The sequence below is a fragment of the Necator americanus genome, chromosome X (assembly GCF_031761385.1).
Source record: "Necator americanus strain Aroian chromosome X, whole genome shotgun sequence".
NCBI lineage: Eukaryota > Metazoa > Nematoda > Chromadorea > Rhabditida > Ancylostomatidae > Necator > Necator americanus.
Window position 1 is genome coordinate 33,648,848 of NC_087376.1, and position 142,734 is coordinate 33,791,581.

Here is a 142,734-nt window from a genome sequence, read left to right on the forward strand (position 1 = left end):
AACACGCTTATTGACTAAGATCACTTTTCTTCACCATCTTGACTCGTTTCCCCTCTCGTAATATTATTGATGTGTGTATCTTATGCATGCGGTTATTGAGGCGCGTATCGACCGCATTTTTCATTGTCGTCAAAGTACATTGCCAGTTGTTCTATTCGGTTTCATATAAAAAGCTTTTTCTCCTGCAGAAATGCTGGAATTCCCTGTAGAAGTCTCTTTTTCCGCGTCAATAGTTGGTATTCGTGCACGTGCTTGCTTCAACGTGGATTAATGTCCGACGAGTGCATTTCGTTTTGCAGGTGAAAGTGCCCTCGCATGGCTCTGCAGGTGCCGGGATCGAAGTTATCCCGGTCGGGGCCAGGCCTTCTAAAGCCGACGGCGAGTACGAAACCGCTGCTAACGTTGTCTGACCATGATTGCCTCAAAACACCTACCATGAGTGACATGTTGAAGGTTGGTGTGTTAAAGTGATAATTGAGTTTTACGGCAACTAAAAACCAGCAAATGACAAAGTATTAGTTTAGAGGAACTTAGATAACTGAAAATTAGTTTCGAATCTAGCGTACAATTACAGACTAGAAGGCGCCAAGCCTTTCTACAGAATCTATGTCTACGGACATTCGTCTGTCAAGCCCCGGTTTCTTAGCAGGGGTAAAAGCTGGAGTCAGAAATTCGCGATTTGTGTACCACGTCCGGTTGTGCTTCCAATGAATCTACAGCAAATCACTGCGCGGTAGGATTGAACCGTTGAATCCTAGCACTGGGTGGACGTAAGGGCTCCATCGATTTGTTCACAGTCAGCTGCAAGCGATTGGAAACCGCGCGTTGCCACGAACGCAACCGCCACGCCATATTGCACCGTAAACAGGCTTGAGTAGAGCAGGGTCTAAAGCCGAAACGTGACTTTTCAAAGCTTCAGGGTTACATTTAGTTCTCTAACTTACTATTATATTCAGGACTATCCCCTAGGTAACAACGTAACGCAACGGGGACAGCTGGTTTTCTTATCACATCGATAAGCCTGCGACCCTGCTGGCAGGTAGTAATGAGCGAGACTCTGGGAAACATTTTGATTATTGCACGATTTTGTAAGGAGTAAGTGCTACTTCCGCATCTAATTTATTCACAAGCTATCCCTGCTTCCATTTCTCATTCCACGCCAGGACAAGGCGCTAAGGTTACTCGTTGTATAATTCCAGAAGGACCATCCCTAGCAAGGTACTGGCAGAAAATCTTCATCAGTGGTCTTTCCAGATCGAAAGAATGTCATTCCCCTGCACTCGTTTCCTTGAGCGAATGAGGAATTATGCATGAAAATTTTTTCTTCTTGTCATTTTCCATTAAATGTGTTTAAAAAACCCGAGGAAAGTGAACTAAAACTAAACTAATTTAAGGGAACTAAACTAACTACTTAAGAGAACTAAAATAACTAAAAAATTGTCGTGTCAAGTGGCACTGCTGAAGTCGTTCTCAAAGCTTTCCAGTTTCCTGCTCGTGGAACAGAACGTAGAGATTTTTGAGAGCTTCGCAATGTATATGGCAGAATTTAGCTGGCCTTCCATTATTGTAATCACGATGAATGAATAAAATGGATGAATTCTGCGGAATATTTCACCATTACCAATTTTAACTTATGCATGAGTTCTCTTTGCGTTAGTCATTTTGCACTTAGGACCAACAACGTCACGGAATTTTAGTCGTGCCTGTGGGTCGACGAATTCAAATACGGTAAATGTTTCGATGATGTTCATCAACCAGCGAACTCCACCAAGAAAAAACGAATTGGATTGAAGTACTTGGAATATAATGTGGAAATGGTAGTTTCAACGCTGGACGCTTACAGACACCCACGATTTTGGGATCGCCGACAAAATCCACTCCGATCGCAGTTGACGGAACGCCTCGGATCCATCATTTCAATGGTTTCGCTCCGCAAAACAACCAAGCCTTTTTTGGTGACCATGAGCCCCTTCTTACAGGTTCGTTGACAAACTTTTTTACTATCCAAGTAATTTTAATAATAATATAATTTTAATAAGTAATTTTCACCTAACTCTCGAAGTTTTTTCTCCCCCTTCCGAGTGTTTAACAAGTGAAAGTGGAAGTCCGCGAAGATAGTTAAATATGAAGCGTTCATTACTGCTTGTAATATGTTGTCTTTTTCAAGGACGTTCTGCTTTTTCCTATACAAAGAAAGATACTGGCTGCAGATAGACCAACTATTCTCACGAGCCATACTTATTATAAAATTGTTAGTGATAAGGAACTTAAATGTGAAAGCTTTATACTTTATACTTTTCTTTTTATACAGAGGCCAGAACACAACATCAAAACAATATCGGAAACTAGAGGTTGCTATGTTCCTTCAGATTCTGAGAAGTGTAACTAAGCAAAAAAGGGTAGTAGGATTAGCAGTTGTCACACATGAAGCTATTATCATCGGTTGAGGGAAGCGTATCTTATTAGTGAATTGTGGTAGAAATTGAAGTAAATCTTCAAGATGTAGGGATTGTTTTTAACTGCTAACAACGAAGTCTGGCTTGATCGTGATGTACAATCAGTGGTGTCTCGATTTTGGATCTCTCGTCTTGGTTTCGGCAACTGGTTGTTGTTTAAAACCCTTAATTTTATCAAGATAGCACTTTTTCTAGAGAAAAGTTCAATGACTTAACTCGTGTTTAACGGCTGGCAATGTGTGGATATTGACGGTAAATCCCGAGTGACCATTTTAAATACAAGAGAGGGGAATGCTTGCTTGTCATTGGAGCGCTAGCTCTAGGAATAGGGATAGATGATGTACGCTAAAGCTACAAACGATATATTTTTGGGCCATTGGTTTCTCATAAATTTCGGGATATGTTCCAACTCTATTAGATCTTGCCTCTTAACAACAGAAGAAGCCACGGCCTGCACAGTCCTCATCGTAAAGAGGAGTCCAGCTTTTAAAAATCGCTTAGTTTGTCCGTTCGGAGACCTAGTGAAAGAATTGGTACACGAGGGAGGATGTGGAGAACGACAGAGGAACAAGAGGGTAGGGTCTGCCGAATAGACGTTAGTACTAACCATTAAGTGAGAACGTGTCATAGAAGGGAGGTTAACTGGAAATAAAAAGAGGGGAGTATTTCCAAACATTTCCAAATGACATTTGTGATAACGCTGTTTTATTGGGATGTTACCGTACAGGGAGCCAGGTGAATCTCCTCGAAAGGAAGCCGTTCATACGCAATAATAGCATCTACTTTATTTTAAAAAAAAAGCCGAAAATCTTCAACATAAACGATGGAGTCCTGGAATTGAAGTGCTGGAATAGGGGCAGGCGACAAAGAAGTGAGCGATGGTGAAGGTTTGCACGCCGGCATATCCCTCAGTGCAGCCCGACAGTACGAGGGAAGGTAAGGTAGCGATAAAAACACAGTACATGGTCCAATCATGCTACGGTATGCAGTGATGATCGCTTATCATAGTACGATCTCGATAAGAATTGACTAGTTCCGTGCGTCTTGTGAATTCTTGTCGATATTGATTGCTACTGTGTGCCTAATTTGAACATACTGTATTGTTTTGTTTCCACATGTTAACACGAATACACGGATAGCACAGAAAGTTGCAATACTTGTCCGTTTTCTTTGCAAGGCAGTAGAGACAATTTGGTTATGAACAGAGAAAAGGTTATTAGCGATAGCTAGCATGCACATATCTGACATGTCCTGTAATCCATCATTTGGGAAGTTGTACGGTTTTTATTTACTATTACAGTTGTGCAAGTATAGCGTTATTTGGAACAACGGTTTTTTTTTTGTTTTCACCTCTCTTGTTGTTTTTTTTATTCATACTTGGACGCTTTTTTCCACAAGTCGAGGTTGCTTCCTCTGCTTTACCTGTCGTGAATTGATCTAGTTTTTGTTTCTCTTCAACTCAACATCTCTGTTCCCTAACATTTCAGAGTCTTTCCAGAGTAGAACAGCATTACATGCATGAAGAGAAACATCGAATTGTTGATCTATATCAATTCTTCGTACATTACTACCATTACATTACTTTGAACATTGATGAAAAATAACTTTAGTTGTCAGGATTATTTCCGGACTAATAAAGTGTTCCGGAGTGGATGGAATACTACGCCAATATTGTTTTTAATCCAGTATTAAGTTACGGACGAAAAATAGTTATCTTGTGTTGCCAATAAATTGCGAAGTAGATTCAGTTCCATTTTGCAGGTAACATTGAGATACAGTCGATTTCGCAAACGTCATCTGCAGCTAATTTAACAAATGGAGCAGGTGGGGGCTTATCGTTTTTTTTTTTCTCCAGAATACTAATTGTTCATGTTGTTCTACTTTAGCATCAACATCTCAAAATGGCGAAGTTTGTCAGAAAAACGAGAAGACGACCATTCAGTTCAAAGGATCCATAACTACAAGTTTACCGGTGAATCTAACTTCGGGTGTGAGTTCACCAGGTGCGGTTGTGCATGAACAGGAGGTGTACCATGTTGATTTAATCTTTATTCCATTCATTTTGAAGGATTATCGGCATCCATGTTCCAATTTTCGCCTATGGTTGAACATTTCCTGCAATCATTATCCAAGGTATTATTTCTTCCTCGTATTATCTTGGATTTCAAGTCTATTGAAGATAAATGGCGTGAAAATTCGCTGGTTTTTGTTAAAGAGTAGACTGTAACTGGAGTTTTTGTAGTTATAAACTGACCATGACGATGGCTTTCTCCGTGAAACATCTAGGATGGCAGTAGTACAAATTGCTCATTGTCTCGTAGGTACTTCATCAAGATGATTTGGCACGGGAGAGTTTAGAGATTTCTGGAGTGAAATAGCCTACTCCTACTGAAATTCTATCGCTATGCTTTTGATTTCCTTCGTCTTCTTTCACTGCTTATTGCAACGTTTGCGGGTTTTCATAAGAATTTGTCGCTTGGAATCGTAAGCAATGGTATTGTTTGCGTTTTCACTTCTCATTTCGTTCTTTCTGCTGAAAATTAATTTGACTGCTTTTTTTCAGGGCGGAAGTGGGCTTCCCGAACTAACTGTAGTAGATGCGAAAACACCCGGTGCCAATAATGAAGCTCCTGATCTTCTCAAGGTTGTACGTATACCAACGGAGCTGAAGAAGGAGGACAAGGAGTTGGCACAAATCGAACCGATTCAACGGAACGGTGTGACCGCTGGATTGAAGCCGCTACAACCGCCTCCGGTTCCTGTAAAGTTTCAGGTGCGATTTCCCTCTAAGAAACAAAACTTCGGGCACTCATAGTGCCGTTTATACTATGTATTGATCGTTTACAAATGCGAAGCACTTCAACTTCGAAATTTCTTTTTCGTATATTCCTGAACTTTTCCCGTTATAAGCTATTAGAAGTGAGGCTTATGCGACTTCCATCCATGATGAATTTTTCCGAGACGTAATAAATTATAAATAAAACATTCATTTTATTGGGCAAAATGGTGCGTAACCTTTGTGTGTATTAATTTCATGATTATAGCAACTCGACGCCACACCTGCTGCTCACAGCGCTACGACACACGTCCCACCGGTTTCTCAGCCGCCACCGTCTTCGTTTGCAGATAGTCAATTTAATGGCGAAACAAATGGTGAAGAGCAATATCCGTGAGTTTGTTCTGAGTTATGTCGTCCCTTATTTATTTCAATGTGGTGATCGTTCTGGGGTTCAGGAGTGACGGGAAAGATTTTGGTTTTGAACCTAAGGTTGAACCAATCGACGACTACTCCTACGGATTTGGCGATCAATTGCGATATGATCCTGCGAGTGAGTACTTATTGCGACTACTTATTTTGTTATCAGGTTTATCATACAATAATGAGGATATGCATTCTGACCATGAATATGGATGTTGAAGCTCAACTGATCATGTAGTTTCAGCTTAGCGTTGATTTTAGGCCCTATCTTTGCATATTCGCTTTATCGTCGGTGTCACTGCTTGAGTACCGATTCCCCACCGACTCTTCCCCTTTATCTCTTGACTTCTTTTTTTTCTGTAAGACGTTGTGGGTCCGAGCAGACAAATTATACTTTTTTGCCAGTACTAAAGAACTTTGAGATGCATTACTGTCCTATATAATTTTATTATAGATGGAGAGTTCAATGTTTTTGAGTACCAATCGACCTCAGGTGACGTCAAAGTGAGTGGATTCCGTAATCGCTTGGTTTTTTTTTTTTGCTTCAGTGGTAACTTTCTGCCTATATCAAGATTTGGTGCCCACATTTCTAGATGGAGGGAGATGCTATGCGGAAGTATTCTCAACGTAATATGAAAATTCCAATCCATGAACGGCCGTACAAATGTCCGCGAGATGATTGTGATCGACGGTTTTCGCGAAGTGATGAGTTGACTCGACACATACGAATTCATACAGGGCAGAAGCCATTCCAGGTGAAATGAGAGTTTCTAATCCAATATTCCAGTAAGATTTCGCTCCGTTCTATAAATCTTGTAACAAGCGCCTCTCACCTGTTTTGTTGCGTATTTTGAAATCAATTAAGGCTAAACAAGTGTCCTAAATGTTTGCCGTATACATAATCATTGCGGAAAACGAACGCGATTGTTCTTTTTGGTATAGATCCAGCATGAACTATCATTTGCTTTGTGTCGCTGCCATTTGCTCGGAATAAGCTTTCATCACGAGAACACGGCACTGTAGTTCATTCTCTAAATGACTGCCTTGCTTTGTGCTGTACTCTGAAGGCAGCTATGCGTCTTTTCAGTGTCGGATTTGCCTTCGAGCGTTCTCAAGATCTGATCATTTGACAACGCATGTTCGAACTCATACAGGAGAGAAGCCCTTCTCATGTGACGTGTGCGGTCGAAAGTTTGCACGAAGTGACGAACGTAAAAGACATACAAAGGTGGGTGGAAGTGTTTTTTTTTTTCTCCTTGGTTCCCTACCTTTTCTCCGTGTATTCCAGTCATTTTGTTCTCTTCATCGCTGTATTGTGTAGACGAGAAACGCTTGACTATTTTATTCTATTAGTTCACTGAACACTGAAATAAGGGTTTGAAAGGCCTCATATGTTATATCCATAGCAAATGAGTCTAGAATATTCACCTTTCTTAAGCTTTTATACACGAATAAAATAGCATTAATGTTTGACATATTTTTGGGTAGCACAATGGTGAATATCTGGTGTTCTGCTTGCTACTTTTTTCGGATTTCGTCGCTGGTTATTTCTCAGCTCTCGAATATAGTTCTATTCTTCTTTTCCTAACATTCGTTTGAGAAGCTTGATGCTTTTGAGATTTTTAGCTAAGCTCAGTTTGTCTCAGTAATTGCGGTTGAAGAAATATATCTGTGTTGCCCGTTCAACCATACATTTGTTCCCCAGACGTTTACAAGAAAGGATGAATTAAAAATTAGTGCGTGAACTAATATGTGCAGTATGTTTGTTGTAAGTGCCGCTACCTTCTTCTTTCTAAAACTTCTGGCCCGAGACTCACTTTTTTCTCAATTTTCAGGTATAGTTTGTGTTATTCGCTTCACTTGACCTTTATTTGAAATTTAAGTTATTTTTCGATTGTTGTAACTGCAGTGTAATTTAGGTGCATGCAAAATCGAAATCGCGGCGACCTAGTTTTTCGTCTGGATTTTGTGGACCGGCCTCGGGTGACTCCAGTCAAAGTTCTGTGTAGTGCAGAAAATCAGGACCTTTTGTTGGTCGAGGATATGACGAAGCTATGACCAGCAATGGTTGAAAGAAACGTCTACTGTTTGCGAGAGAAGAGTTTGAGAGACAATGTGCTCTCATAATAATATGTGACGTACTTCGTTTGTTATCCTCATTTCCAAGAATTCTCATGGTCGGTTTCCGAACGAGGCTCAGCTGAGTGCCCATACTACTACTCCGTTTCGTGTCATTAGCAACTCCTATGGGTTACTTCGGGCACGTCGAAAAGGGCGATTTTTGGAGTGCCGTTCTGCATTTCAAGTTCCATTTCTATATTGGCGATTAGGAATTGTCGGCTAATACGAGGTGAAGTTTTCACAGGAAATGAGCACTTATAATAGCAATCAGGTGATTTCACTACGATTGTTTGCGCTCCGCCCAGAGCTGATTTTGGAAACGACAGATTTCTATCAGGTGTAGAGTTTCGCCGATCACAGGTATAATAGAATTGATTTAATCTTGTTTGTAATACAAATTGTTCGCTTAAAGTTTGACTCTCACATTTTCTTCTTAACTCAACAGAAATGCTCCACATAGATTTTGCTTTTTGATGTTTTCTTTTATTTTCCTGATGTTCATGTTTTACTAAGAATTTCACATACTTCGTTACATGTTATATTTACTAACATATCTTTTTGGAATACTATGAAAGAGGTTTAAAGTCCCCATATATGCGTGTGAAAGTCTCAGTGTTGTTTTTTTCTGTCATTGTTTTATTGTTCTCTACGCGTTCATATTTCATAGTTTATTACTCGGTTTTAATCAAGATGCTTTATTTAAGAAAAAAGCCTTAGTAACTCTATAAAGATCTTGTACATTTTCATCCACATATTCTGATGTCCTTGATAGACAGTTTGATAATGTTAGATATACCGGTAGAAAAGTAGAGAAATATGGCTGTTACTTGTAAGATGATGTAAAGAAGGACTATTTCTAGTCATGTTATTGTAAATGCTTATAAATTTCAGGCAAACTGCCGTTAATTTATGTTTAAACTTCTAAATTACTTATGAGATAAACATGTTCTGCATGCTATGGTGTTCGGTGTTCTGGAGGTTGTGGACGTGAAGATATTGTGCATAACTATGGAATCAAGCACTTATATCCTCGAGTAATCTTCACTGAGTTCTCAAAACATTATTCCACTGGAGTAGGAGAGGTCAGGTGTTTGCAATTAGTAATTCAATACATTGTTTGCAGGATAGGCTAAACTTCTCACTTGTACGACAGGATTTTTCAGGAGAAGTGCGTCTATAATTACTATAATTACTAATTATTTCAAAAAATCAATGTAAAAACTTCAATATTTAGTGTGACGTTGGGGTGCAAAAATGTAATAACACTTGAAGAGAAGTTCTAGGGAGGGCTTTCAAAGAACATAGATATTACAATTCAGTTTGGTTTGCTACTACGTGCATATTTTTTTGTATTCAGGTATGCTTAGCTAAATTATTGTTATAAGTAGATGTCTAGTAAAGTACTGTTCAACATTTCGTTTGTGGTAAAACTGTACCTACTTCACTTTCGCATCCGAGAAATGTCACATGAAATGAGCATGGAATCGTACCAGTGACGATAAGGAGGAAATGAGTCACAAAGTCGTTGTTTTGAACGACGACAGGAGATGTCTAACATCTGTTTGTCGCCGTACATCATTGCACAAATTCACTCTCTGGATTCATAGGATCGCATGTAGAACACTGGATCAATAGGTTGAACATTCTCAATCGATCGACGGAAACGGTCCGTAGATAGCATGCGTCGAATTTCGGAATTCTAGATGCCAGGAAAATCTAGATTAGATGGAACGCTTTCAGGGAATGTGGGCATTCTGGATACATCCTAATTGCAGAACTACATAATTTAAATCCAATTCCATAAATGAGCAATTCATCACCTTTTTTGTTGCACGCGATAATGAGCAAACTCTCAGATTAACTTCCGAAAGTTCTTCTTTTAGATATTTCGAAAATATTATTGCACATATGATTTCAATTCCGATACCTTTATGCCGGAAATTTTTTTTGGAGGGGAATACGATATTTTCTATTCCAAAACTAGCAATGCGCACATAATAGTTTTCAATTTAATTTTTATTTCTTTGTGGTCGTATCAATGCTGTAGGTTTTTTCAGTTTTCATTTGTCACTTTTCATCATAAGTATACGGTCGTTTCGTATATACACTGCAAATCGTTTGCAGAGTAATAAATTACAATTGAGGAGAGGGTTGTTTAATGGATAGAGGGGATCAATGGATAGTTATCTCAAAATAAACTTAATTTCCAGCAATTTTAGTATTACTTTCAGCATGAAAAAATGTAGTGGAATCTAATTAAAACTAACGAGCATTCTATTTCTTTTGCTTTCGTTTATGGAATAGCAGAAAATGAGTCTCGTGCAATCTTGCACATGCAATAACGAGATGAAAAAAATGAGCAAATCATTCCAGAGACAGACAGGGAGTTTGTACTTGAAAGAAATTAAATGTAATGTAAGAAATAAAAGTAAATACTGGAAATTGAATGGTTTGAAGACGTTTAGTGAATTCCAACGAATTTAAATCACAGGTAGAATCAATCAGAAGGAAGATATATTCCTCAAAAAGAAATCCTTCTTTGATGTCCAAAGGATAAACTTTTATATTCGAGCTTGTTTTTAAACGTAGACAACCATGAAGTGGATAAATACATACCTATCTGAAATGGTTCACATAGACATTTGGCAAAAATCTATTAACAAAAGTTTATGGATCTCACAACACTTGTTGTCTCGTTTCATGATGAAAGTTAGGGATCGTCTAAGCAGCATGAAGTAATCCGAAGACTGATTACTTAATGGAATATGTCCATTTACTGTGGCTAATCTCTTTAAGTTAGTCATTTTATAAGTAGCTAAGGATTTCCAGTTATTCTACTCTGACAGGAGAATGACAGAAAAAAAAACGACTGAAGTCAATTAAAATAACGAGATAAAATGAAGAGATAGATGATGGTTTGTATATTGGGCACGAATTTGACATTTTGTACAAACTATTTCGTATTTCGAACACATTTCCCAAATATCCTTAGCAATCCAGAAGCTTTAGCAATGCTGTTGCAAATCCAGTAATTTAAATACAGAGTAAAATCGATAAAAGGGACATTTATATTTAGCTTAGAGTGCAATTAAATGTGTGATTCAACGTTTCCAAGCATAGGGATGAGATAAATAAATCGTTTGAACTTTTGTAACAACTTCGAACATCTGAATCATATTAAGAGAAGATCTAGAAAAAAAATCTTGTGAAGCGACTATTTAATAGCCATACATTGTATACTTTAATTAGCAATTAACGTTTTTCACAAATTTTCATCAAAAACGTGTCAAATCTTCGACACAAGCACCCTAGACATAGCAGACTACAGGTATTTATAGAATGGTATTAAGGTAGTAAAATGTAAAGGATTATAACTACATAGAGGATTTGTTTTTAGTCGAACAACATGTTAAATCGAACTTTATAGAGTAGATAATGTAATACAATGTAATTTGCTGTCTGTTTGTGTATCTCTTTCAGTTTTTTTTTTTCATTAAGAATCTTCTATGCACTTAATACATAATTAAGGAATGGAGTCAAAGAACATCCTTTCCTGGCTTCATCAAAACATATCCATCCTCATTATTCCCCTCAATTATAATGGCAAAATTTAACTAAATGAATATTAACTTCATTTTCGTTGCAGAGGGAACGTTACGACAAAAATGTGATGAGGATATTTTTCGACTAATGGCACGCAATCAATGAATATTTCCGCACAGAAGAATATTAGCGATTCAAATTTTAGCAAAATACTTTCCATTGAATTTAAGCATATTACATTAGGCGTGAATTAGTGATTTGCTCCTTCTTCAAAGACTAAATTTAAAAAAAAACATGCCAAATCTACGAGCAAGTTCTTCTAAATAGAATCATATCACAAAATAGTGTATTATTCTGATAGATATATAAAGAAAGAATTGTTTAAAAAAATATTGAGAAGGGTGACAAATAACATCTCCAAATGAGATATTTCCCCGTTCGGAAGAAAATTCTAGAAGACGAAGATCAGAACAGTGCAGTGTATTCATTAAAAAAAAACACGACTTCCTGAGATTTTCGTGAGTAATCCTGGACTTTTATTGGGTCACACAAGTTCTAGAATGGCGTAATGTGCGAAAAATTGTCTAAAATCATTTCGGATTCATGGATAAGTCATGGTTTCAGTCGAAAAGAGATGGTAGATTTGATCTACGAATTGATTCTTCAGGTGTCGATATGTGGACCTTGACCGGTGCACAACCACTCGAGCAGCAACCGCTTCTTATTGATTGTTTACTTTTTCGAGTGTTGACATGTTGTTGCTTCCCTGAAGCCCCTTGTTTATTCCTCTTGTTTTTTTTTCTGGATAAGTGACAACATGACCGTACATCTCTAGCTGTATACTCTATACAGTGAGGTATTTTAGTCATGTCCTCTTCTCGTGTTTTTCACGTGCAATAATCCTCAGAAAATTTATATTAAGTCAAATAATTACTTAGAAAACGTTTTTCTCATGTTGCTTATTCGAACAAACGACAATTTTCTCATAGTAGGTAATTGAGGAAATCGTCTAAATGACTCTTTTCCAGAAAATTTCACAATATTTACGCGAATCATTTTTTAATTCCAATTGAGGGCATGTGATTGCCTTACCCAATCTTGTAAAGGTTTCTACAGGAACTGGACCTACTAAAAATGATCATTCCAGAGGACAATCGGTGCGATAAGATGCGCCTCTTATTTGATAAGATGCCCCGCCAATTCCATAGTTCTCCGACTTATAATTTTAGAATTAGTGCATTTTTTTTTCGTTCTGGAAGGGTCTTTTCGGACTTGCTTTAAAAATTGTCTACGGAATGAGGATCGTATGTTTCATATATTTCAAGCAGTGCATACAACATTTGTAGATTTTTCAAATGTTGTTTTTCTAAACGAATCCATACTTGGTTTTTTACGTGGTGCCTCTTAAACAATCAGTTCTGAAGATGTAATTGAATAGCTCAAAATTCTCGAGTAAATGCTATGAGTTTGTTTCATGGATTATGACGTTCTTCTAACGTCTTCTAAGACCCTATTCACTTGCTACCACCAATGCCATAGACGGCAACCGATTGGTTGTGGATACTGATGTGGATTTTTCTTTTTTTGTTCATGCTTTCCATAGCGAAATTATTTCTATATTCCGCCCTAACGAAAACATCGTGGCAATCAAAATACTTTGAAAGTAGACCCTTTTTATAATACCATAATTAGCCGGGAATCTGTGGTCAAAATTGGACTACCGGTATTAAACCAATACAAGTTAACGGAAATCTTTTTCGGTCACCGTAGGGTTGTGGCGCAGTATAAACTGAAGAAGAAATAAAGAAGTTTGATTGAGGGAAAGAGAAAAAAAAATATTGAGTTTCACTGATTCCATGATGCTTGAAGCGAATTCATGAGTGAGAGCAAGCGAGTATCTTTTCTAAAATTGAGTGATTTACTTAAAATTCGATGCTATTTCACTTGAATGTAGCCACGTTATTATCTGGACCTGAACGTTATAATCTAAAACTGCTTCTTCTACTTTGGAGAAAAATTAACTAGACTGCCAGGAGCAGTAATATGAAGGATCCTTCCGGTTCACTAGGATTATAAACACTCAAGTACCTCCTTTCAACCGTTTTCATATCTCGAAAGTTAGATTATCGAGGAAAAATTTAAGGGAAAAACAAATTGACAACTATCCAACTATCCTATTCACAACTATCTTCTACACAACTATAGCTAACTCTATGAGGTCGTAATTAGGACTCCCACGGCTGTCTAACATTTTCCAATCCGATCAATAACGTACGCTGAATATTTATGACTGATCGAGAACTACGGACGCTCGAATTTATCAAACAGGACTGTTTTGAGTGCTTGGTAAAAGGTTATTTTTCCGGAAATTCCTCTTCGTTTCTTTCAAGAGTAACTACTCTCTTTGCTATTTGGTCTCGTTGGCGTCCTTCATTCTCACTTATAAATTCTCAGAAGTTTGCTTCCAACCGTTTATGGTTCCCATCACTTCTCATATCGGTAAAATGTTAAGATATCGTCTCCTATGAATGTGTTTAAGGTCCTGAACTAATGCTCATGAGCAACTCGATGCACTGAAACCAGCAGTTTAGACCATGGTTCAATGAGTGTGGAATGGAAGAAGTCAACGAGAAAAATGAAAGTACATCTTCTGACATTGAAGAAGTCACGCAAAAAATCGTTCTTCATGTGTACGATGATGAGTCGCGAGAGTTCACGTCACTTACTACCTATCATGGAATGGTAAATGGATATCTGGTGCATGATTTCTCTCACAGATGTGTTTCAAATTAATAGATTTCAGATAAGAATCTACTCTTCGGAAACATGGCCATCGCGAATCTTTTGGTCTCTTGTGGTTGTGACATGTTTAACACTCTTCATGATACACGTAAGGTTACTAACGCTTAACAAATTCCTTTTGAATTTGAGAGCTTTAAAAGATTCGGTAAATCGTAGTCTTAAGCTAAAATATTTCCGGAGATTACAGATTTTTTCATTTTCAAATCTTAAACTAGATCTATCCACAAGAATATACTCTGGAATTCTCTGTCTTATTTTATTCCAAACCTCCAACTGATTTTTAAAACCGCCTTACTGAGTTTTTTAAGGGAAATTTTCTTTAATAACTTCCCATATGTGGTTTTTTTTGCCGTTTTCCAGATTTCCTAGTGATTTTACAAATTGGTTCAGAGTGGACTCATGCTCCTTTTTTACCACTCGCATCCCACATTTTTTAAAACCACGAACATATTGCTTACCGAAGCGTACTTACCGCTGGTTACTGTATGCAAAGTGGGAGGAACACACCAGTGGAGGAAATATCCAAGTAGGCTTCACTTTTGCTAATTGCTGTTTTTCGCTTTCTCTTTGTAAGGGATGCAACCAGCACGTTTTTAGGGTTGCAATCTCAGGAACACCTGGTGTCTCTATTCAATTCTATGTTGGTTGGTGATTCGCTCGATGCTAATGATATGCGAAAACTGGAACTTCTGGAAGAATTATATACGATGACTGAAGGGGAGAACTTCAACATGAACGAATTTCTTAGGGAAAATAGGTATAATAAGGCACTACATAGCTATGATCTCGGGAAAAGCAATACAAGTTTGCGCTCATATAAGTATCGTTTTCAAGGGTACAATGCGAGGAATTTGTGAAAACCGTGCGTATCGGTGACCGACTCGTCAAAAATCATTGTGCAATATCGCATTGGTCGCTTACAGATGTTGGATATTGTAGCACTTTCGAATGGAAAGAGGTCTCTTCGTCCTCACATCCAATTCGCATAGATGTGGTTAGTGAACCTGATGGTAAGAATGTGGCGGAGGTTAGGACGTCCACAGTGTTTCATGAATTCCGTCTTTCAGAAGTCATAGTATTTCATGTGCATCCGGAAAACACTGCATTCGCGTCGAATTCAGAGCGTATCTACGTTCCACGAGGGAAATCTGCAAAATTGGTCATTCAACCTAAAAAGGTACAGATTTTGTCGTATGGCAAAAAAGGCACATGATTAGTAGACTGTTATCTCCAACAATCTTTCCCTCTGATCTCATAAATGCACGTTCATGGGTGTTATACAGTCGGGTCAAAACGATCTGAAACCTCGGGAAGTTGCGTAAGCGGATGTGCTCGAAGCAGCGCGGTGAAGCCAGCGGTTGTGATCGGAGTGGTACCCTCGCTTGCGCCAGTTCTCTCTACAGACCGAGTGCGAACTAGCGATGGTCCCACCACGATGGGAACCGCTGACTTCGAGCACAGCCGCTCACGCATTTGCACCAGGTTTCAGTCGTCTTGAGCCGACTGTGCGCTGTCTTATGTTTACCTACAATACTCGTCAGTTAGAGAGTTTCATGGTCTATCTAAATTTACCCATTTTCAGAAGATTCACCTTAGGTCCGGTCAGTGGGGTGACTGCATGGCTCAACAAATTCATACGACTACCTACTCAGAAACACATTACACCAAGAAGAGTTGTGAAAAGTACTGTATTGTAGAAAATTATATACAGCGGTACGTTTCTCATATTTCGTCTGACCACTCAGTATTGATTGACATTGCTGCAGTGCTACATAAGAGAAATTGTAGATGCGGTTGTGTTCCGTTTTTCGCTGATCCTCAAAACTTAAGAGCCTGTAATCTCACTGAAACTATTACATGTCGTGGAAAAGGTAAGGAATATTATACTGCAGGGAAATACTGATACTTGTTAACAAACTACTTATCTGTGTTTGTTCCTCGTTTTCCGGCTCGTATGTTACATAGGTGCTGAGAATGAGATTAAAGTGTTTTTTTTTTTTCTGACCAAGATGCCAGAGGGAATTTTCAATGAACTTTACTCCTCTGGCTTAGTTGATAGCCGACCTCTGGGCTCTATATTTTGTCTTAATGCTTAAAACACGAAGTCTACTTCCTCTAGTGTTTCTCACCCTTCCGCTTGTGGTGAAGTTGGCAAATTTTGAGAACTAAAAGTTTTCCCTCTACCTATCATACATATATATAAGGCATTCAGTATACAGAATTCTTGCGGCAAACACAAGTACGTCTATCAAGCAGTATTGTTTCCAGATGCAATTGAAGGGAAATCAGAGTGCCACTGTCCTGTAGATTGCGATCTTGTGGATTATTCACATTCGCTATTATCCTATCTAAAAACCAGTCAGAGGTAACTTTCTTCCCTTTGCAATCTTAATCACAATATGTGTAACTCATAAAGGTTTCATCTAGGAATCTGTCATCTATTGAAATCCAGATGCAATCACGTCAACTACAAGTAAACGAACAAATGAAGCGAATAAAAGCTGTTGATCTGCTAAGTAGGTGTTGTTATGATCGATTTGTGTAGTTGGTCAGTTTTCCAAGGACAACGTTTGAATAAGATCTTCTTGCCAGCTTTGTGCTAACTGCTAAGCAAACATTGGTGTTATTTAACCAAGCAGATTCTTTCAATAATTCAGGTTACGTGGCTGGCAGCATGGGATTGTTTCTAGGTATGAGTTGTGTCACATTGCTAGAGATTTTCATCTACCTTTTCAAAAGTGTATGGGGAGTTTTCAATGACCAGGTAAACACCGAACTTATATGATAAACGCAGCATCCAAGCATATGAAAAAAAAAAAAACAGATAAGATGTTCCAGAGGCACAAAACATACTACCTCGAAAATCTACTCGGAGTGAACGACAATGACAGTTCTGCGAGTTCTCACGAGGAAATTGTCATTACGACAAAGACTCGGAGGTAATCGATATTACGTTTGGAAGATGTGATTCAACGGTATCCGTCATTAGGCGCTTCTCAAGCAGTTAGTCGTGGGTCTCCACGGGGCTTCACTAGGTGATGTGTTGTGTTACGCCTCAAGTTAGGATTGGGACTTTCTCTCCTTATGAGCACAGTTTTGAGAAGAAAAACAGAATGATATAAATCTTGTAATATAGTGTAGCAGAGCAGTTGCACGAGTTTTCATGGATAATAAGTAAATTAGAAGAGATTTCCAGGAGCTCTGTCGTTCTTTCATCCGCACCGACAGCACCTGTTATGCCAACGGTAGAAGACGAAAACATCGAGCTTCTGGAGAAACCAAACGATCCTCACCGTTCTCGTCTTAAAGTTAGTGTCTTTTTGTTTTTTTTTTGTACTTTTAGGATTATTTCAGGAAATAAATAGTTGTTGTTTCAAAGAAACGTCCAAGCGTTTTTCAGATCGAAATTGTACGCCATCCAATGGGAAGACGAAGATCGTCATATGCTCATCATTTGGGTTTCTGACTCCGAGAAATAAAAGATTAATCGAGCAAGTCGTTCTTCAGTGTTTTCACTAAATGATGCATTCTTCATCACCGAAGAAAAAGGTAGATGAATCGTGCTAGGAGCGAGGCATTTCTCAGCCTCATGCGCAACTTTTCAGCGAGGTTCATTTCGAAAGCGATGGCAAGGATTTCGACTATAATGATCATGAATAACTGATGGTTTTTTGCGCTTCCCCTTTGCAGAATGGATGAGCATGTATCGATGATGTGTAATAACGCACGCAACTCATGAACGAAGGTTATTTGGCGCAGGTTATTAGTTTTCTCTTTTCCATGTTGATTATAGACAACCATATTACGCATGAAAGCAATAGTTGTCCGGAAAATCCATAGATATTTTGCACTTAAAGTTCCAAAGTTAGGTATGAAGTCTGCCCCTTTTCGTATCAGTAAAAATGCAAATGCAGCGAGATAAGATTTATACCAATGACCGGGAAAAGTATTGCGTACACCAAAGAAAAAAAAAACAAGATAAATAACATGCGACATGCGTGATAGGCAAAAACCCATTTAATTTCTTGAAGAAAAAAAAATAATACGCCGTTTTCTACTGAATACACATATTAAAGGCAGAACGTGACTGCACAGCCAACAAATAATATGCGATGATATGGGATTAGACACATTCCCTAGATCAGACACATACAATGTGGGACGAAAAATGGCAGAAAAAACAAAGATAATTTCAATTTTAACAATGATATTTATAATTCTGAATTGCATAGATCACATTAATCACAAGGAACCAAAATATGTACAGAGACACACCTCTCACTCAATGGGTTCAGGGGATTCGGCTTTGTTCGCTACCGTAAAAAAGCAGACAGCAGCGGTAGCAGCGCCAAAGCATAGAGCTAAGAGCTGCCAATGGAGAAGCAGTATGGAGCTATAGTAGAACGAGACGCAGGCCGCCAGTGACTAAAGCAGTTTAGCTGAAGTTCACGACTGAAGCCAAACAGGCGAACATTAACAAGTTGGGGCCAATGTCGTTTTTGCTGATACCAGCAAAATGGGGGATAAGAAGTTTGCCCGGACTACTGTTACGCACTTTCGATTGGAACTCAATTTTTTCGATGATGGGAAGTTAGGTTGAAACAGAGAAAACACGCGAGTTCCAGTGTACTCGTCGTAGTCACTCGGATTACGATAAAAGGTCGAAAATGAATTTTAGAAAAGTGGTAAAACAAAGCCCACTGAAGGACACCTGGTTTTTTGAAGCTATCGATTGAGAAATACAAAAAGCCAACTGATCTCAGTTTGTAAACCTAACGGTTACTACGGACGTCATTCAAAATGATAACAAAATGAACCTGGAAGAATTTGAAAAGCGCAAAAGCACACGATGATTCATCCTTGTACATTGCTCCAATAAGTGTATAAATTTGAGTGTTCCAACACGAATCACCCAAACCGAGGAAATAAGCAGTCAGGATAGCAACGAATATGCTGAAAACGTATATGGTTGCGCAAAAACAAAAAATAGATGAGCAAAGGAAGAAAAGACCTAACCTTGGCGCAATATATCCCCAGGCTGAGGTTTTATGCAGCGGAGCCTCCATTGGCAGATTCAAGAAGGACAAAAAGAAAGCGATGATATGCAAAACCATACCAATAATAACAATTTGGGAGCGATTCAGTTTATTACTACGGGGGAACACCCCGAAGAGTAGTCCTCCTAAAAAGAGGACAAATGTTAATACAAAAAAGAAGGTGGTACAACATTTAAAAGATATGGACGTCTCCCCGTCTGTAAAAAATGGTACATACCAGTGATTTGTCCAATACCCATAGCTAGTACAGCATATGAGATGATTCTCTCAGATCCAGCATTGAGCGCAGTAGCAGCAGACAAACAAGCGGTATAGACTCCTGGAAAGCAAACGGGTTCAACTAATATTAGTATCCAGAATTAAACTCCAATTCGAAAGTACATTAGTTGAGAAAGAAACTGTTCCACCCATATAGTTGTCAGCAAAATAGAACCTTATTCAAAACAACAACAAAAACAGCGCTAATAATAAAGCGAGCGAGATCCGAGTTTCTGCGATAACACAAAATGAAGTCACTACGACGAAGCACAAGTGATTCTTCTCGGTTAGAAGAAAACCAGTTGAGATTCTCCTGGCTCGTTTCCGACAACATAACCAACAGAATTCTTTTTGGTAATTCTTGAAAAGTGGTTCACAGAAAGAAAATAAGAAACGGTTCAAAAGAATGAAAATGATGATAAGCAGGGGTAAAATGTAGTTGGGAACCACTCAGTCACACTCTTAATCCTGGAAGTAAATGACTAAATCAGTCAGGGCTCTAAGACCTAAATATTAGTCTTAGAGGATCTATCACATGTAAACTAAAGTTACTGAGAGAAAAAAGGAAGTTAGAGCATCCAGAAATAAGAGCGCAACTGAGTGCCTCCCCCCACCCCAATCTACATTTTCTCTGCAAGCTATCTGAATTATGAATTGAGATGAATAAGAAGCAAATAAAAAAATGCTTCTGCAGGTGTTGTGGAGTAAAATATTATACTTCGAACGAAAATAGTGTACAACGTTCAGAAAAGTCTTTTTCAAAGAGTGTGGAAGGGACGTTTGCACAAAAAAAATGCTCAGCAAAGGTGATGGTCTCCACAACATGCGAAGCCATTCCCTCTTTGAGAGGTATAGATCAACACTAATTCTGCTAGGACTACCGGAAAGATTGAAGCAGACAGCTTGCAAATGACAACAAGATTTTGAACTAAAAACAGTAATAAAATGTCTTACCACTGTAATATGTGATCTCGATTCCACTGTACAGGAAGCAAACCGACAGCAATACCATGTTCTTTGTGCGAAGAAGAGAAAATGTGTGTTCTGTAATAGAGTGAAAAGTGAACAGAACCAAAACGAACAAGAAAATAATACACTCACTGAATTCCTGTTGCCAGCTTCTTGGATCTTGAGGGACGATTGGAGCTGAAACATCCAACTCGTCTGGGTCATCAAAAAGTGGATCTTCGAGGCTTTCATCTACTACAAAACAATAACAAAAAGTATAATGAAACCATGTGAATCTTACCAAATTCGCATGTATGATCTGAAAATCCCGCAATTTACGAGTTACCTACAATTCAATGGGGGCGAAGCAGGAAGAAGACATAAGGTAATTATACCAATACAGGAAACAATGGCAAATGCGGTGTACAGAAGACGATAGGAAGAGAACAAATCTCTAAAAATAGGTGATAAATAAATATTCAAAAAATTTCCAAGAAAAATAGCTCTCGGGTACCCGTGGCTAAGAACAAAAAAGAGGAAAATCGCTCCGGCAACAAGCGACGACTGAAGCATCGCCCAGAGAATTCCACTATTTCTAGCCATCTTTCCAGCCCTTGAAAACTGGACAAGATACGCTCCATTTGCGGTCCAAATCACTGGAAAAGGAAATGGAAATATAACGGAAGAAAAATAGAGAGAAAGCATAGTTTTCAACTATGAGGTACTACCCTTCTTATGTCTTTCTTACAAATTCTAGCAGCAAATTCGACTTCAAGCCCAGAACTTCTTCAATTAACTGCGTAAAACTCAACTGGTCATACTTTTATAAATACGTGATACAATTGTAATCATTTGCAAATGAACGAATGAATGAAGATCCCAAAAAAATTAACTCTCACCTGCAGCACCAAAGCCTAACACAGCAGAGAAGATATACAGGGACCACATGTTAACAAATAAGAACTGAATCATGAAAGAAGTGTAGCACACCGCTCCCAGAACCTAAAAACTCCTCAAATTTAGTTGAGGGAAATTCGATAAGGAGAAAGGCTTACCTGAGCCCATTTTGCGCCGAGAACACTGATGATCGGAGGCGCAATGAGGTTGCAAAAAGTGAAAACAAAGTAGATGATGGCAAGACTGAAGGATTCCACTCATTTTGAAGAAAAAAAGGAACTTGATGACAAAAGCAAAGAAAGTACGCAAGTACCTGTAATAACCGCTATTCGATGTGATGCCAGAAGAGGGATCATGCTGAGAGATCCCTCTTAGCACTGAAATCTAAAAAGAAGAAGCTTTGGAAGAAAGTTATAAGAGTCAAAAAATTGCTTAGAGCGTACCTCAACGAAGCCCTGAGAGTTGAAAGCCGAAAATACGGTGAAAAATGCAAACCCAAGCTGTAAAATCACCAAGAGGTCCTGCCGCATACCTTAAAAGTTTAGAGTCGAATGGAATGACTGGTTGGATCCAATAAAATCAATAGAGTTAGGACACTGCACCCAACAGAACAACAGAGGAAGTAAACTATCGAGTAACTGTTTAGTTATTGCGTGTCGTAACGCGACATACCGTCGAGCGATATTTGCCGTGGAGCGCACTTATTGCAACCGTCAAGGATTTGTTTCCATTTCTTATTCAAGCTCATTATTTCGCTTAAAAAAAGGAAGTAATTCATGATTTAGCCACGATTAGTTGAAATAAAGATGGAGAGCATGGAAAAGTTTGGATAGATAGAGGATAGTTGGGGACGTTGATATTAAACGATCAATTTTGAATTATCCTCAATTTGGATATGTGATAAGAAAAAGATGAGAGGAAAAGCGTAGTGCGTGGATGTCAAGGAAACAAAAACCGTCCGTATCAACGTATAAATGGGACATGATTACTAAACTTCCCGAAGATTGTTACTTATTGTTTAGGTCCAGGATTATTCTACAACTGGTTCTCATTATTTCTCATCACGTACTAATACAGTAGGTGTCCAAGTCATATGGATGACCGCTCACGGCTAGTTTTTCCACAAAAATTTGTTGATAATCGCATTTACATATCAAATGAGTTGAAAGCAACAGAAATGGATTAGGTAATCTCTAAAATCCTAGCAAATAATCCCGAAATGAAAACCGTAGGCGGTTAAGCACAAGACAACGCAGTCTACAATTGCTTACAGGTGACTACAAAAGTATTATGTTAACGCGATTCGCGATTGGCTTCTAGCCAGAATCAAGGGTTAGATGAAGGCCCTGCCGCGCTAGCGCCTACTGTAGAATCGCAGGAGTCACAACGGGACATAGGATAGAGGTGATGGATTTTTCAATAGGCTGTAATTTGAGAATTCCGTAATATCGGGACTAAACGACAAAGAGAAGTAAATGTTGGTGAGTAAGACATACTTGCAAATATGAAGTATTTTTTCATATAGTCAGATGAAAACCACTCGAATATCGGCGCTTTTGCGTAAGCGGCTGCGATCGTAACAGTTAGAATCGAGTTGGGACCCTTGCCAGCACAGCTCGTCGCTGCAGTCCGAGTGAAGCTAGCCGTGGTCCCGTCTCGATAGTACAGCAGAACATTGCTGGATGATTACTTCTTATCGCAAAGTCGTGGCTGTAGCACACTGCACTTTTGAAAAGTATAGCACAGTGTTCTCTGGAATGCAGATCCACATGACAGAACCGAAAGGAGTAAACATGGAATGGACAGTACATAGTTGTTTATTTTGTCTCGTTTCCATTTTCACCTTCATTTCTTTTGGAAAGTTTATAAAACTGAGCGTTTTAGTGGGAATCCACCATTATGCAACGAATAGATGTTGATCTCTCTGATGGTAAAACTAATCGATGAAGGTATATTTTCAGTAGCGGATTGTTTATACTGTTAGGGGATGTTACGTTGGTAAACAAAAGTTTATGTAATAGATATGGTTGTTGTGAAGTGTTCATTCTGATAACAGTAGTTGAGATGAAACTGCGATAAGAGCAATAAAAGTTAAAAGTTAAAGTAGTTTAAATGTGAAGTAATCACTTTAGAAGGATTTCATCTCATTCCAAGACATTTTTGTGGATTTTCATGACAAGAAGTTCCGTAATTCTTGAGAAATAGTAATGACGGAGGCGTTTTTGATTATGGATATTCAAGCTACACTCAAATTGGGAATACATTCCATGGGAGAGGATTTCTACAAGGAATACCGAAGAGTAGCAAAAAAATTATAAGAAAGGTTTGTGAGATCAATTTTTAACAAATGTTATTCTTCCTATGAATCTCAGGATAACACTGAGCCTATCCTTTTTTTTTTTGAAAATTCGGCAGAATAAGAAAAATTAAACAATTTTCCACTGGATCATATCAGGATAGCGTAGTATGGATAGAAATCCAAGACATCGCCATTGATTTTTATATGAACCATCGTCAAATTTCGCCTGTTTTCCATAACCCATTCTTCCATAACCATTTAACAGCTTCTTCCAAGTTACCGTGGATCAACACAGATCGCACATCCATTACTGTAAACTTTTGCAGTGTTGGTACGAAGAGGATTGAGGATGGTGCTATGGATCCGTCACCAGTTCAATGCTGAACGTCCCAGTGCGATCGAAACTTCAGTAATCTGTAGCCGGAATACTGTAACCATTCAAACAGATCAATCCTGTTTAAGCTACATGGCTTAGCTGACTAACAAGTAAAAAGTGTGAGTTTCTTCCCGTTAACGATCATATTTATAGGAAAGATTAGTAGAACTTACTGTGAAGTAATTCATCTTAGTAGTTCTGAAATGGATAGGCATTTTACAGTTATAAAAAACGGTAAAATCTGCTGCATGGTCTGATAACTCCAAACTAATGGATCCATCTCAATTCCAAGGGATTTGATGTAAAGAAAACGAGCAGGTTCAGTCAGAAGGATGTTGTAACTGCACTGCATTTGCCTGAGGTCATATTTAGAAACCATCAGAGAGGACGAGATTAATTTATTCTATGAGCCCTACCTTTTTCATATTTACTGACTTGCAGTTTCCAAGATTTTCAGGCAATTAAACCAACAGCAGAGAATATAAGCATTATAAAAATCATGGAGTTACATTTTTTCAATTTTATTTTTGTACATTTTTTGTATTCGATCTACTACAAAGGAGTTTTTCATACTGAGACCCCCCGGTTATTTTCTAGGGATTTCTCAGCGGAATCGGGAAATGTTTGTACACAGACATTACTGAGAAACATCGCGAGTGTTCGTTACAGTACGACTACTTCGTGATTGGCACGTAAGATGGAGTGAAATGCAGTGGAATACTTCAGCAATCCATCAATTTGACGTTAAAACCAATGGAAAGGTGTGAAAGTTTGCTTTTTGGATGTCAGGGACGGTAACTCGAATATTTCGACCTGCACGAATGAATGAGAATACGAGCGAATGTGGAATATCCCTCACTACTTTTGAAACAAAAGAGGAGGTGCATATTTTAATTTTAGACTTTTTCAGTAGTTTTTACAATTTTAATCACTATTCTATACAATTTCCGCGTTTTTTCTCTTCTTTCTTTTTTTTTGAAAACAGGAACTGGTTCTGCTTTTGTTTCTGCATGGAATTACTCGGTACTTCCTGAAACGATCAACCTTCGCTCTTGAATGTCTCTTGAACTCGGACTTGTCAAGCAAAAGCGCTACGTATGCATGAGAATCAACGGAACCAACAGGCATTTTCCATGATCGACCACCATGCTGACATCAGTTTGGGGATTCCCGGAAAATTTTGAAGGCATTTGAGATCCATGAACCCCACCCATGATTTTCGTTATTTCTTTCCTTACCTTATTGCTCTGTTATAACGGCGCCAAACTTTCTCAAATATATTGAATAAACGTTATTAGTTTTTATTACTAGATATGTGACCAGTTTCTACTTTCTTATGGATCACTGGGATTCGCCAGTGCGTGTTGTTTACTGAATATAGTTCCCAAAATCTGCGTAAGATTTGTGGAAGCATATCTACTTATATATCAATGTACTCAGACGACAAAAAAGAGGAACATATTTATGGATCCCCTGCGTTATTTGCATAGATACTGATACAAGAAGTTCATCCGAAGTTTTCTTCCTTTTTCAGATTTAAAAATGTAGATCTAATGCTTCTCTCTATTTATTCATTTACATTCTTTTTTTTTCAAAAACGATACCTTACAGAAAATATAGGAGAAACGAAAAAGATAGCCCTCTCCTTAATTTCATGTGACATCAACTACTTCTTTCATGGTTCCCTCTTTCTTCTTCCCCTATTTTTTTTTTCGGTCGTTTTCATAGCGTAACTATACCAAAGGAGTAAAGGCTTAGTCTAAAAAACATCTGCTATTTTTGCTCTGCTAGAGTTTAATTCAGTGAGGTCTGACGTTATAATAAAATCTGGATATCCGCCTATTCAAGCTACCCGTAAATGTTTTGTTTTTCTTGGATTACAGATTAAGGATTCGTTGACGTCAGATGAAAATTTCACTTGGTTGCACTTCCTCGAGTCCTCCTTCTTTTCAACGGAAGTTCTTCCTCCGTATCTTGAGTTCCTACCATTTGTATATTTTTTTGTACTTATGAAGTTGTATCCTCCTGTAGTTTGTTCCTGACTAGAGAATTGCTACAGGAAATTCTTTTTCTTTTTTTTTCAAGTCCAGTGAGGAGTGGTGGAAAGTTTGTTAACAAATTAGGTGGAATAGAGGGAACGTAGTAATTCGCTATAGATGGATTTTTAGGAAATGAGCGAGAAGTAAAGGTTGTTGTTAAACGTACATCATTTAAGAACAAAAAAAAGTAGAGAAGAAGGAAGAGGTAAAGTAAAAAGTTGAGGAGTTGTTGAGTTGAGTTAAAGTAAAAATTTCCCTAGGTGGACCCGTCACCGTGAATTTCCGTCATTGATGAGGTGTTCAATCATCAATCAATCCATAGATCATTGCTTCATTTCAGTCGCTTGACTCCTAACTCACTTCTGCTTTAACTTCGAGTGGTTCAAGTGCAAGGTAGGTAAATGCAGTTGTACGTGTTTACTGTATTAACTTTATGTATTACTTGTATTTGTATTATTGTTGAATTTCGCCTTCTGTAGAGTGGTGATCGATTGTTGTGGATCATTTCAGAGTGATTGCAGTGATCACCGGCGACCGCACACGACTCGGTGCTGGCGAGGGGGGGTCTCGTCGACCAGCTCCGCTTCCTCCTCGTTCACCTCATTGACGCGGTAAAGACTGACATTGTATGACGAGTGCGGCTGTTCATCATTTTAATATTCGTACATACGTAGGATGGAGACATCATTAGCCGAGCTGTAGCCACTAACAAACACACACACACACACACGGACAGACAGACACATACGAGCCAGTCAGAGGCTCGTATCGACAAGGTCCCGTCGTCCACGAAACGTGAACACACAAGGTATGTATGTAGTTGCTTGAATCCATAGAAAATTCATTGGTTTTTCGTGTATCGCGCGCACCCAACCACTGAACATGCTCTGTCCTCATTCGTTCACTTATATCAGGATTGTTCACTTTAATTAAGCTTCAACGAGTTTGTTCAGCTCTTTTTTTTTAGTCGAGACTTTATTTTTCTTTATTTTTTTTTTCGTCGTATTCTTCCCTTAGCGAAGAATTGGCGTTGTCCTGCAGTACACTACACTTCATTGTGTACTTTTTAAAGAAATATGTGCTTCTTCGGAAAGAAATCGAATACTTCTGCTGAATCGCTGACTCCTCGCCGACGTCCTCATTTGAACGTCTTAGATTTCTTTCATTAACGTTGTTTTCTTCGATGTGGTTTGTTTAAATAGCAATTTCGTAGCGAAAAAGCAACTTTCGACAGCATTATCTATCCTCTCCTCTGCGTTTTTTTTTCTCGTTGAATATTTCTAGTTTATTTCTCGAGAATTTTTCGGTTTCTCTCTGCTTGAATGACTTAAATGACATTCTCGTATAGATCGACTCAAGCATAATTAAAATCTGCATCTAGAACTCTTCAGAAATGCATTTTACATCTTAAGGGAAGTGAATAGAAGGTCTAGGTGTCTTACTGTATCAAATTTCACAGCTAGGAACTTTTTTGTTCTAGTTCCTTAACTCTCTTTTTTTTCTCTTCATCTTCAGTTCCACATTATTTTCTGGAAAAATTAGGACAGGTGCTAGTGAAACTGCTTCTTAAATGTTGTGTTGACTCGAAATCGTTGCGAATGCCACAAAAGGGTGTCGACGTTATTTACAGCTGAAGATTTAAAAAAAAGAAATTTGTTCGAAAAATTTTCTTGGCGATGACCTTTCAAGTGAGATGGGAAGATTGACCATGAAACTCATGCGACATTAATTTTTGTCCCTATATAATCTGTTTAAAGAAAACCTTATATCCAGATAGCACAGTAGAATTGATGAACCTTTTGCATGCTGGTCATCCCGCAAAATTCCCTAACAAGTAAAAGTCGTGGTCGAAATCGTGGATTATGGAATTGACGTGTCGCTGTCCTATTCTAAAATTAAAAAAAAAACAAAAAAGCACAAAAAGACGACGAGAAACGCACATCTTCGAAAAATTGCTTTGAGAAAATACGCGTAGGAAACGCGCGAAGTGCGAGAGATCCGTTCGAACGCAAGCCGAAGAACCAGAAGTAACCGTAAGAGGGTGGATCGCCTTGGACACCACCGCTTCCTCCTGATGCGGAAACGCTAAATATTGCGCTTTTAAAAAAGCGAATATTTGTAGAAATACTCCGTTTTTCACCTTCAAACAAAAAATGAGAAAGAAATGTTATACTTCTTCTTATTCTAATAGTGTTCTTCTCTCGTTTTTACCATGTTTTGTTTTGAATCCCAATATTTTTGTTCTTCTGTAATTACGTAGTACTGTTACACTTCTATTTAACACCATCTCATATTTTTTTAATATTGACTTCAGTTAGCAAAAAATTCACCTGGTCTACAATTTAATGTTCTAAGATTCTTTACAAAGTAGAATAGTTGATTTCGGGAATATGCACCTGGGTTCCAGTTGCTAAGAAGTGCTACGAAGTGGTAATTTTTATGTAGCTGGTCTCGTATGTGATTGATTTCTTTTAAACGCGGTCGTCTTGAGATATTACTTGCTTCCGTACAAGTTTTACTCATAATTTCCTCTCTATTCCATCTAAGGACGTGTAGTCCACAAAGATTTTGAGAGTATCTGCATAGAGGTCCTTGCCATATACGATTTCCGTGCTGTTACACCTCAATTGTGCCCTCATCCTGAAATGCTCAGCTATTCGACCGTACTTGATTTGAGAACGCATTTCCACATAATCGACACTTCACCGTACGAGTAGTTGCAACATCGCTAAATAGCCGGCATTTGGCGGTTGTTGTTCAGCTGTGCAGCTTTGTCGTTCGTTGTCGAAAAAGGTACGTGACCGTCCTCCTTCTGTTGAGTCTCCCATTAAATGGACTGAGGTTGCGAGGGTGCCCTACTCTCCACGAATAGGTGGTCGTGTTTCCGTACCTCACCTGCATGACTGAAGGCAATTAGCAACCAGCGGTCGGCATCCCCCTTGATCTTCGCCTCCCACCTAGCAACCCGGCTTGACCTCCCAGCTCGCTCCCACCGTGCTAACATCAAATTCTCTCCACCTCATCTCGCTGGCCTCATAAAACATTATTTATGGAGTGTTCGCATGCTTTGTCGGATTGATACATCGTTTCCTGACGGCAAACAACGCAATTAATTGTTTCACTAAAAGATACAGATGTGCAGGTCGTCAAGTGTTGCGACGAGCAATTCCTTGTTTTTTATGGCCTTGTAGTAATTTTTAGCATTTTTACTGTTCTAGATCATACATTCAGCGTACATTTTTTTACCTATTATTATCATTAATATAATAAAAATGTAAAAGTCAAAAAATCCTATCCCGTCCTTCACTATCGTTTTTATTTTTATTTTTAATACTACTATTATCAATGTGTAATCTAACTAGTTCAGTACCAAGCGAAACAACTCTTAGACTCGTACGAGTCACTAAATTACCTTATCATAGGCGGATTTTTTATTTTCTGGAGTTGGTGAACGACATCTTTGACGGGTTAACCGCAACGAAAAAGACTGCTCCAGGTTCCACTTAAAATAAGGTTGCCGATTTTTCTTCTTTTAAATCCTCTAACTCACATAAATGTGTTTTTTTCTCTTCCTCTCCTTTTGTGCACCATTGGTGTATGTCAATAAATAAATAAATAAATAAATTCACTTCGTGCACTTGAATTCACCATTTGTCTGGGTGTAAGAAGTTCCAATATTTAATTTTTTTACCTCTTTTTTTCCCTCTTTTTTTCCCATTGTGTTTACGCATTCATTCCTCATACACTTATGCCTTATGGTATTTTTGATCTTCTTATAAGAAAACTAAATAGTATGAAACACCCGTTCGACCTTAAATCTTGACAGCCATAAAATCCAAGGGATCCTCTGGATCTTTCGTAGATAAGGAGAATACTTGCGGTGACAACCAAACACAATTGAACTTCTATAGCGTGACTTATTCCCATCTATACTCCTAAGAATTCCGCTGATCTCGTGCGCGATTCCTAGCGTCACATGACCCCTTCGAATTAAAGACAGCGATCCAGGGAAAATTCTGGTGTTTATTTCTCTCCAGTGGCACACTGGGTACAGCATGTACTTTGCAAAAGGAAAACCCTTTACAAATCCAGAAATCAAGTGGATCAAGAGCACGTAGAGTGATCAATTTAACCAACGGAGCAACTTCTTACATCCTCACAAGTGATAGAAAACTCGTGTCCGCGGATTTACTCATTCGTACGAATTCTAAAGATTGCTTTGTTTGGTACTGATCATTGTCTCGGAGCAAAAGTGTGGATCGAGGGGAACGAGGAACTACAGAATTTGATAGATCCTTGTAAATCTTTTTCTGGTTTCACTGGTGCCTCAGTTAATGAATAGCTGGTGACTTTGGTGACTAGCACTTCTGCTGTTGTTTCCTTAATGGCTGTAGAAGCAGATTGTATCCTCAAATGCTCCTGCAAGTGAAGTGAAAATTATGGGGATTACCACTAGGTTCTTTCTCAAGAAGAACTTTTTAATTTACATAACTAAATCGGAAGCAAATTTTTGTGACCAGACCTTGTTTTCTCAAAAATTATGTCCCTGCCTTTAATTATCTGCGGCTCATTAGAATTTTTGGGCATGTAAATTTCTTTTTTGTTATTAATCAAGAAAGTACATAGAAAATTTTCTCTAATCCATGATTTTTTGCACTTCCCTCTTCATCAACTTCTTCTCTTTGTCCTTGCCTTTGCCTCGGCTCTACGTGGGATTTCACAGTCTGGAATCGATATGGAATCCGATTCTTTTGCATAAATGATCTTCCTTACAGTTCTGTAGCTGTTCGCGTTTTCCCCCGGGAACCTTCCGCCTGAGCGTTGTCGCCATGTCGAGCGGTTCAGCGTACTTCCTGTTGCCTAAAGATTTGGATAGTGTTCCCGAACGAGCTTAAGTGTGCATAGCCTCGATGTTTACGTGGTGTAGCTGACAAGGCTAACAAAGGCGTTGACTTCTGTCTCATCTACCTCTCCACTACCTCAAACACTCACTCACCTCGTCATCTTGACTGCTCGGCCATCACAGCTGTTGACCGTGCATATTCTATATGCCATAATTAGAACGAACGAAGGTATGTATCCGAAATTGAGGTGCTTAGCTGTGCAGTCCTGTACATTCAGCTAATAACTCGGAAAAACGTGCGGTACTCAGCTGTTGCACTTGGAATCGAGTGTAAAATCTGTCGAATTTCTCATTGTTGTCATCCATCACTGAGTGCACATCAAAAAGCCAACATCGTTCATCGTCTCTTCCTATTTAACGGCTGTTGTTATGTCAAGTCTGTTTGGAAAAAAAGCACGACCGCTTTATGCTTTGAAGTCTCGCACACTCGATCAGAGCAGCTCTGCCGATGTGATATCATATTTCAGGGATTGACTGGAGGCGAACTTCCTTGGCTTCCCACCAAAAGAATCATTCGGTGACGAACGCCACTGGGAAACAACGAGAAAGGCAACATAGGTATCCTTGATTATTTCTTGAAATTCCGACCATTTTGAGAGAGAAAAAAAAAAGAAAAATGATAGACGTAGAGATGAAATAAAGAATATCTGGATCTAAATATGAGAACTGTGGAGTTGTTCTTCACTTCTGCTTAGCGTTCTGGGATTTGCACAGGGATTTTTCTAGGGATTGTCTGAAGTATGTGGTAGCAATAATGTAACAATAGTAAGGGTAATGATCATAACACTGTTAATGGATAGTGAAAAATCATAATAATACTAGTACTAATTAGTAACATAATAATAATAATATCACTATAATGGAAATAACAGTGGTAGTAATATTAACAAATTTAACAATTAAATGTGAAATAATTAATGAATATACACTTAGGTTAACGAATTTGCAGTTGCATGGAATTTCCCGTCTAAAAATTGTGGGGCATGCTGGATTCTATTGAGATCCTTAACTTACAGAATAGTCTTTCCTAGGAACAAACTTGCTCTTTTTTTTTCTTTCCAGATATTCTATCATTTCTAAGGGAATTATTCTGAAGAGATTTTTTTTAATTGCGGCAAGTCCACCGCTTTAAAAAATACGTAATAAATGGTTTCATTTATTCGTATAATATTTTAATCAAGGATGAGAACAGTTCAACTTATTATATTTTCCAACAAAAAAAAACTACTAGATGAGCATATACGAGTTCTCGAATTTTCCTTACCAGTTAAATTTTATTGAAGGCTTTTAATTGAAAATAGATCCAAATTGAGACGAATATTTGGCTCTTAAAGACCTAAGGAAGTAAAATAAGGAATAATAAGGAATAATAAGGAATAAGGAACTGGTCTGGAATGTACTGCATTTTTTTCCACCATTTTTTCTATCTTGAATTCTGGTTAAGGTTCAATACATAGCTTTCATCAAGTCTGATGGAAGCGAAAACTCTTCCTACAAATCCAAGAATGAGAGGATGCAGTTTTCCCGAACGAAACAACTCATGACACCCATAGAGTTTACGAAATGAAGTGGCGAAATGTGAAGTAGTAAAGAGAGAGATTATCCAACGATGCAACTCTTTGCACCACAAAAGTGTCAAATATTTCTCTACGAAAATTCGTTTTTTCGACTTTTTCTGTGTAAAGAGTTGCATCGTTGTATAAACTAGGCTCTCTAATCTCCATATTTGTAGATCGTCGCAGTTTTGCTGCGATATATCGCTGGTTGAGAACTACTTTTCGAACTCTACTTATTCCTGGAGAAAAAATCCAACATCAGGGATTTCCCACAACGTTACTTTTAACTGCTCAAGTTCGAGAGTGAGGGACACCTGACGTTAAAAAAATCTTTTTTCCTATTTCTTAGCCAGTTTTTTTTTTTCTATAAACATCTAGGCTATCGACTATTTTTTTAAGTTCCCTAACGCTGATCGTAATCGTATGATACGCTCGCAACGTTTTTAGTAACCTTAAAGGACCACAATAATCGTGCAAAAAGTCAATAAATAAGTGGTGACGAGAAATATTGCTGCAACAAGGATTTTTTTGCGGAATTCGATAGTTTTGCAGCTAGGTGATCCATGACGATCTGTCCATGATCTTGCAATCCATAATACAATAGATGAGGATCATCGCTAACGCGCACAGACAACCAGATCGATGATAGAGGTCACATTTCCGATATTTCCATTATGGACATCTCTTTGTTTCTAGGATTAGAGGAACGGAGTCTAGGATGGGTGATCAGCTGTTGAAGAAAGCATCCTCGTAGCGTATTTTTTTTTAAGATTTTGATACGTTCATTCTTGCCCTTTATTTATTTATTTATTTATTTTGCAGCATACCGAAGTGTAGGCAAAGTACCAAAATTCCAATTTCTACAGTCTCTGGAACACCGCCAAATATGTAGGACTGTCCATCAAAATTTCCAAACTTATATTCATCTGATTTTTTCTAAAGAGTAAAAAACTGATTGAATAAAATCTTGTCGATCGATACAGGGGTCACAGTTAATCTGAGGGACGGCCTGCTCACGCACGTACACGATTGTAGTAATATTACTTTGAGCTATTACTGGTTATCCTGGGATTACCGAGGTCATAAAAGATACTGGAACTTTTTTTTGCAGTCAACTACAGTATATTATAAATACATTGAGCAAAATAAAGGATTTGATCATCAAGTCAATGAGAAATCCGTCGGAAGCAAACAAAAAAGGTCTTTAATCATCGAGAATCATTGTTGATTCTGAATCAAGCGAAAATACACGCGAATGTATCTAACGGAGTGAAAAGAACAAAAAGAATCGAGTGTATCCCTCAAAAGTGAGGTCTGATCCCTACTCGCAACAATGAAAGATCACTGAACAGCTGTTCCTGAGTAAAAGCTGAGAGTTTGAGATTGCAACGTACTTCTTCATTCTGGAACTGGCCATTAGGATGAATACGCTACGAAGTGCACCAAAATTACTAGGAAATGTTGATGGGGCAAGTTGCCTAGTAAGGAGGGGGGGGGGGGGACACATGCCGATGCTATCGCCAGCTGTCGGATACCTCCTGATCGATCGGCGTTACTTGCTTTTTGACACCGATGCAGCATCATTCATTATCAGTTGACAATCATCCATTACGTTGCATCCGCTCGGAAGCGCTCACAGTGCCGTCAGGAGAGCCGCGTACATGCTCCGAACAAGAAGGAATGAATTGTGAGCTGTAAATTTGTGGACACTTCGCCGCAATACAACATCAATCCCCGAAACTCCGTTCTCTCGTGAAATTTCAGCACTTCTCTAGCATCCAGAAATAGACGCTATTGTCCCATTAACGATTCCACTTCCTTTTATGACCACCCACGTTTCTGGATGTCATCCAAGATTCTGACGTGCGTGTTGCGGACCTGTTTACCGGTCAGTCAAGACGGTAGACGTTGCTTGGTGGTGTGTATACATAACCTCGACCAAGCAATGACTTCTGCCATCCGTCTCTGCGACTCCTACACCTCAGATCCTCGTTCGACACTCTCTCACTCGACCCCCCACCGACTCCGCCCATCGCCACCACCAGGCCATTAACCGCCCCTCCCGCCACACGTCGTAAATCAAAAATTCGGCAACTTACCACGCCATAAATTACGGACGGACCACTTCCGATTGGGCGGCATACTGTACTCGATCGGAAGATCCTGCACGTTTACGGTACTCCATACCGTACTGCTTTCAATGATCTACTCCATATTCTCTCATCAATGATGTATTTCTATAGTAAGTACACTAATTTATATCTAATTGTAATTTTTATTGTATGAGACGATGCGATGGTGTTTTTGGGAAATATATAGCTGTAATGAAAATTTATTTTGAACGGTGGCGCATAGCGTCTTTGCGAGTATGATAAACGGCTTAACTGGTCGGGTTTTTGTCGGGCATCGCTCGTTATCTGCAGACTGTCCGAGGCTTTTCATGCCGAATGTAAATGTGCGTATGTGCTAAAAGAACGCTTCAATATCATGGATAAATGGAGTTGATAGTCCTAAGCCTCTGATCAAAAGCAAAGGAGAGAGAGGGAGAGAGAGAACGACAACTCAGGTCGTGTCATTCTGACACGATACTCCTCCGAAACAACACTTTCTGTAATTACAGTTTCTCGTCGTGTACCTCTAACAATGCTACAAATACTGCTCGCTGTTGTCATAACACTTCACGCCACCATTCTTACACCCGAAACGGAAGCTGCACATGGAAGTAAGTCCCTTTTTCGTCTCTTTTTTTCCCATCTGGACAACTCTGTCATTGTTCCTGAGTTCTGTTGCCAGCATCGCTGCCAGTCTTCTTCTTTTCTGCACTTTTGCCTTTGGGACACGCTTTTTTTCTTCCTCTAACGTTCTACGTTTGTTCTGCGTTTCGATGAAAATAAATGTGCGGTCGAGGCGCATGAGTTTTGCCAGTGTTCTCCCAGCATCCTAGCCAATCTCTCTTATCCGTTCCCCCCTCTGCTGCCTACTGGTATCGCATTTTCCGCTGCGCACTTGACCCGTTGTCAATGTCAAGTATCAATTCTCTATATGTACTTCTGGTAGTGAATACCATTCCAGATGATGATTTTATATTGATATGCCACTTCATGTTGATCAAATTCCCATTTGCTTCCCTTTGCGAGGATATTTTGAATTCGATCTGCTGAAGGAGCCAACAAAACACTACATTCATTCTATAATTTTGGCTCTAAATGAAATACACTATCCTGAAAAGTCATCAGATCTCAAACTTAGCTCAAACTCAAGGTCTAGGCAGAACCAGTTCAACTGGGACCGGACTTTTTTACGTGAAATAATACTCTCTGTGCTTCCAATCCTTCTAGTTATATCAGATCTGTCATTTTTTCATCTCGATAAGACATAACACAAATCTCATCCTGAATTTCTCCGTTCCTGTCGTAGCCTAAAGGATTTGTCTCGTGACGGGAAGGGCCTATACTTCCCTCACTAATATCAAACTCCTCTCAGGACATCGAAAGCATTCTCAAACTTTTTGAATTTACTTAAACGAAGTTCCTGAGGGAAGCAAAAAAGGGAAAAAAGAGCAACTGCTGATCGAACTAATCCCTCATCCGTAATTTGAGTTCCGACCTTAGTCGGTGTATGGTCGCAGGAACGCTCCTGCATCCAAAACTTCAACTGTCGTGTGCCTGGGCCGATTGTTAGGTGATTGCGTTTCACTAAGCCTCTTTAAAGTTAGAAAAAAATCCTTTTCGAGGTGGATTATTGTCTCCGAATGGATCCAACGATTTGTGACGTGTTCATGCGATTTGCGTCGTATCGCGTTGCGTCCAAATTTGTCGCGGTCGCGATTTGAGTGACGTTTTGATCCCACCGTGTTTGGAAATGGAAATGAGAAGGCTGTCAATGGCATCGACAAGCCACAGCAATCTAAGCATGAAACAGCGGAGGCGAGGAGGAGAAGGGGAAAGCATTAGCATAGAATTCGCACTGTGTATCTGCCGTGCTCCGTTGCTGGGGATCATCGGCGTTGATGAGGTGAGAACGAGAGGAAGGCTGAGGTTGTCATTCTCGTCGAATCCCTCATTAGCGGAAACAATTAAAACGCACAGATTGAGTTGGCAGAGCAACAGCAGCAGCAGCAGGCCGTACACTTGATTCGCATTTGCAATTAACGGACAGCACACTTAGAGATGACAAAAGACACATAATTAAGTGCCACGTCTGTAATTAGCATACAAATCCTTGAGGCAAACTGAGGTTGTGATTTTTTCGCGACGTATATCCCCTGCTGCAAAAGCAGGGAGCATCTAGGATTCATAGATCCACTGCGGGGATAAACTCTGGTGTTCCGCAAGTAGCGTCGGTCTGTAGTATGGATCCTTAGCAAAAAAATGTTGGATTAGTTTTAAGACATTGATCAACTTTGACGTAAAGCCTCTTAAGTGTGGTCAGACTTTTCTGGAATCGGACTAGATCAGAGCAGACCTTCATTTTACAACTCTGGCTAAGGAATACGAGTCTTCAAGCGGTCGTAATGGGTTCATTAAAGTAGTTGAAACGATCGAAAGGTCTGCAGTTCCTGTAGAATCCTGGAAAACCGTCTCATGTTTGTAGTGGTTCCAGACTTCGTCCAACTGATTCGTAAACAAACGATTCGAGATTTTTACAATCGATATTTGATTACTGTCAGAAATTTTGCCGGATGAAATATACCAGTCTGTGAAGGGAGTTCCAGCTGTCCTATCCAGAAACCCAGGAAGGATTGGACACGAGATGCGAGAAGTAGGCGAGTGCATCGGGAATTTGATTACACCACGCAGTAACAAGTGTCCACTGAACGTGATGATGTTAACCTTGATGTGACTCCCATATCATGGCTGAACTCACTATCTCCGCCATACATCCTCGTCCTCTAATGACAACCTCTCTCAAACGTTGTGACGTTGACATGCGCGTACCGTACCGCGATCGTCATCGTTGATAGGTACGCAGCAGTATCGCCTTCTGCAGAATTACATATGCTAAATATGGATCGTAACCGTCTTACTAATGTCAACAATTTGAAATATCCAACAGAAATTTACGGAAAACGCTAGAAATTCACGGATACTTGCGAGAACTACAAGAGATCAGCTATGGTAGATGTTCTCCGATTATCCATTTACTATCGCTCCCAGCAATTAGTGCTGGCTTCCGTCGTGGCCAGCTGTGTGTTTCGTTGACGATGTTTATTCTTTGTGTACGGCTGCATCAACGAAGATGTCGCGTTCATTTCGATCATCTGTTGCCTGAAACGTTCTTTTTTTTTGCTGCTATCCTTATCGCAACACGATGCAGCAAACGATCATCGATAAATAAATGGTGAATTTAAGAGCGATAGGTCACACGTGGGTACATAGAACACACTGCCGATGATTCAAAACATTGCTTTCCTCCCCTACTATCAATGTGAACCGTAATGGAAGATGTGACTAGGGTTTCTGGATTGCTACGTATTGAAAAATATGATGGATGAGATGTAGATGAGGTACACTCTCTATTAACTCAGTTTTTTTAAAGTCGAAAGTTTAAAATTTAATCATACACGGGACTAATCAGTGCTCATTCTATTCTTTTTGCTATATTTTCTGTTTTTATTTGAATTCATCCTTGTCACATCCTTTTGACACGTCATTGAGCGTAATAAATAAATAAGTAGAGTTCACCAAATTGACTCATATTGAGTATAGAAACAACTATGTTTGAGAAAAAAAATTATAATAGTGTTTAGATTAAGTATATACTTTTGAGGGAATCATTTAAATTATTAAGATGCAAATTACGAACAATTCTTAATAATTCCTTTTTTTTTCTAAAATTTTGACGTCAATGATTCAATAAACTATCCTGGTTAATCCTAAAACTATAGTCGTGTGGTGATGTTCCCCTAAACGTTCTGCTTAATCCTTGCCTATGTGTATATAAATGTTCTCGAAGTTCTCTTTCTTTTGGCTGTCATGTCTAGGATTTCTTAATGCATGACATGCCCCGACTCCAGAAAAACAATAAACACTAGGATCGGAAGTTCTTGCTCGCTATTCCGTTGTGTTTCAGTCGATTAACTTCAATTATGATGTCTAAATTTGCAATTAACAGAGGGGAAAATAGTTTAACACTTGATAAAGATAATTACTAGTAGTTTCAAATGATTACAGAAATAAATTCTTCATTTTTTGCGGTCAGTTACTGCTTCAAGGACAACCTGTGGCTGGCTTCATGTAGATCTTTGGAACCTTCCCAAGGTTTATGGTCCCTATTTTTCTTCACACTGATTCTCAATGGAAGTCCTGTGTTCATTAATCGCTTAAGATCCTTTCTAATACTTCCACGAGGTTCTGGTTGTTATGTATTATGGGTGCGATTGCGCCAAATCCCTAACTACTGACATTCCAGACATAGATCCGGTCGTTGGATAGATTAGCTGTTTCCATCCAAGCATCCATGATTGTTCCTCGTAGATCCGCAAATTATTGGTCCAGTAACAGAACTGTTGCATGTCCTATAAGCTTCCTGTGTCTCTCGTGGCCCGTAATTGCACTCCTCCACGCCAATCTTCGTTTCATCATAACGCACGCTTGCTTAATAACGTGTAATAGAACTCCATCGGCTATGGCTGTGGACATTTTGAAATTGCGAATACACTCTGTCCATACATCCATCCATCCATCCATCCATCCAGCCATCCGTCCCTCAAACCGCATACGACGTTAAAGTGAATGACGACATAGAATTGACGTGAGCATCTATTACATCCTGCATATGATGACATCAGTTCGGTTCTGGTTGACCTCGTGCGGATTGTAATCCGAACTGGCCACGATCTCTGCTGCCACATCTCTTGAGAGGATTATATGAGAGTAGTACCTGGCCTCGGTCACCACACCTGTGCGATATGAAACCTTAGCACGAAATCGAATAGCCTCATCGTCATTCACTTAATGAGGACGTATGAGGTGGGCACATATGGTGTGCAAGGATGAATTGATGTGGATGAAAATCGACATATATGGAAGTGTCATGGGGACGAACATATTCCAGCAGAATCTGATGGAATACATTACATGGGGCCCAACGGTTTAAGATTTAAATCATATCCAGATCATATATCCTGCTGGTCAAATTCATTTTCGACATCGAACTCTTAATTTTGCTGACTTATTTTTCTTATTTTTAAATGTTTCCTCAAAGGCCCTATATTCTGGAAACAGAAAGGAAAATCCATGCGACGAAACGTCATCCTGAGTGTAGAAGAAAAATTGATATGAGAGCACTTTTATGTTGACAAGATCCCAACTGATGCTCTACGTTGTTTTCTGGATGTTCAGTGATTCCATCACGCTTCTGTAGAAGTGCCAAGTACTTATGCTAATGGCACTGGGAACTTCAGATTATAACCTCCGGACCATGGTTCCCCTCGAGATTCCTAAGCCATTACAAGCGTGGGATAAGCCTTTTTGGGAGGTTACGAAGAATTTCCGGAGGCACAGTGATTAGCACAAACGAGGGGATTTTGAGCGAATGGTTACGCCATCACGATATCAGACCTCGGAATCGAACCCCGATCCACTAGATAGCCAATAAGGACGTGGGAGTGACAGCAGATGGCGGATTAAGAGCCATAACATGACCCAGTAGGGGGGAAAAAACTTCTGGTGTCTGTGTGCTCTTATTCAGGGGTTAGGAAAGAGTTATGAGTTAAGAGTCTCGATTGAACCGTGACTGTTGTGACTTTTAGTAAGCTCAAAATGTTCACTTTAAAGTCCTATTCCATCGAAATACAACGAAGAATGGAAGATGGCAGACAGCCCTTCAGGAAGAAAAGAAACATATCAGAAGATGTGCTTTATGACAGGATTTCTCATGAATCATGCCAAAAAATGATCCCGGTCCTCTCTAGAGATTCCAATGTTCCGATTACGGAAAAAGTGCTCATGCCACTAGAGTCCAGTGATTGAATATTATGGATGATTGGGTGCGCTAATCGAGTGTCCAGATATACGACGATAAGCCGTCGGTCCGCGCAGCTTTCCGCTCAATCCTCGCACCACTCGCCGACACCAATTTGCATCCAAATTTAATACGGAAATAGCAAGTGCCATGCGGTTCGACTACATCCATCGCACGATGAGAGCCACTGAAACAAGCAGCACACGATTGCTAGTTGCTAATAGCTCATTGCGACTCTGGAAGAATAGCACATTAAGAAGAACCCATGCCTCGTTTCCATAAAACCTATCATTGTTAGCAGAAGATTTTTTAGTGGTCTGTTTAGGTTTTGAAAAAAGAGCAATTTTTTTCGCGGATTATCAAAAAAAGTACTGGAAAAGTCGTTTGGTTCAGCCAGGAATTCAGTAGAAGTGAAACGTTTTCGGGTTATCTCTCCAAAGGCTGGCTCTACCTTTACAATTCGAATTGAGTCTTAATATTCCTGGATCATTGCAGTAATCACCTATCAGGTTAGGATTTGCGCCAGATATAACCTTTTCCCTAGAAAGAAAGTAGTATTTTTGAGTTATAGCGAGAGGGAGAGTGAGAGAGACCAGAAGTCTCGACAATCCAAGTGCATTTCTATCCCAGACAACATGTCCGCCTTCAAGACTCGAAAGAGGAACTCTTATGAATGTGGAACACAATGGATGTGCTTATCACTTTCGTTAACGAGAAAATGTCATTATTCAACTTGAAATGGGTCCCAAATTGCTTAAAATGTATGCCGGTGGTGCCTACATGAATGCAAAAAATGATATGAAGGAATTGCTGCTCTTTTTCTCTATGGATGCTAACTCCTAAAATCCTAAAGATGACATTACGAACTTGATACCGTATTGAAACGCTTCACATCTTATAAAATATGTAGAGCATTTAACCGTGTTCGTCGTTTCAGGCCCTCCAAAAATGCTGATGGATGTTGAACGGAAGTTCCGGATTCCACTTGGTCAGAAACAATTCAAACTTGTATGTCCTGTTATTACGAATGACAAAGACATGCTTATGATACAATGGACGAAGAATGGGGAGCAGGTACGAATTGTTCACAATTTTTTAGATGACTCTTTCCTGCAGATGCATCACAGATGCGCTCGCACGCAGCCTCACACGCTCGCGTTTTGTTCGAAATAGCGCTACGCTGACGGTAATCCATCATTGTCAGGATGAATGCCTACATACGGAAAACCACTAGCACCCCATTATGGGCATTGCTCGAGGGCTTTCGCACGCGACATTTCACAATCACTCACTCACTCACAGCCTAAGCAAAGCATAGTTGAAGAGAAGCGCGACATGTCTGGAAGAGGAGCGGATAGAGACAGGAGCGGCGGACATGGATGTATGTACTTACAGGTGGAATGGGACTCGCGTTACAAGCTAGCGAAAGATGATCGTGAATTGAGGATGAAGACGGTGAAGCTGGATGACAGCGGCCGGTATCAGTGTCAGGCGACGAACGGATTCGGTCATCGAACTGTTGACTTTACAGTACACGTTTACGGTACTTATACACGGAATATTCATTTAGATTTTGTACTACCCTATTAATAAGATGAGATTAACATTTTGTTCACGTATACTGTTGTTGTAGATTTGAATTGATTTTTTATTGTAAATATTGTTGTTGTAGATCCTTCGGAAGATTCAATTTCCCTCAAGGATGCTATAGTTCTCGCAAATTCGAGTAAGTCATTTTTGAAGCGACGCTTTTCAAGTCATATATATATATATATATATATATATATATATATTTGCAGAAAACGGTGGAAAATAATATAAATATAGAATACAAAAAATAAATGACTGGCAAATTAATAATTGTGTAAAGTTCAGCGCTTGTGATTTTTAAAATTAAAATATAAATGTTATTATATGGTAGTATTTGTAATTTCAATAAATTAAACCTCTCATTGAGGGTGCATAGGCTACAATTCTTCAATAAGATTTATTTGTAAATATTAACAAGAATGAATTACTGTCAAATGATCTATGTGATGAGAAAAATTGTATCAGAAACGGACAAAAAACAATATTAATTCATTTTTCGTTCCCTGTTTGAATTTTTCTGACACAACTCTTAACCATCTATCACCATCACCGTATTTCAGCATCTGCACCAGCATGGTTGATCGACATGAACCTCGACTGGTCCTCTCCTATGCAAATCAACCGAGGAGGTCGTATGGAACTGCGATGTCCGTCGCGAGGAAACCCACTTCCTGAAATTCGATGGTACAAAAATAACATGCGCATCACCACTGGTGAGTAGTGTTGAAAAATAAGAACTAGGTTTAAAATCTGCAAACAGATCATCTTTGTTAATGCTTACCTAATGAAAAACGTGGATTTCTTCGAATTCCAGACACTCCTCCTCATATCGCATCATTTGTGATAGACCCAGCTGGTTTGGATGATTCCGGAGAGTATCGATGTGTTCTGGAGAATCGCCTCGGTTCCATTGAAGCCATCTTCAAAGTGACTGTTGGCGACTTTTTCGACGATGGAAGGAGAATTAGTGCTCATGGTCCTCCATCGGTTGGTTTTTTTTTTCTTAAATCAGAGATAACGTACAATTTTTCTCTGGAAAAGATTCTAACATTGATGATCTCCATATGAGTTGTGTTAGAAGATGAAGATCATGGATTGGAATCCAGACAGAGGACATTGAAAATTGCATGATCGCTGTGAACTCGCTCTGATACTGGATGAGGGAGACGCGCTACAGATAGGAATAGAGTAGAGAGAAGAAGGAGTGTGCAGGTCTAGCTGAGAAACAGTACGCGCTACGGCGGCCGCGTTGCGGTCACGTGGTTGAATAAGTGCGAAATAAATAAAATAATATTCCAGAAACTAATAGTAATACAATACTTCTTAATAATAATACAAAATAAATTTACTATACTTGTGCATCTGCTCGTGAATATACCCTCATTGAAACAAAAAAAAACCTCCATCATGCGTCCGTACTCAAACTCTTTTACTATCATCAATCCATAGCTATTCCTAGGTTTTCCAAGTGTGGCAGAGGAATTTATACCATTTCTTGTTTTTTTTTTCTGTTTTATAGCACTGATAGGGACAAATTATGATTTCCTAGCATCAACTTACTTATCTAATAGATATTTCATTGCAGGACCAACTACCGGAGCCAATAATTGATCAACCGTACAACACAACCGTAAGAGTCGGTCATACGGCTCAATTTCTGTGTAAAGCGAAATCACCTCAAAGTCCACTCATAAAAGTGAGAAATTAAGAAACTAATTTTTTTTTGTTATTTGATGTACCTCTTCTTTATTTTGGAGTAGATTTCAAGTTTCACTTTGTGTTTTCATAGAAACATCTGGAAGAATTTGCCTAAATTTTTAGTGGCTCAAAGAAGTTGAGGATCCTGTTGCAATTCGTCGCCGTGATCCGAATGCTACCATCGTTAACGCGAGTGGAATGCATTTGTTGGTTCTGGAACAAACTCAAGTGGAATCCATGTCACGTGAGGGACCCGAACATCTTTACACCAATCGCCTCGTCATTCCTATGGTAGATACCGTAGCTTTAGTGTTTTTTTTGTCATTTACCTCTATAGATACTATATTCCAGGTGACTAAGGAACATGCAGGTCGATACATATGTGTTGTAACGAGTACACAAGGACATATTGTTTACAAAGCAGCTCAGCTGAATGTTATTGCTGGTGGGTTCTCGTCGGAAAGGATTTCTACTCTATCCGGTGGAATGCCCAGCTAATGTAATTCCTTGTTAAGCGTACGATTTCGGCTCAATCGGTTTTGACATGGATAACTTCTGGTACTTTGTTATTCCTATCTCAATTCTATTCGTTGGACTTGTCGTTGGAGCAATCGCATGGCTACGATGCAATCAAGAGGTTAGTGAAATCTGAGACGGTTAAATTTCTGGATGAAAGAAGAAAAAGGAAGAAAATCCATGAAGAAACTTGAACTTCTTCCAAGATATTCAAACTTAGAGCGGGAAATATATTAGAAACATCTTTTCGGCTTTTAAAAATATGTAAAACGTGAAAATAAAATATTATTCAGAGGTAATATTTGAGTATAAAACTGATTTTGAACAAAATCGGGGATAGTTCGAAGAATTCTAGCAGTTTGAGGAATTTACGAATTCATAACCATCTAAAAAAATCACGTCATCGTCGTTATAGAAAACGTCAGCTACAAATTTTTTTCTCATTTTTTTCATTATTCAAATTAAGAACAATTCGCAAGCGTTTTGTTATTTCGCAAATTAAGAAAATTTTTGGAAACAAATGGGAAAAGACGTTAAGTTTCTCCGAGATTTCAGTATCCAGGAAAAATAAAACAAAGATTTTTAAACTGCATCAGCTTGCTCTCTCCGATTATTTGTTTAAATTACCGTAATGCTCTAGGGAAAATTCCTGCAGAGAACAAGTAAAAAGTCCAGAGAGATACTAAAATGCAAAACAGAACTTGTTGCAGCCTTCTTCACCAAAATGCCTCACTGGCAAACCTCCTCCACCTCCACGAATTCCACCTCCAGTAGCACCGGCGGAATATCCACGTGGTGTGACCGAGTTTAATCAGGAATACACTATCGATAAGATGAGGTAAATCAAGAGATATTGCTGTTACAATTTCTATCATATGCTTTCATTTTATTCAGTCAAATTAATCCATGCTCTTCAGATCTCCTATAATCCTGAATAACTCAATGTTTCATCAAAAGTATCCAATGGGAATCGCAACCCTTGACCGAAATAACATTCAACGAGCACAAAGAGGTGATCAATCATATCTCAATGCTGTTTATCATTCCGTCAACTGACAGATTTCCGGAAATTCGCAGGAACAGGAACTCAGCTGTTCAGTTGTAGGTAACGACGAGATGTCGAATTTGTACGACAACAGCTCACCGCAGCCGTACTGGACTCAACCGATGATGCATCGACCTCTTGCCAGTTCCATTTACACCGCAACATCCGGGAATTATCGAACATTAGAGGTGATAACTATGTTAATTATTATATGTTAATTATTGACCTCGCTTTAGTAGCAGATTGATCGATAATTCGTAAGGGTTCCTGGAATAGGGGATCGCAGGATTTTTAGCAGTATCGAAGGTGATTGTGGAAAATAGATTCTGTGGCAGTTTTGATAATTTAAGGAAAATTTCGTGGAAAGGAATATAAGGATGGAAATTCACATAGATTTCTATCAGTTCTTTTTCTCCTGAGGAATCTTACTTAAAATTTTCGATTCTCTTACTATAAGTTTTTTTTTCTAAGCTGAGTACAGTTTTTAAAAACACAGGGGATTCTTAGTGTAATGAAAAAAGCAAAAAAAATAACAGAAAAAAACACAACAACGGCTAAAACGGAAAACATTTGTCTAGTTCCTAATACATACATAACTTAACCTACTACATAATCTAACTAAATCAAATAAAAATTATACTTAATTTACCAATCACGCCAGCACTAGGGGTTTTTCGGAGTCTATGAGGGTTGTCCGGAACGTTCACCGAAATTGACGTGAGGCAAGGATGGTTCTGAAAAAGAAGTGAAGGTGATGTTGTAGGCGCTCATGAAGACATCACAGGAGCATGAATTTGTCAAAAATGTGCCCATAAATTTTGAAAGCTTTAAGTGGTACCGGCTTTTGCCTCGTAATCTCACTCAAACCAATGTTAGTGTGAAAATCAATCCGTATTCATTTCCCTAGTTTTTCGCAATTTTGAAAAAAAAAATTTTTTTGTCTTCAGGTTGGATATCCTCATTCTCGAAACTATCCGTCAATGTGCAGTGATGAATATTCGGAACAAGAGCAGCCATTCATCACATATCGAAGATGAATGATTCGGTTGTAATCCGTTGATTGAAGCAATCGGTGAAAAGAGAAAAAAAGTACGAAGAGTACGTAGAAATTCATCACCTCATTGCAGGAATGTATACCTCAAATCGATACATACCAATATAATGTGACTATAAATTCACAAATGTGAATTTGTAAGCTACTGTATTGGTATTACAAAGTCATTGGCCAAATCCTATTAGTGAATCACAAAAAAGTGCGATTGTCGTTTATATGCGAAAATTCTCCCTCTTTTTCTTTCCCTCTCGGATTCCGTACACTACCAATGTATGCAATTAATTTTCTTGATACTCCATGATTACGGGTCTTTCAAATATTTGAATAAGAATTCATCTAATCATATTGTACGACGTTTATATGCTCCTCGTGATTATGCCATAATTTCATCCAGAAAGTGTTTTTTTTTTCATTCTACTTCTGGTTTCATACATGTATAGTATACGGTAGGTGATTTTATGGTTGCTATATTTATGATTTGTTGAGCTTGTCTTCGTTTGCTTACTGAGCTTAACACCCCAATTTGACACCGGTACATCACTCGTCATCATTAAGGTTATACGATTTTTTTTTGTCTTTATTTTTCGATAAATATGAGAAAATCAAGTGTTTAATGCAATGTGAAATGCAATCAGGTTGTTTCAGTCTTATTTTCAACAATTTTTTTATTAGAAGTTTTGTTTGGGTCACTGTTTACTATTTAATGGTACTAATCTGCCCACAGAAATTTTTTCGACAATAGTTTGCGTAGCGAGCGACACAGAGCGCACTTTTGACCTTCTGTTTCCATTCCAGCGATATTCCAGGATTCTTCTCGTTCTCCTTTATTAGAACTTATCTGCATATATGAAGTAAGTCAATTCTACTTACTGTACTTAGGTGCTGTAAGTCTCCAGCTTTCTTTTTCCTTAGTGGTATGTCAAATATTACTTGATACATATCCGAAAGTCCTGGATTCACGCGTGCTGTCAATAATTGCTATCAAATATGGAGCAACATTGGTAGTCTAAGTGTATTTATATATATTCCACCGTTTATTGTCTCCCTCCTTTTTGAAATCATCTTGTTTTGGAAGTATACAGTACTGAGGGGAAATGTCAGTACATTCGTAGACGGTGTAGACGTTGAAATCCTTGAAATAGAGGAAGCGATGCGAAAGAAAATCTTGCCCTAAAAAGAGCGAGATCGAAGGAAGAAGCCTTTTGAGAAAATTTAAAAATTTAATTTAAAAGTTTTTCGCCCTCATTTTTTTCTTAAAATTTAGACTTAATATCTTATTTAAATAAACAAATAGTAAACACGTTCTGTGGTGAAGCGGGTTCATCCAATCACAGACACGAGGCGGTGAGCTTCAAACGGTTCATCGTCCAACAAACGGCAGCACCGGCAGGCAGCTACATGATTGGCCGATGGAACATTAGCGAAAATGTTCGACATCTGCCATTCGGACTGACGCATAGAAATGAGGCACTCGATGAGATTCGAAAGAAATTAGAAGGAATAACAATTAGAGCTGGATCAATCCACAAATCCGGCTAAATTCGAAATTAGGTAGTAAATGGAAGAAAAATTGTGGAAATTCCCGAGAGCAGTGTAACTTAGCCTACAAAATTATCGTTTTATCCAGGAAAATCTCATCCAGCAGGTAGTATAGTAATAAATGTCATATAATGCATGACATATTGACGTCCTATAGATAACTGCCCATATATTCGTATAATTATAGATATTATAGAAATATATATTATAAAGAGATATATTATGGATATTATAAATATATTGATACAGATAGGATAGATACATTATACATATTATTGTTCATATTATTAATGTCTATTATTCTTATTACCTTATTATTACTATATATAGCATATTAACGTTAGAAATATTGGAATCCTAACGGATTTGAGAATTTCTAACAAACTAATTTCTAACAAAGAAAAACTAACTCTTTCTCAAGTTATATCCATGAAATTATTGCATAATTGAGGATGAGCCATTTCTCCGTGTATATTGAAATCTTCTTAATTATTCCAAAATTGACGAACTCAAAAATATATTGACATGCTTTAAAAAAACATCACAACCTGACAAATAGCCACTGGACCGTACTAGTTACTTCTTTGTTGTTTTTGTTGTTTTTGTTAATTTATTAAGTTACAGTAATAGTTGTCATTTTATAACAACGAAAACTGGCTGCAAATCTAAAAACTTTCGTGGTGAGAAAAATTCGAGAACGATTCATTCGAGTTGTTAATATTCTTGTTCTCCTTTGACATATCGATTGCTATCAATTGTTCTGGAATACAAAACAGGTCATACGGAATCCCTGATCTTATAAAATGACACCTAGACCATTTTTCTACTATTTTCTTTTGATTTTTTCGATTTTATCTCAGCTCATTCATGAATACCATTTTTATGTAAGGATAGCAGCCGTTTCCCGAGCAACTTTGCGCTCATATGAGTTTTTTTTTCTATTTTGTTAAATTTTCGAGCGTTGCTAGGTTGTCATTGTATCGCATAGTGATCTAGCCTGATCGATCCAAGGATCACGACTTCGATTGATTGAGGCGGGAAAACATCTCTAATCATTTCCGCAAAAAAAAGAGAGTTGTGCTATAGATAGCAGTGGTTACATTTTTTTTTCTGCTTCTTTTCTTCTTTTAAGATTAACCTCTAGTTGGATGTCAAATGCTGAGGACCCCCTTTTGTGTTAGAAGAGTGAGGGAACCGCTTTTTTTCCTGGAACATTCCGATTCTGAAGACACCAGTTGAAGCCTGAAGGAGTCTAAAGGGTTTCTTCTATCTAGGGAAACGAAAGTTTGTAAAAATTTCTTTATTTTCTGATTTCTATACGCAGCGATGCTCCTATCTTACTGCATTTCTATTCTCATATTATGTTAGATCCCGTCGTTTTTTTCATCTTCTTATTTAAACAAATATTGATTTCACATTTCCCGGTGATCGTAGTTGCCTTGAAGTTTACAGAACAATCTATTTCAGGGAGCTTATTGTATTTATGCTGTATTAAATTCAGTACAAATGAACATAATTTATTTCATTGCTGTATATTCAGGAAGTTCTCAGTGCTCAGGAAACGGTTAATTTTGCTAAGTAATTTAGGTTTTTTCTACGGAATCAAACGTTGCTGCTCCATCATCACACAGGTGTTTGATTTTTGCGATATTGTACAATACTGGATGAACTATTACTGTATTTTTGGCCTGTAATGTAACTGTATTTTAGTACAACACAAACAGAGTCGAATGTCATGTTTGTCATCGGTCTAGACATGCGAGAGTCAGGCGATTCGTTACGGAAGAAAAGTGAACAATTCTGGAAGAATCCATGACGGTGCAGCACATTATGTCCTAAGATGATGAATCATTCCTCTACTGAGGTACCGTTCCACGTCATAATTCGGTAATTTTCTATGAATCAGCAAAATAAGTCTAGAATTCCATTGTGGAACCGTGCACAGGATTTCTTCTCCCATAAATGACTGAAAGTCGTAATTCCTTGTGTTTTCAAAGTAGAATATCGATTGAAATGTGACAATGTCATAACTTCTTTTATCCACATTTGAAATGTAATCTGGAGCAACTTACTTAAAAAAATGTTCATTGATTTAGGGTAGCGGTACGTAATGGTATGATTCAGTGGTTGTTGCCTATTTAATGCAAAAATGTAGACAAACACCTCAACGACTACCTCAACCTCCCTCACAATGTACACCGTAAATTGTCCTGTAAGAATTAGTGAATTATTTAATGTATATTATACATACTACAATGACACTATCGTTTCAGAGCGTTCCTGTTGCTATTCCAATCTGTGAACCACTTCATCCTGGATGCTTTATCGATGTTTATGGAAATGTTGAAAATGGGTGAGATTTCGTTTCTACTTCCTGAGGACGAAATGATAGACTATGAATTTGGATGAGGTTTCTTCAGGAACTTTGTCGTTGAACTCTTGTCGGGACCACATATTGTGTTGCACGTGAACTTCCGTTTTCAACTCGATGAACAAGAAGTGGTGATGAATTCGTCCAGTAACGGTGTTTGGGGAGAAGAGGTTAGACTAGAAAATTCCCTCCGATCCTCCTCAAAGAGAAATTTACTATCCGATGACTACAGGTACGCCATTACAATCCGCTACATCCCCATGACAAATTTCATCTTCACATTTGTGTACTTCCAGAGTTCTATGAGGTATAAGTTACCAGATTTTGTGGATGTAAAGTTGTTTTTTTTAAATAAGACGATGAAATTTAGATAGATGTGAATGGTCAGCATTTGGCCAACTATCGTCATCGTTTCCCAATGGAATCCGTGCAAGCGATTGGGCTGAAAGGTGATATGTGTATTGAGAGGATCGAGTTCGATGGGTTCCTGTTCCATTCTGGTAAGGATTTTTCTTTCTAAAAGTTTTTTTCTAGAGAACAAATCAAATCTTCTCTTTCATATACGTGTTTTGGATTGTTTAGAAGAAAAAGTTCCGATAAAGATTTCAATTTCCTCTGATCCAGTGTTTTTGTGTAGACTACTGGATTAAACTCAAATATCGATTTTTTTTAACTTCAAAGACCCTATTTGTTCTACATCATCTTGATGTGATCATTTATTTTGTACATTATAGGCTGGGATTATGATACGGACTATGGACACAGTGGATACAAAGCCTATGGAACAGATTTTTATCAAGCTCCTGTTGTACGTTTAATTAAATATTTGGTTTCTTTAAAAAAAAAATTAAATTTTTAGCTATTTTAGCCGAGTTGTAAATATTACTCATATTGGTTTTCTTTAGACAGCTTTTACCTGTTTTTACCCGTTTTCCCTGGTCACGTGTTGTTGTGTACTTGCTTCTGATAATTCCTATTTTTCCGAGGTCCCATTTCAGTTCCACGACTCACATCCTTATCGTCAATACTTCTGAAGAAATATTGATATTATCCATGTCAAACTACCTTATTTGTATCTGTTATCGAATAAATATTCGAAGGAAATTTTTCTAGTCATTTTTGAAAGAAGAATCTAATAAAAATGTAAAGGATTTGTCCTAATTTTCATGTACCAAGTTTGCCTAATGGCCAATTCTTTACTGGGTCTGGTAACCTCACGTAAATCAATTCTTTTATGTGAGATCATAGTAGATTAAACAAAAATATAAAGATATATAAATGGGAAGATTGTAAGGAAGATTCCTCTATTAACTCTTAAACTCTGAGAAAATGTAAACTGCTACCATATCCGCCTGTGTAAACATTACTGGAAATCTCGCAGTAGACGCTTAAAACAGTGCAAACAGATCCTGGAAACGGAGACAAAGGATAAGCGATTCTCACCACTTGCGTTCCTCCCAAATTTCTTAGCTTTTTCCAGAAATTCAGCGACGCTACGCTGATGGGTATTTTGTTTCCTTCTCAAATTTCTTGGAAAGGACAGTTTCGAATTGGTACGAAAGTCGCTTAGTTCGATATTCTTCTAGTTTATTTCTAAAATTCTGGTTCTAATTTGGATGGAAGATTATTTATTGTATTGTTGATATTGATTATATGTGGGTGACAAATGCATTAGGGCAGTTTGATCTACGTGATCGATCAAAATGCAGATAGTGGGCTCGTCGAAGCATCTGGATTATCCAGAATTTTTCCAAGGCATAGTGAATACATTGAAGACAGGCACAATGCCTAGTTGTTAATGTCAAAATTAGTCTTCTACCTCCTACCGTACTACTTTCGAATATTTGTTTGAACGTTCTAGTGTTGATCACAGTCACCAGTCAATAAATCAATGTGTCACCCGCCTTTACACGTCGACCGCTGACTGCACCGCCACGGCAACGAGCAGTATGGTTCTTTGTGGATTCTTACATAAAAACATACCATTCATTAACTTCTCATCCTGAATCTTATTCTCTTCCTGATTTCAATTACTCTGATTTACTTTGTGAACATTTCAGTGCTCTCATACTTTTTGTAGACATCACTTCACATTTTCTTTTTGCAACTTCTCATCAGTAACCATTTGAAACCTCAGAAACCTCATTTGCATGGAAATGTGTGTAGTAACGAAAACGGTTCCATATGCAATGTATCTAGTAATCCAAAAGAGGTTCTGAGGTCAAAACGGATATTGATAGGGAGCTCTTTTTTTCAAATTTCTTAGAACGTTCAGGAACGTTTCAATAAGGCCTACAAGTCGGTTTCACAACATTTACCGGTTGTATTACATATTACAGTTGTATTACAGTTAATTTCTCGTTGAAAATAGTAGCTTAACTTTTTCTAGGGGATGATTCCGTGAGGAAGATTACGTTTTTAAAATCCAGTTTTTCTGGATTTAGATTTTTTTTTGAAATGCCCAGTCCCTTTCAAACCATCCGTTCCTGATGGAAAGGTAAATATGTTTATGAATTTCAACCTGTGTAGTGTTTAAAATATGACCTCTTCTCTTATAAAAAAAATTTCCCCAATTCATTCAAATTCAATGCCCAAAATTCTGGAACTCGGCAGAACATTCGAGTGCTTGAGACACTGGGCCTGTCTTGAAGTGGACATGGTGTTGCCGACCAGTACTTTTTTCCTGATTATCTTTTCATCCACAGCACTTGACTGGTTCAAATTAACTCTCACTTCCGCCAATTTTCGCTTACTCTTCTTTCACCTGCTGACAAATTCGACTTGGGTTCTGGTTGTAGCGCACTTTTTTAGAAAAAATCTGCAATGAGTTTCTTAGCTCCCCTCCTATTTTTGAGGATTAGAGTTTTGACTTATGTGGAGCGGTTGCAGGTTGAAAAACTACCATCGCACTCAACTCTGACTGATGACTTTCACTTATGACTCACATTTGACAAATAAGTGACTAGTAATCCACAGTATTTTGACATTATCTTCGTAAGAAAAGCCGATTTTGCCAACCCATCCCTTATCTCCTGTTGGTAATTACACAACAGAAACCCGTATACGAATTTACCACGTCCAAAAAGATCGGAGGACCTGACATTTCATTTGAAACAGAAGTGTCACCTCTAAAAAGAAAAGCAATGCATCAACAATGTTCGCGAAAGTTTTTGTGCCCTAAGAAACGTTAATGGCTCAAAGGCTCACATTACATTAAGACACACTTACATTAAGAATTTCCCCTCTATGCTAAGAAGAAAAAGATGGCTTCATCAGAATGATCATTTCTGCAAACACGGATATTAAGGATGAGAATGGTTTCTGTAATTTTGAATTAAAGCCAGCTTAACAAGAAGTTGACAATATTGGATTCTCCCCAGGGAAAGATAATACTTTAGGTGTAGATTACCAGTATGCACGTGATCACCTTCAATTTCGCCTATTCGTCCTGAAAAACGGCGTGGGAAACTGCTTTTCTGGCCGTTTCTTCCTTCCAAGTACGTTGGAACGTCACCTTCGCATACGCACCTGCTCCCTCAGCAGTGTATTCATAAGTTTTTCTTGAATATTGTACTGAGACCTCATTGAATAGGCTTGAATACGCTGCTAAGGAAACCTCATTGATTTTCATCCGCTCGCTCTTGGAAGCCGCTCTTGTACACGGATGGTGCGTTCCAACGTGCCTCGTAGGACCAAACGGTCGATAAGGCCGTCTTCCACGCCGTTTTTCTGAATGATTAGTAGGAATGGGGGTTAATCACACTTCTACTCGTAGTCTGTGCCCAAAACCTCATCGTGTCCTGGAGGGAACACAACATTCTCAACTTCGTCTTACGTTGCCTCCAAGAAATCATTTCTAAACACAAATTTGGCCATCTTTTTCTCACTTATGTACTGTTATATAAACCGGTGTCCTGAAGAGCATGATGTTTGCCTACTTTCTTTGATTATGTATGAACGCACTTGCATCGGGACAACTGGAGAGGTAGGCGCGGTTTTGTCTAAAAAGTAAATCAAACGTTAAACCAGTATACATCTGTGGCTGTCAGTTTCTTGTTTGAAATTTTCTATTTTAGTGCAATAATTGGCGAAATGCGGTCTTTATTTGGGAAATTATGACATGGTTCTTAATTATTATATATTTTCAAATATCGATGTTTTCGAAAAGACTTGATTTCTTTTCTCGTCCCATCGGGCACTTCCCTCGTCCGTCACACTTTTTTTCGTTCCGGTCGCTGCAATTTTTTTTCTCCCGTATTCCTTAATCTTCTCTGCACCGGGTAGTTCCAAACTAAGCCAGGTCCCGTATCCTCAAACATCGAACATCAATGTCAGAACGTATCTCCACCAACTATGTATTTTCTCGACATTTCGTTTTATTGGAGGCTCCAAGTCAAAACGACACCGAGAGACGGATGTCTGGATGGTTGGCGTCCACGCAGAATTATTGCTACCTTGCCTCACGATGATTGATGTAAGTGACTTATATCAAGGTTAATCAATTCGATGATTTTTTAAAAATTGGTTTATAAATATAGAAAGTGATATGAATACAGAACCAGATGTTTCTAATACGTCATGCGCGATGTGCTTACAAATATTTGCTTGACGCAAAGAAAGGCAAAAACGAAATAGTGCGGATAAGCCGGTGAAATACACCATTATTTGCGATTGATGACGCCGGTTCCGCCGTCGGGCGACGCTTGAATCCGCCCTCTTCTCGACCGTCGTGGACTACGCCCTTGACGGCAACCGCCCTCACGCTATCCGTTGTGCTTGATGGCCGCTGACCGCTCGAGCCCATGGAGTCGTTGGGATGTGCCTGGTATGAGTTTCTTTTTTCTAAGATATGAATTCGTTGCATTTTTGGTACCATACACGAATCCACGTCGAATTCGAAGCATCTCAAGCAATTTCACATTATTCGTGCGCTTCAATTCTTTTGTGAATTTCCATTCTCTATGATGAGAAGTTTGTCTTTTTCATACATTTCTTTCTCCATCTATGGTTTCTTTTTCTTACTGATGACTCCAATCTTGGTGTTGTAATGGAAACCTTGCCCTCGAAACCAAAATCATTTCACAAATGGAAATTTGAAGAGAGAGTTTGAAGGATTTGTTTGTGTACATTCGTCTCCAGCCGCTCCTATCTGGTCCAATATGTTTGTATTTTCGTTTGTTTAACATCAGTCATCTTAGAAATCGCTATAGCATTCAAGTCAGAAAATTTGACCCTCAACTTTGTTGAGGAGGTGGACATGTGGACACACAACGGTACGTAGAAACCTAGAGCAAATTGATTCTCCTTGCAAAAGGTGGTGGATTAGGAAAACTCCTTTTTTCAGATTATTTCTCTCTTGTTTATTCTTTAAATGCCATATTTTACTGTTTAATTGAGTATTCTGAACTGTAACTATCCTTACAAGCGGATGGTATGAGGTAGGATGAATTACCTGAAGAACGTGAAGATGAAATAAGCTAAAGAACTAACATACAGCATGAGTATACAAGAAATAGAATGCATTCTTTTAGTCTGATTTCATGAGATTCCACTAACACTAGAGTAGAATTTTTTCAACAATGCGTAAACAGCTCTTAAAACAACTACTTCTTTTTGTGTATTCTCACAAAGAAACACCTTGTCAAATGAAAACCTGTCTTAGAATGTGCCACATTGAACGCTAGACATTGGATAACCGGTTATAATTTGAGGATAAACCTTCCCTCAGCAAAAACCACTCTCCAAAGTTTGCAAAAATAACTGGTATCTTGAGGGAAACTTCGTGAGTATCGTGATGTACTCCGTGTAATGTCTGATTTTTGCTAATTCAACGGGCTTAAGTCTGTGTGAATGAGTAAGTAAACTCCATTGCATCTTCATTCTCTACTCAGGGGATGACGGAATTGTTTCCTACCCTCTGTACGCCACCATCAATATTCATGATCGGTAGCTGGGTGTATGTAACGAAAAGTGCATGCATTCGTAGGAGTTATGCTGTTTCATAAGAGATATGCCAGGCAACAATACGAGGTGCAAATCCCTCGCAGCAACGCAACGCTTCAGCTGTTTCTTTTTCTGTCTCTAATATCAATACTTAGAGTCGGGTTAAAACGGTCCAAAGCTTGGTGCTGTTGCGCAAGCGGCTGCGCTCGAGGCGGCTTAGTGGAGCTTTCCATTCGAGTTGAGACCATACCATCGCTAGCTTTCCTCTGACTGTAGAGATGAGTGCAGCTGGCGAGGGCCTAATCTAGTCTAGTCTAATCTTTTTCCTAATTCCACTTTGCCAAACCGGCAGTAAATCATCAATACTATTTCGTTTGAACGGTTTTTTTTTCTAAATGTATGTCCTGACATGTTCAACAAAAACACTATTCTAGAAAATAATTCCGCTGTGACCTTTAATAGAATCCTTCAACCACTGTTCTTCTCTATTTTAATTGAGTTAATGCGAAAAATAGCTGAGATTCAATTGGAAGTGTAACATGTTCGGTGGTGGTCAGCATGTTCATGTTCATTGTTGCCTTTTGATTTTAAGGAAAGACATACTCCTGGAGAATGTCTGGACGTGATTTAAAAACTGCTGACTGCATTTTCGCAGTGTGCACTTCAGGAAACCTAACACAAATCACGCGACAAAAGTGCGAGTCTGGTTTAGAAACATTGTTGCTTTTTTGAGCAGAGCAGTAGTAAATCTTGACTGCGCATAGCACCAGGGTGTTCTTCGTCTGCAGCAATGCTACGGTACGAAAGAAGGAAAATCCATGCTAGTAGTAACCGCTCATTATGGGATCTTGCATTTTCGTGCTGAGAAAATGAACACATTGCAACGCTCTTCTTGCCTGTTAGAACCAGCCCTGTATACCCAGACCAAAAGCAAAGCCCATCTTTCGAAGAGGACCAGGGAAGCGAAAATCATTTAGTTCCAATAACAATTATTATTTTGTAGCCAAAATTTGATGAAATGAAAAGAGTAGAACTAAAGACTCACTTATATCACATCTTTTGCTTTTTCTTTATAAAAGAATAGGTTGTGAAGCACGTCATTACAGATTTAAACCACATTCATTTCCGAGAGATTTAAGAAAAAAAATGAGAACCACCTCTTTAGAATAAATGTCATTCATTATAAAATTTCTTGAATACTTTGGAAGGGAAGGATAGGGGAACACTGTCTATCAAAGTTATGGAGCATTATGAAATCGACGAGAGCGTGCAAAGTCTACTATTTATTACAAAAGATTTTTGGATGCGGAAATTTCATACACCGTTTTCTTGGCCGTAAGAAACATTGCCGTAGTTGCTACGAAATTTCTGCGAGATTGATAGCCTCGGCCTAGATTTGAGTGGTTTTTCGAGACTTAATCGTATGATTAATTAGGGGAATCAGAAGGACACGCATTGGGGTCGGCATCCTTGGCTATTTTCCTCATGAACACCAACAATCTTACGTAATTTCGATGTTCAGGAAAGAAAATTGAGATAACGCGAACTACGGTATTTAGTTCATAATATACATTTTTCGGAGAAAACGCTATGAAATAACATTTGAATTTGAGTGTTCGTTGCATATTTGATGGGAATTTGAAAAATGTGAAGAATTCATGATGGTAATGGCGTTCAGTTATTGCAATAATTTGACGTAGGTTGTTGAAAGGCACACAGTGTTGAAGGAAAATTAGTCATTGGATAAAACGGAGAAGTAAAAACAATAGAAAATTGAAAAACAGAAGAGAAATATCAACATACAACGCCAAATTTTGCTCACACCATTTCAATTATGTGCCTTTGGACTTCTCTTAGTCTTCCTAGCAACTTCTGAATTGTCTCAGAACTTCAACAGTAACTACAAATTCCCCGTCTTTGATTTTTGCACTTGAAGAGAAGTTTTATCTTTTGGTAGTTAAGAAACGTCTTAGTTTGTCAGCCTTAGTTCGACTTTGACATGTTCATTTTCCGTCCATGTAATGCTCTCAAATCTTTGGTCATAATTTTAAACCGTCTCATTTTTTCGTTATATTTTTTCATTCTTTTTTAAAGTTCTTTAACAATGTGTGTGCATGATATTCTCTATGACTAATGAGTCTGCTTAGCTTGGAATAATCTGAAAATGTGTTTTTTCCCAACCAACTCTGCAAGGTGGTTATGCGTCAGTTATGTGCTGTGTTCAGGTGACTTCGGTCCATCACCTCAGTATGACAGCGGAATTAACAGAGTTCAATACGACACCGGCGTCAGCAATGCGATCACCTCACAATCTCAATCACTCATAAGATCAGCTCTAGTGGATCAGAAAATTAACAGTATGACCATAATTTGAATAAAATAGTATCTTTAATGGATAATACTAGCAATTTCAGCTATTGATCCATCATTTTACGACTGTGTATACAGCACAACAATGGGTCAAACGATTATCGAGAGATGTTACAAGGACATTGGATGTTGTGCGACAACTTGCTGCAGCAATGATGACTGGTAGGCTTGTAATTGAAAAGAAAATTCGGTTCACCTCTTCCTGATTCCTGGTTGACGCTGTAATGGCATTCTTCTTTAGTTCGACTTCAACATTGCATTCGCTTAAAATTCGCAAAAAGGTTTGAAAAGTGGTCCGAACTGGTTTCTCAAGTAGACACTTTCCCTCAGAGTTGAACGGTTCTACACTCTCAGTGATGTACAAAAAGGCTTAAGTTCTTCTACATCTGAAACATTAAGTGGATAAGATTTACTCCATTAGACATTTGTCGAATTGATTTAGTTTAATAAACATCGATCCGACATCTGTTGATCAGGACTGTGAAGGTTCTTTCTCTTCGTGTCACATGTGTACTTATGTGATCATTGCTGAGGATCGGATCGGAGAATTTCGTGGGGAAACCAAAACTGACAGAATGCTTTCAATAGATACAACTAGTTTGCGGAGTAATTTTACAAATTGCATTTTTGCATTTCTTTATTCTTTTGTGGTATTGAGAATTGTGCCTGTTTTTATGTACAGTACCGATTCCCATTGGAAGTCACTCTATACAGCGTAAAAGTCTCTCTAGTCAAAATAAGAAGCCACTCTATGCAATGAACATGTGTGTGTGTGTAACGATTAGGGTGTAGGAATCAAGGGGATAGGGATGCAATGAATGGATTTTTGTTCTTTATTTTCTCTATCACTTTCATATGAATCTTTCCTGGTTCTACTTCCTATTTAGTTCGCATATTGTTTTCTTCTAGGCAAAAAAAAGACGTGAACGAAAACGATTATTAGAAGCGGATCATAAATATTAAAATCTCATTCCATTACAATAAAATATCTCATCATTCTCTCCCTCTCTCTCCTCTCTCTCACACTCTCTCGTTTTCCTTTACACGCTTCCACATCATATTTATATCTTCGCTGTTAGAGCGGTTAAATTGCGAGGGAGGATGTTTTCCTAATCTCGGTGCTATATCTTTCATCCTCATACGTTTCAGCTGCCTTTAGAAACTGCGTTTTGAAGAGCTATCGCACTTTTGTGTCAAATTGTTGGCAGTCGTTAATGTTCAAGCAGTTAAGTCGTGGAACAACAACATGTTAAGGTGTGGAGACGAAGTTGCCTTTTTCAACCTTCCCAACCTTGTACTGTTTGATTTTATATACTAATTTCTTTCACGAGGAAAATCCGTAACGTTGATTGCCGTAGTATCATGATATAATATATGTATGATGAGAAAAACAGGACGTAGGCCAAACCCTATAATAAAATTTGATGCACTCCCATCTATCCATTTCCCACATAATTTGCTCCAGTTCACGTTATTGCATTGTTTCGTTCGATATTTTTTATTGTCAGTGAAAAAAAAAACAATTATCAAAATGAATTTCTTAAGTAATCACTTAAGAGTAAAATCTAAACACATTGTTAGGTTTTTTTTTGAACTGTTATTCGCTGGTGGATGATGTGATTTTGTTTTAAGAACTCCAGAATCCTCAGTTTTCAAACAGCAGTGGTTTTCAAGCTCCCAATCATGATATTTTCTTGTTTGATCTAGCTAGTAGGTTTATTTTTTTGTTGCTGGATGAATTCTTGAGAGCCAAGTAGTTTGTTTCATTGTTTAATTTACTTCCTCTTTAATGACTGTTTGACCAGTTTGTTTGTCGGTCTCACGGTTTCTGATATTTTATATATTTTTGCAAATGACGAGAAGTGTATTGTACCTGCGGGTCTCGAAAATAATTTAAAGTGATAAGAATAGGACCAATTATAGTAGATGGTAAAAGTAGGAGATTGTAAGATTATAGGAAACGAAAGTTCGAGTCTACTTCTTCTGTAAGCCGATTTATGCTTTGTTCTTGGGAAAAAGTAAAACCGCAAGAATGAGTGAACTAGATCGCCTCCTCTCCACACTTCTCCAGGGATTCTTCGCAGGGTTGCAATTCGGTTCTTTTAAGGACCTGGAGCAAAGTTTCTCTTCTGATTCATGTTTTATGCAGATTTATAATTGAAAAGAAATTATTCTTGTAGCTACATGCAAGTTTACTCGGCCGTAACAGTTAATAAGTTGATGAGAATCTGCGATTGACTACATATTGTTTTGATCGAGGTTAAAGAAGTCCCTTAATGGTATCATGTCGGATTTTAACTGATTGGAACTAATGACAGTTGCCTGACATATATGTAACAGTAACAGTAATGGTGTAGACATCGTGTCACAGATTATTCGTGTTGTTTAGCGATATAAAGCGTGTTTAAAGCGAAATAACGCTCTCAAGCAAAAACCTCAGAGAAAGAATGCGATTTACTTTTGATAAGTTTCCTGCTGAATTTATTTTCAGAGCAACATTTCAGGAAAAACAAGTATGGATGGGCTGTTGCACTAATCGTTGTCTTCTGTATACTGGTGATAATTGCTGTGGTTATTTGGATGATCGTTTGGCTAATCAATCGCTCAAAGGACAAGAAGCAAAAGCGCTTGTTGGAAGATTCCGGTCTTTCTCGAGCAACATCAAACGTAAGTCTGGATTTATTCTTCAGATGTTTTTTTTTTTTCTAGACTTGAAGTGGAAAGATTTCTTCCTGGAAATTAGTTGATATCAACTTTTATGTTTAAGCTGGTGAATAGAAGAGGTTGGACAAGCACTGTAGGAAATCCCGCAGTCCTTATGAAGTAAGAAAGGTTAGAAGAAACATAACGTAGTGACTACAATCGCAAACGGTGCACAATCTTAGGGAAAAGGAGAAGAAAGTGTGAGGAACGGTTCGTCCGCCTCGGGCCATACCTTTTTCTCCACTCGTAAGACCTCTGAATCGTATTTTGAAAGAAATTATTAAATTGAAGGCATCATTATTCAAAGATCTAGGTGCTTTCAAAATTTTCTAGAATTTTTTCGTCAAAGGCTCCATTTCCAGGGTGTTCGAGTCCTTTAGCTCTGACGGATCGCTAGCAGAACATGTTTTATTCATTATTTTTTCAAGTTCGTGTGCAGTTTTGAGCAACTAGTCGGTAGTCCTTGACGTCTAGTTTCACCTCTTCATACACAATGTAAAGTCGAACACAACGGCTGGAATCGTTCAATAGTGGTTGCACATCGGCTTAAAGGGCTGTCAGGTCGCCTTATTTACTAGCGCGTAGTGATACGTAGAGTAGAGGAGTTGAGTTGAGTTGAGGCGGGTTCCAAAGTAAAACATCAGGCGAATTGCTAAGTATTCAGCTCCATATGCTCTTAAAAACCGAGAAAAAAGACGTGGTTGATTTTTTCGCTTCAATTTTAGATGTCACTCGCTCAGTCGACACCGAATGGATATCATTTTGGAACAGGTCCCTACCAGTCACCTCCAGGGGCCGGATATAGATATTGAACCGTCGGAAGACCTTACAATCTGCCCACCAACAGGACACGAAGAGACCGACACTTTCCTATAAAATGTTATTAACCACTTCAGTTGCCAAGTTTCGTTCGACTTATTTCTCGGTATTGTGGTCGAACTATGGAAAGATCCATCTTTCCTGAATGATTTGCTAATATGACAATGAATGATTTGCTAATATGACAATGAATGATTTGCGACAAAATGTTCCTCTTCCTAATAATATTATTAATGTATGTATATTCGTCTATTTTATATAGATTATATAGATCGTGCTAGGTGATAATGTGCGGTTTACTTTCAGTTCCTGAACATTTGTTTCCACCCTTTTAAATGTTGTGATAAACGAGTGTATTTTATTGGAATAGCCTAGATCAACGCATCTGAAACGTCTGTACGTCAATATGTTTGGAGTGAATTTAAAATGTAATCGGAATCTGCTTGGCGGAATTGTAGGACTTTATAGATTCGAGAGCATCATCAGTCTTCGCCACAACTTTAGAAAAAAAAACCGTTTCACTCCTCCGTGGTCCTTCGCGGTAAGCTCTTTGCAAAAATTATTGGCGAAAATTTTCATGAATTCGGTCCACGCCTGACTTCACTATTACCGATACTTGTTATAAATTTGAAGTAAAAGAAAATGGTACTGAAAATTCTGTTAACTAAATTAAACATTTTCTGCTTGAGCTTTCGTCCTCGAAAAACTGTGTGGTCTGTTTCACGTGAGGTTTTCTATTTTCACCTAAATAAGGAGATAAAGAAAATATCTGCATTTCAAATAATTGTGCTGACACTAATTAGACACTAAATATAACATCTATGAATTCGTCTTCTAAGTTTTTTTTTTGTCGATTTTGAAAGCCTGACCAAAGTCGCGGTGAATATCACTTATAAATCTTTTACCAGAGTAGAAATAACAGCAGGTAAACATTGTCAACGATAGTGCAGTTCCTTCGCTTATTTCTGAACAAAAATATGCTTTCATTTTAATATTTCGTTCATTTCCTGGTAAAAAAAAACGCTGCTATTCACGGACCCCATGGAGTCGAAAAAAAATCTGGTGGAGATAGTAGTCTGAATTCCGATGACCATGAGAATTACCCATGAGATGTAATTATGTGTTTTGTTGTTTCGAAATGGGAAAATTCTATGAAACATTCTCGCTGCTACATAGAAAGTGCATGTTGTTATTCCTCAGTAATTGGAATTTCTGCGCCTCCCTTAATGTTCCTCTAACGAACATTTTTGTTGATATTCTAGTCTAATTGTAACGTTTCATTATTTTATATTATTACAGTATTTGACGTTTTCATAAACTTTATTTATAATTCATCGCATATTTCCAAAATATCGAAGATAGCTAATTGGCAATATAAAGTCAGTAAATGTCATCGCGTAAAGCGATCATCTGTGAAAGCGTAAGCGTTACAAAGTATAAACGTGTTCTAGGATACGTAAAGTTATGGATATGGATGACTCGACTAAGAACGTCCGTAGTCATTTGTGTCTGTTTTTATTCGTCGCTACCATCACAAAAATATTACGTCTTCTGAAAAAAAAAGCTGGAATTTTCACGTCCTTCTTGAATTTCATCAAGTGCCTGGGAATTCTTCCTTTCCGTGATCCATTTTTGATTTTTTTCCCCCGGAAAATATGGCAGTGATAATTAAAAATGTATAGCTTATGATTGCAGTAGATTGATGTTATAAAAAAATAAATCCTTAGCATTTGAGATTATGAATTGACGGAAGGAGATAGTAGCAAGGATAAACTGTGTTATTGATTTTATGAGACTTCTCTTCGCTTTGTTTCTGCTTCGAAATTTCCTTTCTTGTCCACCAAAACAATCCACAAACTCATCTTATCCATTAAAGAGTAGATTTTTGCCTGTTGAGAATGTTTCTACGCTGTGGAAAATCATTTGAAGAGGAGAGATAATGAGGTGTAAATGTGTTTTATGTATTATGCTTACAAAATATATGCATAACGCATCTACATCGTTAGAAAAAGAAAAGAAAACTTTTAAGGAATGTTGTGCATTCATTCTTCTATTTTTATCTTTCTGTTTGTTCTGAATACAGAAAATGCTGCTAACAATTTCTTTGTTTTCTTTACATTACACGTGAGCAAAATCTCTTCAGAGACCTCTTGTAAATACGTGGAAGAAGCACTGATTTCGTCTTCCCTGTGGTAACAAGAAATCTACTCTCCGGTTTCCTTCCTTTAAATAATAAGACCAATTTTTTTTTAAATCTCTATCAAGAGAAAGTTTTTTTTGTCCCTTTCTTCGTTTATTGTAGTTAAATTAGTTTGCAAAGAATTTATTTCCTTCTTTTTCCTTTTTTTTTATTTCTACCTTCAATAACATCTAATTCTTCACCGATGCGAATTTCCCTATTTTCTTCTTTATTTCTCAGACAGCTAACGAATCCTGAGAACACAAAGCAGAAGGCAGTGAGTGCTTTCATGCTTAGCCATTTTTCATAGTTTTCTCATCAATATCCAACGTCCACACGTCCACCATATTATCGTGCGCTGGCAGCGATCCGACAGACTTTCCTGGCTTGGATTTTATCCTTGAATTTTCTTGTTTATTCCAATTTTTTAAAGTGGAAGTGTAGATTGAAAGAAGAGCAAGAAACGATCATAAGTACCGCACTCTTCAGTCCTTCCATACCTTTTTCTCAACATTCGACCAGCTCATTTATCTTTTTTTGATAGAATCGCTAGATTTTTTGAATCGACGTCGTCATCTGTCCGTTTTTTCTTCATTGAATTCTCACTGATTGAATCTTCTTGTTATGTATCACGAAGAAATTCCTCAATTTGCATCCACAACGTTTTCGCCTCGATTGAAATCGGAGTAATATAGCAGAAAAATTTAAATGTGAAAAATGCAATTTTTTGTTACCTTGTACTCGATTACTTCGAATTAAAACGACTTTTGACTTCAGGTCCACAAAAACTACAAAAAGCAAAGAAAAATCTGTGAATTGTTGTGCTGCAGTTTATTGAATTGAGCTATTTGAAAAGGAAAATTGTACTTTAACGAACAGAACTTGTTAGCCTGACTCAATTTTGAAAAACTGTTAAAATTATGAATCAGATTTCTTTTTTTTTCTGTTTTCTCATTCCACTTTAATTAATATATGATATGCATTGTTCTTCGAGCATATCCATTCCAGAAATTTGGGGTTCCATTGACAGTTTACAATATACGAACAAGGACCTTATTACGTGGCTGTCATACCTATAATATTTACTGTATATGTGCACCGGTTTTGACGGACAAAACCTTGACTAACATAGAGTGACTAACAAAATTCCCCGATCTTCTTCACCCCACTGTCCCTAAACAGAACCGAAAATGCAAGGACGACAGGGTGTGTCCTGCCCACGTCCATCTTTTTCGTCACCCCGCTGCTTTCGTTTCACGTCCAACATCGGGGATTTTTAACCGTGAGAAAATGCTTCTAATCGAATACCAACATTGCCTGAAGTATTTCTTAATTACGGTCCATTTTCGTAACTCTTTCTAAGATATTCAATTTCAAATGCAGCGCAACCAGTTTTAAACATTTTGAAAACGTAGATGAAAAGATCAATTCGATGGCAAAACTTGGACTTTTCCTTCTCAAATTTGCAATTTTTTATTGGTATCTGTTCTTTTTTTTTCAAAATAAACCCCTTACTATTTCCTTTTTTTTTTTTGCGTTTTATGTGATTAACTCTATGAAATGTTTGTAAACGTTCCGACTTTCCCATTCTTTTTTAGTCCGTTCTTAAGTAAATATTGGTTGTGGGCTGATCAGTTTAGGAGAATAAATTAAATTTGTGAGGAACCCGCTTACATGAATTATTTTATTAGACGCGCTAGTAAACATTCCTTTTTTTAACAAATGCACTACAAATCCCTTCCTTCTACCATTTGTTCTTTGAGAATTTTCATAAAATTAACTTTTTCAAGGTTTGGAAATCGTCTTCTTCTCAGGAGAAATCAACAATCGAAGGAGAATTAATCAAAACTTTCGCTGCTAAGCTATCGTTGTTCATTTTGCGACTTCTTGGGAAGACACCCACACACCTTTTCAAGAACTTTAGCGGATTTTCGCTGCAGAGCTTGCGGCTAAGCTCACTTTGTGGAAGTAGTCATATAATCCTGCATTATCACAGAGATTCGTCTCGGTGCCGCTTTTTTTTCCCGAGCTACGAAGCGTTCCGGCGTCTAACAACCAAATATTCGATTTGATGGATTATTTCGTGCATTGTAATCTGTAAAAACTGGTTTTCATATGAATGACAAATAATAGTTGCAGCTCGGAGGTCCTGTCATTGCATTCCAATCGATTAACTAATGCACTAAAAACTTTTTAACAATGCACTTAGAATTGTACAGTTGTAGCGGTCAAATTCCTCGCAGGACAACTTGCCCCTTTTCGAGCTGGTTCTCTCCCGTTTATCATCAACGCTGCATTAAATAAAACAATAAGATCTGAAGAAAAAAGAATGAAACTTAATTAAAATCCTGCAATACAATTTGCTTCTATTCTTTAAACTTTTTTTATATATTCCTGACGATAGTGAGGTTTCAAAAGATTCTCTGAATGTTTGTGGGAAGAATCCCTCAATATTTAATTACTATTTATTTATTTTATTTGTTTGCTGAGGGAACTATACTACCCATAACTTATTAGTTCATTTACATGACTGTTTATTATAAGTCGGCATAAGAATGTATAAGGGCTAAATAGAAATACATGTTAATATCCGTTCTAATCCGAAATCAGACAAACAGTCCAACTGGATTGATGGTATGTTGCGTGCATTTGCAAAAATCAATGCAGCAACAAAGAAAAAACATTTCGTCGTTGTCCAGCAAGCAGCTTCAATGTTTTTGCGGTTATGACGCAATCGTTATCCAGAAACGAATAGAAATCGCCCAACAATTTTGTCATTTCTCTCACAAACGATATTTAGTATTCCTTAATTCTAATCCGACAGGGAAAGACGATCAATTTCAATCTCCTTAAAAACAAAATACTATGATGTAAGTAAACCAAAAATGTTACATAAAAGTTCCCATTAATTTCACAGAGATGTTCGCTCCCATGTTGCTAAGGATTCCTCGTTCGAACACCTCAATGGAGGAGTAAGTTTCGATTTCTTTTTCTCGATGTTCAGCATTTGTTGAGTCAGTCATCCGTTCATCACGAATGTCTTCAACTCTGTGTATGAAATTTATGACAGAGTATAATATTGTAGACACAACATAAATATATGGGAAAATTTTGTCTGGAAAAATATTTAAACATATCGTTTTTGTTCTTGAAATTTTGCAGGATTTTTACCAAAATAACTATGAAAAGCACATGATTTGCTCCTTTTCTCTTTAAAAACCCCAGTTCATTGTTCTTTTTCCTCTTTAAATTAAAGATAAAAGACGAACTGTATGGCGAGATAATGGCACATGTCAATGTTTCTCTTCTAGCTTATCGAACGTCATATCAAATGTTCCGCATCGGATCCCCGAGAATTCCTCCATCAAATACTGTCCTTAGTCCGAAGTCAGGTTCCTATATTTTTCCATAAAATTCGTGTTTATAAGTTTTATTTTTCTACTTGGCTCCACATATATGTATATGTCCTATTCTTTAGATTAGATTATTCATTTTTATAAATTATAGCATTTTGTAAATTTTCGACAATGGTCTTCTCTTTGTAGAATTCATTGCTCGACGCCATTCTATGCACCTTTTGTTTACATTTCTGCGCGTTTTCGTTGTGATTGTCTCGAAATTTGTCTGCTTTGTTGAATATTTTTCATCTATTCAATTCAACTAACCGATTAATTAGCACAATTTGTAGGTCGCATATGTACGTTTATAAAATGCTGAGAATCTAGTCGATTTTGTGGTTTTTATATTGGAACTCGCATGCGAATGTTGGCCATGACCCTTTCACCTATATATCCACATCCAATCGCACTCTATCCCGACCTAACCTAACAGTTCTTGCTTTATCCTTCCCGAGTTTTGTGTGCTTAGGCGGCGCCGAACGGCAAGAACGTTTGTGTGGAGGCCCGGAAGAGAGGAGACAGACCGATCGATCGTCAATGGTTCTTGATATTCGGAAGTGAGTACTTTGGTGCTATTATTGCTGCTCTCGGTTTCGATTGTTACTTTTTTCTGATCTAATCGCTCTAAATGCTCCGATGTTTCTCTCCTTGTTTTTTTTTTCGTTCAAATAAATTAGTGCTATTGTTTCCTACAAGTGATATAATCTAGGTTGGATATTTATCGAAAAGTTCCTAAGGACTTGACTCAACCAACACTAGCCGGTGCCATCATATCTATCACATGCGTGCTATTTATATCTTTTATGGTATTCAATGATATTCTGGAGTACATATACATAGATATGTGAGTTGATTTTAGTTAAACAAATGTTTTTATTTATTATATGCCGAACAGGTTCTTTGTAGACGTTTCCTGAAGGACTTTTTAATCCTTTCTTATTTTGAGATGACAATATTTCATCGAGCACAATGTCTACTCCTCTCCATTCCCATATTTTTGCAAATGCTATATTTATTTACGGAAAGAGGGGTTCTGCGGTTGAACCGCTTAATTGCAATGTTCTTCGAACGAAATGCAATTGTTTTCTAAAAGAATAGCCTTTGTGGAACGATGGATGCTAAACTTTCCAAAGAATTTGTTTCAATATGATTGAAATTTTGTGAGGGCAGATCAAATGCTTTTTAGTGATCATTTTGATCTTCCAGATCTTCCAGAGACTACCTAAACAGCGCTGTTCTATCGATTAGTAGTAGATGACTTCATTTTTTTTCCAGAACGTTCTCTGATTTAACATTTTACTACATCTCACTTTCATTCATTACTCTTTTAAAGGATGCTCAGTCTATGAATACTGGAATGCAGTGTGTATCCTTGAAATGACAGCGATATTGACAGTCGTATTGGACACGATCATTTTCGCAATTAAATGTGATCGTATCGACCTTCGTAGGCCGCTGTCCTCCGAACATTCCTATGAGGACTCAAAACCGTTGTGTTACAATACTTCCAACGATATTTTTGGAGACTAGGCTATTTATTGTTCGCATTGATTCAATTCTAACTTTCTCACATCGAAAATGAAGGAAATTGAATGAGTGTCGGAGGGAATCACGGCAAACACACCAATTCCTCTCCTCTTAACACCTCTGTTTGACAAACGCCTGAGATAGAACAAGAGGCGAACAAAAAAAAGCAGCAAATACTGCAGGGTCTAATGAAGACGGTGATTTAACGGTGGCGTTGACATTGATGGATTTAAAAGATGTTTTCCAACTTCGTGACAATGAAACGAGACGTAAATAAATACTACAATACTTCACATTTTTTTCAAAACTAATTTCATTGATGAGGAAATACGATGAACAGGATGCGAATAATCAATAGTAGGGCAATATCGACGTTCAGTTATTGTTGTCTTCTTTCCACAAAAAAAGGATGCAGCGCAGGAAAGTACTCACAGTAAGCAAAACTCTCAGAATATCAGTGTTCTTAACGTTAAGGTTACTGTATCCAGATTCTTTCTTTTCCATGTTTGGTTTATTCTTTCAATTTCACATAGCTAGTGAAAGTATGTTACCGACTATGTTTGGTCTATTATCTATGTTCCTATTCCATAAATTACGATATAATGTATCGCATTTGGTGGTGTCTTGCGTTGTTTAATTTAGACTCCGTTGTACAATAGCTGCAATAAACAGGGAGTTTGATGGGATAAACAGCAAAGTACTACACCCTTTATTAATCTGCTCCTTCATTTTACTCCAATTGAATTAAATTCTCAACACATCTTTTTTTCTCCTGATAATTTTCCATGCATCTATCTTCAACATAGGGTTTAACCTAAATCTAATGACGTAAACAGTGAGTTGTTTCTTCGAGTAGAGCGTAACTGGGTAGAGGGGCACTCAGTCGCCCTCTCATTTCTGGAAATAAGTAACTAAATCAATCAGGGTCCTAAGAACTAGTTTTTGAGGATACATGGCATGGCTAAAGTTACTAGGAGAAAAAGGGAAGAAAGACCTCCCAAAAATGAGAGCGCAGTTCAGTACCCCCCCCCCCCCCCCCTGAAAATTTCGGGATATTTCCTGAATTTAACGTTATTCTTAAATTAATTATTGTATGAGTTGTCTTCAGTTTTTGACTCACGTTGTTATTTACTGAATATTCAAGTTAATGTCTCTTCTCTTGAGTTTTTTTTTTTGACTTAACTCAAGATAAAAGATACTGAACCATCATCATGCTGACGTTTATTAGAAGATAAACATGGAGATCTTCACGTTTGATTGTTCAGCTTGGTTTTTATGTTATTCAACTCTATTTCTAGAATACACCACATCCGGAAGGAACCTGTGAGATCATAATTGATGTGTGCACATACGTCCTACAATACTCTGCATGAACATTGAAAAACCGACGGTGAGTGACGGTGCGGCACCGTCGGCTACCGTCGCCCGTTCAGTACTTCCACAGAAGTGAAGATTTCTTTAAAATCTTTACACAGATGGATTCGACTCGTTGAGATCTATTCAAATATGTATACCATGTAGAACGAATCTATTAAACATGCGGAATAATGCTTGAAAACACCAAAATCATACCTATTTTAACCATTTAGGGGCAATTACAACAGTTTTCGAGGAGGAAATTTATTTTTAGGTGCTGAACAATGTTATGTTCTGTTATTTCTAGAAAGAAGAATGAGTTCCTACCAAATTAAATCATTTGTTCGAATTATTTCTATAATATTAGTCAGAGCTTCGAAAACGGTTTTTTGGGCTTTTGCTGAATTCCAACAACTTTAATACGAGAAATAAATGATAAAAAGTGAATACGTCCCCAGAATAGTGCTTAGAACAACTTATATTTTGACAAGAGGTGAGTTTTTTTCGTCTGCTGGTATCAGAAGGTGGGATATAATCCTTCAAAGTTCACAGGTTGCCAATCACAGCAGGAAAAAAATAGTTTGTTGTCAACTTTGAGCATTTATTAATCCTCAAAGAGCTAGGTAGCACAACTTCACCAGGTTTATTTTTGTAGCAGATAAAATATACTACTGTATTTTACTTTAAGAAACTCCGTATATGCGCTTATCTTTTATGCTAGAAGCATCAAAGTAGGTAAGTTCCAGTTTTTTCGCGTAGTGCATGATCTCGTTGTGATTTCCTGGCGTTTTGTTTGGCTATTGAAACCGTGATAACTAGAATCTTTTTCAACTTTTGATTTTACACCAATATCTGAGTTTTCACGGTGTTACACCATGTTTGACTTTTTACTGATTTCCTAGAGCTCGGTCTTTTCTCGCACCTTTGCGAAGGCATAGCGCCTCCCAATCGGGTTACGCATGTCGAACAGTGCAGGACTATGGGGGCGCCATTGCCATACACATGGTGTCACAAGTTCATAGAACGATCACAGCTTGACAATAATGACGTTTATTAAATATAACCTTAGTAATTAAATATCATCATTAAACACCAGAACACTGAAATCACTATTCGAGATTGTCCGTTTCAAAATCACTTTCCGTTTGACGCCCTTCTAGGATATTTCCTCCATTGCGCTTGATAACTCTTCGCAAACGTCTCTTAATGCCAGCTGCGTATTTTTCACAAGTCTCCGGCGTTCCAAAGACAAAGAATAACACCTCATTTGGAAGTTAGCAAAATCAGATAAAATTAAATGGAATTTGGTGGATGGAGCGGAGACGCTCGTGGATCGGAGAGATCCGAGACCAACTTTGATATATACGAGTTTGATGATGACATCTTTTGCTAAGCTTAGTTTTCTGATTCTAACTGAGATTTATTTAGATTATGTAAAGTTCTATTTAGATTGATATTTAATAAACGTCATTATTGTCAAGCTGTGATCGTTCTATGAACTTGTGACACCATGTGTATGGCAATGGCGCCCCCATAGTCCTGCACTGTTCGACATGCGTAACCCGATTGGGAGGCGCTATGCCTTCGCAAAGGTGCGAGAAAAGACCGAGCTCTAGGAAATCAGTAAAAAGTCAAACATGGTGTAACACCGTGAAAACTCAGATATTGGTGTAAAATCAAAAGTTGAAAAAGATTCTAGTTATCACGGTTTCAATAGCCAAACAAAACGCCAGGAAATCACAACGAGATCATGCACTACGCGAAAAAACTGGAACTTACCTACTTTGATGCTTCTAGCATAAAAGATAAGCGCATATACGGAGTTTCTTAAAGTAAAATACAGTAGTATATTTTATCTGCTACAAAAATAAACCTGGTGAAGTTGTGCTACCTAGCTCTTTGAGGATTAATAAATGCTCAAAGTTGACAACAAACTATTTTTTTCCTGCTGTGATTGGCAACCTGTGAACTTTGAAGGATTATATCCCACCTTCTGATACCAGCAGACGAAAAAAACTCACCTCTTGTCAAAATATAAGTTGTTCTAAGCACTATTCTGGGGACGTATTCACTTTTTATCATTTATTTCTCGTATTAAAGTTGTTGGAATTCAGCAAAAGCCCAAAAAACCGTTTTCGAAGCTCTGACTAATATTATAGAAATAATTCGAACAAATGATTTAATTTGGTAGGAACTCATTCTTCTTTCTAGAAATAACAGAACATAACATTGTTCAGCACCTAAAAATAAATTTCCTCCTCGAAAACTGTTGTAATTGCCCCTAAATGGTTAAAATAGGTATGATTTTGGTGTTTTCAAGCATTATTCCGCATGTTTAATAGATTCGTTCTACATGGTATACATATTTGAATAGATCTCAACGAGTCGAATCCATCTGTGTAAAGATTTTAAAGAAATCTTCACTTCTGTGGAAGTACTGAACGGGCGACGGTAGCCGACGGTGCCGCACCGTCACTCACCGTCGGTTTTTCAATGTTCATGCAGAGTATTGTATATTTGCCGAAATTCCTGCAGTAGAAAAGAAAACGGAAATTGATGCATTGTTCTTTTCTTAGATCTGCCTGACTGCATGCACCGTTATAATGGCTAAAATGCAAACAATGACATGCAAAATGCTTTTTTTATATGCGTAGCTCGTTTCCTTAAAGTGCTTTGCAGCAAAATGTGCTCTGTGCACGTTGCACGTGCGTTGCATGTGATATTACGTAGGAAGCAGCAAAATCACCATTTACTCTATCACGCCCTTTAGATTCATAAACAGCCAGCTGTGGCTAATTAAGGAAATGATCTAAGTTATACTTGTACCCAGCTATTTGTAGCCATCTCGACATCGATTAAAAAATTAATCAACAAATTTATCGTGTTTCAGCAGAAGTGAACTGTATGTGGATGATCCTGGACGGGAAGGGAAGATTGACGTTGAAGTAGATGTCTCTTTTCCATACATGAAATGCGAATGTTCGTAATTCGTTGTTTTTATCCTTTTTTTTTCTCATGTATGATATTATTATATCGTATTATTTTCTCATTTTATTTCAAATTCGTGATGGAAGAGTTCATTCTTTAATTATATTCAGACCTTGGAGTGGATATTCAAGACGAAAATGGTCGGCACGAAGTGGGTTTCGTCGATAAAACAGAGAAGATCCCCCTAGAAAACGATGGATGCCGATTTAAAAGTAGATTTGAAATCAATAAGGTATATGTTTGATTTGATTTCATGTGTTATATGTTTCTTATTTCTTGCTGCCAAAACCAATCATATGCATCATACTGACAATTGCTCGTAACGTTTTTGGCTTCATGGATACGCTGGATAGTTGAATACGCTTCGAACGCTATGTATTTATTAGAAATACCGCGTTTATACGATAATTGATAGGTGTGTAGTCAGGTTTACTCTGCAAAAATGAATACTTCCCTATACACAAAATCATATTCTTGTTAGACTACGCCGGATTGCTAGAAAAAAAAGGTTTTTTTTACCATTTAAAATATTCAATAACTCGATCGCTATTGCTAACATCAAAATTGTTATAATCTTTCATGTTCAGCTTCAACCTTTTCCCTTTACTATTTTTATTCTGAGTATAGCTCCAGCAACAGTTGTGTGGAAGTTAGTGCTTGGTTCTGTCAAGTAGTATCTCAAGGATTTTCCCTTTTTCTTTACAAAGGATCATGCGTCTTGATTCTATTTCTGCACTGCGCAAACTCCTTCCAGCGTATAAGGAAGAACGAAGAGATGTTAAGGAACGGATTGTGCGGATTTTCGCAAGCAATATGAAGGTCCGGGATTCTCTAAACAGAATCCAACTATTACAACAATTCCTAGAATTAAAGTCAAGATTAAGACTAAGCGTGTGTAGCTGAAAATAAGTGAAACTCAAATTTTGAGATGACAAAAAACAATCATCGACTTGAAATTGAAGACTACTTTTCTTGGAATTTCCAACGTTACGAGACGTAGCTACTTGAGCTTCTAGTTTTATCCAATGAAGCATTTGTGGCGAAAAAAAAAAAGATTTCTAATGCTCACTCTATGGTCGGCAAATCATTGTGCTTATGTAGTGTTTTAGGTACCGGGTAATTTCCATTTGTCAACACATTCAGCGAAAAGGCAACCTGAAAACTATGATATGAGACATATAATTCATTCAATACGATTTGGTGATGAAATTCCAGTAAGTGCTCTTTTTCATTCAGCTGAACACAATATTCTTTGTGTCATTTCCTTCTCCAGAATGCAGATTTGAAAGGCAGCTTTAATCCTTTGAAAGAGAAAGACACACTCTCAGCAGAACCACTTCTCACGCATGAGTACATCCTCAAGGTATATAAATTGTTGGGAACTTGTAATAGTAAAAAAAAAAGTGAAACGAAACTAAACGACAACATTCTTTTAGATTGTGCCGTCCGTCTATGAGGATATAAATGGAAAAATATGGAATAGTTATCAGTACACTTTTGGGCATAAGGTAAGCAAATATTGTAGTTGTGTTTTTCGATTCACTGTAATTTCGCGTACTGTACTATAATCTGAGAAAACCTCTCGAGTCTCAAATTGTACTCCATTGCACTTCTGACAGACATGTGAAATATGCGTATTCGTAGTGGGACCTTCACTTAGCTTCGTCATCTAGCTGGAATCTAAGTGATGCGCTCGCAGTCGTCTGTGAATAGTTTCAAAGTGTATCGTATTGCGTAGTTTCTTGTAAGATGTTGCGTCATAAATTAAAATGTTTTGATTCGTGTATACTGTCGTATGCGTAATAGTATTCCACTGCGAATAAAAGACCACTAGACATCTCTTATTTTATTTTGTATGATGTTGTTTTATCTGGGGATTTCTTGCGGAATTTATAGAGTTGGCGTTTATTCCGTTTTTCGTTCCATGTGGAAAAGCAAACAAGATAGAACAAAAATTGTGTTGTAATTGACACTGAGAATCGACCCAAATAACTTAGGTTAAATAACTGAAACTTTACTTGTACGGTCGCTATCAACTTAAAAATGTCATGTTCTCGTAATTTTGTTAACTTAATTTCTTTTAGGACTACCTCGCTTATCATCATACTGGACATGTTATACCAGCGATATGGTTCAAATATGGATTGCAGCCTATCACAGTGAAACACAAAGAGTGGCGACAATCCTTCTACTATTTTCTTACTTCAGTAAGTTCGTATAATAGTAATAAGGTTAGAGAGTGGTAGCTAAACCAAATTGACAGCTTGGTAGAAAGGATACTCAAATAAATTCGTAGAAGCATAGAAGCAAGATGGCGTACATTTTAGTGCATGAGATGTAAGTTACCCAAAGCTTACAATAACATGGCGCACGTAGAGAGTAGCAAAACGCCAATGATGTTAAAATTATCATATATGTGGAAGGAGTTTAGGCCACTCCCCAGCAGAAAGTCGGGGGGGGGGCACTCGGTGGCGCCCTTAGTTCTCGAAGTAAACAAGGAAATCAGTGAGGCCCTAAGGCCTAAGCATTAGTCTTAGAGGATCTATGACATGTAAACTTAAGTTACTAAGAGAAAAAAAGTAAGTTAGAGTTTTGGGAAATAAGGGCGCCACGGAGAGAACAACCGCGACGATCCGGTAGAGTAGAGGCCAAAATCGTGGCACTAACGGCACAAACCTCTAGGAGTCTGATCTGTCATGTTCTCGATCCACACTGCTACCGGTGTCTACAGCACCCCCGTGATTGATTCGCTATATGACATTTGATTGAATGGATTTGTTGTGCTTGATTATTCCAGATTATTAGTGCTTTGCATGTGAAATGAAATAAACAACTATGTAGCGATGCTTAATGAATAAATACGCATCAACATTACGTTCCTTAGAGATTTGTTCCCGTTCCAGATCTGCGCTGTTGTTGGTGGCACATTTACTGTGGCTGGTATAATCGACTCCACGTTCTTCACAATTTCCGATATTGTAAAGAAACATCGTCTCGGTAAATTGTCATAATCATTATGGATTATTGTCTTTGTTGAACTGCCTTTTTTCTGTTGTTTGTTTAATATTTATTAGTATATGAAGTTTACAGACATTATGGGTAAATCTTTCAAATAAAGTAATCTTTCTTTGACGTAGAAGTTTGATTTTTATGAGAACGTGCAGACGTACTTCGAGGTTCTTCTCGCGTCTCGTATGATGTTATAAAAAAAGGAAGGAATAAATCAATGAGAAAGACTCTCATCCGGTATATAGAAACGATGAGGAAATCTCTAGAACAAATCCCCCAACATCAATCTGGAGATCAAATCGATTCGTGGACTTTGTGCTTTGATATCGTGCTAGAGCTAGGCGAACCGACTCCATGTAAGGGAACTACGTGGAAATCTCTAGAACAAATCCCCCAACATCAATCTGGAGATCAAATCGATTCGTGGACTTTGTGCTTTGATATCGTGCTAGAGCTAGGCGAACCGACTCCATGCAAGGGAACTACGTGGAAATCTCTAGAACAAATCCCCCAACATCAATCTGGAGATCAAATCGATTCGTGGACTTTGTGCTTTGATATCGTGCTAGAGCTAGGCGAACCGACTCCACGCAAGGGAACTACGTGGAAATCTCTAGAACAAATCCCCCAACATCAATCTGGAGATCAAATCGATTCGTGGACTTTGTGCTTTGATATCGTGCTAGAGCTAGGCGAACCGACTCCATGTAAGGGAACGACGTGGAAATCTCTAGAACAAATCCCCCAACATCAATCTGGAGATCAAATCGATTCGTGGACTTTGTGCTTTGATATCGTGCTAGAGCTAGGCGAACCGACTCCATGTAAGGGAACTACGTGGAAATCTCTAGAACAAATCCCCCAACATCAATCTGGAGATCAAATCGATTCGTGGACTTTGTGCTTTGATATCGTGCTAGAGCTAGGCGAACCGACTCCATGTAAGGGAACGACGTGGAAATCTCTAGAACAAATCCCCCAACATCAATCTGGAGATCAAATCGATTCGTGGACTTTGTGCTTTGATATCGTGCTAGAGCTAGGCGAACCGACTCCATGTAAGGGAACTACGTGGAAATCTCTAGAACAAATCCCCCCAACATCAATCTGGAGATCAAATCGATTCGTGGACTTTGTGCTTTGATATCGTGCTAGAGCTAGGCGAACCGACTCCATGTAAGGGAACTACGTGGAAATCTCTAGAACAAATCCCCCAACATCAATCTGGAGATCAAATCGATTCGTGGACTTTGTGCTTTGATATCGTGCTAGAGCTAGGCGAACCGACTCCACGCAAGGGAACTACGTGGAAATCTCTAGAACAAATCCCCCAACATCAATCTGGAGATCAAATCGATTCGTGGACTTTGTGCTTTGATATCGTGCTAGAGCTAGGCGAACCGACTCCATGTAAGGGAACGACGTGGAAATCTCTAGAACAAATCCCCTAACATCAATCTGGAGATCAAATCGATTCGTGGACTTTGTGCTTTGATATCGTGCTAGAGCTAGGCGAACCGACTCCATGTAAGGGAACGACGTGGAAATCTCTAGAACAAATCCCCCAACATCAATCTGGAGATCAAATCGATTCGTGGACTTTGTGCTTTGATATCGTGCTAGAGCTAGGCGAACCGACTCCATGTAAGGGAACTACGTGGAAATCTCTAGAACAAATCCCCCAACATCAATCTGGAGATCAAATCGATTCGTGGACTTTGTGCTTTGATATCGTGCTAGAGCTAGGCGAACCGACTCCACGCAAGGGAACTACGTGGAAATCTCTAGAACAAATCCCCCAACATCAATCTGGAGATCAAATCGATTCGTGGACTTTGTGCTTTGATATCGTGCTAGAGCTAGGCGAACCGACTCCACGCAAGGGAACTACGTGGAAATCTCTAGAACAAATCCCCCAACATCAATCTGGAGATCAAATCGATTCGTGGACTTTGTGCTTTGATATCGTGCTAGAGCTAGGCGAACCGACTCCATGTAAGGGAACGACGTGGAAATCTCTAGAACAAATCCCCCAACATCAATCTGGAGATCAAATCGATTCGTGGACTTTGTGCTTTGATATCGTGCTAGAGCTAGGCGAACCGACTCCATGTAAGGGAACTACGTGGAAATCTCTAGAACAAATCCCCCAACATCAATCTGGAGATCAAATCGATTCGTGGACTTTGTGCTTTGATATCGTGCTAGAGCTAGGCGAACCGACTCCACGCAAGGGAACTACGTGGAAATCTCTAGAACAAATCCCCCAACATCAATCTGGAGATCAAATCGATTCGTGGACTTTGTGCTTTGATATCGTGCTAGAGCTAGGCGAACCGACTCCATGTAAGGGAACGACGTGGAAATCTCTAGAACAAATCCCCCAACATCAATCTGGAGATCAAATCGATTCGTGGACTTTGTGCTTTGATATCGTGCTAGAGCTAGGCGAACCGACTCCACGCAAGGGAACTACGTGGAAATCTCTAGAACAAATCCCCCAACATCAATCTGGAGATCAAATCGATTCGTGGACTTTGTGCTTTGATATCGTGCTAGAGCTAGGCGAACCGACTCCATGTAAGGGAACGACGTGGAAATCTCTAGAACAAATCCCCCAACATCAATCTGGAGATCAAATCGATTCGTGGACTTTGTGCTTTGATATCGTGCTAGAGCTAGGCGAACCGACTCCATGTAAGGGAACTACGTGGAAATCTCTAGAACAAATCCCCCAACATCAATCTGGAGATCAAATCGATTCGTGGACTTTGTGCTTTGATATCGTGCTAGAGCTAGGCGAACCGACTCCACGCAAGGGAACTACGTGGAAATCTCTAGAACAAATCCCCCAACATCAATCTGGAGATCAAATCGATTCGTGGACTTTGTGCTTTGATATCGTGCTAGAGCTAGGCGAACCGACTCCATGTAAGGGAACGACGTGGAAATCTCTAGAACAAATCCCCCAACATCAATCTGGAGATCAAATCGATTCGTGGACTTTGTGCTTTGATATCGTGCTAGAGCTAGGCGAACCGACTCCATGCAAGGGAACTACGTGGAAATCTCTAGAACAAATCCCCCAACATCAATCTGGAGATCAAATCGATTCGTGGACTTTGTGCTTTGATATCGTGCTAGAGCTAGGCGAACCGACTCCACGCAAGGGAACTACGTGGAAATCTCTAGAACAAATCCCCCAACATCAATCTGGAGATCAAATCGATTCGTGGACTTTGTGCTTTGATATCGTGCTAGAGCTAGGCGAACCGACTCCATGTAAGGGAACGACGTGGAAATCTCTAGAACAAATCCCCCAACATCAATCTGGAGATCAAATCGATTCGTGGACTTTGTGCTTTGATATCGTGCTAGAGCTAGGCGAACCGACTCCATGCAAGGGAACTACGTGGAAATCTCTAGAACAAATCCCCCAACATCAATCTGGAGATCAAATCGATTTGTGGACTTTGTACTTTGGTACCTTGGCGCCGGGTTGGAGCTAATCGAACTGAGCCCGCCATGTCCACATCCGTCCTCTCACTAACAGGCCGCATTCTGGAATGTTCCTTACCCTATCGCATTTTTGACGTAGATACCTTTCTTCTGTGTAATCTCCGAGTTTCAAACTGAGTAAGGGATGAATTCGGAACTTGGGCTTCTCTATCTTTATCTTGCGGTTGGGAATGATTGCTTCAGGTAACTGCATGACTTATATCTTTTCCTCTTCCTCTGTCCAGTTTTCTACTCGTTCCATTTTTCTTGCATTGATCTTTTTATTTATTATTATCACTTGTTTAATTCGAATTTTCATTCTCCTTCTCGTCTATTACATCCCCGTTTTACTTGATTTGTTTTCTTTTCATTCCATATGTTTTTTATAGGCGGACTTCTTTGAATGTAACTGAGTTCCGTGTCGTTTTCATTTGATTCCCACAGTACCAAGTATTGACACAGTGCCTGGACACCCGTTTTTAACCTCGCTACTGTTTTACTTTAGTAAAAGGAGATGAAACGACGGTATGTTCTTTACGTTTCTGTCAATTTTTCCCATTACGTAACAGCATCATCATAGCCGAAATGCCTCAGTACTTTGATTTGATTCTAAGTTTTTTTTTTTTTTGCGCAGCGCTTTGAGGTTGGGAACTAGTAAAATTCGGAGGTACAAAGGAGTAGTCATACTTTCGCAGAGACGAAAAATGGAAATTGAATCAAAGTTCAGGATTCAGTGTTCAGAAAAGTATTCATTGTCGGCAAATTTCCCACGTTCACTTCCTATGAAAAGCGCTATGCCTAAATTTGAATATAGAGAGAGTTTGATTTCCATTTCTACCTCTAAAATTGGTTGAATAGTAGCAGAAAACTGCTATTTCATAGAAAAATCTTGAAAGCAAGTCCAAAGAGACCAAAAACAAAGTCGATTGAAAATATCTACAAGTTGAAACTTCAAGTAAAGTCTGGAAACGCTACCTAGGTTTTGCCATGGACCGCACTGACTTTCTTTCGTACGTCTTTCATTATCTCGTACCAATGTAGGAGCTGTATAATCTATGATGTTTTGCAGAAAAAATACTTTCTTCAACTTGAAAGATATACTGGAAAAGAGTCTTTACTTTCGTTTGAAAAAGCTTCACTATATTTTCTATTTGAATTGTGTTCCTTCTGTTCTTGTCATATATTAACGTGATTTAAGTGCCGATTATTCAGCAGTACGCGTTCTCTAGGAGCAAAGTAAGCAGGGCAGTTAGGTGCAGGGAAGCAAAGGCAGAATGAAAAAAGGAGAATAACGTTAAGAAGAAAGAGTGAAAATCAGAACCAAAAACAGAAATGGATCTAAGAACAGTGAAACTTACGAAAATGATGTAAAATGACAACGAGGTTGTTTCCAGAGTTCCGTATGCGCTAGCGCAGCGTACATGCGTATATCGCAGCGCTGCCGAATGTCGTAGTCGGCGCTAAGATTGAGTACAACATCCAGTAATTTTCTGAAGCTGCCGGCTAGTTGCTGAGTGGATATCAATACAGAGAAATCGCTCTATTTGCAACTTGGGTCTTCGTCCTTGGTTCCCGTAAACTTATCCCCTTCCGATTGTTGCGTCCAGCGCTACCATGCCTCAACGTTCGGTCGATGGTCATCAATTGGGTATTGCTCGCGCGCCCATGCCAGTGCGTTGGGAAGATCCGTGCGTTGTCGTTGATTTTTACCCAGTACGTTATACAGTATCAGTAGTCAGTATCGAGCGTGATGTATCGGGATGATACGTTACGTGAAGGTGAGCGATGGCCCGTCTCCACGGTGCACGATAAGTTATGCAGAGCTCTCTTCCTGCTTCTAATAGTAGAGCTGCTCTAGTATTTTAATCCATAGGAAGAATTTCTGTTCCGTTTCTTCGTATAAGCGTCGAACCCTCGCTGGTACCCTCCCAGACTGCAGTTCGCGATGGTCCGACCAAGATCAATGGGGACCGATGTATTGACCGTCTGTAATCACAAAGCGTAAAGTTGTGTAAGTAGCGCAAAACAAGTGTAAATCCTCCTAGAACGTGCTATGCGCTGTTATACGTTGTTTTTTTTTTTTTGTTTCGCAAAAACCACTATTCCGCTGTGATCAAACTCTTTCACATACGCAATCAGTGCTAAATGAGAGAAACTGTCTCGTCGAACACACACTGAGAACTTCATGTTTCCAACCATCTGCACTTAAGTACTGGCTTACTTTGAGCAATTTTTGGTGTCTATATCATACTACATATTTTTATTTTATTTTGTTTATCAGGCGTCTAATTTGCCGCTTCTGTTCTATCTACTTGTGGTCGATTTCTAGCCTTTATGGGCGGTCGCTTTCAGGCGGTCGCTTTTTCAACAACACGCTTGACTTCTCCCCTAGATTCCCTGATAAGGGATGAAGTGCTTTTCAGCCAAGGGGAGAAATTTGAGCGTATGAGAATGTTGCTGCAGTGATATCGTGACTTATGTGCAAACCAGGACATATGCTCTGCTAAGACACTGATTCCAAAAAATATTTCCTAATGCAGAAGTTATTGTCAGCTGTTATTTGCTGCAGTGTTCGATATTTAGTGCCGACCCAAGCATGTGATTTCCAGGATCTCCGCTATTGATGTTGAATATGCTGTCAACTACACTCATGTGTCACATCGTCGAACTCGTTTGCGCACGATTGGCCTCTGTTAGCGTTCATTTTCGGGCAGTTGTGTGATGAATGGAAAGCTTCTATTTTCAGTTCTTTCTCAAAAAAGGTCTTCAACCAAAAATGTGAGCGCTTAGTGTTGAAACATTAGGTGGTCATTAATGGTCTCGGCTGGAGTAAGAAAATAATTGCACCTTAACATTCGATGTAGGTGTCCGAACAGAAGAATGGAATCGTTTCCAGCAATGGGATAAAATGAATACAGAGTGAACTGGTCTGTAAAGTTAACTTGCATAGGGAAATACATATCAACTGAGAGATCTTTTAATAATACACGAAAGAGGATGTAGCCCTTTTGGACTGAAAACAATGAACCGAAACAGAACGACGCGGCTGCTTTGAACAAAAACAAGTAGCAGGAAAACATCACCGGCCTCAATAATACACGGATCAAAAGGAAGGAACAATTGAGGCCATGCGGCCGGCAGTACACGAGGTAGGAAAACAAGAACATTTCCAGGAAACGTACTACTCTTATGTAGTCTTATGTAGATGAAGGAAAAACGAATAAATGCAGATCGAGCACTAATGGACATTCTTGCAAATACTATAATTTCTAATCGTCCATTAGCACTTTACACTGCTGTCACTAGCAAACATTTGTTCTACATGGCAGCTTTGGGAATAACGGAAAGCATAGAAAATAAATTCAAAACTCAAAGCATAGCATTCTGCTAGTAGTATAGGACAACAGTAAATAGGAACAGTTGCAGTATATGTATATGTACTTTTGGCGGTAGTTGTACTACTCTAGAGGAAAAAACAAACACCCACAAAGAATTATAACGAAGTCACAAAATCCAAAAAAAGAAGAAATTTACAGATTGCACGACGAACATTTCTCAATCAGTTCCAGGCTTGTACAATGACCCATGTACGCGCACACGGTACAGCGATGTGTACTCGGCACCATAGTTGCTCGTGACTTCCATCTCGATAATTTTAACCGGGTAGTCTGGCTGGGTCTGAAGTATGGTAAGATCTACTACCTCTTACCGCCAGCGAGGAAAAAACAGACCTTAACAACGAAGAACTGTAGTGGAGTGCCTTTAATGTCGTATATGAAGTCACCCAGAAGGACTCTAGTATCCATATCTGCTTCTGACTTGTACGCCTCAAGCATAATAAACGAAAACATCTAAAATGTTAACTTTGATTGCTAGTGCTCACCCAAATCTTGAACGTTCTCGGACAACTTGGGCGGAGACCACCGGGAGCTTGATGAGCACCTAACATATACAGTACCATTGAAAAACTAACAAAAACATGTGAAAGAGAGAAAAATCACCAATATGCTCATAGCTGAAAATAGTCATATTGATCGGATGCGACAGTCCTATTGTGATGTAACCGACGGGCCCTTTAAACGACCAACACTCTCCAGGAAACAAAGTTTTCGAATTGCGCTGCAATGTGGTGTGTTACTGTATGAGATTCCTTACTCTCTACTCGACGTATCTGGGAAAATAAATAATGCAAAATGTAGAAATCACCTGTATCACAGTTCTTGGTCCATAACTGGAGTACCACAAAGGAATGTTCCAAATCTTCTCAAGACGGGAGTACGTATTGTAGTTTTCAGAGCAGCGGGTCGAAATAATTGAGGCGCCTGTCAACAAAAATGTAGTTGCAAGTAAATAATAATAATAAATAAAATGAAATACAATTACAAGTAAGTTGGGGTGCAAACTAATATCAAAGCAAAAGATGACCTAACCGTATCATGTGTAGAAACAATAATAAACTATTCACCAGCGCTTTCCAGCGCAAAATCGAACATTCCCGTTTTGTCGCTGTCATACTCGGAAATTGCAGCACGGATTAACGATTCCAGATGAGAATAATCAATGTCCATGAGATTCTTCTAGAGGAAGGAAAAGAAAGAAAATTGAAAAGAAATAATGGGAACAGTAAGATGTTCACTCACCTCTGCCTTCAGCGATGAAATCTTTTCCTCATACGATGCTTTCAGCATACTCAACTCTGTCTCCAATTTCAACTTCAGATCATGATCCATCCTCGCATCCACCTAAGGTCAAAGTATTATCGACAGAAAAGCGTAGGATACTACCCCACGCTACCAATCTTAAGAGTAATTTCTTGGCCCTGATAACGAATATACCAACTCCAACTGCTGGAAACCTACAATAGCAGTAATCTTTTCAATAAGTTTCTTCTCGTCGATGGCCGTTGTCGGTGACGGTATGTGAACAACGCTTGTTTTCTCTTTCGTTTCATCGCGTGGAATAATAACATCTCGAGTACTTCCCTTTATTTCGGCAGAGTTCTGTTAAAAACCAAACTATAATCACGCTGTTTTGGACCCAAAATTATAACACGTAAAATAAAACCAAAGTGAAGGAGTTGAAAACAAAAACATGCTAACCTCCAGCACTGCAACTTGGAGCCGCTGTAAGGGGTAAAAAAGCAGTAGAATAAGCCCTGAGACTCCTTTCCACAGGAAATGAAGCCACCCAAGCACGTTATTCACTACCATATTACCAACATCAGTGACCGCAGCCAAGTAATTATAGAAGCACTGCTCAACAGTGCTGCCGGCAGAGAGCGTGGATGATTTCCACAACGATATCTGCAGCGAGAGTATACTAGAACAACTTGGTTACAATGGCTACAGGGGGAAATTTGAATGTGTGATAAGCAATGGCACCGACAAAAGCAATACATAAGGATATCGATAATTGCTCAATCTAGAAAGCACTAAATCTAAGAAAGATCGTCAAACGTACAGCTGACTGAACGCCGATTAGTTTGAACTTCAATAATAATGACAACGATTGTTAGGGTAATAGACGCTTCATTCCTGAGTTTTATAGATATATCCCTTATGCGGCAAAAGTTTAGTTTCCTAAGAAATGTCCTACCCTAATGTGTGACCATCTCGAAATAATCATGGGCAACAACTTTCGAAGGGAGACCATTTTTCAATAAGGGAAACAGACAATTATTATTCAATCCATACCTTGGAACAACTATGTCGTGCATGAAAAACCAATGATGTGTTGGTTGTTCCATACATGCCATAGTTTTGATATAGGCGTTCTAGGACACAGTTGCTAGTCAGCCTAGCTACAAAACCTCAACTGAAAGAATGTGCACTGACGCTTTGTTCGATTTTAAGTGAAGAACTTTCTGGGTCTGTACTCCACATTCCTTACTAAGGCATTATTACCGCTAAGCTAGGACAATTTCAAACAACGCTATTATATGTACTACGCTGTTATTTGTAACCAGAGAAACTGCTAAACAAAGAGCGAAAAAGAAGCGATGTAGAATAAAGGAAACTCACCTCAGGAACACCATCATACAATCTATGAAAAGGGTATGTTATGATATAGTATGCCATCAGAAATAATTGATGTACGCAAGAGACGGCCAATTCTCCGGCAGCTCTGATGTTCCACAAAAGGTTGTAGAAAAACTTCTCTGCGTTTGAAACAAAACCGACAGCAGATGACTTCAGCGATGACATCTGTAGAAAAAATTCTATGATATCTTCTTCAACCATTTACTAAGATTGATATAAATGGAACAAACGCAACTAAACATACATTAGGGCCACTAGGAAAGTAGTTAACAAGCTGTGAGGGCGACACGCTGTAGATTGTTGACCAGTTGGGTTTTCCCACAGTTGGCATTGCAAATGAAGGCATCTCAAAACAGTTTGTTTTTAATGTGAATTCCTTTAGCGTAACCAACAATTGAACTAATATTCAATGAAACTGTACCGATGGCAATTTAGAGTAGCCCATATGACACGTTGTCGCTAGAAAATCCAGGACGTACGAAGTCACATCACTCACTGAAAAAAAAAACATCTCAGCTTACACGCCACAGTATCCTGTTGTCCTTCCAGCAGCTCGGAAGATTAGCTATGAATTCTACTTTTCATTTTTCCACAATATTCCACGTTTTGGTGTGGGACACAGTGTATAATAGATACAAACAACACGAATAGGACTTGAGAAATATTCTCTTAAGGCACTCAATCTCTCTTTAAGTACCTATTTGGATTCCAAGAATATAAATCGGAGTCCCAATTTCAAACAACTTATGCGTACCCAAATTTGAAGTGACTTCATATTCATCATCTGACCCTCGTTCTCAGCAATGCACCTGTTAAAACTGAGTTGTTCAGAATTTTTTTATGGCGTGTTAAGCTTTGATATTTGGATATTTCTAGTATGATACTTTTTCGGATGAAAGAAACTGGAAGCACGACCATCTACGAACTATGACTTTATAAATTTATTAAAGTGCATGAACGACTCACCTATGGTTGCACAAAGATCATAAGCGGTCTTTGTTATCGTAACAATAAAAAGCCATGCATTGGAAACTGCGGAAGAGATTCTTGTCAACAAATCATACTTCGCAAATTTTCCATTGAGCCAGTACTCATCATAGATTGAGTTGAGGGACTTCGCATAAATCTAAAATTTCAGTTGGAAAGAAAGTCATTCGAAAACACGACAAGCTCAACTTACTCCTTCAGAATCAATTACGTTGTATGCGTAGTCTGAGATTTTCTCCTGCATATCAGACACTGCAAATTAATGGTAAGTTACTTTAGTGGGAAGTTCTTCGTTAATAGAAACCAAGTAAATTTACCACGATGCCCAAGAATGATCAAAGGACTATCACCATCCCGACGAGACAGCAATACAAACAACAGCAGAAAGAGTGGTAACAACCACCAGATCCAACGTCGACGCCTTAAAAAAAGCATTTAAAAGCCGAAACATGATGGAGCAGAGATGCATTAGCATAGAAAACTTGGTGACTTAGTTAGTTTCATGTATCCATGATTTCATAAAAAGTATAAGTGCACCTCTCCCCTTCTAATTTTGTGCATCAATGAAATTTCCCCTGAATAAGAAATGAGAGGAGCATCAATAAAGTAAAACAAAGACGAAGACAAAATAGGAATGCCAGTAAAGTCCAACCATTTTAGTTCTCAATAGAAGAAAACCGTGATCGAGGCGGTAACAATCAACCGTAGTATTAAACGACAAGAAAAGTAATCTTGAAAGCGGTGAGAAACAGAAAATCAGGATTAAAATAGAGGTTACCTGTTGTATAACGCTTCAATGATATTCTTTGAGTTCTTTCCAGCCCATCCAAAAGACCTGATTACCCTAAAAAGAAATCCCATACATTGAAGAGAAGGTCCGCACATTCATAACAGATACATATATACATGGGAGGTAACAAACTAGATGAAGTGAATGAACGATAAAGCTGAACAGAGATGTGGCTTGCTACTTGAAAGAATTATTCAATCCCCTATAACAGCTGTGTTATAATTCATCTTAGGCAAGTAATGTAAGATAAATAGATTTCGCTCAAATGGACTTCAACGCTAATGAATGGACGAATCTAAAAATGAAACTTCAGCTTTTGATTTCAGCTGATTTCGGCTTTTCGTTTCTAAATGAATAAACATTCAAGACTAACTGGAAGTTCCAAAACAATTTACAGGTGCACTTATAAACTATTCGGTACCAATATAGTATTTGTCGGTTATCTATATAAGAGAAAAGCAATAGAATTTCCGTGTAATGGATGGTTCTACACTATTTTTGACACAAATATTACCAACAAAATTGTTAACCGTCAATTATTTAACAGACAAAAGCTGCCCACACAAGCTCAACAAGGCTGAAACAGGGTAGTGCTGAGAATGTGGCAAACAATTCTTGAATCAAAAAAGTCCTGTGGAGAAGCTACAACGCGAAAATGACCATTTTCTCCCTTCAATTTCTGCCCATACGATCAAATGTATAAGTCAAGTGACAAAACAAAACTTAGTACTGCTACCCACATGAAGTTAGCAGTGATACAGGGTGCGCAATGAAGAAAATGAAGATGTTCACATCACAATACTCGCAAAAGGACAAACATATACCTTGACTGCAACCAACGGAACAAATCTACAACCGCAAAAGCGACGAAAAGAAAAGCACGGCAAGGGGCGTATAGCACAGTAGAACAGAATGAAGTGAAACGTGACACAAGTGGTGATGGTTCAGCTTCCGGATATAGGTCATAATCGAACCCATCATAATCAGCACCACCAGACATTCTTCTGAACGAAGGAGGGAATCGAATTCACAGTCACCAAAGCTATCATTCAAATAGCGAACTCTGAAGTGTACACGTATGCTACAAATGACTAGGGATTCTTGCCTGTACGGATGACGACCAACAAGAACCACCTCTTCTCTTGAGTTTGAAGGCGTAGTGTAAGAACTATCGCTCCTAGAACAGTCACAACTAACTACTCTATGAAATCCGTGCAAGGAACGAATCCTTTCCCGAAAATAACCTAAAGGTGGATCATCCACAATATTGAGGATACAAAAAAATGTTTTCGAATGGAAAGGAAAAGACCACACTCTTCCCTAACTATCAGATGTTATGCTTTAAAAAAAAATTCCAGTCTATTAGATCTACACATGCAGCATTTGATGTTAAGTACCACTCATGTCCAGACTGGAAATGTGACAACAGAGGAAAGGCAGTAACGAAAAAAGGCATTTGGAAAGAACTCACATTCCGACCAAAAAATAGTAAGGCTTCATGATACAAAGAACAGCAAAGTGAGCCGCATACAACAAGTAGTACACAACTGAGGAAGCGGTCGATCCAAGCCACGTAGCAATGCGATAAGCCTGAAGAGTGAGTTTCTGTGCTAGGGCTTGACGCGACTGGACACAGGACAAATTTTTCAACGTTTTGGCTGGGACCTAAACAGGAACATACCATTGACATCCTGCGATACTCGGGATTATCATAGAGTATTTCGTTGGATACTGTATCAAAACGAACTGTCTTCCGTCTTCTGTAAATAGACATTTCAAATGCAAAAACCATCGCAGACACTGCGCATTACCTCGGGACTTCATCATCTTCAGAGTCCGTATCCAAGGCAGTGATAGTACGTGAGCGAAGATTGTAAAATCTCTTGTCAGGATCACTGAAGAAAGCAGTAAGCATGAATTTAGCATCATGAATACGATAATAAACGCAAAAATTCTTCGAGCTGTCTAAAAACAACTATGACACCTATCCTTAACTTCATGAAAAGTTGTTAGCTCTATAATACCCAAGAGATAAAATTCCCCAGAGAGATTATTTGGAACAAGCAACCAAGGATGACAGCAAACGGTTTGTTCTCCTTAGTCATGAATGCAAGAGAATTCGTAAGTTCTCCACATGAAAACTTCAAAGAGAAAGAAAAGAACTTGAACATAAAGGAAAACTGTACTGTAAGTTTCATAAGGAACCTACTTTGGATCATTAGGATCGAATCTGTCTCCATTCCATTCATACCGTTGCGCTGATTCCTGCTGGAAATATAAAATACTCCAGATTAATTGTGACCATTCAGTTCAGTTCACGTCAGGTGTAGTGCACTCGGTAAGAGGTTCCGCTGTGGCTGCACCAAGATCGCTGGTAAGCTCGACTTCGCCTTAGCGCCAACAAAGCCTTTCATCCCTCCGGGATCGATAAATTAGTACCAGACTTGTCTGGTAGGATACTAACACTAACTTGGTGCACATCGGCTAACCCTCACAAGTCATTGTACAGGTTAGTTACGCGTTCGTAAACCTCAAAAGATTCTGAATTGAAGTTAGCGCATCCCAAACGGAGTGATCGATACCAGACGCTATGTACTTTATCCTCTAAGTGAAGATGAAATGTAAAAGGCTGTCTCATTAAGTTTCTTTCACATCACGTTTCGATGGTCAACACTTCAAATCACCGCATCCTAAGTCGTAGGCCACAAGAATCAACAACTTATCATGTCGATGAAAGAAGACTATTGATCAATCTGCAAACTGCAATTGATACGGATTGATATGCCACTGACTTTATGGCCTTTATTCACTTCAGTTCATAGACGCATAATATCAGCCACGAGTCATCAAGCTTTAGTTTCACGTTCACTTTCCTTAGGATATAAAAGAAATTTCTAGAACTTCCTTTCAATTTGAAATATGCATTTCAACAAAACAAAATTTATCTATAAATCCGGCACCTTACCTCTGCTTTCCTCAACATCATCCAATGGTTGCATTCAGCAGTTTCCTTGTTCATTTTCCTCATTCTCTCTATCATTGCCTGATTATTCAACCGCCTACCATTTGCCGCCAAAAGCTCATAGTATTTTCGGGTAAGTGCAAGATTAATCGCACGAAAACCACTGCAGATGAGATCTACTGTAACATATACATGTATCACGGCCATTTTTCTGTCAAAACCAATTTGAAAAACCTGGATAACGGATAACACTAGCGATGCCATAGACTAGTTTGAAGAAGGTCACGATAACGAGGTCGAAGAAACTGCGACGGCGGAAGGGACGTCGACGTTCTTCAATTTTTGAGTACAAAAAGCCCGTAATGGACTCTCCAAGACAACGAGCTAAAATTTTTGCCGTGATAAGTGAGAAAAAATTACTGAACTGAACTCTCCGCAAACCTATGACCTCAAAAGAGCACACTTTGAAACGAACAAAACGAAGCAAGGCATCATCTGACCAACTGATTATCAAAGACGCAATTAAAAGCAATGATTTCGATTTCGAACAAATAATTCCACCGCTGATCATGAAATTTGCAAAAGTGGAATACAGGCGTAATCAAATCTCAAAAAGCATCTCAAAAACGCGTTGTTACAATGTTACAATAATTATTCCATCAAGACAACATTACTCTTCTCAAATTAAATATCACGCGTCGGATATAAGACTAACAAAGCGTTGCTAATTCTAACTCTCCATTCCAATTAAGCGGTGTGGACATTGGCAAGAAAAAAAAAGAACTCACTGAGATACACTACTGCCACAACAGTATCGTAAAGTAAAAATCCGACGGATTTGACGGGGCGTACAGTGATTGTGTATAACACCCAAAGTACAACGTTGAAAAATGTCCGAAAAGCGTTATACCCAGCTTGGCCTAACTACAAAATACGATTGGCTTCTTCATTTAAAAGTTTAAAAACTGAAACCTCAATACAAAGGAATTCAAAAGTGAAAAATTACACTTCGCATGATGCTAGGTGCTGCATAGTCAACGTTTTCTTGATTAGTGATGTGGAGAAGGTTGTTGTTAATGTTGGGAACTTCCCAAGCTGGTGGTTTGTCAGGATTATAAGACTGGCTGCAAAGAAGACTATTACATACCATCAACGATGACTTGTTGAGAAACTTTCGAAAAATACCTAAATGCATAGGTGTAGCCAGTACTGTAGTTCCTAAAATAGAGTATGTTCAGTTTTTTTGTAGAAGCTCCTCGCCTACTAGAAAACCAAGGCAACAACTCTTAATAACCGAATAGAGCCGAATTCGTCTTAGCAATAACCAAAGGGATAGAACCTTGACAGTTCATTCGAATAGAAATAAAAATTAGATTTTCCAAATTTTCAAATCTCAATTCAAAAATTCAACTGTACCGACGATCTAGTCCAATGAACACAATACACCGAAATAACCTACAAAAATGGGCTAGTCAGAAGATCAGCCTCATCTTCAGTCAGACGAGGAGAATGCACGTCACGAATAGGTGGACGTCTGAACGACGGACGACGACGATACATTGTCTCAAGCGGCGATTCTGACGCTTGCGACATGATTGAACACCGCCTGAAGAATTTGATTCAAAATCTGCACCTAAGTAAAATTTGATTAGTGAGAGATGTACGTAAAAGCACTGAGTTTCAGCATTGAACACAAAAAAGCCACCTTGAATAGGCAAGAAAAAAAAGCTGTTACACAAAGAGTGAAAGACTAAAAGCGACAAGAAAAAAGTAGACAGTGTCATTTTTGTGTTGTCTTTATTTTTTAATAACCCAACCTCAAACAAGCATAACAATTTGCACCTACAATTAAAGACTTTACAACGCATATATTAATGTAACGTTAAAACGTTCTACCGAAGTTTTCCTTCAATTTTTCTTTCTGCCTTTGAGTGTCGACAAAAATCAAAACAAGAACCAGAAAAAAACGGTGTTGGAGCTCAAGTGCGGCAAGGATTCTAAATTGTGGAATTCTACACAATAAATTCGGTGACGCAATTGATAGAACAATATTTCCAGAAATGAACGATTCTTTGAATCAGAAGCTAATGATGAAGAAAAAAACAAGTGAAGCCGCTAAAGTGCTAAAGTGAGCTTGGAAAACATTGGAAAAGCTTGCCCTGGCTAATGCTATCACACGAGTTACCACAATTTACATAAAGAATAGCGGTAAATCATGGTCTTCACAACAGAGATGAATTTGAAGCAACATCGTTAATAAGGAAAAAAAAAACCTTGACTCGATCAAAAAATAAAGCGTTAACCTCAGTTTCGTATGAAGCAAATGTTCATCTGATAAACAATCTGAATGGCTGGTATTAAAAAGAAGGAAAACCAAAAGTGCTCTAACAACATAACGGGAAACGAAATAAACAAGCAAACACCATCCCCGTTCTAACTCACATTCAAATCACTTAAACCATCTACACAAATATACAAGGACTGATAACATGTAAGCACCAAGTGCCAACATAGCAAAGCAAAAAAAAAACAAACAAAGACAGTAGTGCAACACTCTAAACAAGAGATTGTTTACATAAAAGAGTTAAGGTAAATTCGAAAACGGCGCTTGTCCCCCACCAATAGTTCTTGCAAAGACCACACATGCGTCCTCATTACAGTAAACTCTCTCAGGATGAGGCGCCAAATTTGAACGCCGATTAGCCGCATACATGGAATGGATTGTTGCACGTTCAATTTCTTAACCCTTACCTGTCCTCTCCAATGGTAGTAAGGGAGAAACAACATATTGAGTTGTGGCACCACAAATGTAGAAACACTTCCCTTGGTTATGCTTGAGAAGAGATGCTTCAAATGTTTTTTTTTTTTCAAACGATGTTCATATGACGGGAAAAATCGCCGTATCTCAATAGGTAAAATGAGAATTTGTGTCTAAAGTGAGCGTTCACGCGAAAGGCAGAGGTTGAGCAAGCAAGTGTTAGGAGCGGTAACTTGCAGACAGTTATTGGTTACTTTGATGAGTCCATCACGAACGCCGAAAAATCATTCTGCCTAGTTCGACTCGGGTGAAATGTAATTGGAGAGGAGCGCTCGGTGACGCCCTTATCTTTCAAAGTAAATAATTATGTCAATTGAGGCGCTAGTACCTCATCATTAGTCTTAGAGGATCTATGACATGTAAGCCAAAGCTATTAAGATAAAAAAGTAAGAGCGTCGGGAAATAAGGGCGCCACTACATTTCCCCCTTCGACTCCTTGAAGAAATCAACCAATAGAATGATATATTATTTATAGATATAGAGATTATTTATAGATATTTAGAGGGCAAGTCAATGGTGAAGGAATACTAAACAGAGTTGCTAGCCACAAAGGGCAATGTCATCGACGCGCAGACGATTTGCGGCGATGACCATCAATTTCGTCGGTGCTGATTGCGGATCAGCTGGCGAACGAGCGTCATAGATTCATTCTCATCGCTGATGCGTCATGGAGCACCACAATGTGTCCATCGGCTCGATAAGGGTTGCAGATCAGCGATGGTTAGCATTGGCGAATCGATAATCCTTACTTTACCAATTCTAATGCAAATCTAATCGGCTCCCTATCCTATTCAACTAGGAAATATAATCTGCTGTAATGACTACATACATGAACGTCATAATACTACAAAAAATAATCTTTTCACAGACCTGGATTCAGCGATATTCTCACGTTCAGTTTGGCTTTTCGTGAATGTAGTAACTCATTGCATGTTCTCTACAACATGATATGTCAACTTCGATTACATCCAGAGTTCTTATGTGATGGTAGAAGTAATTCGCATTTATTTACAATTGTTCTTGGAACAGTTTTAATTTTCTAGCAAGTAGTATTACTACGTTTCTGTCTCTCAAAGACACCCTAAGTTCCTTGGAGCAACTATCGAGTGTAGGAATAAATGTATAATTAAATAAATATAATCTTCTCGCTGGACTCACATTACTGTCGAATTCTCGTGGATACTGATCCATCTATGATCCATGGTCCTCAATACTTTATTTCTTGAGAGGGACAGAATATTGTTGGTGTCGCTTCAGCCATGAACCGAAACGGTGATATTTACTATATTTGAAGGGAGCATATCACTAAATTGACGACATTGGTCCCTCTGTGGGACAAAATGAAGAGGAGATCAGGCACAGAAATGCAACCTACCCCGGTGGCGACGGCGTGTAGAAATGGCAGCCGGACGGGTATCATTTATTGAATGATCACGCGTGATCTACATTTTGAGAAGATCAAGGATTGTTAAGATTTGAGAATGAGATGTTATAACTGTAACACTGCCTCAGAGTCTTTCATTTACTTTTATTTGATATATACAGTACATGGTCGTATAGTATGGTACATGGTAAAAAGCTCACGAAACGTCTGAATCCTGAACCCTGTACGATTTGAACTTTGGTCGACGAACGCGTCGGCCCATCCCAAATTGATCGATCGATCAACGTCAAACTCTTTCTCACCCTTTATGTTCTAGAAAATAAGACTAATATATAAATTCCTGAACAGACTTCCTCTGAGTTTAATGAAAGTGTCCGGAATTCACCTACGGAAGCATCCTAGGATATTTCTCCTATATTTCTTATTCGGTTCTTGTTTGAGCAAAAAAAAAAATCCCGAAAGGATTTCACAGGAGAAGGTGACAAATTGGGAGTGTTTCCTTAGCCACTTTAAGTCCTCCACCTCTTCTTGAAGAAATTTTTACTCCTGTGAGAGAACCTTGTTCGAAGCAAAAAGTACTATATGCCATTACGTTACGTAGTAATGTTGTGGTTATCCTGGAAGAGGTATTTAGTACTAAATGAGTCATTTCTAGAACATGAATGAGTGAAAGCTTCTCGTAGAGGTTACGAGCTGTATCGGTGTACTCAATAGGGAAGGAAATTGGCGAAAGATGAATGACTCCACTCGTTTTTCACTCGAAAAAACATCAAAATTTTGAATGGAGGCAGTAAGGATGTAAATGGACTCCATAAATCAGCTTCATAGTAAAATGCATCGCAATCATTCCATAAAAATTCCCTTCCTTCCATAACACAAAAAAGGAAACATTTTTTGGATTCTGGATGAGACTCCTGGCAGAACCAAATGTTTAGCAACATTTGAATTCCACTACTAAAAGAAAATATTGAGTAGGAAAAAATTTTCAGCACCTAGCGCCTTCTTCTTTTATTTGACCGCTTTAAGACATACGGTGAGGAGTTCGTTGTCAATATCCAGAATATCATTTTTAAAAAATGGGCAATACGTTTGTAAGGTGAAGATTTTTCGTTAATATTCAGCGCGCGATAATTTTGCGGCATTGTAGATCTATGTGTAGTACTGAGAAAAATCCTGGATTTCAGATGTGAATGCATTTATGTTCTTAAGCTAAATCACATTTAGCCTTTTAATTTTTTTTTGTCTTTTTTCACAGAAGAATCTTAAAAAAAGCTTCTTTTGGATCAATCCTTCGTCTTTTCAAGGTGTTTCAGTTTTTTTTTCCCTTTGTTTGCTTTATTATTAAACAATTTGCTAAATTCTGGAGGTTTTCAAGGGTAAATTTTTAAGAAGAGGTAAGTAAGAACCATGTAAACTAATCATGTATTCAACTGTAATTTCTCTGGTTCAAACATTTCATTATTGTTCGATCACGAGAACATTCAAAAAATAATAACTAGAAATTGTCAAGATGCAATAGCGCAAAATAAATGTGGCTTTTTAAGAGCCTGTTTATTCGGAATGAAATGTTTGTAGAAAAATCGACTTTAAAAATAAAAAAAATAGTAATAGCGGAGAAAATTAATAAATGCGACGGCTTTAGTTTATTATTCTCTTTTGCTAACATAATTATTAGGATAGCAATTTGAAGCTACCGATAAATATACTTGCATGCTATGCATAGGTATGGATTCCTGGATTATTAATGCTTTGTGGGAAAAGTAACGGTGGCATCGGAATGCCTGCGTCTATGCTGCTTAGCATAAATATTCAATTCAATATGGTTGGTCCTATTCTATGGATTGGATGGTTTTCATTTTTCGTTCTCTTTTTTTAAATCTTTTTCTAAAATAATTTCCTAATTAGTTTACAGTTGTACCTCGTTTTATTAGTAGTGGAAATATGTTTCAACTTAAAATATTACCTGTACTTTAAAAAAAGCGTTCAGCAATAGAAAATCATAAAGTAGGTAGCAAAAGCCTGGGATCTGTACCAGCACTCACCTACTTTTAGAATTCGTTTCTTTGAACTTTGAAAGGATAGGTATAGCCGCTAGTCATCAAATCCTCAAAATCCGTACTCATGCGGATTATTTTGAATTAAGGAACCAACAGCATGCTACCGTGCGCGGTAACCTACTCGGATAATATTCATCCTCTTAGTAGGTCTTTTCTATAACTAAAGTAATTTCCAAGCTTTTATGTACGTTGTTTTACTCAATATAAACCTCTTTTTTTTCGTCTTCCCATACATTTTTCTAAGCTGTTACTTCATTAATTCATTAATTTGTAGCAGCTCAAATGAATAGACGAACTTCAAATCATTTTGCAATTCATGTCTCTTTTTATACACAATACTTTACCTGTAATCACCTTAAAGATGACGCAAATAGACCTACATAAATATCAAATTAGACATAGCTTAAGTGGGTTGTCGTGTCTCTTAATACAGTTAAAGGAATCTATGATCAAAAACTTTGGGGAAAAAGGGAAAAGTTTCGTGTCATTGAGTCACACAATTTCTTCCTGCTTCTATTTCGTTAAACCCTCGCTACTGCCCGCATATTCTCCGCAATGTCGCCATACTTTCTGCAATCTTTTTTTTTTCTCCTTTAACTAAAATAAAGCTAAAATATAGGGAAAATAAATTAGATGAGATATATAGCGTACAAGTTGAACATAGATACGACCATATTTTCTCAGTTGTCTTTGGAAATAATTGCAGTTGTAAGTCGATGCGGTGGCAATAAATTTTATTAAAATAAATGTCCACTATCTTCAAGTCTCATTTTTCACCGACACATCCAACATCGTAAATTCAAGAACCAACAAGTGAATTTCTGCGTACATTCTATATGCCATTGGTATTATTTGTTATTTAATATATTTAACTATTTTTCCTTCCCTATTTCTCTACGGAAATTTTGTGATCCATCGCGTTTAATTAATTAATTTTGTTCACATTTTTATCGGCGAAAATCCATAATTATTTTGTCGAGACGGATTCCAATTCAGAAGACCTTCCGTTGAGAAACGGTTATGAATACGATGTTGCTTTACAATCCATTTCTCATTTATATGAAATAATCCACGAACAAGCATTGTGAAAATTAATTTTTGGTGCAATCATCTCAAAATTACCTAAAATTCTAGAGTTAATTGCTAACAATTGGTTCCTCAACAACTTGTTCTTTAAAATGTAATTGTATTATATTGATTGGTTTGTGAAAGAAGGTTGACCCTTATGCTTAGCCTTTTTTTTATATGACGATAAATATGGTCCCAAAGCGGAAGCGGCTGCTCCCGTTCAATTTACAAGGATAGTCCATGTTGAAGTGAGGATAAAGAAGAACATTTATAGCTCTAATATTTAATTCCTTCCAAAAGTGTCACTATCTCACATTTTTGGACGCGTATATTGTTTCATGGATCCATGGATTAGTGAACATATGTATCTATTTGACAGGGGTTCTTTAGTCCCGTGAAAAATGCAGTCACATTTTCTTCCACGTCAAAACGTGCTCGAAAAGCACTTCGTATGTAGCGAATGAATGTTTGTGGATTAGAAATGCAAAAGATTTCCCCTCATATGGGGATTGGACTTTTGAATTTGATTGACATTGCAGACCTATTCGCTTTGGATTAACATAGCATAATGTGACTCCTTTTTTATCTAAAATAATTTGTTTTCATCTTGTTTTTTTCCTGGTGTACAGAGATTAAATCAGCTCGTGGATACCCATAGTTTTTGCATCATTGAGAATATAGTATATACATAATTTTATTGAATGATTACATGCTATATTTGGTAAATTCTATTGCAACAATATAAAACAGCAATAAATAAATAAAAATAAATGAATAAAAGATAAAATACGATGTTATAATACAAACGCTATATAAAATCGCAATAAAAATAAAGATGAATGATGAGTAAAAAAAAATAAAAAAAGAAGAATGAAGAGAATTTTTTGATTCTTTGAATGACCGTGGAAATTTGAGTCCGATGGACCGATAATTTTGCACTTTATGTAATAGTAAGTAACAAAATACCTCCATCCGTTCTAGCAATAGGGAATATGACTATTTATTTGTATTCTTTAGAGCTTATTTATTACTTATAACTCTTTTTGTATTCACAGCGTGTACATACAAAGTCTGTAAAGCCAAAAGTAAACCACATTTTATCTGACACTCAAACGCGAAACGCGTTGAGAACCTCGAACCTGCAAATCCTCAAACGGAGCAAGAATCCTTTTTTTTTATCCAAATTTTAGAATCTTTTCTACTTTTCTTGTACAGTAAAACAAAACAAGACCAAACATTATTATAATATTAGATATAAGTAATTAAATAATTAAGTCTCATGAAACTAAAAATAACACTAACAGGATTCTATAATTTATATTAAAGAATATTTTGTTCCATGTTTTTTATTTTAAAATTAAAATTATAATGTCTATTTCAAATTCGTGAGTCAAGTAGTTTTGTTTACGAAATTATTAGAAGTTCTCGAAAGAAGAAAATAAGGTTGTGTTAATTTTGGATGAAATAAGAGAGCTGCAATAGCAATAACTTCAAAAATGATTACATAGAGATACATAATTAAAAAAAAGGAATGAAAATTTAACACAAGCTAGAAGGGGTGGGAAGTGAAATTAACTCAATTTTCTGAGTCATTTCACTGCGTTTTTCCTATCTTTCAATGAAACTTATTTTGTGTATATTGTTTGCAAGAATTATCTGGTTACTTAGCCTTGTTTATCTGTTTACGTTTTCCACTCTTTTTTTTTGAATAACTTCAAAAGCAGTAGTATACGTGTTGACATAGAATCTCTGCTATCGGCAGGTGTCTTCGCGGGAATCTTTAATAAGATGGATATCATGGAGTGACCAGGCGCAAGTTTGATTTCGTCTTACGAATAGGATGCTAGCATCCATTATTTGCCAGATTCAGCAAGTCCAAATTCCAAATTACATCAATTTTGAACATTTTCGTGGAAATGAACAATTTTCATCAGAAGTCTATCTTTATTCTTGAATAACTTCACTTGCTTTTTTTCTTTTCTCAGAAGAAAGTCAGTTGTGAAGGTAAATGAATATCGTTTAATTTTTTTTTTTGAAAGGTATCGTCAGAAAGAGGGTATTGAAAGAAAGCATTCAGCTTGTTTAGATATCCAGAAAGGTGCTCCTATATTTTGCCGGTGGAAATATTCAAGAAAAGTTAATTAATTTATTCGTATTATTTATTTATATCATTTATTTATTTTATATTCGAGAGTTTTTTCTACAAGTGATAGGAATGGGACATGCCTAAACAATGATTGGAGATGGCTCAAAATTTTTTCCTCATTGATAGAAATATTGTAACTGTTCCAATCCTTACACAATTATTTAAAAATTGGGGAGAAAAATTCAAAGAGGAGGTGAACACTGAAGACGTTCACAATTTCCTGCAATGTAATTCCTTTTTTATCCCAACGAACAATGAAAGCAATGAAATTACGTCATATGAAAAACAGCAGGTTGTTATGTGGGAGCAAATCTCTAGTGTTTATCCTAACATGTTCCGCTCTTATAAGAAAAATCCTATACTCCACTTTTCTGGAATGAATTTGGAAACATCAAACATAGCAATATGTAGAATTCGGAAGGCATTGTTTTATGTGCTAATATTATTATGTCATTGATTTCAACCTCTTTGTTAGTCCGTTTCTTTTTTTTTTTTTTTTTTTTTTTTTTTTTTGAAAATACGTCCTCCAACAATATATCCTAAGGCTATGACGTATTCGTCATTTGTGAATATTTTCTTACCAAAGGACGAAAAAACACGTCTCCACAGGAAAAAAAGTCTTGTAATTAAGGACTCTGCGGGGTAGAAATTCCTAAAAATCCTAAGGAATCTCAATTCACGTTAGTGTACCTACAATAAACTTTCCCATGTGAAATAATTTTGATTACGATGTCGATTAACGCTATGCAATCATTGACTTTTCTGTTATTCAAGTGGTGGCCGTCTCGTAATTAAACACGTCTTATTGCGAGATAAAATTGAGGAGGCTCAAGGATCTTAGACACATATGCTGGTCAAGCAATCATCCTTACTTTTCCTGCTTTATTCGTCACTGATTATAGATCGTTTTTTTTTTCTCTTGAGGAGGGAGGTGGAGGTCAGGGGAACATATTGTGGAAAATCGCTCAACACACACACACACACAACACACACACACACACACACACACACACACACACACACACACACACACACACACACACACACACACACACACACACCGCACTCCTCATACACTCATAATGCTTACTCGTCGCATCCGTGAGAATCGAATGAATTATTCCGTCTCCGATCTCAATAGAATCAAGGAACAAAGTTTTCGTGCTTCATTATTATTTAGTTCACCTTTATGATTATGCTTTTTCGAGCGTAATTTTTTTTTCTTCACTACTCCAGAGGACTATGGATCAAGTTGAACTTTCTTTCAATGAAGATTTCCACAATTATCTCACGATCCTTGACAAGTAATGGTTACACAGGCGGTTATTAAGTTTATACTTCCTCGCCTTCGATAGAATACGAAGGAATTTTGAGTTACTCTAGGATACGCTAAAAAATTCCCCTTAGATATTGTTCGGATGAAAAAAAAGAGTCATCATAGTAAGCCGGAGTAGACTGAAACATAATCAGTGTTCGTTAAATAACTGTTGCTGTAATGTTTGAACTGGCCACTGTTTTCATGAATGCAAAAAGATGTTATATAAAAATAAAATAAGATAGATATCCTACAAACTTTCTCTATCGCCTCCGGCAATTTTCCTAGTACAAGTTATTTCCAAGAAAAACGTCATAAAAGTGAAAAAACAAATGTGGAAGAACTTATACAATTCGAATAATCACCCTTATCACGTGTATCTTCCTGGAGAACGTTGCTATGGATTCTACCATATCACTATTAACTGGATTTCTCAGCTAGATCAGCTTTTCGTTCAATTTCGGGAATAATTTTGCTTAGCTAGGCGAGAAGTTTTTGGAAAGGGCTTCCGTGCTCTTTCCCCTATAATTCCCTTGGTAGTCGAATGTTCTACTCCGGAAATGGAGGTACAATCCCTCGAATAAACGTTTTAAGTAGAAGAACATTGTCTTGCAACCTATTGTCTACGGTTCACGACAGCTTCTCTTCTTTCCTCATTTAAAACTCATCAAAGAATTACTCGTAAGAGGAGAACTTATTAAAAGGTTGTTAAGTGGAGTGATTCCCCTCGGCTCCGTCCTTATCCCTCGTTAGTTAGCGATAGACGATCCAGATTGTTAGCTTTGATTATGTGAAGCGCTAATCGGCATCACAATGACGTGCTCCCAGTAGAAGGAGTGATGGCGGCAATTAGGATTTGAGCAGATTTGTTCATGCTTGGCTTCCGATATTGCTGCCGGATCGGTTATGATTCGTGGAAGTGCTTCATAAATACGAAACGATCCAAACTATTCATTAAAGTTTGAGGAATTATTGTTCATTGGCTATTGAGGTTCATAGTGCCTCATTCTGTGCTGCTGGCCGTATCGCATCATGTTGAAGCGCGGATTTCCATAGGTTCTCGTTATGGAATTGTAGGCATAATGATACAATTCATATGTGAGACGACAATTTGAAATCCTAGACACCCGTGTCGTTAGGCCACTCGCTTCAATGAGTACATCTAGCAGAACGCTTCGTGTATGTATGTACCCATTTCTTATCGAACAAATTCATCCATTTCCTCCGTACTATCCTGACTTCACCCTCATTTGTCGCCTCACCGAGATGAGCTCATTCAAGTACACATCCCGGTCTATCCATACATCATCCATAGTTGCTTTGATTCACGGCGGTCGAGCTATCGGATGCCAATTATGCTTCCATACGCGAGACTTCTCAAGTTCTAGTTCGGTTACTTTCACGCAGCACAGACGGATAGCTTTAGGATTTTCATTAAGCGTACGAGTTTCGCCGAACTTATTCCGGAGTAAAGATCAATAACCCACATGCACTCTTCATTTCAAAAAATAGTGATTTAGCTTCTCAGCTACAGCGCACGTCTCCCACCATTTTTTTCCGGAATCTATCCGTCTTGGAACAGGAAATCCTAGAAAAACGAGAAACTACTTTAAAAATAAAACAAATGCCCAAAACGTACTATACTACTACTATTAGTATTTCTTTTTTTTTTCTGAATCCTCCTTTTTTATAACGGGTTATTAATGCATATCCTAGCATGCTACAACGATCTTCTCTCTTATGGATACTTCCAAGACTCTTAGACCCTATTTGCTCAGGATTCTTTTTTTCACTACTTCCAAAAGATAAATACTCACTTCCTGGATTTTTGTGCAGCCAGTTGTGGGAAATATGAGGATTCCATGAGATTCCAAAATAAACACTGTTCTATGAGATGTCAGATAAACGCTGTTCATTCACTATTCTACGGAATATGAGTCTAATTGAGGTATTTCTTGATGTTACTCAGTACATACTTTTTAAGCCACACATCTGTACACGATGAGGAATATCCGTAACTACATGTAATGGTTGTGAATTTCAAATTCCCTAACTCATTCTTATCTTTCGATTGTTTTCCTTGAATTGTACCTAAGATTCGGATTGATCCTTGTTAACTCACTAACTCATTCTCATCGTCCTCTCAGTCGCTAGGCATTTTCAATAATTGAAACGAAAATTGCTTGAAAGACGTAATAATCCAAATTTGTTAGTTCTATCGGCTTGGAAAACTCTTATAAACGTTAGAATCCTCAAGGAAAAGTGCAAATGTCATCCTGATGTCAATGGTTTCATGTTTGAAAAAAAAATTGATTCTGTATCGTTCAAGTAAAGTCGACGCTAGCGCATTTTAATTAAAAATACTCGTATTTGCTAATTGTCTTTATCTTAAATGGTGATAAAATATTTTTTTCGCGAGAGTCTGGGGATTAACTTTTCACAAATTGTGAAATATTGCAAAGAAAGCCGTGGATTCAATTGCAAACAATTTTTGAGAAAATCATACTCATAGATGATGGCATCATTTTTACAAAAGTATTTGGTTAGAAAACAAAATCTACAGTTTTAAGGAAAAGATTTTCTGTTGTTGATGCGTTGTACCTTTTTTTCATAGAAAATTTGAAAGGATTTTAACCGCTCCATTATTTCAAATAAAACCCGCCATAATAATCGGACCAAAAAATTCCTTAGAGTTTTGGATGGTTGCTTGAATCCACGAGAAAAAAGTGTTCTATCTTTGGTTCCTTTCAATTTTATGAGGCAATAACCTCCAAAAACCTAACGTACAGCTACATTATAGTAACATTTTTTTTACTACTGACATTACTCTCAAATCGGATCATGATTACTGACACAAATGAAGGATTTTTGATCCCAGATTTAGCTTTGGTTTTTAGTTCTCTTCTAAATCTCACTAAAAGTGGAAAAGTTCAAGCAGTAGAATTTAGAAAAAAAAATATTAATTTCATTTTCTTTACGGTTCTTTGGTGCTTACATGAAAGCGACGAAGATTTCTCGAGGAAAAAAAACGTGATTTAGCTCTGGAAGGTCCAATATCTGCTTAGCGGTAGTTTTTGTGTGTGTCCTCGGAAATCTTTTCACTTCCCGCTTCGCCGCCAACTGGTATGTTCCGCAGCGGATGTGCTTACCGCTGAAAAACAATTCACTCTGGGCAATTATGATGCACCTGAACTCTTTTGAGTATGCGAACGAGAGGGTTTCCACTTTACCTCCTCATATCTCTAACGATATATACCCTCGTATTATTGAACATTATTTATTACCATCTGAAATTCTCCTCTACTATAAATATGTGCATTCATCTCATCTGGTGAGCTCAGTAAATTGAGCTCAGTGAAAGTCTGAAGTCTGATATAATGAGGGCACTAGTAGTGGATTGCTGCGATTTACTAGTAAGGCTAATCCGTTGTCATACCTCGTTCATTCCGTTCAGCTTTGAATGTGTGCTTGTTTGTGCAAACATAAATGTGCAATTTTTTTTATTAAAACGTAAAAACTTGGATGAAAAAGATAATCTTACGCACATCTGCCTACTTACCTATCCACCAGCATATGGCGCTAGAAATATTTAGATACGAATTATTTATAATCCACGAGATGGCGATGCTCACAAGTGGGTGCAGATAATGTGAAATCATGAGCATCTCGACGATCTCGAGCCGTTGATAAATAACATCCAGAAAACATCTTGGATTGAATCTCTTCCATACGTGAAAACTTTTCCGAGATCTGTTACCTTCTTGTTATTTTATCCACGAATTCATGGATAATTATGTTTCAACTTCTTGCTACTTTTTTTGCGTTTTTATTAATTTCTTGATAGTTTTAGCTCCAGTCATTTCTGAAGATCGCTTCGGAAAAATAAAAGATACAAATGGCCTAGAAACTTTTGGAAAACGTTGACTATTTTGTAATTAAACCAGGGAAGACTAAAATACGAAGCACCAGTAACTCCCCTATTGTAAACGCACTAAATTGGCTGTTTTCCAGCTGGGGCTAGATTTTCAACGAGAAAAAAAAGCTACGATAGTGGAATAGGACTCCCAAAAAGAGCGTTTTTTCGGTGTGAAGTAAAAGTTCTGCGTATAAGCTTAAAATTTTTCAAGTATTAGAAAATTAAATTTATTTAATTAAAATATAATTAATTTAATTTATTCGAAAAGAACTATTCAACAGGATGTTCATCGTTTTCCTTACATTTTATCGAACTGGCCGAGGAAATCGTACGTATTTATTTTTAAGAAAGGGTTTTTTTTAATATGTACGTAGTAAATAAAGTTATTTTCAACTAATTTCACAGCCTTCCGACAACAAAATCAACTTTAAAAAACTACTAGTTCATGATTAACCCTTACTTTTTTAAAGTATTTATTCAAAATTATTAGACTTACGAATTCAAAAGTGCCCCTTTTGGGTGACATTTCTCGCAATTCAGTTTATTATCTGGATACGTCTATCCGAGCTGCCGCAGTTATTTCCTCAATACAGTCCATTAGTTGTTTCTTTATCGAATCTGCTCGATTTCATGAATCAAAGAGCTCTCAAACAAAATGTTCCATAAAAAAATCCCATTGAAATGATGTTTTGCTATCATTTCGATTGAAAAAAATGTCAAGATGCCGGCTCTGCTACGTAAAAATTCGACCAAAAACCTCACAGAAACAGCTATATTCTCGTATGGATTGATCCTTAAATGCACTTAGAAATTTCAATGATTCTTTTCGTTCTCCATTCGTCACTCAAACAATGGATAGTTACATACTATAGAACGTATAGATATAAGAAAAGAATTATGAGTATAATTCAGGCGTGAATCGTTCCCTCGTCATCCCTCATTTCTCATAACATTCCGGCATGTTTTTGAGTGTGAACGAATGCGATTGTGGGCAGCGATGCAAACTTCTTTGTGGCCGATGTCTTTTTTCTGCTGATATTTGATTTGGTGGCAAATCTGACAAAGCGATTCCGCTGTAAATATCTTCACATCTGATTCCGTTTCGCACCTGCTTAGAGCTTTAATTTATCGTAACGTTCGATGTAAAAACTCACTGTTTTCCTTAGTTTTCTCAGCTCAACTTTCGTTTATTAAAAGGTTTATTAAAAGGTCCAATTCGCTTCATAATTCGTGCACATTTCAATTTTCCCCTCTACGCTTCATTTTCACGTGCTCAGGGTCCCACATTTGCAGCAGCGGTTCATCACTGTTCAGCTCTTGTCAACGCATTCAATGAGGATTTGAAAAGGATAAAACTTCCATCTGTTAGCTCTTTTTTTTCTGCTATCCAATGGACAAAATGTGATGGGAAACGGGAAAAAAAAGAAGTGAAAATTAAGTGCAACTGGGTCCACTGGTAGATGTGGTGTTGGCTATTACCATTTCCTGCACTTTCAGGATGCATCGCAGAAAAAAAAGTACCGCAACTGACAGCTACTCTCTTATTTTTGCATGTATCAGTCAACCCGAAATGGATTGCTATCTAATTTTTTCTTCTCTTGGCCTAGCATTCATTTTTATCAATTCCATTCGAAATGTCCATAAATAGCATTGAAACGAAAATGTAGACAATTTAATTAGAGTAGTAAAATTTGCAAAGTAAACAAAAATGTTGAGGATACAATGGCGCTGGTCTCAGTGCCGTTTCATAGCGTCAATCAGTATGTGATTCTGGACGAGACACGAGCCAAGATCGATCTCGCCTTAGTTTCATTAGCAATATGGATGGATTGCTATGGATATTATGATGTAATCATGGACATAGCACAAATCCTCCGACCACCTCTTCGCATATCCCTCAACACACGTTTTTCTAACTTCCATTCAAACACTCTATTGACAACCGAGCTAACATCTGTACATGGCTTCTTTAATATCGCTTTTCCGAGCACGTTTATTCATTCATTCATTTCAAAAGTTTATTCTTTTTGAATAGAGGCATGAAATTGACGTCGTCGGTTAATTAGGAAGTAAGGATGATTAGTTAGTTTCAGTTAGACGATAGGAAAACTCTTACAAACTTCGAACATTTACTTTGAATCTAACAAATACGCTTAAAATTTGAGGTTTTAATCCATTTTCCGGGCAGTTTCCTTACTTTTATGAAGATAACTATCGATCGTATGAGTTAGTCTGAGTGACTCTCTACTTCCCTCTCTCTCTATTACGCTCTCAGAGATTTTTATTGTATGGTTTCAGCACGAACATGGTTTCACGTCCGTCATCCACAAGATTTTCCCCGTTACTACTACTTCAACTTCTCAGTTGAATTCCATGTAAAGATTTTTGCAATAGATCCCACTTCAAAAGTGAATTTTATTCTCTCTTAGATTTTATTTTTGGCTTAGTTGTAGAATATCCAAATCCTAATATCTTTATATATACATCGACACAAAAATATTCGAATACCAGGATTTTTACTGCTATTGTAAGCTAGAAAACCTTTCCTCACTTAAACAATTCATTTTTTCTCTTTTGTTTTTTTTTTTCGCTTGCTATTGGCTGCTATTTGCTATTGCTATATTGGCTCAAATTTTATAATTTTTAAAAAATGTAATAATAATATGTAATTTTTTAAAGCTGTCGGTTACTCTGCATTATTTCATCCTCTACTGTTTATTGAAATTATCCATCGCGATGAAATCCTCACGAAAAAATAATTTTGCTACTTAAGTTCTTAAAAAGTGGGGCAAAATAAGCATAATATCAAAAAAAATTACAAAATACACCATTATTTCTTGTAGTTGAATACAAATATATTATCAAAGACAAATAAAACTCAACATAAACCTCAACATGGTAAATAATTGTATGGATTTTGATTTTTCTTTCTTAGTACTCTTATTTACTGTCTGTCCGAGGTTTTGACAGCGTCTAATCCTTCTTGATACTGTCACAGCCTCAGGCAAATAGTGGAAAATAATAAAAAAAATATAGCTTCTGTTTTGAGGAAATGAAAATGAAAAAAATAAAATGAAAATAAAATGAAAATAGATAGAGTAGATTTGCTGCCCTTTGAGTATGCCTATCGTTTGGAATACTTTCTGTAAGGTGATGAGTCACTTGAGAGGATAAGTCACCGATGGTTTAATTTTTCCAGGATCTGACGAAGGCCATTACGCCGAAACGTTGGCTGTTAGTTAACAAAGAAAGATCAATACCAATCTTGACTACAGCTCAAGCTAATCAATAAAGAGCCGCCTTTAACAGGCTCATCCCAAGATGATCTCGTTGGCCTCATTTCAAAATAAGAACAAAGCCAAAAATAAAATTAAAAAATGTACTATTACCTTATACATTCTGTCACCTTTTCTTCTTTTTTTCTTGACCACAAGTCAAAAATTCCCAAAAAAAAATCCCTTTGAATTGATGGTACGATACTCATTTCGAGCATTCCACTTCAATCCCAGAAAGTCCAATAGGATATGAAAATGACGCAGAATCAATTTAGACCTATGGTTCAACGTCGAAGAAACGGATGATGAAATAAGTTACGGATTCAAAAATTCCAGAGTGTGGAGTTAGTAGTTCTTTGAGAAGTTCCGTAAATATTCTTTTACATTGAAGTTTCTTCTCAGCAGAAATTGAACAAAATAGCACAAAATCATTGGTGATCGATTGAACAAGGATGTTCATTGTATTCTGGCTGCAGTTGAAAAGAAAAAAATGAAAAAAAATAATCATTGCTCTGAAGAAAAAAAAAACTTCCAAGTGTGTTAGTAGAATTGCATCCTGTAGCTGAAATTTCTTCGGAAAAATTTTCCGCAATAAGATGAGAGGATTTAAAGTTAAGAATTGAAAAATCGTATGTTTTCCGTGACCGTCTCTATAATCCCGATTTTTTTTTCACATATTTTGATTTTTTGCCGACTCATAAACAAGTTGAGCAACTCATAAACATTCAATAATTAATATTTTGGTAGATAAACAAGTAATCTTGACTTATTCAATGCTGAAATCTGCCGTTTTTTTTTCTTTCAAACAAACTACTTGTTGAGATTGCCATGTCAATTCATGAAACTTCGCAGAATTATCTCATTATTTCAATTTCTACAGAATTGATATGCATGCTTCCATGTCTTTTATTTTCAATTTAACACATTTAAAATATACTCATAAATAATAAGGAGTAAATACAGTCAGATTCAGAATTATAGTGATGTACAAAGCTGATTCTATTTACAGTCATACCTCTTCCAAAAAAAAAATTTCGCAGGTGATTTGACTAATACTACAAAGAGTTAGCTTACCTTATGGCTTACTTAATTTATTGAGGATTTCTGTTTTAGAAATTTTCCCTTTAATTATCTTGATTCCTAGCTTCTTCACTATAAAAAAAAGAACTTTTCCTTCTTCATTATAAAAAAGCAAAAATTTCTATTATTTTTTTTAAATGAAAGAGCTAAAAACAAGATATATAAAGGGATGAAGGTGCCAAGTACCTATTGTAGGTACAGTTTTACAGAGAAATGAAATCTCAAAATGTACTTTTAGAAAAAAAAATTTGAAACTCATTTACGAAATTAGAGGTCATCAAAATTCGTGAATATGACAAGTTCTACATGCTGCTTTAATATTTTTGTAATTCATTAATCCCCCGTCAAAGAAAAAAAAACACTAAATTATCTTTGCTAATATCTCCTTTTCTTTTCTTTCCCTTTTGTCTAACGTGTAGATAATAAGTCAAGATTTTCTTCTGGGATGCAATTTTGGATTTTTTTTTCTCAAATAAAGATAAATAAAAACTTCAAAAAGTTCTCTCTTGATAATATTCTTGAAAAAAATTCCCAGAAGAGCAGAATACCCAGTATTGCTCTCAATTATTCTCGGCATTCCCACATTTTGATGACAGGAAAAGTTTATCGATTGCTCCCTGAAAGTTATTTCGCTAGCAGTCATTATTTTATACTCATTTAATTTACTAACAAGTAATTTCTCATTTCAGATATATGCTACAACCAATAACGGCTATTTCTCAACTTTTTATTTTACTTTTTAGAAAATATTCATGGTTTTCTTTCGTGTCTTCTCTTGATTCATTACTCAACTTCTTCTAATGATATTGATGATATTCTCGCTTCATTTACTCTTGAAAAAAGTGATTTTAGTGGAAGAGTACACGGCTAATCTTCTACATTGGAATTCTTGGATATTTTTTCCGGAAAAAGATACGGTGTTATTTTATATAGAATGATGGACTCCGGGCGTACTCACCCACTCAAATTTCACATGGATTTTTGTGTTAGAATCTCATAATATGGAAGAATCAGTTAATAGTAAATAGTCAACGAATCGGTTTTTTTTTTGTATTTTTGTAAACGCTGTGCTAATCCGCTTGTATTCTACATACTTTAGGTCTCGCCTCCAAAAATAAAATCCAGCACTATTCTGAGAAAAAAATTAAACATAACATCATCATAACGTGACCTGACGAGTAAATGACATTAAATCAACATTATTATAGTTCTATTATTATTTATAATTATTCTGTTATTATTTATTAGTATTATTATCGTATTAAATCATCCACTGTTCCTAAGCTACCTTTTCTGCATTGTCAAAGGACTTTCTTTGAGAATATTTTCTTCGTAGGAAACGAACAGGAAAAAAAAAATTTGCACGAGGCATAACCGGATGAAAATCACAGAGATCACAACTTTTTTGAAAACCAAAATTGCAGAGCAATTCGTAAGTTGAGGTATAAGTGTTCTATTGTTATTCACTTTTCGCTACAACTCGGATTATTCCCTAATATGACAAACCATAACGGATTCTATGGAATCTTATTCCGCATAAATTTATGGAAGAACTCTAATAACTTGACGTAAAGCAGCAAAATCCGAGCGTATAATTCTCTAGTGTCATCAAAATGGATTCACTTATACTGAACACAGCCTTTCGGAATAACACCAGCTGGTACACTGATCCAGATGGGTCCCTGAAATATTTACCTAGCAAGAAACGTCCGTAAAAACAACGGTGCCGCCCGTCAAATCATAGTAATTCCCGTTTTTTATTCAATATTTTCTCTTGGATGTCCACTATGGATTAGTCCACCCCCTTCAGAACAATCTAGTATGTACTTAATAGTAATTTGTGCATAATAACACTGAACGCGAACTAAATACTATGGTTTTGTATGCGTTGAAGTCATAAAAACAATAGAATTCTGGATTCTATTGCTCTCTGGAACATTATGTAGGTATAATAGAAACGAAGCGATTCAAATAAAGACAATAGGCGTACGTTCTAACATGTAGTAAAGGTCGAGGAATAAGAACAAAGTCAGGAATAAAATTTTTTTATCTAAATCTCAGTTTTTTTATTCCTAAAACTAATCACAAAATTTCCTATATTAGGGTTTTGCTCCAGAATAAGTTGGAGTGATTTTGAGGAATACATTACGAATTACATAAGAAACGTACATAAGGCGAATTACGCCCATAAGGATCTGGGAAATAGGCATTAATCAGCTGCAAAAACCAGATATCGGATGAAATAAGAAAGTAGGGAGTTTGTAAGATGATAAATAAGTTGTTTTCGCCTCACCGAGATTCAAAAAACCGTAAAGCATTGAAAATTGAAAGCTTCTCATCTTCTTAGTTTTTCATCCCACAATAATCGTTTTTTTTAACTAAATTTATTATTTATTCATTATTATTTATTTTATTCTTATTTTAATTTTTTTATTTTCATTCTTAGAGAGGATTCTGAATATTATGCCGACCAGTATGCCCAGGATAGCCCTGTATATCTTGAATTTGAGGAATGTCCCATTGATAAATTGAACTCAATCATCGATTGGTACGATTCAATCATTTAAGCCAACTTTCTTTTAGCTTCTTCTAGGCAAAAACAAAAAGTAGTGGAACTTCTGGAAACATTCTCATATACCTAATCTGACTTTTCGAACATAATCCTAGAATATGACCCACAAATAGTCAAGTACTGCTAGCTCATCAGCATTTATAGAGCCAATTAATCTGAATTGTCTCAAATAAGAGATTGGGAAGCCGTTCATTGTGTGAAAAGACCTTTAGTAAAGTCAAGAACACTCAAAAATCTCGAGATGCGTAGATTTCAGTGTAATTTTAAGATTTTGAACTAGCGTAGGACTCATTAGATCGAAAAAAATCAAAAATCAATGTTCCCGCCAATTCCTTCTCGCTTATAGATGTCACAGTTAATTATTGTCCTCGTTAATTAATTAATTTTTTTGCTTCTTTCTTGCAAACATTTATTTACACACATTTGTAAATCATAAACAAAATTTTTACTACACTTCTAGTTAAAAAACCCTGTTCTTCATTCATCGCTTTAATCTTGCAATCCAATGTTTAGAATTATTCCATAATTCTGTTATTTTTTTAATCTCTTATTTAACAGGAAATGATTCGTATAGAAACGATTCCGAAGCAAAACAAGGATAGGGTAAAAAAGTTGGCAATACATTTTTATTTAATTGTTAAAATCCCCTTCTTTCCATCCGTTTTCTTTTTGTTTCTCCGTGCTTTTTTTTTTCGTCAAAAGGCTAGAAGGGCGTGAGGAGGTCTTTTCACTCTTGATTCCACCACAGCCATCCACGAGCTCGGTCCCTTTTTGTATTCAAAGACTAGTATTTCCAAAAAAAAAGAAGATATATTTAGGGTCTACATGAAATTATTAACGTTTCCAGCAGAAATAAACTTTCGAGGAGAGCTAAGGATTATTGACGTTATCATTCTGACCTATACAGCTATTCCTAAAAAAAAATAATAAAGGCATAAGAAAGCATTTTCGAGGTGCTCCTAGATTTTTAAGATCTCATAGAAGCAAAACAATAAAAAAATTATCTTTTAGTATCGGAAACTTTGTATAGAACTCTATTTTTTTCATAATTGCTGATTAATTGACTCTGATTCCACAGTATTATTAATTACACTACTTTATTATTTTATAATTATTCATTTTCACCATTCAAGTCCACTACACAGCACTATAATTCTCATTTTTAAGAATCACTCCGTTTTTTCACGTTTTTTTTCAAATTGATCTTTTCATAACTCTTCCTGAAACTCACATTTTCGAACGCAGCTCATCAAACTTTCGAGTGGGCGTGGTTTGACAAAGGGCAGTGCGTACATGTTCGACGTATGACCACATTCGTATGTTATGAAATGTTTCGTGAACGTTTTTTTTCTGCACGTGTTTGGCACGTTTTCGTCAACGCTTCAAATTTCAGACGTGTTTCGTTAACCGCCAGCAGCATACGCTAATGCTGGCTGGATGCTCGTCCTGTTGTTAGTGAGCACACTCCATCACTTCATACTCGTTACTAACGCATTTATCGTGCGCTCTTACGTGCCACCGTGAGTGCAAGTTTTTCCCTCCAAAATCTAGAATATTATAATTCATTATTCTCTCATGAATTGCACTATTTTTCTCATTATGCAGAAAGTTCTCGCAACAAAAGTGAAAGGAAATGTAGCACTAAGAATGCTTACCTCTATTGGTCAAAATATTTGTGAATTAATCCTCCAGAACTATCCAAAAACTATTGAAGAAGTCATGGAAGCACGTGAATTTTTTCAGGTTGTTAGAATCTACTTCTTCAGTAGTTCTTTTGTTCCCATAAGTTCTCGAAAACTGCATGTCATCCTGAAATTACTGATCAGTGGATTTCTAAAAGATCTGGTGCCTACAAAATTAATTTATACCAGAACCATTTGAAAATTCCTGTGTATTGAAAGAACCTTAATGGAAAATACATTGGAATGTCAAATGTATCTTTTTCATAAAATTACTTTACTTAGGTGTTATGTACACGTTTACATACGTGCTAGTGCGACTGCGAATTCTGCGAAACTCTCGAAATTTTCTCAAATTCTTCGAATTTTAAGAAAAAGGAAGAAAATTCAAAAAATTCGCACTTAGCAATCATTTTTCAACTCAAATTGTGCAAATACACTACCTGCTTTAAGTTCTTTTAAAAAAAAAAGAAAAGGTGCTCAAATTTGTATTACTTTCCATTGTTTTCCGCAGTTTTTGACAAAAACTTGTACAAAAACGATGCAGCCAAAAAAAAGTATGGTCGCTTGAATTAATTTTGAGAGAATTTTTCATTTCAGGTCCACTTTAAAAATTATGCTTGTAATATAAATTTTTATGTGAATCCTGGAAATCTGTAACATTTTCGATGATACCAGAACCAAATTAAATGCAGTCTCCCACATTTTTACTTTCCTATCATCATCCATGGAACGTGGAACGGAAACATTCACCTATTTTTCTATGCATAGGAAGAATTCTGCAAGATTTCCAATTAAGAAAAGATGTTCGACATTTTCATGGAGCAATTAATTAAAACCACTTGACGCTATATTTGAACTAAAAAGGTGGAAATCCAGGATATTTTTCTCATAACGAAAGTATTAAAGAAAACCACTGCGAACAGCCTGAAAAAAAAACTTAGAAGTAGCAAAAAAAAGCAAAATGACACAGTTCTATTCTTTATTCCCTTCAACATCAATAAAAAACCACAAGACTGCAAGAATTTCCTTTTATAGCACGTCGCATGTGGTATGTTTATAGGAGACACTAGAATACTTTGTTTAGTATACAAAAAAAAAAAACTTGGAATAAAATTTTTAAAAAACTCTTTAAAAAATTGACTTGAATGTGATCTATAATAATACTGGTTAAATCAAGGTTATGAAGAGGGGAAAAAATGCAGAGTCGTATATCAGGTAATTTTTCGATACTTAACGTTGATATCATAACATTATGGTTGTCCCAAAATGAATTCCAAATTTTTCAGGACACCTTTTGTTTACTTACTTAAAAATCCAACGCTTTCATGGAATGGAACACGTCTTGTCTTAGGATCGATTTTATTAGCAGATTCATGTATATGTGAAAACCCCGTAATGTTTTCGTCTCTTCAATGAAATTTGTTCCATGTTGATGAAATTCGCGGATGTTTCTTCCAGAAAACAAAAATTTCCTCATAGTACTTTCGAATTATATATATATATATATATATATATATATATATATATATATATATATACATTAAAAGAATTAATTACGAAAGAAGTCCATAAAACAGAAAAGTTGATGGGCGAACGATAGACCACAACTGAGATGTGGAGCTTGTATTATAGTTGGACCAAGTATTAGATTGTCCCATAAAGTTGTTTCTTTTTCTGATATTTTTCTTTGTTCTTTTCAACGACAAAAACACTCTAATCAATAGTATAGTTTGCAGATTGATCAATAGTATTCTACCCATCGACATGATAGATTGTTTACTCTTTTGGCCTATGAGTTAGAATGCGGTGAATTCAAGTAATTGATGACCGAAACGTCATGTTAAGGAAACTCATGAGACAACCTCATAGATCCTCACTTAAAGAATAAGGGATATAGCGTCTGATTTTGATCACTCCGTTTCTTTTGAACGATTTCACTCATACATCCAGGCACGTGCATTTTCCACAAAAAGCATAGAACTGCGAGGGAAAAATGTTCATACAGCAGTGAACTCATTCGTAGAACTTTCATCAGTGCTTGCTTTGTCTCCTCTTCTCGTCAGGATATTTGCTTTTCTTCTACACTTTTATCTTTTTTCTTTTTTCTTTCTCTATATTATTGAGATATATGTAAATAAATGAACAACAAAAAAAATCCAGACATTTGCATGTGTAGGATCTATTCATAATTTCGCTTCTTTCTTTTCAGTTAGACAAGACAACACTATTATCTCCTAAGAAAAATCAACAAATTTTTTCGTATCAAATTACGAATCGTCTTCACTGCTTCCATGCAGAATTTTTTTTATATGTATGCGTATTGAAGTTCAAGAAAAAAAATCGCTGTCTCAAAAGGAAAACTTTAGGGGAACACTTTTCATTTGTTTCCCCACAAGATTTACGAACAGATCTTATACGAGATTGAATTCTGGCTTGAAGAGTTCATATGTGGTAATCCAAATAATAATTTATCAATGCAAGCTGCATAAGCAAAGGATTTTAACCGCGGGAAATTTGAGTCCGATTATTGCCGCTTTTATTTTATTCCTAATTTTCATCCTGCACCTACGTTTTTCAAAAAGAGATTTTTTAGGTTTTTTTTTTCAGATTTCTTTAACAATCTTATTCGTCAAAGAAAACCAAAAGAACTGAGCACTTTTTGTCATTTTTATGGTTTGTGTCTTTTTTTTTTCTTTGTGTGGTTTCACCTCTCTGATTACAGAACAAATTTATCTGTTGAAAAAAGTCAAAACTTTGATTCCAGGAAACCGAGAAGAGGCTTTTCTGAAACGTACAGTGTACTCGTTAGAAACCGTATTTTTTAAGCATAGAAACATACGATTATTCCAAAAAGAAATTCCATAAAGTCTAAAAAAAGGAAATACTTCTACTACTTAATTTTAGAAAAATTAGGTAACATGGAAGATTAAATAACACTCAATATATCGTAATTAATTCCAAGCCTCAATACAGTTCCAAAAGTTTCAAGCTCCTCCAAGAAAATATTTTTAAAAATTTCAGTCGATCAGTTTGTAACGCAACGTCTGGTACGTCTTGTTTTGCTGAATTATTCGAAATGATGGGCGAGGTGTGTACGGAAAGGCATTTGGCATTTAAATGTGTACATTATACGGTAAGCGAATTTTTCAGGATTTCTATAACTTCACAAAATTATGTAGTAATTGTATAAAGAATGTTCAATGTTCACACTATATCCTTATTACTAAAGTAATTGTTTTTTTTTAAATCATTTAATTAAGTCAATGACGGCAACGAATGGAATTTTTGACGAGTCAGTAATTTTCGAGGGTTTTTTTATTGATTAGGTGAAAATTTCCTCTTCCCACATCCACATTCAGCGTTTAGAAAGGGATTTTTATTCACTATCAGCAACTTTTCAGGAGTTGAAAAATTGTAAAATCAGAAATTCAAATTATAGGATGGTAAATAATACAATTGGGAAAAGTAAATATAAAATTCGGATTCCCAGCATAAAACAGAAACTAATAAAGGAATCATCCTGAGTTTCATCTTGTCGACGGAAAATTAGACACAAGTGGATTTTCGCCGCAAGATATGATCTATTTTCGATCTACCAAGCCGATATTGATCCGCTTACGAATCAGGGATATGACGATGTGGAAAAAATCGATTAACACGTTTAATTTCAACACGGCCCAAAAAACAAATCAACCTAGATTTTAATCAAAGTTATGGAATAGGTAATAGTAGGGAAAATCCTGGAGGAAATTAAAATAAGTTGTAGTCTAGACGAAAAAAAAGCGCTGAATGAGGTGATGACATAGGAGCGTACGCTGACGACTGTAATACTAAAAATAATAATAACAATAAATTAGTAAATAAATAAATAATGATAATAATAGTAATAGTAGTGATAATAATACAGGAAAAAAAACATAGGGAACTTCTTATTTAACTAATTTTTGAACGTATATTTAAAAAAAAAAGTTTCCAGTGGCTTGACGAATGTTTCGAACGTCGTGTCGGTAAATGTGATGCAAATGCCGTAAGTACAGCAGGTGCTGCCGGTTATCGTGTAGCGTTAGCACGTTGCGATTACAGACGATCACATAGCTCATCTGAAGGGGTAACGGGGAATTTTTTTTTCCAAACATCTTTTTTTTTGAAATATTTCAGTCGTTATCTTTTTCGTCCAATTTTCTGTGTTAAGACAACTCCATTAATTGGATCACCTATGGATGATGCACCGTCACGATTACAGCTGGTATCAACGCTAGGATATCTTCAAACACAATGTGCCTTAAGTCGTAGTAAAAATTGCTCCAGTGAACATGTGCATAATATTATGACACAATGCGAGGAACGTATGAAACCGCGCGCCGGATATCCACAATTTGACCGACATCGATTACTCCGGTGAGTATTATTATTCTTCGATAATTTCTCTCTCTCTCTCTCGCTCTCTCGCTCTCTCTTTTATAGTCCAACAGATTTTATTATCTCAGGAATTGTTTGAGTCAAAACATGTTTCCGAAAAAAAAAATTAAAAATTGGGAATTTCACATCCAGTTTTTCCTAACATTGATAGTAGTAAGTCTTCAATGTTTACTCGTTCTCATGAACTCCACCATATTTTTTTCTAAATGATATGGTTTGTGGAGTACCCGCGATTTTTTAAAGTAAGCATATCTCATTATATCTGATGTATTTTTTATTGCTTAGTTTTCACTTCAATTGCATAGGTTTGTTCTCACCTGAGCTTCTTCCCGAAAACATCTTCTGCCGCTGCCACTCCCACATGGTGCATTTAGTCATGAAATAATTGAAATATCATGAGAAAAATTGAAGTGTACATCCATTTTTTTGAGGAAGTTGCTGAAATTTCTACGTAGAAATTACTTTTTTTTTCTAGATAATGTCGAAAAATTTCTCACTTGAATTTTGTGGAAATTCGAAGAGGTCGTAAAATTCCAGTGATTTGCTTCTGAATGGAAAATCGTCTTAAATGAGAGAAATATTACATTTCAAAACAAAAAATAAGGTGAAAGCAAAGCCCAGGTGGTGAAAGGGGTGAAAAACCCCTCTTCGACTTTTTCTTGGAAATCTTATCTCATCTAATTCTCTTTGAAAAATAAATTCTGTGAGAAAACCAAATCTATGATCTATCTGTTATCAATCACGGGCACTCGCTCGCGTGTTCATCTTTGATTTTCTGGATAGGGCGCCGCTAATGTGTTCGTTGTTCTCTGTCACGTGCAAAAGTTACTCATTGACTTCATCTAATCCAGGGATATTAATGTCTATAATCAGAGGATCGGCTAACTTTCACAATGAAATGCTGTTTTACTAAGTTTGCACAAAGAAATCAATTATACAATGCTGGATAACATGGTTGGAAAATATTTAGGGAACGATTTAATTTCCACAATATTTATCCTTTCACGGATAACTAGCGTAGGTCAAAGCGCGAAGATTGGTGGTGCCTAAAGGTGCTCGTAACCTCTTCCTCAGCTCAATGTATGGTCATCGATGCATCATATTTAATTCCGGACCTAGATAGACATTATTGGATCAATCGGATCCATTCGTTTCTGTGAGGGTGAATAGAGTCCCTCACGGAGCAATCCGTCATGAACATCTTATTGCCCAAGTCGAACTGTAGACGAATTTTCCACGCGTTTCATCACATTTTCCTCATATTAATTTTTTTTTCTTACAACATTCCTTCTAATCAAATATCGCTGCTATCATAGAATAAGCTATGAATTTTTGTATTCAGGATAAAATTGGACACATCCAAGAAATTACTGCTCTACTCTGAAACAGATAAAGAACGAGAATGTTTGGTCGTTCGTTCCACCTTATCCGAAATGTACACATTACATCACGCTCATTGTTATCATGTAAGTGAATGAATCGATATCGATCAACAGTGCTGGTCACCTTCACTTGTTTTTTTTTTGCATGGACAAATCGCTCTACATATTGAGGGATTTTTTTTCGGTTTTTCAGCAGAAAAAATCTACTAATTTCCCATTTTTAGTCTCTCGTTACTCGATGTCTCTGCGAACGACTACGACTCGACGTTTTATGCGAAATTCGATGTGATCGACTTGAGCCAACGTCACCGAATCAGAATCAATTAGCATGGGATGAATGGCGAGATGCACGTCTTATTTCCTCCACAGCATCCCTCCCTCTTATATTTGTTACCCTTACACTTTCTTTTCTCTTTAACATTTACGCTGATTCTCTAACAATGTGTTAGTTTGTATCCTCTGAAATCGTGGACGAGATTTATGCATAGACTATATCCTGAAAATAGAATCTCTGCACATCCTTACAGTATCCATCCATGAAGTGATATATTTTTCCTATTCCCTACTATTCTGACTCAAACATCTGGAATTTCGTCCATTATAAGTGCAACTTTACGTATTTTATTAATCCCTCCTTTATTTCTTACTTAAAGTATGCTCAGTGGAATGGCATAGAGGAAATCATCATTAACACCTCAAACTAAGGAGTTACGATCATAGATCTGACACAAAATCCAGGTTATTTGAGTACTCGAAATGCGCCCGGTTTCCAGCAAACTCTGCTCACAGTCCTCAGACGTCTACTCCTAGCAAGACCCGGTTCTCTGACTTTCGACCCCATTTCTTTGTGTGGCTTTTTGGAATCACCCTCATTTATACTTCCTCATGTGCATCCGACCCTCCTCCGATGTTGTCTGACCAATGGACGGATCGGTGAACAAACCATAACAAACCACAAACCACAATCCCTTCCCCGGATAGTTCTCTTTAATCAGAATTAAAAAAATATATTCTGATAAATGATTATTTTCGTTAGGATATGGATGGTTCAAATGCTCTAAGTGATAGTAATTAATTATTAGATTAAAATAGGACAACGGACTGCCCACAAATCTTCCCCTATTACTTGAATGTTAGCTACATATGAATAGCAGCGCATTTTATAGGACACTTACTTGAAACATACGATCCGAATGTCCCAATGCTAAGAATCCACTGAGTTCCTCGATTTTCACTAGTCTCACCTACTAAAAAAATCTTTTTTTTTTTTAGATGAAAAGATGCTGTTTTGAACATATCACATAGATGTCTTCGAAACAAACTCTATGAGTGCTTAATTGAATTGCTTTGTAGGCAATTATTTATGTGATAATTATAAACGATTTTTGCCCGGAAGAAATACCTCCGGGTGAGTTTTAGAGTTCAAGTCCTATTCTTTGACACATGAGAATATTGTCAAATTTGCGTTTCGTTTTCTATTGTATTTATTATAGTCAAGTATCTTTCATTGAATAACTTTCAAGCAACGTTTTGTATCTGGAAATACCATTCACTGTTTGAGATGAACATTTTGAAATATTTTATTTCAACAGAAAAAGCATGCATTTGTAGTTCTATTCAAAAATCACAAATACAGCCCATTTCTGGTCATACTAACTCTAACTACGCGTCTCGCGTCTACGTAGCCGGACCCAGCGAACTACACGGACTGCAGACCATCTCTATCTGCGACACTACATTATTACACGACGCGGAAAATCATATCTTACGACCGAGATTTGTCCATAAAACTACACAAATACACAGGAATAATATGTTAGTTATCTTTTCAGTGGAATAGCCTAAACCTGTAGCGAAAACTAGAGCAAATACTATGGTTAAATTACATGTGCGTCAATTAAGTTGTGAAAGGGCGTCGAATGTTAACAAATAAAGAGATACTGGTTTTGTTAAGTTAGGTAACGATTAGTACGGAATGATAGTAGTAAACTATGTATAAAAGTCCAACTATAGGAACAAATACAATTTGGTGCTCGTCTTTGAACTACAATACAGTCTAGCGGTGACCGTGGTGGGCCATCGGAGCCGTTACGATTCCACCAGGGCCAGCTAACGTCGTCTTACCCATAAGGTATTTGTCGACCTGAATAAGGTACCCGTTAACGCACAAGATATCCTTCAGTCATTCAACCTAGTCTGCACCACTACAGCTACTATCATGGTTTTGTAGTACCTGTCGAGCTGCTTGTCTTCCTTCGTGGATAGCCCATACTACCAAGGATTGACCTCGTCGACAATCACCAGCAGCAAACACCTGTAGGAAAACAACTTCATTACATACGAACAGCGTTTCCACGTTTAGAAAAACTTACCTTTGCAACTTCCGAATCATACTTATCCTTGGAAGTAAGAATGTTTGATCGTGGATCCATTTTCAAGCCTAACTGTTCAATGACAGCCTAGAGAAAAATCTACACATTATGTTTTGCGGTGGAATCTTTGATTCAGTAACCTTCTCAGGACCGACGAATCCCATTGCAAGGATACAGAGATCACACTCGACTACTTGAATAGTGTCTGGTTTCTCGATCAGCTTCCACGCTCCCTGAAATATCTGGGAATAAGATTAAAATGATCAATGGGATGAGATTCACCACGATATCTGACCTTCTCGTCTTTCTCCCACTCCACCTCAACGATCTGAAGACCTGTAAGCACCTTAACACCAGCAGAGTTCTCAGCAGCGATAAATTCCTTAATGGATAAGTCCCAGTAAATAAATGAAAGTCCAAATCTTGAACGTGGATCACACCTTTGTCGATATCGAATATGTCCGAGGATCTTTTCCGTCTTTGTACTTCGCCTCTTCATGTCCGTAATCGACGCGGAAGATCAACGGCCATTCTGGCCATGGATTGTTAGGCATACGGGATTCAGCGGGTTTGGGAAGGATCTCAAAAGCTCTTACAGATTTTGCTCCCTGAAAAACTGTTCGTTAACAGAAGTGTTTACATTCAAAAACACTCGAAAAAAACAGGCCTACCAATCGGTTACTGGTGGCAATGCAGTCAGTAGCTGTGTCGCCTCCTCCAAGAATAACAACCCGCTTCCCAGAAGGATCTAGACCTTCCCACGGAACGTTATCGCCGGCAAGACGACGTTGACTCTTTTCGAGGAACTCCATAGCAAAACACACACCTTTGGCGTCGCGGCCGCTTACCTGTTAGAAACAAAATTAGGAAATGAAGTCTCTAGAGAGCAGGAGAAAACTATTCCTTACAGGAAGATCTCGAGGAGTAGTGGATCCAGTGCACACAATAATGGCGTCGTTATCCTTAAAAACAGAAGCTAACTATCACCAAAAAATTTCCAGCTGAACTAACCTTCAACAGAAAGTCGGCTGGTACATGCTTTCCAATCTCAGTGTTCGTCAGAAACCGAACACCTTCGTCTTCGAGAAGTTTCACTCGGCGATCCACAATGAATTTATCAAGCTTCATTGTAGGAATTCCATATCTATATGTCAAAACTTTTGAATCAAATACACCATTTTGTCAACCTAAGGTGCTGACCTCAAGAGGCCACCAACACGGTTTTTCCGTTCGTACACAACAACTGTGTGGCCTACTTTGATTAGTTGAGCGGCTGCAGCCATTCCTGGAAAATTTGTTCCTTCATAAAGTACGACTCCGAAGGATACCGATTCGAAAGTCACCAGCAGGCCCAGAGCCAATTATTGCTATGCGTTTTCCAGTGTTCTCCGTAGGTGGATGCGCCCTGATCCATCCTTGCATAAACGCATAGTCGATAATCGCACATTCGATTGATTTGATGGTGACAGCAGGTGAGCTGATTGCCAAACAACAGGCTCCCTAAACGCCCGTAAGTTACTGTTTAGGAAAGGTGATACATCAAGACACCGCAAGTATTATTTCTTTGCTGCAACTACCTAAATTGGCCCAGACACGACGCACACCGTGTCCTAGTACGGAAATTTGGCACGGAAAATCCATACAAGCACAGAATGATGAACTAATTCAATTCGAGTTCATGCTATTATTTTAAGGGTTGTTCTGAGAGATTTTTTGCGAGATTGCTCAAAGAGGAAAGCTGACGAGCACATTGCACTGAAGGGGAAATCTCTCTTCATAACGAAAAGAAAATCTCTAGATGTGGAATAATGGAAATGGGATATTACAGGGTGATAATTCCAGGTAGTAGTACTAGCGCGCATAATTACCAACACACTTTTGGCGGAACCATAAAATTAGATGATGATGTTGTAAATGTTTCCTCACACCCCTACCTCGCAAGGCGCTGGGCACACTCTTCCAGTGAACTCTGGAAAGTTATTGGTTTGGAGAAGTTGTTCAAGCGCTTGGCGCCAGTTCTTCTTAAACACGTAGTCATTCCACTTCGGGATAATGTTGCCAAGAGGACAGCCGGTATTCCCTTGACAGAACGGAACGCCACAATCCATGCATCTGTAATTTCGTTTGCAGCCACGCAAAGACTATGGAAGGGGCGGAAATGAGGTCAAATGAGGTCAAAAACGAGTGCTGAACCTTGCTGCTTGTTCACGAATATTACTGCGAACCGCTTCAAAATCGTACACTTCGTCCCAATCTTGGAGACGCTCCTCGGGCGCACGATAGATCTTCTTCTGGCGGTTGTACTTCATGAAACCACTAAAACACCGCTTATACTACATTAAAGTGTCACACTAGCACTACATTCCAAAATTTTTCAATACTGCAGTTTCAGTGCATAAACATCCCATCATCATAAATAATCATGACAAATTGTATAGGTTCCTAAATCTTACATGTCACAAGCTCCTTGTGTAGAGTTTCCAAGTACTGTTTGCTAAAGTGATAGACAATAAAATTTCTTGAAACCAGAGCCTATCGCATAATGTATATCTACTCAACATACAAAAATCAGAAATTTACCTCTCTTTTTGAAAAAAAAAAAACTCGGCTATGTAAATGAGTGCGAAAAAGTAACAAGAGTGAGGAGCTTTCAACCAAAATATTTGCAAAAGAAAAAAGATCTATTGAAGATATTTCTCAGTTTAAAACTTTACGATTACCGAATCCGAGTGGTTCTGGACTCCATGCTTCACATTATGATAAAGTTCAATGACAATGTGCTACTATGTACTCACTGAAGTTTGTCGAGTGGCTCATCGTTCTTCTTCAGATGAGGAGGCACAACGATATTTTCAATATCAAGTAGACGATTGTTGATATTTCGCAGAAAATCGTTGCTTTGCAGTGTCTGAATGACTGTCCCATTTCGAGGAAGAGCGCCATTAATGGACAGCGAGTGAAACGAACCTCGTCGTCAGACAACAGCTCCTCATCATTGTCAGACTTTGTTTCATCTTCGTCATTATCTTCGATAGCATCCTGTAGATCTTCCTCATTCTCAAATCCGGCCATGTCCTGAGGCCGAGGATTTTTTGAGGACCTCCGCTTGCGTTGAGCTACCTGTGATCAGGGTTAGTATCCAGGATCTAAGGTGTCCTCTACAGAGATCATGCTAAACTAGATTGAGTGAAAAGAAAGGGTATCTGTGCATCGCAAACAAACTTGTGACGATGTTTTACCGGACAAATAAGGTACAACACAACTACTATCTACTGTTTTGCTAATTACTTATTCGCTGAGCACCTTTGGCACTTCAAGACGTATGTTGGCCGGATCTTCACGCTAAAATTCTTTGAAAAAATAACGACGAAAACGACTGGAATATTAGTGCTTGCAGCACTTACGTTCTTCTTCTTCGTCAACATTTTCTTCTTGTGAATGAGGGTCGGAGCGATTTGCATATCCATGGAGAGAGCGCGTTCTCGAGGACGGCCTTCCGGTTCACCATCATCACCCTTAAAACGACTTTCGAAAAATCAAGTAATTTACTAAGAGTGCTTTTAATATTACGTTGAGGAATATTTAGACAGACATCCAATAGGTCCCTTTGCACAGCTCATACAAAACTTTTTTTTCCGATTTCCTGAGTGGTTGGACTTCACTATCAGTATTATGAGATCCAGTTTGAAGAAATAACATTTCTTGGTAAAACATCAACTTATAGTTGGAATAAAACTATTGGCAAGAAGATCACATGAGAGACGTGATATTATATTATGGTCAATGTTCAGCTATTCTTCTAATACAGATAAATTGCAATGCATTTAACTGTTTCCAGCTAACCTTCGCCTCAGCAGCTTTCTGTTCAGCAATACGTTTGTTCTCCTCTTCTTCTTCAAGCAAAACTCGCTTGTAATCACGTGGAAACACCTAGGTACTAACAAATTCTATATGGAGATTCATTTCTTACTAAAAAAAAAATACTCCACCTTAATGATTTTCGCATGTTCTGTCTGCCAGTTGTCGAGAATGTGTTGGCCAAGCTCGGAGCCAGTCAGTTCCACGAAGTTTTGGATTCTTTCACGAATGAAGACGAGGTCTTCGTCGCTGGGTGGATCCAGATCCACCGTTGCCACATTGATACGTTGTGTAAACGGATCGCCCCTGCAAAATGTGAGGTGAAATTTAGATAGAGGGGAGTGTAGAGAATCCTCGAGGAATAAGGAAATAACTACTAACTGATTAAAGAGGAAAGCTATTCCGCCGCTCATTGCTGCGGCAAAGTTTCTTCCAATTCCTCCCAACACAATTACTCTTCCTCCGGTCATGTATTCACATGCGTGGTCACCAACACCTTCAACCACAGCGATGCATCCTGAATTTCTCACAGCGAAGCGCTCACCAGCTACTCCACGGAACCAACAGTTACCTGAATGCAAAAATATAATTAATAACAGCTACATGACAGTTAGATAACCAAAAGTTAGTCAGTCAGTTAGTTACAAACGGAACTACTTGGAAATAGGTATAAGGTCGAGTTACCAGATGTGGCACCGTAAAGTGCAACGTTTCCAATAATAGAGTTCTCCTGCGACTTGTAGACAGCCTTCTTTGGAGGATACGCAATCACAGTGCCTCCAGAAAGACACTGAAAAGGAGAAGGAAATTTCCAGCACAGCTCAAAAAGAGGAATAATGACAGACCTTTCCGACGTAGTCGTTTGCGTCTCCCTCCAATTCCACTGTGACACCTTTAGCTAAGAACGCACAGAATGACTGACCAGCGGAACCATTCAGGCTGATTTTTATGGATCTTGTGCCGCTGAGCCCTTCTTCACCGTAACGCTTTGAGATCTGAAAAAATTTAACTTATCCTCCCACTAGATAGATATCTATGCAAACGATTTGTTCGCGCCTCGTAGCTAATTCTCGTTCCAAATGCACGATCCAAGTTGGTAATGGTCTTCCCGGAAATCTCCAGTCTTTCTCCAGGATCAGCGAACACTTTTTCAAGATGTTTGAGCACTTCCTGTTCCAGTTCACCAAGTTCGATGGTCTAAATCAGCCAAAACGTAAGAAATGACGGAATATATAGCTACAGGAAAGCTTACTAACAGTACCTGCTTGACTGTGCCACCTTTGGTGGATATATTAGGGAACATATGATGGACGTTCTTTAAGATCGATCCGAATTCGAGCATAGTTGCCTGATAAGCAACATTTTAGATATTGAACGAGTTGGACGAGTTCGAAAATAGAAATTTCACCTTTTTATTGACAGGGTTGGGATTTGCGTACAGAAGATCCGTGCGTCCAATTGCTTCATTGAGAGTTCTGAGGCCTAACCTAGCGAGGAAATAGCGAACCTCTTCAGCTACCATGAACATAAAATTCACAACGTGTTCTGGTTTTCCTTGAAATTTGGCGCGCAGAACAGGATCCTGAAAGCAGGGAAACTGCCGTAACAAAGATCAACCCGAGCAAACTTTTTTGCACCCCAAGTAACAAAATATTGTGTAACAGTTCTCTGATTCTTCGCAAGACAGAGGCTCCCCGTTCACTGATTAACTTCCACAAACTCATGATTGAATTACTTTGAAAAAAACAAGAACCTGCGTGGCTATCCCAACAGGGCAGGTATTAAGGTGGCACTTTCTCATCATGGTACACCCAAGAACTATCAGAGGTGCAGTGGACATGCCGAACTCATCAGCTCCGAGTAAAGCAGCTATCATGACATCACGGCCTAAAAATTGGTAGGAACTGTTGTCCAATAAACATTGTACTGCATTAAAAATCGGCTTATTTACCTGTTCGAATTTGTCCATCAGCCTGGAGAATCACCCTGCTCCTGAGGTTATTCATCGTAAGGACTTGGTGAGTCTCAGCTACACCAAGTTCCCACGGTAGCCCAGCATGCTTGATACCAGTCCAACTTCAATTACATAATTCACAAAACATACTACTGATTCTGAATGACACCAATTATTTCACCTAGAAGCACCAGTGCCGCCATCGTGACCTGAGATCGTGACGTGGTCCGCATTTCCTTTCACTACACCCGACGCAATGATGCCAACGCCCGCCTCGGAGACGAGTTTCACGCTCACTCTCGCTTCGGGATTAGCACATTTGAGATCATAGATTAGTTGTGCGAGATCTTCAATAGAGTAGATATCATGGTGCGGTGGTGGTGAGATCAGTCCTACTCCCGCTGTTGACTTTCTTGTCTCTGCGATATCCTTGGTTACTTTATGACCGGGCAGTTCTCCACCTTCTCCCGGTTTAGCACCTTAAGTTTGATTAAGTTACTCCCAGTACTAATTACTTGTGGGAAGCTGGGAAGCAAACTTTTACCTTGAGCCATCTTAATCTGTAATTCATCAGCATGTGCCAAATACGAAGAAGTGACACCGAATCGAGCAGAAGCGACCTGGAAGCAAACTGTAGAGGCTGACCTGAACTAGACTACGGTAGCTAGTGATATTTCCCGCATGAGTTCGCTGCTAAATGAGTTCACTTCAACACTAGCTCTCTCAGAAAAATCGAGTGAACCTTATGGTTATCTAAGCAACACTTTGAAAGATAACTGCATCTCCTGACCTACCTGCTTGATAGCCGATCGCAGATTATTGTTCACATCCTGGTTACTTGCATATCGTTTCGGATTCTCTCCACCTTCTCCCGTATTAGATTTCGCTCCAATGCGATTCATAGCAATCGCGAGCGTTGTGTGTGTTTCCCAAGAAATTGATCCGAACGACATCGCTCCTAAAAATCTGGAGGATTTCTCGCTGACACCAATTTACAGTAACAGGAGGAATTACCCGTAACAAATCGTTTCACAATTTCGCTTGCAGGTTCTACTTGATTCATAGGGATTTCAAGTTTGTTGCTTGTCTTTATTTCAAGTTGGCCTCTAAGCGTACACCATCTCTGCTGAAGATTGGATATGCGCGAGTACTCGTGGAAGATCTTCGGATTATTCATACGTGTTGCTGCCTGAAATTTCCAGCAAATTTTCCCTACGTCTTTGCTAGCACACCCAACTGTACATACGTATGTGGAGCTACGGATCACGTTATTTCAAATAATTCTTGCAAAAACTTAGCAACAGTAAGTAAACAGTAAGCTAGATTTCAGATGTAAAGTTTCATTGAGGTTTATGATTTCATATGTATTATATGGTATTATGGCATTATTTTACATCTAACATTCCAAGCGTTCACTATCTGCAGCACCTAAGGAGTCATTGTACTATAATTTTAACTATTCTTTGTGCTGATTAATAACTTCTTCACGAATAACCGCGATTACGGCAAGTCACCACAAATGCAATGCTCGTTTTACATCTTAGTAGCTAAACTACGTTATGTATGACTTCATCTCCTACTTTTGTTATCCTGCGACCGCGTTTTTCATAGTCACAACTAATCTTAAAAAGCTAAAAAAAATCAGAAAGATGTAGCAAATGTTGCCCCCATACTTAAAATATCAAGAAGTAGTTGTTAGAGCTTGCGTTGGAATCCTCACGACAAAGTTGAATAATAATGAGGATTACATTTATATTACGTACTTACTTCTATCGAGTGCGTAATCCGCAGCACTTTGATGTTTTCCTAGCTAGTACACGCGCCCTTTAAATCAGTACCACTGTTTAACACTTGCTGAACTTTTGGTCTTCCAATACTAATCGCCACTTTATTTACCATCTCTAACGCCGGAAAATATGATTGCTCTGAGTCTGACGAACGGACAGGTTTACCTGCAGCTTGGCTATAGCCTCTGGCTCGTTGACGTGCTTCTCACCTCCGGCTCTCCAGTGATATGTACCTGATGCGACAAGCACACGAGAATCGCCTAAACAATTGTGTCTGACACAAAACTTCTCCTGAAGACTTGTATTTGCATCATCTACTCTAGAAAATACTGCCTAGAGAATAGCACAAACCGATCATATAGCCTATAGCTGCGTCAAAGTTATTCGCTAGTAGCAGTAAGCTTCCCTATAGCACATAACAGCATTATCATTATGGAGTTCCTAGTGCGCAAGTTATGCAAACAACATTTATACGACGTTTCAATGAGGAAGAAGCTAAAGCTGGTTCCTGTGAAAGAGCTCATACGGCTCCTAAAACTCAATTAGTCCTCAAACTGACATGGTGCCGAAAGAACAGAACAAAAGCATGATTATAGATTCAGTGATAGAGTAATTAAAAAAAGACATGCTGGTCGAGACATTCACAGCACATACTACACATTCAACTGTAGTAAAGCCTTACCGAAGATTCCTTTACGTTCGCTCAGCTTCTCGTCTGCTAGAAAATAGGAACGAAAACGATTCACTTTTGAAATTCGTGACAATGGAAATAAGTTTTTGTACTGAGAGTGATCGGAGACGGAAAACTGGTGCAAAATCACATTTTCTGTTTTTCATTCCAATGGTTTCACTGACACTTTTAGTCGCCCAGTGTGTCTACTTAGATGTTGCGATCCAGAACCTCTTCTGGCACTGCTGTTAATTACATTTGGGTCTTCGCTTTTCATGAGGAACTGTTTATCTCATCCAACCTTACTCCTCTGCGATCGTTTACGCTATCTTTCAGAAGATCCAATTACGTTTAAACCTCAAACATTTTAAATAGACTCGAAAGAAATGGTTGACCAATGCATCAACGCAATTCTGTCATCCCTCCTTCCTTAATTTCTGGAAGTCGTAGTTGCTTCTCCTTTGTGGAGTTCTTCCTTTCGATCTCGTAACTCACCAAAGACGTGCTTATCCGCATTCGCAATTACTGGGAACGCAGCCCTGTGACGCTTCAACGCTTCAGCCGCAAGGATCTCAAATGTGGCGCCACCTAGTCGCGAAACGGTGTTCTTGAAGCACATATCCACCACTTCCTTTGCTAATCCAACAATTTCGAAGATTTGAGCGTGCTGAAAACAACTGTTAGTTCAAATGCTACAACTTTAGCAGCAAATCGGTGAATACGAATTGCGTATTCATGCAAATACCTTGTACGAATGTAAGGTGCTTATGCCCATTTTAGCCATTACTTTGAAAACACCACGTTCGACTCCTTGACGATAGCCTTGGAACACCTGCAAAGCGGTAGTTCTCTTTGAGAAACATAAATTTCTTAATGTAAGAAAATCAGTGAGTCAACACAAAAGGACGTTATTTCTGCCAGTATTGCGTGCGACGAAAGAAAATGAAAGTAAACGAGCCGTATTCCCGGAAATCCAGCTATAAAACTGGAGATTTTGGCGAAACCCCTGTTTGGTGTAACCAGTCGCAATTACCTGTTAGAGAATCCTGAGTCCAAGTTGACGGGATTTCTTTCAACGACTCAGTTCAAAAATGAGGGCAAAATAGTTGACCCTCTTCTTACACGGTGCAATATCAATCAAATATAGGTGGGTTCGCGATTACTCGGCTGCACAAATCTCAACAACGCCTACGCACATGCATTCGTGAATTGATGACAATCCTTGAAAATAAAGATGAGCGATAACAGAAGCATTTCGCATATGGTGATTTCCACCCAGGCCTGATATTTGTGCGACGAACACAACAGCTGAATAGTAGATTTTTGTGCTACGATTCTTCGTCAGGGTACACGGCTGAGCCGACATATTAACAGAATATAAAAGAATCCCAGCAAAGTACTGCAGTCAAACTGCACTTCAACTTTTCTTGAACATAGTTTTACAGTAGACCTGCTGCGTCGTTCCAATAATAACCCAATTCTTCAATTACTATTATTACTTGAAATTACTTGAAACGAATAGGAACCAAATAGCTTTGCATTGGATAACTTGCCAGGTCGTCATTCAACTCTTTGTCGAGTAGACCAAGATGACGAAGACGATACATCGTCTCGAACACCATATACGGACATATTGCATCAGCTCCGAATCCTAGCAGGACACAGAAATCATGGACAACCTTGGCTTCTCCGGTTTCCACAATGATGGCGACCTACAAAAATGAGAAAGTAGCCAAACAGAAGCTACGCTACACTACTATACAAAGACGTAAGATATCTCCTTTCTACTAAGTAACATGTTACAATGGTGCCCTTCAATTTCTGCTCACTCCAAAACATTCGACCAAAAATGTAAAGCCTATTCGGCTCATTTTACTTTGACACAGGCTATCCATTAACATTTGTTCGTTATTAACTACATGTGTGATAGATGCATGTGTCGGAGAGAAATGCGACGACGAATTTCTCGGATTTCCTCACCGATGTCGAAGTGACGTCAGACTCAAGACTAGCGGCTGTTTTATACTTTTACGAGAGAAAAATTGCGACTCCCTCATGTTTCTTTTATTGGATGAGTATGCTGTTCCTAATCATATCTAGTAGAGGAATCAACTTGTTTGTGATGGACTTAACTAATAACGAGGATTCATAGGCGTTAAGGCGATTTTATCGCTTCGCATAATTTTCTGCAGTATACATAGCAAAATGATGAAAACGGCTTAAAGTCTTTTAAAGAAAAGGTTACCCAATAGTAGTACTTTCAAAGCCAGAAACGAATTTCGAGAGATTCTTCGTTAATAGGTATTCACAAAGTGCAATATTACCTGAATTTGATAAAACTCCTTTCTTCAAAAGTAAACTTTTTCTACATCAGCACTTTACTTTGATACAGGCTTCAAGTCATCGTTACAATCCTTAGAAATTGTGGAACCTTATAGGAAAGAAGAAAATCTCATGTATTTCATTATTGATAACCCATTGAATTTGCTCCCGTAATATTAGTCCAATCTCCAGAAAAAAATTGGAATGCCCTGAGATCCTGTACGCGAATTATTTTACTTTCCTTATAAATTAGAGACATCTGTAGTGTCGGAAAGAGTACTGGGGTGGTTAATAAATTGCACCAATGTGCAAATTTGTCTTTTGAAAGCAATCTAAATGTTTCTTTTGATATTCACTCCTTCCTGGAAATAGGTCCAGTGACAAATAGACGCAAAAACAGCAGTGACTGATGTTGTTCTTCAAGGCCGGCTTTCGTAACGCTCTGTCATTTCACTAATGGCCCACCGTTGTCCCATTACTGTCAGATTTATATTTACATTAAACAAGAAATATCTTAACACGAGAACATTAATTCACAATCAAGTCAGAGAAAATCTCATTTTTACTTCTGAAAAAGATACGGTAATTTCTGACGTCCTCGATTTCGCTGAAATCGCGTGCATTACTTACCAAACATCATCTATGCAGAGAAACACACGCTGTCCAAATATTTTCTTTCACGAGCCTCCGATTTTTGACTAACGAACATTATCATATAAGGGAACGAACAAGAAGCAGACAGCTCCACCTGCCGGATTTAGTTTCTCCCTGCTCATTCTTCCTCCAGAACAATTCACAATGAACCGACATTTTCTCCTCTCAAAAACTTAACCAATTCACGTACGACCAACCTTCATTCTCAATCGGTGTCGAATAAGACATTGGTGGATTGCGCCAACTGCTAAAAGTGACGATATTGGCACATTATCTTTACTGGCTGCTCTGTCTGATAGCACAAGGATTTGGTATCCATCCAGTGCGGCTGTGCAAGCTTCGCAGCAGATTCGATCCAGTCCTGGTACAAGGCCTGAACGAGCAATGCATTTTGCAACGGCCAAATAGCTTCTCAACAACATTTTGTGGTGATTTTTGGGACTTTCGAGTGAGGATCCTAGCCCACACTAACCTTTCACTCCGTATCTCACCGGGAAGGTGGTGTCGATGGTCTTGCTACGCCAGCCCTTGTACATAGTTCGTTTGATCACCTACAACGTCGATTTCAGTCTCTTTTACGCATCCATCTCAAAAAGGCATAGAACATTTGCTTGATCTTTCATCTTCAAAGAAAAATCTTCAGATCTTTTGCTACTCATTTTCTACAACGTATATCTTTTATTTTATTTTCCATGGCAACAATAATTGTTGCGCAAGTTCTCCGACTTCATTCATGACCAAGCGCTCTTTCCTAATGAGGTCGTAATCCTTAAGTGTATCTCCAGAATGGGCTCAGCAAGAACGACAAATGAACAAACAACAACATCAAATGACAACGGCAACTAAAACGTCCTTTACGGATTTACCTCTATGTCCACAAGTGAAAGTACAGGCTGTTCGAGAACAAGACGGCTGTCTAACTCATTATTCGGCTCCAGGAGATTTGATTCGGGTCCAACCGGACATCTGAGGCTCATGACGATCTGCTCTCGGAATGGATCGATCGGTGGATTAGTCACCTGAAATCGATTTTGATCCAGTAGAGTAATGAAATTGATCGGTAGTAAGTTGAGCTGTGTGATATCACCGCTGTACGCATCTTAGCCTGGTGTGATTTGTGCAATGGGCACAAAGTTGCGATTCCTGACCGCTTGTTCACCTACCATGAAAATATCTCATTACCCGTCAGCTTGTCACCTCTTCATTACGTGTGGGTCACCCCTCCTACTCATTTGCTGCTGATACAACACAATATTCTCCTTACACAGTAGTAGGTGACCCCAAATGCTTTGAGTGATGAGATAATGGCCCGAATTACTTGGGCATTTCTTTTCATGTTAACTGGCCACGCATCAGACTGGAAATCGTTTTGTTACATCCTTTGATTTCAGACTGTTGAGCCATTACTTTTTCATTCCTTGAGACCTATGTCTCATTGTTACTGCTCCGCCCATTTCATTCATTCAGAAATACCTCGTATCTTGTTCCAGCATGTTGACATTACGTTTTCCTACCTGAGCGAAAAGTTGCTGACAGTAGGAAAATAACAGCGGACTGAAGTCGGAAAGGCAAGCCAGAGCTGCATCATTACCCATGGATCCAAGAGCTTCTTTCCTGAAATCCTTTTTTTCTAGCTTTGTTTACCATCACCCACTAGTACGAACTCTATTCTCTTCCAAGGAACGGAATAAAAGGTTCCTCATCCTCCTTCAACTGCTTAATGGACTAAAATAATTTGTGACAGGTTGACATTTGTTACAAATTATTTTACAAACTAACACTGTGGTCAGCTTTCACCTCTCTATTCCTCCCTTTCTTTCCTTCATTCTTTCTCTCTCTCTCTTCGTTGCTTGTGCTGCACAAAATCCTTTGCTCCACTCATATTCATTCCTCTTAGCAAAAACTTCCGCAGGCATTTCACTGCCTATAAAAATCACGGATTAGGGCGGGCTGTCTGAGGATCAGAACCTCCCCTGCGGCACGAATTCCTTTCATGTAGCATAAAAACACATTCAACTTCTTTCTTAACTGCTACAGCTCAAGTAGCTGCTTACACTGGTATTTGTTAGTTTTCCTCGGCAAAAGAAGAGGTCACGGGCTTAGTTGCCTCGTAATCCGAATAGCAGCTGTTAATCACACTTTATCCACGTCTCCGTAGATTATGCCAATTTGATGGAGAATCTCATTAGACTGATCCACACTTGTAAAAAGTTGAATAATTTACGCCAACCTGAGTAGGTTACGCGAAACTAAGGTGTTTTATTGCTTATGTACCACTTATTATAGAATATATATATATATATATATATATATATATAATGTCGCATTTACTGTTTTAGATAGGGAGATAGTGACTCCAAAAATTGAACTTACTTCTCCTTAATCATCGGAACAAGTAAGAGACTGAACGTGTCATGAGTATAGGCATACAGCGGCAAACGTCGATCAGAGTCCAGATGCACATCTTTTTTCTTTGTGCTCTCAATTCCAAGCGCCTCCAGATGGCATTTTATCAAAAATTCGTTCGTCACTGCACCATGTGAGAGCTGGAAAAACACAGATAGACGTGAAAGACAGCAACCAGTTCGTAGATTAAAAGACTTCAAAAAAGATACTGTTCAATGCATACAACGTCATCTTTGCGAAGAAGGTCCAAATAAACTCTTTTAGACGTAAGCTTCTTGTGTGGTCTTGATTGGGAAATGCGTCTCTTTAGGTCTTCATCCTGTTCGATTTTCTTTTCATAGGTGTCCACCAAGAGCATTCGTCCAGGCTTCAGACGATCCTTAAACAAAAAATTCAACTTCTCTTCAAATACTGAAAGGCATACTCGAGTTCTACTCGAGTTTATGGCTTGCGCTAAGGACACTTACCACAAAACATCGTTACTCATAAAATTATCCAAGATCATTGACAGTTACCGTTTCAGTAATTCTGACATTGTATCTACTCCTAATAGAATTCGTTCCCAGGAAGAATTGTGTCATGTTGTTGGTGAGCTGCTCGGTGTCCGTTGCTAACTCAATCTCTGTGACACTATCGAATGGGCTCTGGATAGTACTCCTACAAACATCCTGCTGCTTTTATTCATTTCGCGCACAAACTTTAATGCTGTCTACTCCGGATGACTTCACATATGTGTGCAAGCACGAGGGGAGGATGTTAACCGCCTCGTCGAAATGCTACACCATTCTCATAACGAGCCGATGCCTTGCCCCTGCACCTCATACGCTTTTCTGCTCATTTTCGTCAACGTTGACATGAGTCGCTCGCTCGTACTTTCCTATGACTGATTCTTTCCCGTCCATCATGAATCTTCACGGGCACGTCTTTGGAGCATCATTCATCATTTACTTCAGGTATTATTATGGTCAGCAAGTCGTTGGTAACGCTTGTCGTTCTATCTATCTTGAGCTTGCTCGTAAGTTAATCTTTCTGCGCCTTCGTAGCCTTTGACTACCGTCCGTGCACTGACTGACTTATGTTTCCAGACATCAGCTGTTCCACTCCAAACGGAATCAGCTATGGAGACAAGCCAGCAGTTCAAACGATTTCGCGGTGAACCGATCCGATTTGGCAAACGTGTACCCCGCGAGCCCATCAGGTAATAAAATAATGACCAGAAATTATCACTGAGTGTGCTTTTCATTGCCATGCGCACAATTTTTAGGTTCGGCAAACGAGCGCCTTTATTCGAGCCGTACTTCGACTACTAAACACGCGTACACTAAATTCTTGAAACTATCAAAGTCTCGAATTAATCCATCACATGACTTCTTTTATTCGTTTTAGAACTAAAAACTGACTCATAACGCTATTTATGTGCTTGAAATCATAATGAGTAATCATTATGAATGAATAAACATTGTGAAATATTGCATCATGTCACGATCAAGGATGAATTTATGAACGTCTCTCATTGAGTATGTGCGAACGTTGGACTCTGTCACTCCTTGAGTTTGAGATACTATTCCTAGTATGTGGCGGAAATGATCCGGGGTAACACAACCCTCTCACTGGAAGGATGCAACCTTCTATCGAAATAAACAGCTCAATTTTGAGAAGTAATACAATTTTTTGATACGTAACTCAATTAGTTCAACATCGCTCAACGAAATGAAACGAGTCAAGAGATAAGTATGTTCAGCACCTGCCAGGAAATATCTTTAATTATGTAAACAACACGTAGAAAGTTGATAGTTTTCTGGATTCATTACACTTCTTTTCATCTGGCACCTATTCGCAGCTGCTTTTGAGCTTCTGTTTTCTACTAGAGAAAATCGGTTTCGATGTCGAATCGGCAACGCTTGGCCAAGGATTTCCACTTGGATAGCGATCAGCTACAGTAAAAAAATGATTACCGGAAAATACTTCCTCAAGCCTTTTTTGAGCAAGCATATGTTTCCGAACATTTCTTCGAGTCAGTAACATAAAAAAATGACTAAAATTCAAGTGGGCAGAAGAAATCAAAATAAATAAAATATACAAGTAAACGAAGCGTCTAAAATTCTCCTAATTGCAATAAGAACCTGATGAATGATTATTATTGATATTGATGATTAATGATATTTTACTATATTTTTTTTATACAATAATGCCCAGAGTTCATTTGCTCAATCTATTTCAACTAAATTATCACCTTCTCCTAGAAGAAACGATCACAATCACTTTCCTTCCCACAAGAAGAAAAGTGATTGTGATCGTAAAAACATTTTGTATTCCTCTTCGCAGGCATCAAAATCAATCCTAACAGAATGTTTAGGAACTACAGCCGTGAAAATAGACAGTCACATGATTGTTTCATTTGTAGACTCCTCTAAAAGTAAAAAAATAGCTCCATATCTACTCAATACAGAGTTACAATTCCCCCAATTATAATCCTCCCGTTTCTTTAAAGAAATCCTTGACGACCAGCCCTACCGTAACAAAATTTACCGAATCAAGGATTTGGTTAAAGAGTGTACACGGCGTACGCATTACTCGATAGTGTTTGTTAAGCATTGCTCCCGAGCTTTTCCAGGTTTTTCAAAAAAAAGTGTGTATAATCTACCGTGCTCCGATCAGTCTGCAGATGCTTACATTTACGAGATTTCAATTCCAGAAGATTCCATACCGGCGATTCTTCTCAGAGGATTATTTTAACTTAGAAGTTGTTAGAATAGCCAAGTTTTTTCTCCTTGGATATTTCTCCAAACTCGCGGCAAAAATAGGTTATCAGCTCCAAGTATAACATTCAAACATCATCTTATTCGTTGAACAAAAATGAAATCAAATCTAGATTGCATCGTGAGCTTCCCCCATATACTCTTCGCTTCCTTTTTCATTGAAAAAAGCGGCCTCTAATTAGGATGCACTTAAAGTAAGTATCTGCCGTAGTTCAAAATGTACATAAAGCAGGGAAGCAGAAAAAGAACTCTTTTCTGAACGTCTGTTGCGTCATTGAAATACATCCAGACATAGGAACCAATCCAGCTTCTATGCTTATCGTTGAAGAAAAGAAAACTCATGGTAAACTTAAAAGCACACATGAGTTCCGGACTACAAACGTTACAACACATAATTATCCTGTGTTTTTACAATCATATCGGCAAGTTTGTACTTGCACTTGTAAATTGGAAATAAAAAGAACATTTCATAGGAATATCTACAAAACTTTTCAGATTCCGACAGTCACGAAATTTACTCAGAAATACATATTCTGCTTTTTTAAGGCCGCGACTTGTGGTCCTCTTATGGAATGTACGATGCGAATCGCCATTTGCTTCGAATTAACATGAACAAAATCAAATGAGCTTCTATTCAGTAAAACTGTTTCAGTTTGAGTTTTAATTGTTGGAAAAGAATATAAAATTTGAGTAATTCCAGGTGAAGACCGTCCGAAAGAAATACGGTACAGCAATAAATTGAAAACTATTAGCAGCGTTAATAACATTAACAATAACATTAATTAAGGCAAACAAACAATTAACGATACAATTAATTGTATGACAAATTGGCCAGAACTGAACATACAGGCCCCTACTAAGCATTTTGACATCATTTACATGGATTCTTCGAGCAGTCAAAGTAAAAAAAAACAAAGTGGTCTTCGTGAACTTTGGGCCACCAATTTATTTGTATTCCATTCAATTCGCATTTTTTACATTGTACCCTCAAAGTTTTTTCTTGGCGTAGATTTGTACAGTTCAGTTATTTGTTAGTAACAGTTGTTAGTTACTAACACACATATCATTTGTTGCACTGTATGCTCATTTCTTTTCCCTACACCTAGAATAGAACGAATGCAGGGAAAAACTTACAAAACAGGTAGAACTCACGCATGTGCGTAAGACATTTGAAGCGATTCGAGCTTCCTATGGACACCCACTGAATTTATTGAATTCTAATCGAGAAAAACTAAAAATTTCATTAAGATCCAACATTAATTCCACCTTCAAAATGAATAAATGCGAACATACAAACATTACGATTGTAGCATTAGAGGAAAGACAAACTTCTCTTTTTGCCGCAAAAAAAAAGCAAAAATATTCATTGTTAAAACAACATCATTTTGAATTCTTTTGGAACTTATTTCAACTTTCGACAATTGCTATTTCTTTCACACTAATCTTTATAGTTAATCATACTTTCCCTCTCTACAAGCTTATTACTACTACTAATTTCACTTTTTCAACCAATTTTTTGAGATTCGCCCTGGATTACCTTTAAGAACTTCCTTTTAGAACATATGCGACAGAACACTTTGCAGTATTTCTACTAATTTAAAAGGGGAGATTTTCTGCCCTATACAAAGTACTACTTAGAGGGGAGTTTTTATTATCAATTTCTATCATTTAATTAATTAATTATATATTTAATCCACTTCCATTAATTTACACTTCATTCTTTACATTTCATAACACTTTTCCCTTGTATTTATTTTTAACGTTGTATTCCTACTTCCTATATAAGAAAGTATGATATTACATTTTCAGGCAGCATAAAATGCGCTTTTTGGGAAAACAAGAGTGATTTCCATGATCTCCTCCATGATTTGTTTGCGTAAGACGAAGATCAATTATGTAATGTTCTGAACCAGTAAGGACTCAAACTATTACCAAAGTATATTTAAATGTGAAAATTCGGTCCCTATAACAAGCAGAACAAACATTGCGCAACAGCCCTTGGAAATTTCCAAGAGATTTCAAATAAACTTACAAAGCCAACTTTCATGCATTTCAAAGGATCCATAGTGCTACCATATGTAAACATTCGAGTGGTTTCGCACAAAACTCTTCTGTCAGTTCACATGTTTACCAAAATGATTTCATCAAAGGTGGGAGAAAAAGCTCCTAAGTTTTGACACACTGAGGAGAATCAGTGTGAAACCGAATTCAGATAACTAAATAAACATAAATAAATAAATAACATTGCTGGGCGTGATGTTAGTCGTGCAAGTAATAGAAACTCAAAGAATTAGTGCGGGTAAATTTGCAAAATCTTGGGATCATGAAAGAACCGCAGTTTCCAAAACACCATCTCTCAGATTACATCTCAATTTATATCTGCTGATTACAGGGATAATTTTTGGTAGCCATTAACTGTCTTACCAACTCACTGTTGTAGCAGTTTGAGCCAAAAAAAATGTAGAAGTCAAATTGGTTACCACTAATGATAGATAATCTGCCATTAGTGGTAATCAATTTACTAATTACTTACTACTACTTACTTACTTACTAATTACTTACTTAATTTACTAATTAATTTATGTTGAAGTGTACAGTGGGAGCCTTTTCCTAGCAATAAATAATGGCAGTGATGTCTATTTTCAGAGCAATAACATTCTCACTGTTCTACATTTACTTCTCCGTAATATCTCATTCACCTCCACTATACCACATCACCTTTTCCTGTGACTTTCACTTCAACAACTTTGTTGAATTTTTTTTTGACCGTTCTCAATCCTTAGAGGTACTAGGCTTCAAAAAATCCTCTTCAATGTTGCCCTTGTATTTGAGTTTCTCTTGCGCCCCACATCCCATGAGTGCAAGGAAGACTTTTCAGCGCCGTCTAGGAATAATTAAACATCAATCTCGTAGATTAGGGCATTCCATACAAAAAAAAACAAAAACAAACTGTCACTGATAGGAGGAGAACATCCGGAGAATATATATATATATATATATTCCTCGAATTTTCTGAATCCACACAAAATTAAGATTTTGGTTATTAGACATTCATAGCACAGTTAGGAGGTCGTAGTATCGCTTGGAAATAGAAAATTATTGCGAGAAACGTGTTTCTGCCTTTAAATTCCTCCTCTATTGCGAGAAACGTGTTTCTGCCTTTAAATTCCTCCTCCTATCAGCATTGGCGTGCAGATACCGTACAAAACCTCTTAAAGCCTCTAATTTCTGTAGGAATCTGACATCAAAAATAGCCTCTTGCAGCGGACGTCTATGAAAAAGGCAGAAGTTTCCTGGATAAGTCGATTTCTTTTCTCCACAAGGTTCCACTTGTTCGCCACAAAATTAAATTTAGAAAGGGCGGTATTTTGTGGGCGATAGGGGCACTGGTCCATCATTCTTTGAAAAGCTGTTCTATTGTATTCTTCGTAAAGTCATTGTCCATCCTTTCCAACCTACGAATTAAATTCTCGATAGCTCAAAAGAATTCTAACTCTATTTTAGATGGAAATTAATTTTAAAAAATCTGACAAGCTATTGCAGAATGGTTAATAATCTCATTTTAGCAAGCCAAAATCAAGAGTTGGACGAAAAAGTAGTGAGAGATAACAACTACATTCAATACTTAGTTAACAAGTGATGTGATGTTTTAATTTTTGAGCTCCAATACCAATAAACTGACACAGAAGCTTTAACGCATCATCATGCAAATCTGAAAGCTGTTACGACATTGACCGAATCATCATTAGATTCCATGAGAGTGCAGCTACGTATTTCTTGCAACCAACTTATTTACGTTCTTTCTTTTTAGCAAGTTTCAGGCACTGTAACCCGAAACGTTTATTCCTTCATTTTGTGGATCTAAATCGTTAATGATTAGAGCTATGCGGTAAAGCTCGTACTTTTAAACTAGAGCGCAACGTTAATACAGGAAAACGCTACCAAAAGGAACACTTTTCTACTACTTTGAGGAGGATTCGTCGTATAAACCCAATACTCTCTGGGAAATATGCTGTCAAGACTTCGACTAAAGTATGTT

The 142,734-nt window shown here is 37.8% G+C and overlaps 11 protein-coding genes across 21 annotated transcripts in view; 8 read left to right on the forward strand and 3 right to left on the reverse strand.

Moving 5' to 3' along the window:
• Positions 1-315: 315 nt before the first annotated feature.
• RB195_026244 (uncharacterized protein) lies at positions 316-7,664 on the forward strand (the record flags this gene model as incomplete). The annotated part of the gene is made up of 12 exons (XM_064214705.1): positions 316-453; positions 1,844-1,979; positions 4,218-4,280; positions 4,343-4,459; positions 4,525-4,589; positions 5,020-5,229; positions 5,501-5,625; positions 5,691-5,785; positions 6,110-6,159; positions 6,249-6,410; positions 6,743-6,883; positions 7,575-7,664. 12 exons carry the CDS (start codon positions 316-318, stop codon positions 7,662-7,664), a joined length of 1,392 nt encoding a protein of 463 aa, XP_064070586.1.
• A 1,055-nt stretch (positions 7,665-8,719) lies between these two features.
• RB195_026245 (uncharacterized protein) lies at positions 8,720-17,785 on the forward strand (the record flags this gene model as incomplete). 3 transcript variants are annotated; one of them, XM_064214707.1, is made up of 17 exons in its annotated part: positions 13,933-14,061; positions 14,123-14,209; positions 14,512-14,647; positions 14,719-14,878; positions 14,956-14,983; positions 15,061-15,115; positions 15,189-15,298; positions 15,704-15,834; positions 15,910-15,992; positions 16,390-16,486; positions 16,549-16,637; positions 16,779-16,885; positions 16,960-17,060; positions 17,318-17,429; positions 17,522-17,579; positions 17,629-17,670; positions 17,727-17,785. In XM_064214707.1, the coding sequence occupies 17 exons, from the start codon at positions 13,933-13,935 to the stop codon at positions 17,783-17,785; spliced, it is 1,584 nt and encodes a 527-aa protein (XP_064070588.1). The 3 variants fall into 3 exon arrangements, with proteins under 3 accessions (XP_013302501.2, XP_064070588.1, XP_064070587.1); XM_064214706.1 differs by having other exon boundaries at positions 14,956-15,131; XM_013447047.2 differs by lacking the exons at positions 17,629-17,670; positions 17,727-17,785 and adding an exon at positions 8,720-8,754 and having other exon boundaries at positions 13,911-14,061; positions 14,956-15,131; positions 17,522-17,587.
• A 614-nt stretch (positions 17,786-18,399) lies between these two features.
• On the reverse strand, positions 18,400-23,888 carry RB195_026246 (uncharacterized protein; the record flags this gene model as incomplete). Of its 4 annotated transcripts, none has more annotated exons than XM_064214708.1 (14): positions 18,400-18,546; positions 18,939-19,074; positions 19,138-19,303; positions 19,396-19,497; positions 20,391-20,480; positions 20,538-20,582; positions 20,735-20,838; positions 20,899-21,040; positions 21,284-21,386; positions 21,440-21,524; positions 21,595-21,665; positions 21,725-21,813; positions 21,954-22,036; positions 23,821-23,888. In XM_064214708.1, the coding sequence occupies 14 exons, from the start codon at positions 23,886-23,888 to the stop codon at positions 18,400-18,402; spliced, it is 1,431 nt and encodes a 476-aa protein (XP_064070589.1). The 4 variants fall into 4 exon arrangements, with proteins under 4 accessions (XP_064070589.1, XP_064070590.1, XP_064070591.1 ...); XM_064214709.1 differs by having other exon boundaries at positions 20,538-20,636; XM_064214710.1 differs by having other exon boundaries at positions 20,538-20,639.
• Positions 23,889-24,777: 889 nt separating this feature from the next.
• RB195_026247 (uncharacterized protein) lies at positions 24,778-46,305 on the forward strand (the record flags this gene model as incomplete). Of its 2 annotated transcripts, XM_064214711.1 has the most annotated exons (21): positions 24,778-24,837; positions 26,383-26,388; positions 26,506-26,606; positions 26,670-26,693; positions 26,757-26,803; positions 31,366-31,415; positions 31,444-31,456; positions 35,075-35,176; positions 41,357-41,493; positions 41,815-41,962; positions 42,092-42,145; positions 42,570-42,722; positions 42,824-42,996; positions 43,595-43,705; positions 43,831-43,998; positions 44,059-44,152; positions 44,223-44,344; positions 44,934-45,061; positions 45,141-45,235; positions 45,329-45,456; positions 46,216-46,305. In XM_064214711.1, 21 exons carry the CDS (start codon positions 24,778-24,780, stop codon positions 46,303-46,305), a joined length of 2,004 nt encoding a protein of 667 aa, XP_064070592.1. The 2 variants fall into 2 exon arrangements, with proteins under 2 accessions (XP_064070592.1, XP_013302503.2); XM_013447049.2 differs by lacking the exons at positions 24,778-24,837; positions 26,383-26,388; positions 26,506-26,606; ... (2 more) ...; positions 31,366-31,415; positions 31,444-31,456 and having other exon boundaries at positions 35,098-35,176.
• A 630-nt stretch (positions 46,306-46,935) lies between these two features.
• RB195_026248 (uncharacterized protein) lies at positions 46,936-49,677 on the forward strand (the record flags this gene model as incomplete). The annotated part of the gene is made up of 4 exons (XM_064214712.1): positions 46,936-46,957; positions 47,118-47,173; positions 49,449-49,492; positions 49,572-49,677. 4 exons carry the CDS (start codon positions 46,936-46,938, stop codon positions 49,675-49,677), a joined length of 228 nt encoding a protein of 75 aa, XP_064070593.1.
• Positions 49,678-50,052: 375 nt separating this feature from the next.
• On the forward strand, positions 50,053-51,266 carry RB195_026249 (uncharacterized protein; the record flags this gene model as incomplete). Its single annotated transcript, XM_064214713.1, has 7 exons — positions 50,053-50,073; positions 50,135-50,214; positions 50,282-50,402; positions 50,465-50,539; positions 50,603-50,732; positions 50,967-51,040; positions 51,231-51,266. 7 exons carry the CDS (start codon positions 50,053-50,055, stop codon positions 51,264-51,266), a joined length of 537 nt encoding a protein of 178 aa, XP_064070594.1.
• Positions 51,267-54,655: 3,389 nt separating this feature from the next.
• RB195_026250 (uncharacterized protein) lies at positions 54,656-80,425 on the forward strand (the record flags this gene model as incomplete). Of its 3 annotated transcripts, XM_064214716.1 has the most annotated exons (14): positions 62,474-62,521; positions 62,572-62,608; positions 68,114-68,201; positions 68,354-68,488; positions 73,418-73,506; positions 73,626-73,747; positions 74,625-74,729; positions 74,789-74,878; positions 74,952-75,023; positions 75,600-75,722; positions 76,419-76,512; positions 76,791-77,582; positions 77,638-77,934; positions 77,989-80,033. In XM_064214716.1, the coding sequence occupies 14 exons, from the start codon at positions 62,474-62,476 to the stop codon at positions 80,031-80,033; spliced, it is 4,137 nt and encodes a 1,378-aa protein (XP_064070597.1). The 3 variants fall into 3 exon arrangements, with proteins under 3 accessions (XP_064070595.1, XP_064070596.1, XP_064070597.1); XM_064214715.1 differs by lacking the exons at positions 62,474-62,521; positions 62,572-62,608; positions 68,114-68,201; ... (9 more) ...; positions 77,638-77,934; positions 77,989-80,033 and adding exons at positions 54,656-54,706; positions 58,401-58,462; positions 58,504-58,532; ... (1 more) ...; positions 61,050-61,212; positions 61,974-62,060; XM_064214714.1 differs by lacking the exons at positions 62,474-62,521; positions 62,572-62,608; positions 68,114-68,201; ... (9 more) ...; positions 77,638-77,934; positions 77,989-80,033 and adding exons at positions 55,012-55,057; positions 58,401-58,532; positions 58,590-58,707; positions 61,050-61,212; positions 61,974-62,060.
• A 3,152-nt stretch (positions 80,426-83,577) lies between these two features.
• Positions 83,578-94,808, reverse strand: RB195_026251 (uncharacterized protein; the record flags this gene model as incomplete). 2 transcript variants are annotated; one of them, XM_013447053.2, is made up of 31 exons in its annotated part: positions 83,578-83,700; positions 83,754-83,849; positions 83,906-83,964; positions 84,024-84,141; positions 84,229-84,344; positions 84,488-84,599; positions 84,663-84,764; positions 84,882-85,022; positions 85,122-85,325; positions 86,043-86,225; positions 86,305-86,406; positions 86,482-86,555; positions 87,027-87,186; positions 87,241-87,299; positions 87,365-87,468; positions 87,826-87,891; positions 88,662-88,841; positions 88,943-89,014; positions 89,309-89,427; positions 89,519-89,597; positions 89,649-89,732; positions 90,047-90,105; positions 90,803-90,978; positions 91,034-91,183; positions 91,588-91,723; positions 91,806-91,923; positions 91,985-92,017; positions 92,259-92,289; positions 92,358-92,405; positions 94,488-94,554; positions 94,776-94,808. In XM_013447053.2, the coding sequence occupies 31 exons, from the start codon at positions 94,806-94,808 to the stop codon at positions 83,578-83,580; spliced, it is 3,204 nt and encodes a 1,067-aa protein (XP_013302507.2). The 2 variants fall into 2 exon arrangements, with proteins under 2 accessions (XP_013302507.2, XP_064070598.1); XM_064214717.1 differs by adding an exon at positions 93,103-93,142 and having other exon boundaries at positions 92,259-92,405.
• Positions 94,809-117,188: 22,380 nt separating this feature from the next.
• RB195_026252 (uncharacterized protein) lies at positions 117,189-120,362 on the forward strand (the record flags this gene model as incomplete). Its single annotated transcript, XM_064214718.1, has 5 exons — positions 117,189-117,245; positions 118,089-118,220; positions 118,305-118,510; positions 119,874-119,997; positions 120,138-120,362. The coding sequence occupies 5 exons, from the start codon at positions 117,189-117,191 to the stop codon at positions 120,360-120,362; spliced, it is 744 nt and encodes a 247-aa protein (XP_064070599.1).
• Positions 120,363-121,969: 1,607 nt separating this feature from the next.
• RB195_026253 (uncharacterized protein) overlaps positions 121,970-142,734 on the reverse strand; it is a gene marked incomplete at both ends in the record, with an annotated part of 43,270 nt that continues 22,505 nt past the window's right edge. The window contains 43 exons of one of the 2 annotated variants that reach the window (XM_064214719.1): positions 121,970-122,056; positions 122,147-122,227; positions 122,286-122,372; positions 122,426-122,518; positions 122,581-122,667; positions 122,726-122,893; positions 122,957-123,133; positions 123,194-123,247; positions 123,297-123,429; positions 123,486-123,570; positions 123,629-123,785; positions 124,220-124,397; positions 124,479-124,601; positions 125,081-125,193; positions 125,253-125,405; positions 125,589-125,627; positions 125,690-125,800; positions 126,129-126,215; positions 126,275-126,449; positions 126,525-126,714; positions 126,828-126,933; positions 126,989-127,138; positions 127,200-127,340; positions 127,405-127,491; positions 127,552-127,725; positions 127,897-128,030; positions 128,095-128,219; positions 128,279-128,576; positions 128,642-128,717; positions 128,892-129,055; positions 129,112-129,286; positions 130,050-130,144; positions 131,050-131,221; positions 131,300-131,386; positions 132,108-132,266; positions 133,728-133,903; positions 134,003-134,081; positions 134,397-134,549; positions 135,045-135,144; positions 135,904-136,076; positions 136,160-136,315; positions 136,452-136,580; positions 136,761-136,841. In XM_064214719.1, the coding sequence (XP_064070601.1) occupies positions 121,970-122,056; positions 122,147-122,227; positions 122,286-122,372; positions 122,426-122,518; positions 122,581-122,667; positions 122,726-122,893; positions 122,957-123,133; positions 123,194-123,247; positions 123,297-123,429; positions 123,486-123,570; positions 123,629-123,785; positions 124,220-124,397; positions 124,479-124,601; positions 125,081-125,193; positions 125,253-125,405; positions 125,589-125,627; positions 125,690-125,800; positions 126,129-126,215; positions 126,275-126,449; positions 126,525-126,714; positions 126,828-126,933; positions 126,989-127,138; positions 127,200-127,340; positions 127,405-127,491; positions 127,552-127,725; positions 127,897-128,030; positions 128,095-128,219; positions 128,279-128,576; positions 128,642-128,717; positions 128,892-129,055; positions 129,112-129,286; positions 130,050-130,144; positions 131,050-131,221; positions 131,300-131,386; positions 132,108-132,266; positions 133,728-133,903; positions 134,003-134,081; positions 134,397-134,549; positions 135,045-135,144; positions 135,904-136,076; positions 136,160-136,315; positions 136,452-136,580; positions 136,761-136,841 (5,568 nt within the window). Of the gene's footprint in view, positions 122,057-122,146; positions 122,228-122,285; positions 122,373-122,425; positions 122,519-122,580; positions 122,668-122,725; positions 122,894-122,956; positions 123,134-123,193; positions 123,248-123,296; positions 123,430-123,485; positions 123,571-123,628; positions 123,786-124,219; positions 124,398-124,478; positions 124,602-125,080; positions 125,194-125,252; positions 125,406-125,588; positions 125,628-125,689; positions 125,801-126,128; positions 126,216-126,274; positions 126,450-126,524; positions 126,715-126,827; positions 126,934-126,988; positions 127,139-127,199; positions 127,341-127,404; positions 127,492-127,551; positions 127,726-127,896; positions 128,031-128,094; positions 128,220-128,278; positions 128,577-128,641; positions 128,718-128,891; positions 129,056-129,111; positions 129,287-130,049; positions 130,145-131,049; positions 131,222-131,299; positions 131,387-132,107; positions 132,267-133,727; positions 133,904-134,002; positions 134,082-134,396; positions 134,550-135,044; positions 135,145-135,903; positions 136,077-136,159; positions 136,316-136,451; positions 136,581-136,760; positions 136,842-142,734 lie in introns of those variants that run through there. The other variant, XM_064214721.1, reaches the window with a different exon arrangement.
• On the forward strand, positions 136,898-137,246 carry RB195_026254 (uncharacterized protein; the record flags this gene model as incomplete). Its single annotated transcript, XM_013447057.2, has 3 exons — positions 136,898-136,951; positions 137,022-137,134; positions 137,201-137,246. The coding sequence occupies 3 exons, from the start codon at positions 136,898-136,900 to the stop codon at positions 137,244-137,246; spliced, it is 213 nt and encodes a 70-aa protein (XP_013302511.1).